We start from the raw sequence: 123,307 nt of genomic DNA, 5'->3' as shown, positions 1-123,307 counted from the left end.
ACTGTCACTGTGAATAGACAGGGGACAAGATGAGAGTTCTTTACTTGAACATACAGTAGCTTTAACTTTCATCACTGATCATAAAAAGGAAAAGCTCTTGAAAGTGGAGCTTTAAAATGTAACATGAGAAAATAATAAAACATCTAAAATGGGTGTATTATATTTTATGAAATGTTTTACAATACAAAACATACACATACAAAACGACAACATACAGACATACACAAACATTCACACCATCACCCCTGTCCAGACTCACCTGCTCTCACCCCTATCTCCAGCGCCCGCATCACTCTCCACCACATGGCCTCAAACTGCACCATTTTCTTTCTCTCCATCCCCCACGCACTTTCAACATTTAGATAACACAATGGAAAGGTCAAATGCTTTAACGATGGAGGATTGGTTGATTTACAGTTTTTACATGTACGGTTTTTCTAAATGATTGACGAGAAAAGTATCGTCCAACCCATCGGGTATACGTTTACATTCTAGTCATTTAGCAGACGCTCTTATCCAGAGTGTTTATCTTAAGATAGCTAGGTGGGACAGCAACACATCACAGGCATAATAAGTACACTTTTCCTCAAAGTAGCTATAATCAGAGTCAGAGCTAGAAGGGATGGGGGGTCAAGTGTTGGTTCAGGTTTTTTGTTGTTGAGGGGGTTTATTTAAAGATGCTATTTGGAGAGATAGGATTTCAAGTGCATTCGGAAGATGGGCTGGGACTCTGCTGTCCTAGCTTCAAGGGGAGCTGGTTCCACCATTGCGGTGCCAAGGTTGAAAACCAGGCTTGCTGTAGTGTTCTGGATAAGTTGCAAGGGTTTGATGGCACAAGCTGGGAGCCCAGCCAACAGCGAATTGTAGTCGTCCAGACAAGAGATGACAAGTGCCTGGATTAGGACCTGCGCCGCTTCCTGTGTGAGGTAGGTTTGTACTCTATGGATGTTGTAGAGCATAAACCTGCAGGAGCGAGTCACTGCTTTGATGTTTGCAGAGAATGACAGGGTGTAGTCCAGGGTCACACTAAGGTTCTTTACACTCTGGGAGGGTGACACTGTGGAGTTGTCAACTGTGATGGAGAGGTCTTTGAGTGGGCAGGCCTTTCCTGGGAGGATGAGCAGCTCTGTCTTGTCGAGGTTGAGCTTGAGGTGGTTGGCCGACATCCAAGCTGAGATATCTGCCAGGCACGCAGAGATGCGTGTCGCCACCTGGGTGTCAGAAGGGGGGAAGGAGAAATGTAGTTGTGTCATCCGCATAGCAATGATAGGAGAGACCATGTGAGGATATGATGGAGCCGAGTGGCTTGGTGTATAGAGAGAAGAGGGCCAAGAACCGAGCCCTAGGGGACACCAGTAGTGAGAGTACATGGTGCAAACACAGATCCTCTCCACGTCACCTGGTAGGAGCGACCTGCCAGGTAGGATGCAATCCAAGAGAATGCAAAGCCTGAGACACCCAGCCCTGAGAAGGTGGAGAGGAGGATCTGATAGTTTACGGTGTTGAAGGCAGTGGATAGATCTAGGACGATGAGAACAGAGGAGAGTGTCAGCTTTGTCAGTGTGGAGAGCCTCCGTGACACAAAGAAAAGCAGTCTCGGTCGAGTGACCAGTCTTGAAGCCTGACTGGTTAGAGTCAAGAAGATTGTTCTGAGAGAGATAACGAGAGAGTTGATCAGAGAAGGCACGCCCAAGTGTTTTGAAAATAAAAGCAAGAAGGGATACATGTCTATAGTTTTTGACGTAAGATGAGTCGAGTGTTGGTTTCTTGAGGAGGTGAGTGACTCGGCCATTTGGATTTTAGAGGGGACATAGCCAGTGGTCAGGGATGAGTTGATGAGGGAAGTGAGAAGGTCTCTAGAGTCTGGAGGAGGGGATGTGGTCAAGCGTGCAGGTTGTCAGGTGGCCAGACCTCACTAGTCGCAGTATTTCATCTGGAGAGAGAGGGGAGAAAGAGGTCAAGGCGTAGGGTAGTTCTGTGTGAGTGGGAACAGAGGACTCAATAGGCTGAGTCAATGAGGAGCGGATGTCATCAACCTTCTTTTCAAAGTGATTGACAAAGTCGTCTGCAGAAAGGGAGGGGGAGGGGGTGGAGGATTAAGGAGGGAGGAGAAGGTGGAAAAGATTTTCCTAGGGTTAGAGGCAGCATCTTGAAATTTAGAGTGATAGAAAGTGGCTTTAGCAGTGGATACAGAGGAAGAGAAGGTAGAGAAGAGGGAATGAAAGGATGATATGTCTTCTGGAAGTTTAGTTTTCCTCCATTTTCCCTCAGCTGCCCTGTTCTGTAAACTCGCAATGAGTCACTCAGTCACGGAGCAGGAGGGGAGGGCTGAGTGGGCTGGGAAGAAAGGAGACATTGCGAGTCATAGGATGCGGAAAGGGAGGGCAGTAGGGTCGAAGAGGAAGAATCAGGAGACAGAACAGAGAAGGATTTAGCAGAAGGGAGAGATGATAGGATAGAAGAGGAGAGAGTAGTGGGAGAGAGAGCGAAGATTGCGACGGCGCATGACCATCAGCGTAGGGGCTGGGTGGTTAGAGTTGGAGGAAAGGGAGACAGAAAAGGAAACAAAAGTGATCAGAGACCTGGAAGGGGGTTGCAGTGAGATTAGTAGGCGAGCAGCCTCTAGTACAGATGAGGTCAAGCGTACTGCCTGCCTTGTGAGTTGGAGGGGATCGGGGAAGGGTGAGGTCAAAAGAGGCAAGGAGGGGAAAGCGAGAGTTGTAAATAAATTAATCAAAGTTGGAAATAAATTACGAAGAGCGGTGAGCCATCGTCAGGAAATTAACTTATCAAGGTGTCAAGCTCATTGAGGAACTCTCCAAGGGCACCTGGTGGGCGATAGATGACAACAATGTTAAGCTTGAGTGGACTAGTGACAGTGACAGCATGGAATTCAAATGAGGAGATAGACAGGTGATAGAGGGAGAAAAGAGAAAATCTCCAGTTAGGAGAAATGAGTAGACCTGTGCCACCACCGTGACAATCAGAGAGAAAACATAGTCAGATGAAGAAAGAGCAGCTGGAGTAGCAGTGTTCTCTGGGGTGATCCATGTCTCCGTCAGGGCCAAAACATTAAGGGACTGAAGGGCAGCATATGTTGAGATGAACTCTGCGTTCTTCACTGCAGATCGGCAGTTCCAAACGTTGCCAGAGACCCATAATTCCACATGGGTTGTGCGTGCAGGGTACACTTAATTAAAAGGTTTGCAGCCAAGGGGTGGGGGGCGTCTGTAAAGCCTACAGGGAGAGGAGCTAACATGTATGGAAAACACACACAGAGATCATCAGAATATAACTAGGTATGATACTGAAGTGAGAGAGTGGTGTGGTCTTCCTCTCTTTCCTTCCTCGAACAACTCTGCAGAACAACTCGGCAGAACCGTCTCACTGCACCCCCATTTCCATATCTTGAAATATGCAGACAGACGGATTAAAAGTATATTTACATTGTAATACTTCTAACAGCCAACCTTCTGTGTCCATAATTTTTGGACTTCATAGCATTCCCAGAAGGCATGGATTATTGAGTCACTGTTAGTTTTACATTTCATTTGTGAATTTTGTCCCTTGTATAGAATTTATTACGCAAGTCTTGGTTCCAATCGTTGAAACATTTTTCTAAGAGAGTGTCAGTTGGATATGCTTTCTGCAAGGTTTTGAATATCTTACCAATCATATGATCATCCTTTTCTGACTCAAAATAGGATTCCCTCAAGATTGCTGTGAAATCCAAAAGATTTCAAATAGAAATTTCCTGATATTGAACTTAAGGTGCATGTATTTGAACATATTTACATTTGTCAGTCCAAAATTGCTTTTCAATTTTGTAATGAGAAATACTGTAAATGTATTTTCTGATTACGAATTCATTTACGCCTTTAGTTTTCCATGTGGATCAATTTAAAATCGGTAAATTCTGAAAATCTATCCAAGGATTGTTCTGCAGCGTTGTGTTTTTAGGGAGTGATGTTGGGTCTTGTAGAATACGTTTCATTTTCTTCATATTGTTATAATGTTCTTAGCTAGAAAGTTGTTCATGTTCTTAGCTTTATCCTTTGAAAATAGAGATGTAAAAATATTCTGGGGAGGAGCATGCGTATCTTCAATATGTACCCATTGTTCCTCTTTAGTGCATTTAATAATATTCATATTCAAATGACCATTGAACAGCACTAAATATGATCGATTGTGCATTGAAATCCACCACGGTTAACCCAGTGAAGAGGACCCCGAGTGAGCACATCAGCAACAGATTAGCCGAGCTAGAATTAACATTACAACCAGTGTTTAATTGAGTATTCAATAAGTATGTATTCTCACAAGGCAAATGTACAGCAAACAACTGCCGGCTGGCTAGCACCACAGGAGGTGAGCAGCAAGACCAGATACACACAGATCCAGACAGACTTACTGTCATGGCAATAACTTCTTGGGGCAGAAAAATAACATCAAATGATTAATCATAGAATAAAGTCCACTCTGCATTTGTAGACACTAATTCTGCAGACAGGCTTGAATTGAAGATGGCCTCTTAAACAACAACACTTAATAGAATGCATGAGCTCTAGAATGCATGGAGTCTTTAACGCATGGGCTCTAGAATGCATGGACTAGAATGCTCTAGAATAGAATACATTTTTCATCAATCACATAAAGGGTCTAGTATTAAAAAAACGAATCATAATGCATATAAAAAAAAGCAATAAACAATGTAATAATACCAACAACAACAAGAATAACAGTATTAAAGCTTTTCATGACCATATCAACATTCGGTGTATTGGAAAGAAATATACTCTTTGTATAAAACAAAAAAAAAGAAGTGATCAAGTGTCTGCATGGGACAAATAACAGTTCATGTTGTCAGAGGAGGGTTGGGTGTGCCATGTGTTTGATACCATTCACTCAGTTCCAGCCATTACTATGAGCCCGTCCTCCCCAATGAAGGTGCCATCTGTGATGGGGGGGGGGAGGAAGAGATCAGGTCAGGTGGGCGTGCTTCCACAGATTTGGGGCTCAGAGTGGGGGGCAAGTAGCTTGGTCCCAAATCTGTTTGTGCTGTATAGCCAAATAATATTGGTCTAACTGTAAGTCGCTCTGGATAACAGCGCCTGCTAAATGACTTATATGTCAATGTAATTCATCATTGTCATACCAAACATACCAATAATTCATTGTTTGGCATGCAATGACTATAGGAGTTGGCTATACAACACAACCAGATCTGGGGCCGGCTAGGGGGTGAGGGGTCGGTGTGATCCACAGATTTTGGGTGGTGGCGGTGGGTCTGGGAGGGGGACAGTGTAGATCCTTGCTGTCAGACTATGTGGCATATCTCTTGGTCCACTGTTTGGCTATCCTGTCGTGCTCTGGTCTGTTGGTTGTGTATTGGGTGGCGATGCTTCCTACCAGAGGGTCAGCTGTGAGGAGGGAGAACAACATGGATGACATTATTTTGACCACTATTAAATCACATCCCATCACATCCATTGGGTGTTTGTCTACAGTCAGAAACTATCACCCCAACTATTCAGATAAATGATTTGCTTCCATTAACTGTGATTTTTACAGACTACCTTGATACCTTTAACATCCTCAATGGAAAAACCCATGGATAATTTTCTATGTTGTGAAGCCCTGTTCATCTCAAGTAGGACACTCCATGATTATATGACATATAAAGTAGTAGACACTTTTACAGACATCATGTGAATCAAGTGTTCACAGCAGGCTTGACTAGTACTACAGGAAAGGAGGGTGAAGCAAAATGACAGAGACATATTCCCTTTACAGCACATCACAGTGACACACTCTGACCAGGGGTGTATTCAGGGATGTGCAACCATAGAAATAGAATGAATATAATGAGCGTGGAAGCTCTAACCCTGGCAATCTGACTGGTAAACTCACTGGTACACTCGCAAAGCCTGCCTGGTATTGTGATGCAATCATTTCCATGGTATTTTGAAATGTTCTATCAACTGATTCTAACTAATGTGGCTCATGCAATGGAATGTATTTTTTTGTAATGTCAGTTGAGTTGACTCAACAAATCACAGCACAGATTGAAGGGTACACTTCCTGCTTTTACTTCCTGGTATGGGTACACTTCGAATGGCTGCCAGTCCACCCATTATACCATCATTGACTTGAATGGAGATGCCCTTTCCATTCATTCTACTTCTATGGGTGCAAAATTCAAAATCATTCAAATGGCAGCCCCCCTGCCGAGCTCCAGGTGCTGGTTGGGTGAGCGGCAGTGGGGCCAGGGCCCCAACGCAGCTAGGCTGGGGTCGGGGGTGAATACACTAGAGCTACAGAGCACTGTACAGGGTCTCCTTGTGGTACCCCAACCCAGACAGACAGGAATTATACAATTACTGTGCCTGCATGGGTTCATTAACTGTCATTCTGCCCTCTCCTTCTTTAATTAGCTATATCCCATAATATTCCATTGATCCTCTAGACCCCTACTACTGCATGAATAAGGACACCTTCAGGGGAGAGAAGGGGAGGGGAAGTTGTGGGGGAATGGGTGGGAGGCTATTTAGACTTGGGGCCCACAGCGACAGCTCCAAACCCACTATGCAATGTCGGAAGGGGCCTGGGAGGGAGGGAGAGGGCCCCCCGAGGGGGGAGGAGGGGAAGTAATGACCAGACTGATTATGAGAACCCCCTGTATATAGCCTCGTTATTGTTATTTTATTGTGTTACTTTTTATTAGTCTCAATTTGGTGTTTTTCCCCCATTTTGTGAATTCTTGTTTGGTGAGCGGACCCCAGACCTCACAACCACAAAAGGGCAATGGGTTCTATAACTGATTTAAGTATTTTTTTTGCCAGATCCTAATTGGTATGTCAAAGTTTATGTTCCTTTCGATGGAATAGAAGGCGCTTCTTGCCTTGTCTCTCAGATTGTTCACAGCTTTATGGAAGTTACCTGTGGCGCTGATGTTTAGGCCAAGGTATGTATAGTTTTCTGTGTGTTCTAGGGTAACGTAACCTTTTTTGGAACACCATTATTTTTGTCTTACTGAGATTTACTGTCAGGGCCCAGGTTTGACAGTATCTGTGCAGAATATCTAGGTGCTGCTGTAGGCCCTGCTTGGTTGGAGACAGAAGCACCAGATCATCAGCAAACAGTAGACATTTGACTTCAGATTCTAGTAGGGTGAGGCCGGGTGCTGCAGACTGTTCTAGTACCCTCGCCAATTTGTTGATAAAAATGTTGAAGAGGGTGGGGCTTAAGCTGCATCCCTGTCTCACCCCACGGCCTTGTGGAAAGAAATGCGTTTGTTTTTTGGCCATTTTAACCGCACACTTGTTTGTGTACATGGATTTTATAATGTCGTATGTTTTTCCCCCAACATCTCTTTCCATCAATTTGTATAGCAGATCCTCAAGCCAAATTGAGTGAAACGCTTTTTTGAAGTCAATTCCCTTTGTTTTGGTTTGTTTGTCAATTAGGGTGTGCAGTGTGAATACTTGGTCTGTCGTACGGTAACTTGGTAAAAAGCCAATTTGACATTTGCTCTGTCGTGTCTTTGGGGGTACCATTAAACTGAAGATATGTTTATCAATTAGCTCCCTGTAATTATTATCACGCGATTAAACTGATTAATCGTATAATTGTAATTAACTAGGAGATCGGGGCACCAAGGAGAATATTCAGATTACAAAGCTATAATTTTCCTAATATAACTTTCCTATACTATAATATTATATTCTATTATAGTATAGGTCGATTATCTTCTAGTTCAAATGGTGTATTTACCTCTAGTCCAGTCTCATTCCAAAACGTCGTAAATTGTTGTATCTGCACGAACCCAGTCTTTACTAAATTCATCCATACATCAATTGTCTTAAAATCATTTATTTACTACCCTAAGTAATTAACAGAAAAACATACAAACAGTCATTATCGTCACAAAGGATTGGTATCGGAATGTGCCCTTGTGGGCTAAACAGGCTGGTCGGCCTGTTGAACAATGGGTCATAAATGGTCAGCTGAGAAGTTTACACAGAGTTCATTAACAATTGACAATTGAAGGCTCACTCATTCGGGAACAATTGCAATCAATATATATATTTACGCTCAGTGTGTCGTTCTGATTCTTGTTGGAGAGTAGTTCTGTTGGGGAGTTTTGTCCGCTTTTCTCTCTCTCTCTCTCTCGGTTAGAATGGATCTTTCAGAGCGACATTCATTAATGTCGTCATAGAATGGTGGTTTCGTTGGTCTTCGCGTTCGATGATATAATTTACTTAGCTGCAGACTAATAATTAATATCAAAGACTTGTTCTTATTCTGTCGGTATCAATAGTCTAAAAGTTAACCACGTGGTATGGTTCACTTTCAGTAGAGGAATTAGATGGTAGAACCTATGTGCCAACGGAGTGTAGGCCTGGTCTGGAGAAATGTAAATCAGGGAGTGTTTTATAGTGCCCATCGAACAGGCTGGTCAAATGACGCCTGGTCCTGTATGTGTCCCTGGGGCGTGCCTATGACTGAGTTAGATTTGGTTACAGAAATACAATTCTATCACATTACATCAGTACATAGCATCTCAATGTCTTACAAAAGCGTTATCCTTATTAATACATTCCATACACCCATATGAGGCAAGTCTTAAACTGAGTCTATTATATAAACAGTTTTATGGTAATATGGCTATATTGTCTCTTCTGAGTATCCCAAAATGGTGCCAAGCGGATCAGTTCGTAGCTGGATTCTTCACCAATCTTCCATACCTTCTCCAGAACACAAAATGTCGCTTGGCTCTCCAATTCTATGAGTTGGAAGAATTTCCTGTGTCTCTCGATGGGCCATGTGGCCAGAGACTCTCCTGGAATTTTAGAGTTTTTACGACCCTTTACACACAGGGTGGATTGTGTGCAAAAGGGAGGGGTCAACTGTCCTCCCTGTACCAAAAGAGGCCAACGTCATGACAGCTCAGTACATCGTTTTCACTGAGGAAATGTACAAGTCTGCTGTTAATGATAATGCAGATGTTTTCCCAAGGCTGCTGTTGATGCATTTCCCACAGTAGTTATTGGGGTCAAATTTGTCTCCACTTTTGTGGATTGGGGTTATCAGTCCTTGGTTCTAAATATTGGGGAAGATGCCAGAGCGGAGGATGATGTTAAAAGAGTTTAAGTATAGCCAATTGGAATTTGTTGTCTGTATATTTTATAATTTCATGTAGGATACCATCAACATCACATGCCTTTTTGGGTTGGAGGGTTTGTATTTTGTCCTGTAGTTCATTCAATGTAATTGTCACGACTTCCGCCGAAATCGGTCCCTCTCCTTGTTCGCGGGGCGTTTGGCGGTCGACGTCTCCAGGTTTTCTAGCCATCGCCGCTCCACCTTTCATTTTCCATTTGTTTTGTCTTGTTTTCCCGCACACCTGGTTCACATTCCCTCATCAGACAAAATTTATATTACCCTCTGTTTCCCCCATGTCTGTGTGTGGAATTGTTCTTTGTGTAGGGTGTTATGCTACAGGCTGGCTTGCGCAAGGTTTGTTTCATACCTAGGTTTGTTTGTTTTGTTTAATCCGCTTCATGTTACTGTGGTTGTGCTTTGTGCTGCCTCGCCTGTGCCTTTGGGCCAGGGTGTATATATATAAAGTTCTCCTGTTATCACCCATCTCTGCTCTCCTGCGCCTGACTTCCCGGCAACCAGTCACTCACCCCGTTACAGTAATTGGAGAATCCAGTGGGTTCTGGTAGTTTTTAATAGCTGATTCTAAGATTTCTAATTGATCATGTATATGGTTATGTTTGTTCTTTGTTATAGAGCCAAAAAGATTTGAGAAGTGGTTTATCCACACATCTCCGTTTTGGAAACTCTTTGTGTGGTTGGTTGTTTGTGTTCCAGAAGTGGTTAGATTATATGGATTCTTCAATTACATTGAGATGATTTCTGATGTGCTGTTCCTTCTTTTTCCGTAGTGTATTTCTGTATTGTTTTAGGCGTAGACTCGGGTTTTCTGGGTCTCTGTTTTTGGTTGGATAGGTTTCTCAATTTCTTTCTTAGGTTTTTGCATTCTTCATCAAACCATTTGTCATTGTTCTGCATTTTCTTAGGTTGTCTGCTTGGAATTGTTTTATTTGATAGGGAATCTGAAAAGATCTAGTATACTGTTTAGGATTTCTACTGCCAAGTTTACACCTTCACTATTACAGTGAAATGTTTTGTCGAGGAATTTGTCTAAAAGGGATTGAATTTGTTGTTGCCAAATTGTTTTTAGGTAGGTTTCCACACTACTTTCCTTCCATCTATAGCATTTCTTAATATTGTGCAGTTCCTTTGGCTTTGATGCCTCATGATTGAGTATTGGTCTGTTCAGGTAGACTTTGATTTTGCTGTGATCTGATAGGGGTGTCAGTGGGCTGACTGAACACTCTGAGAGACTCTGGGTTGAGGTCAGTGATAAAGTAGTCTACAGTTCTACAGCCAAGGGATGAGCTGTAGGTGTATCTACCATAGGAGTCCTCTTGAAGCCTACCATTGGCTATGTACAGACCCAGCGTGCGACAAAGCTGCAGGAGTCGTGGTTGTTTTGTCATCGTTGTGTCTAGGGGGGCATATTTGGGAGGGCATACTGTCACCTCCAGGTAGGTGTTTGTCCACCTGTGTGCTGAGAGTGTCCGGTTCTGGCATTTAGGTCACCACAGACTAGTACATGTCCCTGGGCCTGGAAATGGTTGATCTCCCCCTCTAGGATGGAGAAGCTGTCATAGTTAAGGTATGGAGATTCTATTGGGGGGATATAGGAAGCACACATGAAGAAATTTTTCTCTGATGAGATAATTTCTCGCCAGATATAAAATGTTCCTGTTTTGATTAATTTAATAGAGTGAGTTAGGTCTGCTCTATACCAAATTAGCATATCCACTGAGTCTCTTCCCTGTTTCACACCTGGTAGTTTGGTGGATGGGACTACCAGCTCTCTGTAACCTAGAGGGCAACCAGTGTCTGTATTTCCAATTTCTTTGAAGTCTTGGTTCCTGCTCTTTAAGTTAAAGGCAGATTACCTCAGACCTTCTATATTCCAGGATGAGATAGTACTTTCTCTCTTGTGTGTCTTCTCTCTCGTGTGTCGTCTCTCGCACGCACTCTCTCAATTTCAATTTAAGGGCTTTATTGGCATGGGAAACTTATGTTTACATTGCCAAAGCAAGTGAAATAGATAATAAACAAAAGTGAGACACACTTCTCTCACGTCTCTCGGTCTGATTGGAGTGTCACTCACCAGGGTTGCAGTCAGTAAGCAGGGAGCAGATGGACAGCAGCACCTTGGAGATGGTGAGGGCGGGGCTCCAGTTGTCCTTCAGGATGTCCAGACAGATCACACCCTGACTGTTGATGTTACAGTGGTAGATCCTGGTACGGAACGTCACCTAGAAAACAATAAAGTACATCTATATCAATACACTCTGGGGTTTATGTGCTCTTTCCAGTCCTTGGGGAGCTGAGCATCTCTTTGTGCCAGTAACACAGAAGAAGCAGAGCGAAAAATAACAGGAAGACAAGAGACCACACATCCTTAGGGAGCCACCTCCGACCTCTGGGGGGGATGGGATAAGAGCGGGATTGACATAGGAGATGCACCCTTTCACTCACTCCCTAGCGGACTCACTCACTCCCTAGCTGACTCACTCACTCCCTAGCTGACTCACTCACTCCCTAGCGGACTCACTCACTCCCTAGCGGACACACTCACTCCCTAGCGGACACACTCACTCCCTAGCGGACTCACTCACTCCCTAGCGGACTCACTCACTCCCTAGCGGACTCACTCACTCCCTAGCGGACTCACTCACTCCCTAGCTGACTCACTCACTCCCTAGCTGACTCACTCTCTCTCTCAATCACTTAATGAGTGTCTAACCATGCTGGCCTGCTTGTGGAAACTGTGCTCCAAAAAAGCGGCATAATCTCCCAGGCTATCCCAAAGTGTGGAGGGGATCTGCTAGTCTAGTCTGTGGTATTTGTTTACCCTGTTCTCAGATAGAAAGCAGCCATAAAAGTCTGTCTGTCTGTCTGTCTGTCTGTCTGTCTGTCTGTCTGTCTGTCTGTCTGTCTGTCTGTCTGTCTGTCTGTCTGTCTGTCTGTCTGTCTGTCTGTCTGTCTGTCTGTCTGTCTGTCTGTCTGTCTGTCTGTCTGTCTGTCTGTCTGTCTGTCTGTCTGTCTGCAGCCCTGTGCACAGCCAGGCAGTAAAAGCAACCCAGCGGGAGGCCTGTCTCTCAGATCAGCAGATATGTTTCCTTTAATCCTCAGTCAGCAGAGGGCAAAGAGAGAGAAGAAGAAAGGTTAGAGATGACAACAGACAGAGAGAAGCCCCACATCCTGAGGCAATCACTAAACTGTCTCAGGGCCGACCCCCAATCAACACACCTGCATAGAGTATTTTCTCAATAAACACTGAACAGAGCTCAGAGACGATATTCATCTGCAGAGTATTTTCTCAATAACACTGAACAGAGCTCAGAGACGATATTCATCTGCAGAGTATTTTCTCAATAACACTGAACAGAGCTCAGAGACGATATTCATCTGCACAGAGTATTTTCTCAATAACACTGAACAGAGCTCAGAGACGATATTCATCTGCACAGAGTATTTTCTCAATAACACTGAACAGAGCTCAGAGACGATATTCATCTGCACAGAGTATTTTCTCAATAACACTGAACAGAGCTCAGAGACGATATTCATCTGCACAGAGTATTTTCTCAATAACACTGAACAGAGTCACTGGCATAACGCAGTTTCTAAACCGAGTATTGTCAAACCAGACAGTCTTTCCTGAGACATTGTGCATTATACTGTATGTCCATTGTGCTGCACACAATTTAAACTTAATCTTGACTGATACATACCAAGATATACCAGAGAGAAGGGACTGTTGATATTGCAACTACACAACTCAAAAGCTGGTTCACCAGTGTGAAAGAAATCGCAAACAGCGTGTTTGCTAACAATGACAATTTGTTAGGATCTGCCAATTTATCATCTGTCCAGTATCCAGACGACCTGTCCCCAGAGTTCCTATACAGTTCATCTCTTTCCGTAACGTGTTGAGGTCAGCAATTAAGGAGAACGAGAGGCTCCATTAAAGTCGTTACAGAACTGCTGTATTTAAAGCGCAACTCCCTTCTGCCCAGTTTCCCTGATGTTGCTATGGCTGGTTTTACCATCCCTGTAACTGTCGTTTCTGTGGAGAGAGAATTTTCTCAACTAAAACTCAAAGAACTACCTAAGAAGCATTAGGCTCTCAGTCTGATATGTGCTTTTGAACACCTGAGGAAGCTCCACTCATTGCACTGGTGCCATCATAGCCTTGATCACGGCATTTGTTCACTGATATCCCCTCATGGGGCGGCAGGTAGCCTAGTGGTTAGAGCATTGGACTAGTAACCGAAAGGTTGCAAGATTGAATCCCAGAGCTGACAAGGTAAAAATCGGTTGTTCTGCCCCTGAACAAGGCAGTTAACCCACTGTTCCTAGGCCGTCATTAAAAATAAGAATTTGTTCTTAACTGACTTGCCTAGTTAAATAAAAGGTAAAATAGACTCTTTTTTTTATCAGTAAAAAATGAGTATTTTTCAGTCACATTCCGGAAGCACAAGAGTAGTACTTGTTTAAATAAAAAAAAATATGATAAATTACTTTTTGGAGGGTTACTCTCAAAATGATTTATTCCATTTAAAAAAAAGACATCGATGACAGGCGCATGGGACCCCAGAGCTCGTGGGCCACCCCACCTTGCTGGGGTGTCCGGTACGCCAGCCCAGAATGTTTATTCACCTTGCGGGGGTGTCCGGTACGCCAGCCCACTCATACGCCAGCCCAGAATGTTTATTCACCTTGCGGGGGTGTCCGTTACGCCAGCCCAGAATGTTTATTCACCTTGCGGGGGTGTCCCGTACGCCAGCCCAGAATGTTTATTCACCTTGAGGGGGTGTCCCGTACGCCAGCCCAGAATGTTTATTCACCTTGCGGAGGTGTCCGGTACGCCAGCCCAGAATGTTTATTCACCTTGCGGGGGTGTCCGTTACACCAGCCCAGAATGTTTATTCACCTTGCGGGGGTGTCCGTTACGCCAGCCCAGAATGTTTATTCACCTTGCGGGGGTGTCCGTTACGCCAGCCCAGAATGTTTATTCACCTTGCGGGGGTGTCCGTTACGCCAGCCCAGAATGTTTATTCACCAGCTTCTCTCTGTCGGTTGTTATTTTCTTCCATTCAAATTGTTGTTTTGTTGCTCAACATGCTCCTAGTCAAATCAAATCAAAGTTTTTGTCACGTGCGCTGAATACAACAGGTGTAGACCTTACAGTGAAATGCTTACTTACAGGCTCTAACCAATAGTGCAAAAAAGGTATTTGGTGAACAATAGGTAGGTAAAGAAATAAAACAAGTGTAAAAAGACAGGCTATATACAGTAGCAAGGCTATAAAAGTAGCGAGGCTACATACAGACACCGGTTAGTCAGGCTGATTGAGGTAGTATGTACAAGTAGATATGGTTAAAGTGACTATGCATAAATGATGAACAGAGAGTAGCAGTAGCGTAAAAGAGGGGTTGGCGGGTGGTGGGTGGCGAGACACAATGCAGATGGCCCGGTTAGCCACTGTGCAGAGCACTGGTTGGTCGGCCCAATTGAGGCAGTATGTACATGAATGTATAGTTAAAGTGACTATGCATATATGATAAACAGAGAGTAGCAGCAGCGTAAGAAGAGGGGTTGGGGGGGGGCACACAATGCAAATAGTCTGGGTAGCCATTTGATTACCTAGTCCAAAGTTATTTCAAAACCTTTAAGCTCTCAAAATATATTCTCCAAGGCAAGCCAGATATCTTTTCAGAATATCACTGTGTTAAAAAAATAAAACCGAACACATGGGATACATCCTTAAATATGCACTAAAAATAAAGATGTACAGTTGAAGTCGGAAGTTTACATACACTTAGGTTGGAGTCATTAAAACTCGTTTTTCAACCACTCCACAAATTTCTTGTTAACAAACTATAGTTTTGGCAAGTCGGTTAGGACATATACTTTGTGCATGACACAAGTCATTTTTCCAACAAATTGTTTACAGACAGATTATTTCACAATTCACTGTATCAAAATTCCAGTGGGTCAGAAGTTTACATACACTAACTTGACTGTGCCTTCCCTGTAGCTCAGTTGGTAGAGCATGGTGTTTGCAACGCCAGGGGTTGTGGGTTCGATTCCCACGGGGGGCCAGCACAGGAAAATAATTCTATGAAATGTATGCATTCACTACTGTAAGTCGCTCTGGATAAGAGCGTCTGCTAAAATGACTAAAATGTAAAAAAAAATGTAAACAGCTTGGAAAATTCCAGAAAATTATGTCATGGCTTTAGAAGCTTCTGATAGGCTAATTGACATCATTTGAGTCAACTGGAGGTGTACCCATGGATGTATTTCAAGGCCTACCTTCAAACTCAGTGCCTCTTTGCTTGACATCATGGGAAAATCAAAAGAAATCAGCCAAGAACTCAGGAAAAAAAAGTTCAGACCTCCACAAGTCTGGTTCATTCTTGGGGGCAATTTGCAAATGCCTGAAGGTACCACGTTCATCTGTACAAACAATAGTACGCAAGTATAAACACCATGGGACCACGCAGCCATCATACCGCTCAGGAAGGAGACGCGTTCTGTCACCTAGAGATTAACGTACTTTGGTGCGAAAAGTGCAAATCAATCCCAGAACAACAGCAAAAGGACCTTGTGAAGATGCTGGAGGAAACAGGTACAAAAGTATCTACAGTGAGGGGAAAAAAGTATTTGATCCCCTGCTGATTTTGTGTGTTTGCCCACTGACAAAGAAATGATCAGTCTATAATTTTAATGGTAGGTTTATTTGAACAGTGAGAGACAGAATAACAACAAAAAATCCTGAAAAACGCATGTCAAAAATTTTATAAATTGATTTGCAGTTTAATGAGGGAAATAAGTATTTAATCCTCTCTCAATTAGAAAGATTTCTGGCTCCCAGGTGTCTTTTATACAGGTAACGAGCTGAGATTAGGAGCACACTCTTAAAGGGAGTGCTCCTAAGCTCAGTTTGTTACCTGTATAAAAGACACCTGTCCACAGAAGCAATCAATCAATCAGATTCCAAACTCTCCACCATGGCCAAGACCAAAGAGCTCTCCAAGGATGTCAGGTACAAGATTGTAGACCTACACAAGGCTGGAATGGGCTACAAGACCATCGCCAAGCAGCTTGGTGAGAAGGTGACAACAGTTGGTGCGATTATTCGCAAATGGAAGAAACGCAAAAGAACTGTCAATCTCCCTCAGCCTGGGGCTCCATGCAAGATCTCACCTCGTGGAGTTGCAATGATCATGAGAACAGTGAGGAATCAGCCCAGAACTACACGGGAGGATCTTGTCAATGATCTCAAGGCAGCTGGGACCATAGTCACCAAGAAAACAATTGGTAACACACTACGCCGTGAAGGACTGAAATCCTGCAGTGCCTGCAAGGTCCCCCTGCTCAAGAAAGCACATATACATGCCCGTCTGAAGTTTGCCAATGACCATCTGAATGATTCAGAGGACAACTGGGTGAAAGCGTTGTGGTCAGATGAGACCAAAATGGAGCTCTTGGCATCAACTCAACTCGACGTGTTTGGAGGAGGAGGAATGCTGCCTATGACCCCAAGAACACCATCCCCACCGTCAAACATGGAGGTGGAAACATTATGCTTTGGGGGTGTTTTTCTGCTAAGGGGACAGGACAACTTCACCGCATCAAAGGCACGATGGACGGGGCCATGTACCGTCAAATCTTGGGTGAGAACCTCCTTCCCTCAGCCAGGGCATTGAAAATGGGTCGTGGATGGGTATTCCAGCATGACAATGACCCAAAACACACAGCCAAGGCAACAAAGGAGTGGCTCAAGAAGAAGCACATTAAGGTCCTGGAGTGGCCTAGCCAGTCTCCAGACCTTAATCCCATAGAAAATCTGTGGAGGGAGCTGAAGGTTCGAATTGCCAAACGTCAGCCTCGAAACCTTAATGACTTGGAGAAGATCTGCAAAGAGGAGTGGGACAAAATCCCTCCTGAGATGTGTGCTAACCTGGTAGCCAACTACAAGAAACGTCTGACCTCTGTGATTGCCAACAAGGGTTTTGCCACGAAGTACTAAGTCATGTTTTGCAGAGGGGTCAAATACTTATTTCCCTCATTAAAATGCAAATCAATTTATAACATTTATGACATGCGTTTTTCTGGATTTTTTTGTTGTTATTCTGTCTCTCACTGTTCAAATAAACCTACCATTAAACTTATAGACTGATCATTTCTTTGTCAGTGGGCAAATGTACAAAATCAGCAGGGGATCAAATACTTTTTTCCCTCACTGTATATCCACAGTAAAACAAGTCCTATAGCGACATAACCTGAAAGGCCACTCAGCAAGGAAGAAGCCACTGCTCCAAAACCGCCATAAAAAAGCCAGACTACGGTTTGCAACTGCACATGGGAACAAAGATCATACTTTTTGAAGAAATGTCCTCTGGTCTGATGAAACAAAAAATAGAACTGTTTGGCCATAATGACCATCGTTATGTTTGGAGGAAAAAGGCAGAGAAGCTTGCAAGCTGAAGAAGACCATCCCAACCATGATGCACGTGGGTGGCAGCATCATGTTGTGGGGGTGCTTTGCTGCAGGAGGGACTGTTGCACTTCACAAAATAGATGGCATCATGAGGGAGGAAAATTATGTGGATATATTGAAGCAACATCTCAAGACATCAGTCAGGAAGTTCAAGCTTGGTCGCAAATGCGTCTTCCAAATGGACAATGACCCCAAGCATACTTCCATAGTTGAGGAAAAATGGCTTAAGGACAACAAAGTCAAGGTATTGGAGTGGCCATCACAAAGCCCTGACCTCAATCCTATAGAAAATATGTAGGCAGAACTGAAAAAGCATGTGCGAGCAAAGAGGCCTACAAACCTGACTCAGTTACACCAGCACTGTCAGGAGGAATTCACCCAACTTATTGTGAGAAGCTTGTGGAAGGCTACCCAAAACGTTTGACCCAAGTTAAACAATTTAAAGGCAATGCTACCAAATACTAATTGAGTGTATGTAAACTTCCGACCCACTGGGAATGTGATGAAAGAAATAAAAGCTGAAATCTCTACTATTATACTGATATTTCACATTCTTAAAATAAATTGGTGATCCTAACTGACCTAAGACAGAATGTTTACTAATTAAATGCCAGGAATTGTGAATAACTGAGTTTAAATGTATTTGGCTAAGGTGTATGTAAACTTCCAACTTCAACTGTACTTGTCTATTTGTGTTTCAGTGGAACCATTGATGCACTGTTAATGTTTGTCTCTAAAGCAGCCAGTGTCGTGCAGATGTTTAGTATTTAACGCCCTCAAAGCCTAACCCAAAGCCCAAATCAAACATAAAACAGAATCAGTCAACATGGGCTCCTGAGCAAGCAGTAGTCTAGCATACATACCTGTGTTTGTATGTGTGTGTGTCTGAGCATGCATATGTGTTTACCTTGGGTGGTTTGAAGGGGTAGTCTGGTGTAAAGGCGATATCTAGGAAGAAGACCCCTCCCTCGTACACAGAGCCTGGTGGTCCCAGGATGGTGGATCTCCACTCATAGATGTTGTCTCCTTTCGGACCAGCACTGCAAGGGCACAGAAGAAAGAAATTCAATATACAGAACATATTTAGAAAGCAGGACATTACATTTTAATTCTGTAACTAAATTCCTGATTCAGCAGTGTGTGTTTAGTGTGTTGTGAAAGATAAAGAGAGAAGAAGCCTGAATGATCTCTCTCTTATTATCAACCATACTATTCTGTAGAACTCCTTATGACCAGATACATGCCCATGGCATCTCTATGCAGTTATCTATTCACACACACACACACACACACACACACACACACACACACACACACACACACACACACACACACACACACACACACACACACACACACACACACACACGGCAGATTGTCCCCCATGTAGTACATGAGAACTACCGTGTAGACTAGAGAGCAGCTGGCTGCTGCCGAGTCTCATTTTTACGTTGCCTCCTTCTACACATAGTGGAGAGGACAAATAATCAAATCCTATTTTAGAAAGGGAGCGATGGGAAGAGAGTGGGGCAAAGCAGTAGAAAGAGAGCGAGAGGGGAGGCATTAATGCAATGCGAGTGACTGTTTCACTAAAGCCATTCATTTGAAATTGTAGTCCGTAGTAAAGAGGTAGACCTCTGTATTTTCTGTCTTGCTCATTTTGGACACAGTGAGGAATTGTGGGAAACAAGCTGAAAGAGAGAAAGAGACGAATGAGCGGGATGGGGGGGGGGCTCCAGGAGACAGACAGCTTGGCAGTAGTAAATAGTTCTGGTCGTGGTCACGCTCTAGGCTGTTGTTGCACAACATGACTTAGTGGTTAGGAGAGATCTATGTTTGTGGGTCAAATCAACCCATTGCTATAGGTGGTTGAGACAGACGTTCCACATGGCACTCTCTCCTAGTCCTCTTATGGTTGGCTAAAATAGTGATTTTCTCCCCTCTCTTCCCACAGTAAGTCTCTAAGCTACAGACCACATCTGGATATGTTTAGAGCACCACCAGCGACATCCATGTATAACCCAGGCTTGTGGAACCACTGGTTCCCTATCCAGTAACAAAGAAGTACTGTGCTCTATCAATGTTTATGACCTGTCCTCACTCTAGCACCATAGTAGGAAGTAAAAGCATAACACACCATAAAAGTATAAATGGTGTAGAAACAGGCCTCACTGATATCAGAGACGGTTGATGATGTAATATTACTATCACAAAGACTGTCTTTTTTTCTGCCAGGGCTTCCTCATCCCTCAATCCTCCCTACCTCCTCCCCCTGTCCCTCTCTCCCCCATAACGTCACACAGCCCCTCTCTCCCCCATAACGTCACACAGCCCCTCTCTCTCCCCCATAACGTCACACAGCCCCTCTCTCCCCCATAACGTCACACAGCCCCTCTCTCCCCCATAATGTCACACAGCCCCCCTCTCCCCCATAACGTCACACAGCCTCTCTCTCTCACCCATAACGTCACACAGCCCCTCTCTCTCCCCCATAACGTCAAACAGCCCCTCTCTCCCCCATAACGTCAAACAGCCCCTCTCTCCCCATAACGTCACACAGCCCCTCTCTCCCCCATAACGTCACACAGCCCCTCTCTCTCCCCCATAACGTCAAACAGCCCCTCTCTCCCCCATAACGTCACACAGCCCCTCTCTCCCCCATAACGTCACACAGCCCCTCTCTCTCCCCCATAACGTCACACAGCCCCTCTCTCCCCCATAACGTCACACAGCCCCTCTCTCCCCCATAATGTCACACAGCCCCTCTCTCCCCCATAACGTCACACAGCCCCTCTCTCCCCCATAATGTCACACAGCCCCTCTCTCCCCCATAACGTCACACAGCCCCTCTCCCCATAACGTCACACAGCCCCTCTCTCCCCATAACGTCACACAGCCCCTCTCTCTCCCCCATAACGTCAAACAGCCCCTCTCTCCCCATAACGTCACACAGCCCCTCTCTCCCCCATAACGTCAAACAGCCCCTCTCTCTCCCCCATAACGTCACACAGCCCCTCTCTCCCCCATAACGTCACACAGCCCCTCTCTCCCCCATAACGTCACACAGCCCCTCTCTCTCCCCCATAATGTCACACAGCCCCTCTCTCCCCATAACGTCACACAGCCCCTCTCCCCCCATACGAAAAGAAAAAAAATGTATGAAGTCTATGTATTCACTACTGTAAGTCGCTCTGGATAAGAGCGTCTGCTAAATGACTAAAATGTAAATGTCTAAAATGATAACGTCACACAGCCCCTCTCTCCCCCATAATGTCACACAGCCCCTCTCTCCCCATAACGTCACACAGCCCCTCTCTCTCCCATAACGTCACACAGCCCCTCTCTCTCCCATAATGTCACACAGCCCCTCTCTCCCCATAATGTCACACAGCCCCTCTCTCTCCCATAACGTCACACAGCCCCTCTCCCCATAACGTCACACAGCCCCTCTCTCTCCCATAACGTCACACAGCCCCTCTCTCTCCCATAACGTCACACAGCCCCTCTCTCTCCCATAACGTCACACAGCCCCTCTCTCCCCCCATAACGTCACACAGCCCCTCTCTCCCCCATAACGTCACACAGCCCCTCTCCCCACCCACCCATCCTCCCTCATCTCCCACGGCAGTTCCTGAATTTGTTTTTACTCAGGCGGCAGCTGGGCATCACACACAAAAAAACAGGAACTATCACAGACGACAATCCCTGCTTCCTCACTACAGAGATGAGCTCAGAAATACGCTGGTAGCAGTATGGATAGATGAGATGTCCCAGACAGACGCTGGTAGCAATGTGGATAGACGAGATGTCCCAGACAGTCAGAGGGAAGTATTGTATGATAAGAGGAGATCCTTGACACCACTACCTCTCCTGTTACACACACACACACACACACACACACACACACACACACACACACAGAGAGAGAGAGAAAGCATAAGAGGGAGAGCGGGAGGGGAATGTAGAAAGAGAAGAGAGAGTGTGAGAGAATGTCAGAGAGCGAGAGAGTGAGTGTGAGGCAGAAGAAGGCATGGTGAGCTGTATGCCAGCTGTACTCCAGTTCTCACTAACCTAGCACTTAGAAGAGACGTGTGCTCATTGGATACATGCCCATATCTAAAAGTAGCTTCAGCTATATCTTACACTAGCACACTTCGTACTATCCAGAGAAGGCCTAAGGATTTATAAAAATGTATATACATTTCTATTTTAATTTCCATTTCATTTCAGCTTTACAATCATTTGACTGATCTTCTGATTTAACTCTTTAGTTTGTGTTAAAAAGAGAAGGGTTAATACTAAAGAGAAACAAATATCCAATCAGGATTTTATTTTGTGGTCTCTGGGTATAAAAATCTAGCTAGCTCAGCCAGCCATTGGATAGGACTTCAGAAGCTTCAGAAGCCTCAGCCATTCAACTGTATTCAAGCTGAATTTGAGTGACAGTAGAATGAACCAATTACATTTTGACTTGCAATGGGTGGGACTGTTTAAAAAAAAAAAGGAAGAGGTGTATTGTCCAGGCCTTCTCAATCACATGATCATCATCATCTGGTGAGTGACACTGTTGTTGTTGCAGCTCCCTTGCTGTTAGCTAGCTCTTTGAAAATAATGACTGAAACACTGTTGTTGTTTCAGCTGCCTTGCTGTTAGCTAGCTCTTTGAAAATAATGACTGAAACACTGTTGTTGTTTCAGCTCCCTTGCTGTTAGCTAGCTCTCTGAAAATAATGACTGAAACACTGTTGTTGTTGCAGCTCCCTTGCTGTTAGCTAGCTCTCTGAAAATAATGACTGAAACACTGTTGTTTCAGCTCCCTTGATGTTAGCTAGCTCTCTGAAAATAATGACTGAAACACTGTTGTTGCAGCTCCCTTGCTGTTAGCTAGCTCTCTGAAAATAATGACTGAAACACTGTTGTTGTTGCAGCTCCCTTGCTGTTAGCTAGCTCTCTGAAAATAATGACTGAAACACTGTTGTTGTTGCAGCTCCCTTGCTGTTAGCTAGCTCTCCGAAAATAATGACTGAAACACTGTTGTTGTTTCAGCTCCCTTGCTGTTAGCTAGCTCTCTGAAAATAATGACTGAAACACTGTTGTTTCAGCTCCCTTGATGTTAGCTAGCTCTCTGAAAATAATGACTGAAACACTGTTGTTGCAGCTCCCTTGCTGTTAGCTAGCTCTCTGAAAATAATGACTGAAACACTGTTGTTGTTGCAGCTCCCTTGCTGTTAGCTAGCTCTCTGAAAATAATGACTGAAACACTGTTGTTGTTGCAGCTCCCTTGCTGTTAGCTAGCTCTCTGAAAATAATGACTGAAACACTGTTGTTGTTTCAGCTCCCTTGCTGTTAGCTAGCTCTCTGAAAATAATGACTGAAACACTGTTGTTGCAGCTCCCTTGCTGTTAGCTAGCTCTCTGAAAATAATGACTGAAACACTGTTGTTGTTGCAGCTCCCTTGCTGTTAGCTAGCTCTCTGAAAATAATGACTGAAACACTGTTGTTGTTTCAGCTCCCTTGCTGTTAGCTAGCTCTCTGAAAATAATGACTGAAACACTGTTGTTTCAGCTCCCTTGATGTTAGCTAGCTCTCTGAAAATAATGACTGAAACACTGTTGTTGCAGCTCCCTTGCTGTTAGCTAGCTCTCTGAAAATAATGACTGAAACAGTGTTGTTGTTGCAGCTCCCTTGCTGTTAGCTAGCTCTCTGAAAATAATGACTGAAACACTGTTGTTGTTTCAGCTGCCTTGCTGTTAGCTAGCTCTCTGAAAATAATGACTGAAACACTGTTGTTTCAGCTCCCTTGCTGTTAGCTAGCTCTCTGAAAATAATGACTGAAACACTGTTGTTGTTGCAGCTCCCTTGCTGTTAGCTAGCTCTCTGAAAATAATGACTGAAACACTGTTGTTTCATCTCCCTTGCTGTTAGCTAGCTCTCTGAAAATAATGACTGAAACACTGTTGTTGCAGCTCCCTTGCTGTTAGCTAGCTCTCTGAAAATAATGACTGAAACACTGTTGTTGTTGCAGCTCCCTTGCTGTTAGCTAGCTCTCTGAAAATAATGACTGAAACACTGTTGTTGTTGCAGCTCCCTTGCTGTTAGCTAGCTCTCTGAAAATAATGACTGAAACACTGTTGTTGTTGCAGCTCCCTTGCTGTTAGCTAGCTCTCTGAAAATAATGACTGAAACACTGTTGTTTCAGCTCCCTTGATGTTAGCTAGCTCTCTGAAAATAATGACTGAAACACTGGTTGTTGCAGCTCCCTTGCTGTTAGCTAGCTCTCTGAAAATAATGACTGAAACACTGTTGTTGTTGCAGCTCCCTTGCTGTTAACTAGCTCTCAGAAACACTTACATTTGAAACTTTAGATCACCAGTTATTGGGATGAACGTGATAAAAATCAGCCGTGTCTATGTGTTTGAACAAGACTGTTTCTCCTTCAGCGCCAAGAAGTGCACAGGTGTTACGGTCACAGTCCTTTCAGCACCATGAGCCTGTCACCTTTGATGTGACACTGTTGTTGTCGCTATTGGTGACAGTGTGATAGTGGTGTTAGCCAATCTTGGTTTGTGTAAACCGTGTGTTTTGTTTAGCTGGTCGCATTATTTAATGCGATGTGTCCATGCTGGTTCTCTGTGTGTGTGTGTGTGTGTGTGTGTGTGTGTGTGTGTGTGTGGGGCAGCCCGAAGCACAGCCAGGCCTGTTTGAATCATTTATCATGTCATCGAAAAGCATTGCTCTTCCTTCACTAGAAATAGAATGGCTACAGAAGATGTGATGTCGGGCGCATTAAGTGATGCTACGTTTGTTATTTTCTTGATTCCTTCCTTTTTTCATCCCTCTGAAGGCCTAGGTCCTATATTCATGGAGTGACTTATTATATAAGTGAAGTGTTGTGTGTTTATAGGCTCAAGGGTACTGCATGGATGGCAACAAATCACTAAGGAGCATATCCTGAGTGCTTACCCTGCATAACTCCATGAGAGAGGATGACACACCAGCAGACAGACAGACAGACACACACAGACCGTGGGAGTACAGCAGTATTACTATGTACTTATACTCCATGGAAAGCTAATCCCTCCCATTCCAGATTATGGGCTAACTGGATTATACCTGCCTACGGATATATGATATTGTACCATCTAGCTACCTCAGCACAGACACATTGCAAACCCAATCCCTACACATGTCAGTTATCACTCTTCTCCCCACCCCTCCCTTGCTCTCACCTTGTTTCACTAACACATTGATTAACCTTAATATTAACCGTGACCTTACCAGTTGTGATCGTGGTTCAATCATCCCTGTGGTCGCTATGACCTTTGACCTGGTTTAAGCTATTAAAATGTCCATTCAGATTGGAATGCCATTACTCAGATTCTACATCGATCTCTGTGATGTCTATCATCATCAAAAGAGGGAACCAACAAGGTGGTTATTATTGACTGGTCAATGTGAATTGGTTACATCGTCTTTTATTGGTGTCATAAACGCCTAGATGATGCTGCAGTTAGAGTGGATCTAGCCTGAGGTCTAGCCATCAGCTTGAGGTCACTGTTAAAGGCTCAGAGGATAGAATACCCAAATCCCTCCGACAGAAAAGCTATTTTCAGTCTTTTGTTCCCTCCAGCTAAAAGGCCTGTGTCTGCTTGTTACTGGTCTCTATGTGTCCTCATTTGGCCAGCTAATTGCTCACAATGCACAGATCCTCAGGAGCAACATGCAGGCTGGGAAGAGGGAGAAGAAAGGGGATAGGAGTGGGGAGGAGAGAGAGAGAGAGAGAGAGAGAGAGAGAGAGAGAGAGAGAGTGAGCGAGACAAGGGAGAAAGAAAGAGATCTGATGCCTTCTGACCTTTCAATGAGCGGTAAACCAACTGTGTCCCCATTGTCTTGGGCCCCATTGCCTACCGACCCATCCCTGGAGAATGTGTGCATGCGTTCCGTGATTGGAATAAATACTGAATTGCTAACAGTCATGCATCAATGGTTTGTAATTTGGTTCATAACTTCCACTTGTATGACATCCATCAATTTAATTATTGTAAACAGATCATGTGGAAATCAAGTGACAACTTTATTAGTTACATATTGCTGACAGTATCAGCCAGACAGCATGAAATGCATTAGACCTACATGCCACCCACCCACGCTTACTCAACTTACCCACATATAAAGAGAGAATTATCAACTATCATCAGAAGGGGATAAAATCAACTATTTTGCTTTGTGAATTATTTGGTATGACAAGATCTAGACATTTAAAAAGGTAATTTCCCATTGAGCCGACATGGGCAGGGTTTACTGTGAATGTGTTCTTTGGAAACGTGATAACATTGCCTTTAAAACGTGCATAGCGGGGGAAAAAACGCAATCGGATTGAATCTGGCTCCCTTTTAGGTAACTCTCTTAGTGCAGTCACAAGCTTCATAACCATCAACCTTCTCTTATTCTCCTCCTGCTCCTCCAAGCTTCCCCAGTGATCACTTGAGTGATGATAACCTCTCATGCTGCCATTACTGCACAGAACGGGCAATTCGTTAACATTAACGTGTAGGTGTTAAAACACTAACAGTGAGCAATAAAACAGACTGCAGAGAGAGGAAGAGCGGGAGTCAGAGGAAGAGCAGGAGTCAGAGGAAGACAGAGGGGAAAGATTGGAGAACAGGAGATGTCAACACACACACACACACACACACACACACACACACACAAAGGAAGAGAGATCAACTGGAGCACAGCTGTCTGACCGCCTACTTAACCATAAAGCGTGAAGATGAGTTGGAGGCAGACCGTGTGGACCAGGGTCCCTAGGGTTTAGAGCTGAGCGGACGTGTGGAGACAGACACAGTGATCTGAGGAGGACATCAAATCAAACAGTTTGAATGTAGATTATTATACACTCTCTATTGGCTCCACAACTACCATTGTTCTGTAAGCAGACTCCATAGCAATCCCTATCCAGCAACACGCACACAAACGGTCTCCAAGCTCTCACACTCTTTCAAATCTCATACACACTTCAAAAACCATTGTAGCCATTGTAAAAGCTATATAGAAGTGCTCCTTCCTACGCAGCGCAACATCAGTGAGAGCAGAGCCATGATTCCTGCTATTTAATTTGGAATTTTAAAGCATTGTTTGATAAAATATTGAATTGGGCCTTTACTACTGTAGCCCATAGAAATACATTGAATAACACATTCTTAAATGGCAAAAGAGACATTCCTTCTGATTTATTTTTTGGTTTTGAAGTGTCTGTCCTATATCATACTTCCATAAAACAAAATGTAACCGGTATCGAGTTACCTTCAGATGAGTCCCGCGACACGTGTGGTTGTCATAGAGCAAAACGGACAACGCCATCATGTTCATGAGAGTCTCCCCTTTCCATAGTGGGATCATGTTAGTTTGTTTCCAAAATGGTTCGGACACTAGAGACGCCCGTTCGGACACTAGAGACGCCCGTTCGGACACTAGAGAGGCCCGTTCGGACACTACAAACATTTTTGATCGATTTTTCGGGTTGTCTCCTGGTCTGACAAACAGTGCTGTAGGCGGATGCGGTGGATTAAGCCGATACAAAAAAAACAGATCTCTGTCTTAAAATAGATATTGGTGGATTTTTGTATTATGTCAATCGACTCTAGGGGTTTTAACTGCAGCCCTCAAGTAACGATGCAGCCCTCAAGTAACGATGCAGCCCTCAAGTAACGATGCAGCCCTCAAGTAACGATGCAGCCCTCAAGTAACGATGCAGCCCTCAAGTAACGATGCAGCCAGGCAAGTCAAAAGAAATGAGTGCATGAAGCAAATGAATTATATACAAGAACTGGCCCCTCTGGTTGTTCACAGATCCCAAGGAGAAGGATGGGGAGAGAGGGTGGTGTTTCTCTCATCTCCACACTCTGGTTGTTCACAGATCCCAAGGAGAAGGATGGGGAGAGAGGGTGGTGTTTCTCTCATCTCCACACTCTGGTTGTTCACAGATACCAAGGAGAAGGATGGGGAGAGAGGGTGGTGTTTCTCTCATCTCCACACTCTGGTTGTTCACAGATACCAAGGAGAAGGATGGGGAGAGAGGGTGGTGTTTCTCTCATCTCCACACTCTGGTTGTTCACAGATACCAAGGAGAAGGATGGGGAGAGAGGGTGGTGTTTCTCTCATCTCCACACTCTGGTTGTTCACAGATACCAAGGAGAAGGATGGGGAGAGAGGGTGGTGTTTCTCTCATCTCCACACTCTGGTTGTTCACAGATCCCAAGGAGAAGGATGGGGAGAGAGGGTGGTGTTTCTCTCATCTCCACACTGTGCACACACAGCAATGTGTGTATGTGTGTGTATGTATGTGTGTTAGTCCGTGTGCTGTGTGTGGAAGGGGGAGAGCTGGCTGCACAAGACCAGGCAGCCAGACCTGCAGACTCAGCAGTTGTGAGAATGTCCAGAGGAGCTTGTTACCTCTCACTAATTAGTCTACAAGGACTTAGCTTCTGATTACCGGCCCTGTTAAATAAAAAATACAAATTCTAGCCAAATAAATAAACAAATACATAATAATATATGCCATTTAGCAGATGCTTTCATCCAATGCGACTTACAGTCATGAGTGCATACATTTTACATATGGATCATCCCGGGAATCGAACCCACTACCCTGGCGTTTTAAAGAGCCATGCTCTACCAACAAAGCTAATGCGAAATGGCTGCTGGTCTCTGAAGTGACAGGGTTGGAAGACCCTGATCACAGAGATTCTACACCTTTCCTCTGTTCTCCCTCTCAGTGTCAGCTGTGAAAGAGAAGGAGGAGAGGAGGACAGACACCTGAAATGAAATCAAAGCCCTAGCAGGAAGCTGATATCCTGTCTTTGTGAGGGGAGCAAGGCCACAGGCGTGTGTCTGCACTGACTCCGTGCCAGAATTGTAATGGAATCCTACCCTGGCCAGTGTTTGCATTGGAAGCTATTTGTCCGGGTGCCAACAGTTCACTGTTTACAGTTTACACACTCATGAGCACCAGAGCCAGTCTGAGACTCTGTGCCTGGAAGGCCTGGGCCACACACACACATTTGACGTACATGACTTCCACATGCTTATAATGCATAATGCTTCAAACGTAATTACACCTGTCAGCTTTAAGTATTACTACTTTTATTAACAATGCCTCAGAGAGGAGGAGATGAGACAGAGGAGGATAGGAGACAGAGAGGAGGAGGAGGAGAAGACAGAGAGGAGGAGGAGGAGGAGATGAGACAGAGAGGAGGAGGAGGAGGAGATGAGACAGAGGAGGATAAGAGGAGACAGAGAGGAGGATAGGAGACGGAGAAGAGGATAGGAGACAGAGAGGAGGAGGAGGAGGAGGAGGAGACAGAGAGGAGGAGGAGGAGACAGAGAGGAGGAGGAGGAGACAGAGAGGAGGAGGAGGAGACAGAGAGGAGGATAGGAGGAGGAGGAGGAGGAGACGGATACGAGGAGGATAGGAGGAGGAGGAGACAGAGAGGAGTAGGAGGAGGAGACAGAGAGGAGGATAGGAGGAGGAGACAGAGAGGAGGAGGAGGAGACAGAGAGGAGGATAGGAGGAGACAGAGAGGAGCATAGGAGGAGACAGAGAGGAGGATAGGAGGAGACAGAGAGGAGCATAGGAGGAGACAGAGAGGAGGATAGGAGGATAGGAGGAGACAGAGAGGAGGATAGGAGGAGACAGAGAGGAGGATAGGAGGAGGAGGAGACAGAGGAGGATAGGAGGAGCAGGATGATAGGAGGAGGAGGAGACAGAGAGGAGGATAGGAGGAGGAGACAGAGAGGAGGATAGGAGGAGGAGGAGACGGAGGAGACAGAGGAGGAGACAGAGGAGGATAGGAGGAAGAGGAGACACAGAGGAGGAGACAGAGGAGGAGACAGATGATAGGAGGAGGAGGAGGAGACAGAGAGGAGGAGGAGGAGGAGACAGAGAGGAGGAGGAGGAGGAGACAGAGAGGAGGAGGAGGAGACAGAGAGGAGGATAGGAGGAGGAGGAGGAGACGGATACGAGGAGACAGAGAGGAGTAGGAGGAGACAGAGAGGAGGATAGGAGGAGGAGACAGAGAGGAGGAGGAGGAGACAGAGAGGAGGATAGGAGGAGGAGACAGAGAGGAGGAGACAGAGAGGAGGATAGGAGGAGACAGAGAGGAGGATAGGAGGAGACAGAGAGGAGGATAGGAGGAGACAGAGAGGAGGATAGGAGGAGAGAGAGAGGAGCATAGGAGGAGACAGAGAGGAGGATAGGAGGAGGAGGAGACAGAGAGGAGGATAGGAGGAGGAGGAGACAGAGGAGGATAGGAGGAGCAGGATGATAGGAGGAGGAGGAGACAGAGAGGAGGATAGGAGGAGGAGACAGAGAGGAGGATAGGAAGAGGAGGAGACGGAGGAGACAGGAGGAGACAGAGGAGGAGGAGACAGAGGAGGATAGGAGGAAGAGGAGACAGAGAGGAGGAGACAGAGGAGGAGGAGGAGACAGAGGAGGATAGGAGGAGGAGACAGAGAGGAGGATAGGAGGAGGAGGAGACAGAGAGGAGGAGACAGAGAGGAGGATAGGAGGAGACAGAGAGGAGGATAGGAGGAGACAGAGAGGAGGATAGGAGGAGAGAGAGAGGAGCATAGGAGGAGACAGAGAGGAGGATAGGAGGAGACAGAGAGGAGGATAGGAGGAGACAGAGAGGAGGATAGGAGGAGACAGAGGAGGATAGGAGGAGCAGGATGATAGGAGGAGGAGGAGACAGAGAGGAGGATAGGAGGAGGAGACAGAGAGGAGGATAGGAGGAGGAGGAGACAGGAGGAGACAGAGGAGGAGGAGACAGAGGAGGATAGGAGGAAGAGGAGACAGAGAGGAGGAGACAGAGGAGGAGACAGATGATAGGAGGAAGAGGAGACAGAGAGGAGGAGACAGAGGAGGAGACAGATGATAGGAGGAGGAGGAGGAGACAGAGAGGAGGATAGGAGGAGGAGGAGACAGAGAGGAGGATAGGAGGAGGAGGAGACAGAGAGGAGGATAGGAGGAGGAGGAGGAGACAGAGGATAGGAGGAGACAGAGGAGGATAGGAGGAGGAGACAGAGAGGAGGAGGAGGAGACAGAGGATAGGAGGAGGAGACAGAGAGGAGGAGGAGGAGACAGGAGGATAGGAGGAGGAGGAGGAGGAGACAGAGAGGAGGATAGGAGGAGGAGGAGGAGACAGAGAGGAGGATAGGAGATGAGACAGAAAAGAGGATAGGAGATGAGAATAGGAGATGAGACAGGAGGATAGGAGATGAGACGGAGGAGACAAAGGAGGATAGGAGATGAGACGGATAGGAGGAGGAGACAGAGGAGGATAGGAGGAGACAGAGGAGGAGGAGACAGAGGAAGAGACAGAGGAGGAGGAGACAGGAGGAGGAGACAGAGAGGAGGATAGGAGGAGACAGAGGAGGAGGAGACAGAGAGGAGGATAGGAGGAGGAGACAGAGAGGAGACAGAGAGGAGGAGGAGGAGGAGACAGAGAGGAGGAGGAGGAGGAGACAGAGAGGAGGAGGAGGAGGAGACAGAGAGGAGGAGGAGGAGGAGGAGGAGACAGAGAGGAGGAGGAGGAGGAGGAGACAGGGGAGGAGGAGGAGGAGGAGACAGAGAGGAGGAGGAGGAGGAGGAGACAGAGAGGAGGAGGAGGAGGAGGAGGAGACAGAGAGGAGGAGGAGGAGGAGGAGACAGAGAGGAGGAGGAGGAGGAGGAGACAGAGAGGAGGAGGAGGAGGAGACAGAGAGGAGGAGGAGGAGGAGACAGAGAGGAGGAGGAGGAGGAGACAGAGGAGGAGGAGGAGACAGAGAGGAGGAGGAGGAGGAGACAGAGAGGAGGAGGAGGAGACAGAGAGGAGGAGGAGGAGGAGGAGACAGAGGAGGATAGGAGATGAGACAGAAAAGAGGATAGGAGATGAGAATAGGAGATGAGACGGAGGAGACAAAGGAGGATAGGAGGAGGAGACAGAGACAGAGGAGGATAGGAGGAGGAGGCAGAGACATAGGAGGAGGCGGAGGCAGAGACAGAGGAGGATAGGAGGCGGAGGAGACAGAGGAGGATAGGAGGCGGAGACAGAGGAGGATAGGAGGAGGCGGAGACAGAGGAGGATAGAAGGAGGCGGAGACAGAGGAGGATAGGAGGTGGGGATAGGAGGCGGAGACAGGAGGATAGGAGGCGGAGACAGGAGGATAGGAGGCAGAGACAGGAGGCGGAGACAGGAGGATAGGAGGCAGAGACCGGAGGCTAGAAGGAGGCTGAGACGAAGGAGGCGGCGACAGAGGAGGCTAGAAGGAGGCGGCGACAGAGGAGGCTAGAAGGAGGCGGCTACAGAGGAGGCTAGAAGGAGGCGGCTACAGAGGAGGCTAGAAGGAGGCGGCGACAGAGGAGGATAGAAGGAGGCGGCTACAGAGGAGGCTAGAAGGAGGCGGCGACAGAGGAGGCTAGAAGGAGGCGGCGACAGAGGAGGATAGAAGGAGGCGGCGACAGAGGAGGATAGAAGGAGGCGGCTACAGAGGAGGCTAGAAGGAGGCGGCGACAGAGGAGGATAGAAGGAGGCGGCGACAGAGGAGGATAGAAGGAGGCGGCTACAGAGGAGGCTAGAAGGAGGCGGCGACAGAGGAGGATAGAAGGAGGCGGCGACAGAGGAGGAGACAGGAGGAGGAGACAGAGAGGAGGTAAAGGAGAGGATGAGTGCTTTGAAGAGTAGCCCACCACTGATTTACACCCATCCATTAGCTGCTCTTAAAACAGCATCCTTCTGAAACGGCCCAGAGATAAAAGGAGAGATAGGCCCATTCAGGGTTACTAGGGTTTAAAGGGGAAGTGTAGCAGCATAAAGGGCACATTAAGAATTCAACAGCCCGGTTATTGAATCATTTAATCCTATCACAGCCACGTCAGCTGGAACGCTAAACCTAGGCAGGCATGGAGACAATGAATCAGCCATTTACATTGTGGAGGAGGACGGTCTCATGAGAATGAGCTATTGACCAGAGACTAGAGAGAATCCTGGCAGTTTCCACTGTGTGTGTCCTGGTAGGAATGTATCCTAAAGGGTCAATACAGCTGCAGCTGGTGGAAAAGTGACCTCTGCCCAGACACTCACCAAAACAAAACTACAGCACTTTGACAAACACGGGGCAGAACCTTGAAACATTGCTCCCCATTGATATGAGTGGTTTTATTCATGTTAGAAAGCAAAGCAGTGTAAGAGGATGGAGCTGCCAGTGGTATCTGGGAGGAAGAGATTGGATACTGTAGGTTGGAACACAGGCCCTGAACAATAAGAAGTACATCATCATTCCCAGTCGGCTGACTGGAGCACATTACAGGGTGATCTGGAGAACGCTGTGAAGTCTATTTCTACAGTACGACTGAGTAACGCTGTGAAGTCTATTTCCACAGTACGACTGAGTGACTCTGTGAGGTTTATCATTTCCACAGTACGACTGAGCAACGCTGTGAAGTCTATTTCTACAGTACGACTGAGTAACGCTGTGAAGTCTTTCTACAGTACGACTGAGCAACGCTGTGAAGTCTATTTCTACAGTACGACTGAGCAACGCAGTGAAGTCTTTCTACAGTACGACTGAGCAACGCTGTGAAGTCTATTTCTACAATACGACTGAGTAACGCTGTGAAGTCTATTTCTACAGTACGACTGAGTAACGCTGTGAAGTCTATTTCTACAGTACGACTGAGTAACGCTGTGAAGTCTTTCTACAGTACGACTGAGCAACGCTGTGAAGTCTATTTCTACAGTACGACTGAGCAACGCTGTGAAGTCTTTCTACAGTACGACTGAGCAACGCTGTGAAGTCTATTTCTACAGTACGACTGAGTAACGCTGTGAAGTCTATTTCTACAGTACGACTGAGTAACGCTGTGAAGTCTATTTCTACAGTACGACTGAGTAACGCTGTGAAGTCTATTTCTACAGTACGACTGAGTAACGCTGTGAAGTCTATTTCTACAGTACGACTGAGTAACGCTGTGAAGTCTATTTCTACAGTACGACTGAGTAACGCTGTGAAGTCTTTCTACAGTACGACTGAGTAACGCTGTGAAGTCTTTCTACAGTACGACTGAGCAACGCTGTGAGGTTTATCATTTCCACAGTACGACTGAGCAACGCTGTGAAGTCTATTTCTACAGTACGACTGAGTAACGCTGTGAAGTCTTTCTACAGTACGACTGAGCAACGCTGTGAAGTCTATTTCTACAGTACGACTGAGCAACGCTGTGAAGTCTTTCTACAGTACGACTGAGCAACGCTGTGAAGTCTATTTCTACAGTACGACTGAGTAACGCTGTGAAGTCTATTTCTACAGTACGACTGAGTAACGCTGTGAAGTCTATTTCTACAGTACGACTGAGCAACGCTGTGAAGTCTATTTCTACAGTACGACTGAGTAACGCTGTGAAGTCTATTTCTACAGTACGACTGAGTAACGCTGTGAAGTCTATTTCTACAGTACGACTGAGTAACGCTGTGAAGTCTTTCTACAGTACGACTGAGCAACGCTGTGAAGTCTATTTCTACAGTACGACTGAGCAACGCTGTGAAGTCTTTCTACAGTACGACTGAGCAACGCTGTGAAGTCTATTTCTACAGTACGACTGAGTAACGCTGTGAAGTCTATTTCTACAGTACGACTGAGTAACGCTGTGAAGTCTATTTCTACAGTACGACTGAGTAACGCTGTGAAGTCTATTTCTACAGTACGACTGAGTAACGCTGTGAAGTCTATTTCTACAGTACGACTGAGTAACGCTGTGAAGTCTATTTCTACAGTACGACTGAGTAACGCTGTGAGGTTTATCATTTCCACAGTACGACTGAGTAACGCTGTGAGGTTTATCATTTCCACAGTACGACTGAGCAACGCTGTGAGGTTTATCATTTCCACAGTACGACTGAGCAACGCTGTGAGGTTTATCATTTCCACAGTACGACTGAGTAACGCTGTGAGGTTTATCATTTCCACAGTACGACTGAGTAACGCTGTGAGGTTTATCATTTCCACAGTACGACTGAGTAACGCTGTGAGGTTTATCATTTCCACAGTACGACTGAGTAACGCTGTGAGGTTTATCATTTCTACAGAACGACTGAGTAACGCTGTGAGGTTTATCATTTCCACAGAACGACTGAGTAACGCTGTGAGGTTTATCATTTCCACAGTACGACTGAGTAACGCTGTGAGGTTTATCATTTCCACAGTACAAGTATGCTGGATGTATTCAGGCCCTCTGAGCACTATTGCTAAAACCACACATCAGTTTAAGAAGTCAGTTCACTAAGAAAACAGACCGGGTACTCCTCTGTATGTAGCTATGTTATTAAAAACACATTTGGGGTACTTTATACCCCCTTTTCCCTCCCTAATTTCATGATATCCAATTGGTAGTTAGTCTTGTCCGTACAGCAGTTGCAGCGATGGGACTCGGGAGAGGCGAAGGTCGAGAGCCATGTGTCATCTGAAACACGACCCTGCCAAGCCACACTGCTTCTTGACACAATGTTCACCTATTTATTTTTTATTTTACCGTTATTTTACCAGGTAAGTTGACTGAGAACACGTTCTCATTTACAGCAACGACCTGGGGAATAGTTACAGGGGAGAGGAGGGGGATGAATGAGCCAATTGTAAGCTGGGGATTATTAGGTGACCATGACGGTATGAGAGACAGATTGGGAATTTCGTGAGGACACCGGGGTTAACACTCCTACTCTTACGATAAGTGCCATGGGATCTTTAGTGACCACAGAGAATCAGGACACCCGTTTAACGTCCCATCCGGAAGACGGCACCCTACACAGGGCAATGTCCCCAATCACTGCCCTGGGGCATTAGACCAGAGGAAAGAGTGCCTCCTACTGGCCCTCCAACGCCACTTCCAGCAGCATCTGGTCTCCCACCCAGGACCAACCCTGTTTAACTTCAGAAGCAAGCCAGCAGTGGGATGCATCACAGTCACCTAATCATCCCCAGTTTACAATTGGCTCATTCACCTTCACCCCCCCCCCCCCCCCCCGTAACTATTCCCTAGGTTGTTGCTGTAAATGAGAATACATGTTCTCAGTCAATGTAACAGGTAAAATAAGGGTTAAATAAATACAAATCTGTCTGTACTGTGCATTCCCTCCAGCTTGCTCTCTGGCCCACGAGCCATATATTATGTCAATAACATTCTCAGGTATGTACACAGTACAGGGACGTTGCTGGCATTGCTCGGCCGGGAGGCAGCAAGCCTCTGTTCACCTCCCCTCAACTGGTTAGTTGAGTACAGCTGTAACAACAACAGGAGGCAGATATAGAGAGAGATGGCTAGCCAGGACAGCTTTAGTCATCTGGCTGTGTGTTTATCGCTCTGATGACAGAGGAGATATTGGCTGTTAAAGCCAGCGAAGAAGCCAAATAGTTGACACAACAAAAATGCCTCTATAATTTTAGACTACTATTATATGAAGTGTGCCATGTTAACTTTTCTCTACCTCTATCTGTTCTTGTTTCCTCAATACACTTATACAAGAAGACAGTATAAGCCAAACATGACTCTGTCGGTAATAAAATGATGATGTGTGTGTTCAAGGACTACCAAAGGATACTGCAGGCAGCCTGTTAATGAGGAGCTAATCACGCACCCAACACAGAGACATGAGCATCTCGCATAACAACACTGGTGACCTCAGTCACATAACTCCCCCTCATCAGAGCCAGGCTTAATCAGCTGCGTCTAATATCAGAAGAGACAAAGACAAAAAGGCAAGCAAGGAGATTGGTGAATTGGAAATGATAATGGTGAAATGAGACTCTGCAGTGTGTGAGTGTGGGGGAAGAGGCGCAGAGGGGAATGAAGAGCGCACGCGAGAGAGAAGATAAAGACATGTAGAGTGTCTGTGAAAAGAGAAGAGCAAAGAAGAGAAAGGCCCTCCACCCAGCTGAGGTTGTTGTGACTCTCAGTGTTGAGATTGAGGATAATTAGATCCACAGTGTGAGCTCAATCCTGGGCCTCTCAGCTTCTGTGGACCAGATGGGAGTGTAATTAATGAATTCATTAATCTCTCCCTCCCATTCAATGGGCTTTATTAGCATGGGAAACATATGTTTACATTGCCAAAGCAAGTGAAATAGATAAAATGTGAAATAAACTAAAACATTTTACAGTAAACATTACCCTCACAACAGTTCCAAAGGAATAGAGACATTTCAAATGTCATTATGGCTACATACAGTGTTGTAACAATGTGGAAAAGGGAAAATAAATAAACATACAGTGAAAGAGGGAAATGCAGCATAAATATATACAGTGCATTTGGAAAGTATTCAGACCCCTTACCTTTTTCCACATTTTGTTACGTTACAGCCTTATTCTAAGGCTTTGGCCTGAATGCCAAGTATCACGTCTGGAGGAAACCTGGCACCATCCCTACGGTGAAGCATGGTGGTGGCAGCATCATGCTGTGGGGATGTTTTTCAGCAGCAGGGCCTGGGAGACTAGTCAGGAACAAGGCAAAGATGAACGGAGCAAAGTACAGAGAGATCCTTGATGAAAACCTGCTCCAGAGTGCTCAGGACCTCAGACTGGGTCGTAGGTTCACATTCCAACAGGACAATGACCCTAAGCACACAGCCAAGACAATGCAGGAGTGGCTTCGGGACAAGTCTCTGAATGTCCTTGAGTGGCCCGGACTTGAACCCGATCGACCATCTCTGGGAAACCTGAAAACACCTGTGCAGCGACGCTCCCCATCCAATCTGACAGAGCTTGAGAGGATCTGCAGAAAAGAATGGGAGAAACTCCTCAAAAACAGGTGTGCCAAGCTTGTAGCGTCATACCCAAGAAGACTCGAGGCTGTAATCGCTGCCAAAGGAGCTTCAACAAAGTACTGTGGAAAGGGTCTGAATACTTAAGTAAATGTGATATTTCAAATAAACATTTTTAAGAAGTTAGCAAAAAAAGAAAAAAAGAACCTGTATACACTGTCATTATGGGGTATTGTGTTTAGATTGAAGAGGGGAAAAAATTATGTAATCTATTTTAGAATAAGGCTGTAACGTAACAAAAATGTGGAAAAAGTCAAGGGGTCTGAATACTTTCCGAATGCGCTGTATGGTGTCTCTAATATGGTCATTTGGCAGGGGGTTTAGGAAGTGTAGCTCAGTTTCCAACTCATTTTGCGGGCAGTGTGCACATAGCCGGTCTTCTCTTGAGAGCCAGGTCTGCCTACGGCAGCCTCTCTCAATAGCAAGGCTATGCTCACTGAGTGTGTACATAGTCAAAGGTTTCCTTAAATTTTGGGTCCGTCACAGTAGTCATGTTCTCTCTGTTCAGGGCCAAATAGCATAAATACACCTCTGCTGTTTTCAACCAGGATCTCAGCGATCACTGCCGTATCGACTGGGTCCGTGTTTGTTTAACCCATGTGTAACTCTGTTGTTTTTGTTGCACTGCTTTGCTTTATCTTGGCCAGGTCGCAGTTGTAAATGAGAACTTGTTCTCAACTGGCCTACCTGGTTAAATAACTGTGAAATAAAAATAAATGTTAAAAAATTCAGGTAACTTCCTCATGAAGCTGGTTCAGAGAATGCCAAGTGTGCAAAGCTGTCATCAAGGCAAAGGGTGGCTACTTTGAAGAATCTGAAATATATAACTTGATTTGTTTAACACTTTTTTGGTTACCACGTGATTCCATATATGTCATTTCATAGTTTAAGTCTTCACTATTATTCTATAATGTAGAATATGGTAAAAATAAAGAAAAACCCTGGAATGAGTAGGTGTGTCCAAACTTTTGACTAGTACTGTATAATGTTTTTGCTGTTTGTTCATGTTAGAGCCAAAAGGATTGGAGAAGTGGTTTATCCATACATCTCCTTTTTCCATAGCGTATTTCTGCATTGTTTTAGTGATTCACCATAGTGAAGGCTCAGGGTTTTCTGGGTCTCTATATTTTCGGTTGGATAGGTTTCTCAATTTCTTTAGGTTTTTGCGTTCTTTATCAAACCATTTGTCATTGTTGTTAAGTTTCTTAGGTTGTCTGCTTGGAATTTTTAGATTTGATAGGGAAGCTGAGAGGTCAAATATACTGTTTAGGTTTTCTACTACCAAGTTTACACCTTCACTATTACAGTGAAACGTTTTGTCCAGGAAGTTGTCTAAAGGGGATTGAATTTGTTGTTGCCCAATAGTTTTTTAGTAGGTTTCCACACTACTTTCCTTCCATTTATAGCATTTTTTAATATTACTCATGATGAGTATTGCTCTGTTCAGGTAGACTGTGCTTTTACGGTGATCTGATAGGGTGTCAGTGGGCTGACAGTGAACGCTCTGAGAGACTCTGGGTTGAGGTCAGTGATAAAGTACTACTGCCAAGAGTTTACATTTTGTATTTTCTATTTAACCTTTATATAAAAAGGCAAGTCACTTAAGAACAAATTCTTATTTACAATGACGGCCTACCCCGGCCAAATCTGGACGACGCTGGGGCAATTGTGTGCCGCCCTATTGGACTCCCAATCACAGCTGGATGTGATGCTGCCTGGATTTGAACCAGGTACTGAAGTGACACCTCTTGCACTGAGATGCAGTGTCTTAGACCACTTCGCCACTCGGGAGATGAGCTATAGGTGTACCTACCGTCGGAGTCCCTTCGGCACCTACCATTGACTATGTACATGCCCAGCATGCGACAGAGCTGTAGGAGTTGTGACCTGTTTTTGTTGGTTACGCTGTCGTAGTTCTGTCTAGTGGGCCATATGGGGGCTGGAATGGTATGCCGTCACCCCCCCAAAAGTAGAGGCTAGACGCAAAACATCCCCTTGAACTCTAGACATAAAGCACTGATGAGACTTTCCATGAAGAGTCATAAAAAACATTTTAAACATGTTGCTGATTTGGGGTGACATATTACTACCTCTTATGGAATTCTGTTACAATTCTCTAGCAATAACATCCTACCCTCCTGGCTGAGAGAGAGCATAATGATGTGGAACGTGGAATGCTCAGCATATCATAACAAAAGTAGTTGCACTCCAATACTTCCAAATTGACTGTTTAATTAATCTCCCTTTCTCTCTCCCTCTCTGGGTGGCTGATGGAGTCATTTTTACAATGACGTTCTTCTCTCGTTAAAAACGACTAAGTTCTTGAACTTTTAGTCTCCCAGTGGGCTCTGGGATTGCTTGTTTGGCTTGCTGCTGGTTTGTTGTTTTAGCCGTAACAACTCAATTAATATGAAAAAGCTGATCGTCAGCGGTCCTCAGTAGTCAATAACAGACTCCACTCATTCACTATCTGCAAAGTACACGCTCTTCACATTCAATTCTAATACTGACAGTTTTTAATAAAAGTCACTGTAAGCAGCAGACAATTGATCATGTTGATACAGTATGTGAGTGTGTTCTATTTATATGACTACGATAAAAAAAAAATTTCAAACAACTAATTGACCAACATTGGTTCAATTATTTGAATTACATTTCCTTCAGGTTTTTTTTTTCAGTGAGCTCAATGCGCTCATTTTGTAGTTTCTCTAGAGATAGATCAGATCAAGCCCAAACTGTGCGATGTTGTAGGGTGTGGTAGTTTCCAACAGGACAGAATTCTACATAGTTTAGTGCAGAAAACATGATAGTTAACTTCAATGACCATAATCCATTGCACGTCGGTGAATTTCTTTTACGCCTACTACGCTTGGTTAGTGTCGGGCAAACCCGGAGAGAACAGACAGAAGAATGCTCTATCTAGAGTGGGATAGAAAGAAGTTGCTTCGGGAGGTATCTGTACCTGAAAATACATTATCTAAGTGATTGATAGTTGGTATGCAGCAGTCATAAAAGTATGCCGTATTTCATTTGAAGAACTACTAAAATTGTGATTTATGTCAGACAGCACAGGCAGCAGCTCCATAGAGACGAGATGAAGACTTGGAATTAAATAATATAGTCATCAAATAAAACAATTATATACACAACAACTGAAATATTTTATTAAAGTAATGTGAATAAATTATGGTTAATACAGTTGAAGCCGGAAGTTTACATACACCTTAGCCAAATACATTTAAACTCATTTTCACAATTCCTGACATTTAATCCTAGTAAAAATTCCCTGTCTAAGGTCAGTTAGGATCACTACTTTATTTTAAGAATATGAAATGTCAGAATAATAGTAGAGAGATTTGTTTCCGCTGTTATTTCTTTCATCACATTCCCACTGGGTCAGAAGTTTACATACATTCAATTAATATTTGGTAGCATTGCCTATAAATCGTTTAACTTGGGTCAAACATTTTGGGTAGCCTTCCACAAGCTTCCCACAATAAGTTGGGTGAATTCCTCCTGACAGAGCTGGTGCATGCTCACACATGCTTTTTCAGTTCTGCCCACAAATGTTCTATAGGATTGAGGTCAGGGCTTTGTGATGGCCACTCCAATACCTTGACTTTGTTCTCCTTAAGCCATTTTTCCACAACTTTGGAAGTATGCTTGGGGTCATTGTCCATTTGGAAGACCCATTTGCGACCAAGCTTGAACTTCTTGACTGATATCTTGAGATGTTGCTTCAACATATCCACATTCCTCCCTCATAATGCCATCTATTTTGTGAAGTGCACCAGTCCCTCCTGCAGCACCTCCACAACATGATGCTGCCACCCCCATACTTCATGGTTGGGATGGTTTTCTTCGGCTTGCAAGCCTCCCCCTTTTTCTTCCAAACATAATGATGGTCATTATGGCCAAACAGTTCTAATTTTTGTTTCATCAGACCTGAGGACATTTCTCCAAGAAGTACGATCTTTGTCCACATGTGCAGTTGCAAACCGTAGTCTGGATTTTTTATGGTGGTTTTGGAGCAGTGGTTTCTTCCTTGCTGAGCGGCCTTTCAGGTTATGTCAATATAGGACTCGTTTTACTGTGGATATAGATACTTTTGTACCTGTTCCCTCCAGCATCTTCACAAGGTCCTTTGCTGTTGTTCTGGGATTGATTTTCCCTTTTCGCACCAAAGTACATTCATCTCTAGGAGACAGAACACGTCTCCTTCCTGAGCGGAATGACGGCTGCCTGGACCCATGGTGTTTATACTTGCTTACTATTGTTTGTACAGATGAACGTGGTACCTTCAGGCATTTGGAAATTGCTCCCATGGATGAACCAGACTTGTGGAGGTCTACAATTTTTTCCTGAGGTCTTGGCTGATTTATTTTGATTTCCCCATGATGTCAAGCAAAGAGGCACTGAGTTTGAAGGTAGGCCTTGAAATACATCCACAGGTACATCTCCAAATGACTCAAATAGCCTATCAGAAGCTTCTAAAGCCATGACATAATTTTCTGGAATTTTCCAAGCTGTTTAAAAGGCACAGTCAACTTAGAAAGTCTTCCAAGATGGCATAGCTGTCAGGTGTCTTTTGTCTTCATCTTGTCCCGTGTATATATTTTTTTCTAAGCATACATTTTTTAAAGTATTTTTCTTAACTCCAACTTCAACATACTCTCCTGCATCCTGCCTCACCCAATGTGGTATGGATCTGCTATTTTCTTTACTTTAGAACCGGAACCCCCAACAGAAGCTAGCCAGCTAACTCTCTACTAGCTAGTGGTTAGCTAGCTATTGCTAGTGGTCATCAGCTAACCTTTAGCCCGTACAACTCCTGCCAGTCTGCACAACGCGATTCAACCCTGAGCGTATCGGACTTCTTTTTCTCCATATCCCCGGATTCCTACCGCAAGCTCTGAACATCTTCACCTGGATCATTGCAGCTAGCTAGCTGCTATCTGATTGGCTTCTCCTGGCTAATATCTCTGTTCCGAAGCAAGCACCAATTAGCCTGGAGCTAGCCTATGCTAGGCCCATCTCCCAGCTATCTGAAGAGGTCCATCAGCCACTCCTTGGGCTACAATACCTATTTTGCCAATTGGCCTGGAACCCTTTTATTGCCGATACGGAACACTGCCGATCCATCACGACTGGACTGACAATCCGCCTGAGGGTTTTTTTCAACAGGCTCCTCCGTCGCGACGTCCCCTGAATGCCCGCCTGCTAGCCACAGCCCGCTAGCTGTCTAGAACATACCGGACAATTAGCTTAAGAGGTCCATCAGCCATTTTTTCTGGGGGGCTACTATACCCATTTTTCCCCGGTCCGATAGCTGTCTGAATCGCCATGTCTCCAGCCCGCCCAACTACTCACTGGACCCAATGATCACTCGGCTACGCATGCCTCTCCCTAATGCCAATATGCCTTGTCCATTTCTGTTTTGGTTAGTGATTATTGTCTTATTTCACTGTAGAGCCTCCAGCCCTGCTCAATATGCCTCAGATAACCCTCTTGTCCCACCTCCCACACATGCGGTGACCTCACCTGGTTTAATTGATGTCTCTAGAGACAATACCTCTCTCATCGTCACTCAATGCCTAGGTTTACCTCCACTGTACTCACATCCTACCATACCTTTGTCTGTACATTATGCATTGAATCTATTGTACTGCGCCTTTTACTCTCTGTTCCGAACGCACTAGACGACCAGTTCTTATAGCCTTTAGTCGTACCCTTAACCTACTCCTCCTCTGCTCCTCTGGTGATGTAGAAGTTAATCCAGGCCCTGCAGTGCCTAGCTCCACTCCCATTCCCCAGGTGGTCTCATTTGTTGACTTCTGTAACCGTAAAAGCCTTGGTTTCATGCATGTTAACATTAGAAGCCTCCTCCCTAAGTTTCTTTTATTCACTGCTTTTGCGCACTCTGCCAACCCAGATGTCCTAGTCATGTCTGAATCCTGGTTTAGGAAGGCCACCAAAACCCCTGAAATTTCCATCCCTAACTATAACATTTTACGTCAAGATAGAACTGCCAAAGGGGGCGGAGTTGCAATCTACTGCAGAGTTCTGTCTTACTATCCAGATCTGTGCCCAAACAATTTGAGCTTCTACTTTTGAAAATCCACATTTCCAGAAACAAGTTGCCGCTTGCTATAGACCACCTTCTGTGCCCTGGACACCATATGTGAATTGATTGCCCCCCATCTATCTTAAGAGCTCGTGCTGTTAGGTGACCTAAACTGGGACATGCTTAACACCTCGGCCATCCTACAATCTAAGCTTGATGCCGCACAAATTATCAATGAACCTACCAGGTACAACCCCAAATCCGTAAACTCAGGCACCCTCATAGATATCATCCTAACCAACCTGCCCTCCAAATAGACCTCTGCTGCCTTCAACCAGGATCTCAGCGATCACTGCCTCATTGTTTGCGTCCGTAATGGGTCTGTGGTCAAACAACCACCCCTCAATACTGTCAAACGCTCCCTAAAACACTTCAGCGAGCAGGCCTTTCTAATCGACCTGGCCGGGGTATCCTGGAATGATATTGACCTCATTCCGTCAGTAGAAAGATGCCTGGTTATTCTTTAAAAGTGCTTTCCTCACAACCTTAAATAAGCATGCCCCATTCAAAAAAATTTAGAACCAGGAACAGATATAGCCCGTGGTTCACTCCAGACCCGACTGCTCTTGACCAGCACAAAAACATCCTGTGGCGTACTGCATTAGAATCGAATAGCCCCCGCGATATGCAACTTTTCAGGGAAGTTAGGAACCAATAGACACTGGCATTTTGGAAAGCAAAGGCTAGCTTTTTCAAACAGAAATTTGCATCCTGCAGCACAAACTCAAAAAAGTTCAGGGACACTGTAAAGTCCATGGAGAATAAGAGCACCTCCTCCCAGCTGCCCACTGCACTGAGGCTAGGAAACACTGTCACCACTGATAAATCCACGATAATTGAGAATTTCAATAAACATTTTTCTACGGCTAGCCATGCTTTCTACCTGGCTACCCCTACCCCGGTCAACTGCCCGGCACCCCCCACAGCAACTCGCCCAAGCCTCCCCCATTTCTCCTTCACCCAAATCCTGATAGCTGATGTTCTGAAAGAGCTGCAAAATCTGGACCCCTACAAATCAGCAGGACTAGACAATCTGGACCCTCTCTTTCTAAAATTATCAGCCGAAATTGTTGCAACCCCTATTACTAGCCTGTTCAACCTCTTTCGTATCGTCTGAGATTCCCAAAGATTGGAAAGCTGCCGAGGTCATCCCCCTCTTCAAAGGGGGAGACATTCTAGACCCAAACTGCTACAGACCTATATCTATCCTACCCTGCCTTTCAAAAGCCAAGTTAACAAACAGATAACGACCATTTCGAAATCCCACCGTACCTTCCCCGCTACGCATTCTGGTTTCCGAGCTGGTCATGGGTGCACCTCAGCCACGCTCAAGGTCCTAAACGATATCATAACATCCATCGATAACAGACAATACTCTGCAGCTGTATTCATAGACCTGGCCAAGGCTTTCGACTCTGTCAATCACCACATTCTTATCGGCAGACTCAACAGCCTTGGTTTTGACTGCCTTTCCTGGTTCACCAACTACTTCTCTGATAGAGTTCAGTGTGTCAAATCGGAGGGCCTGTTGTCCGGACCTCTTACAGTCTCTATGGGTGTGCCACAGGGTTAAAATCTCGGGCCAACTCTTTTCTCTGTATACATCAATGATGTCGCTCATGCTGCTGGTGATTCTCTGATCCAGCTCTACCCAGACGATACCATTCTGTATACTTCTGGCCCTTCTTGGGACACTGTGTTAACTAACCTCCAGACGAGCTTCAATGCCATACAACTCTCATTCCATGACCTCCAACTGCTCTTAACTGCAAGTAAAACTAAATGCATGCTCTTCAAGCGATCGCTACCAGCACCTCTCCGCCCGTCCATCCAGCATCACTACTCTGGACGGTTCTGTCTTAGAATGTGTGGACAACTACAAATACCTAGGTGTCTGGTTAGACTGTAAACTCTCCTTCCAGACTCACATTAAGGATCTCCAATCCAAAATTAAATCTATATTTGGCTTCCTATTTCGCAACAAAGCATCCTTCACTCATGCTGCCAAACATACCCTCGTAAAACTGACTATCCTACCGATCCTTGACTTCGCTGATGTCATTTACAAAATAGCCCCCAACACTCTACTTAGCAAATTGAATGCAGTCTATCACAGTGCCATCCATTTTGTCACCAAAGCCCCATATATTACCCACCACTTCGACCTGTATGCTCTTGTTGGCTGGCCCTCGCTTCATATTCTTCGCCAAACCCACTGGCTCCAGGTCATCTACAAGTCTTTGCTAGGTAAAGGCCAGCCTTATCTCAGCTCACTGGTCACCATAGCAGCACCCACCCGTAGCACGCGCTCCTGCAGGTATATTTCACTGGTCACCCCCAATGCCAATTCCTCCTTTGGCCACCTTTCCTTCCAGTTCTCTGCTGCCAATGACTGGAACGAATTGCAAAATAAATTTTAAAAAATATATATAATTGTTAATTTTTTGTTACTTCGCCACTATGGCCTATTTATTGCCTTACATCCCTTACCTCATTTGCACACACATATATATATATATATAGACCTTTTTTTTCTATTGTGTTATTGACTGTATGTTTTGTTTATTCCATGTGTTGTTGTTTCTGTCGCACTGCTTTGCTTTATCTTGGCCAGGTCGCAGTTGTAAGTGAGAACTTGTTCTCAACTAGCCTACCTGGTTAAATAAAGGTGAAATAAAAAAACTTAGTGTAGGTAAACTTCTGACCCACTGGAATTGTGATACAGTGAATTATAAGTGAAATAATCTGTAAACAATTGTTGTAAAAATGACCGGTGTCATGCACAAAGTAGATGTCTTAACCGACTTGCCAAAACTATAGTTTGTTAACAAGAAATTTGTGGAGTGGTTGAAAAACGAGTTTTAATGACTCCAACCTAAGTGTATGTACATTTCTGACTTCAACTGTAAGTGATGAGCAGTAATGGGCAGTCACTACCATCATGGGACTTTTATTAATCGTTTTATTCTGTGTTGTTACAGCATTCAACCCACAATGCACAGCGCATTTCATGTTTATAAAAAAATTGACACTCAAATCGAAAACAGTGATTATATTTTCATAACCGAATACGAAAAGCACTAAGCACTTTAATCAAAACGCTGTCCTCTCCTCCTCTGTCCTCTCCTCCCTCTGTCCTCTCCTCCCTCTGTCCTCTCCTCCCTCTGTCCTCTCCTCCCTCTGTCCTCTCCTCCCTCTGTCCTCTCCTCCCTCTGTCCTCTCCTTAGTAGAAGCAGGGGAAGCCATGCATCAGCTCTATACAACACTAAAAGATCAGACAGCTCTCTACCCAGCCTAGACAAAGACTGGTTAACAACCTCTTACCAGAAAACCTCCACCTCACCTCACTCAGAAACAGGGGACCTCCACCTCACTCAGACCCAGAAACAGGTGACCTTCACCTCGCTCTTACGCCGAAACCAAGTGACCTCCACCTTGCTCTTACGCCAAAACCAAGTGACCTCCACCTCGCTCACTCAGGCTGAGAAACAGGGGACCTCCATCTCACCGCACTCAGAACCAGAAATGGGAGGGCTCCACAGCAGCCTCTATCCATGTTATGTATGAATCTGTGTGTCTCTGAAAAAGCACAGCAAAGGGTTAGAGACTCTGCACACTGATGTATGCTCCCTCCCTCCCTCCCTGTGCTTTAATGACTATGTTTCCACCCTTAGGTCTACGTCAGGTCTTTGCTTATCTCTGAAAAAGCAAACCCAGCCATTTCCAGCCTTCTGCATCACCGTCATCTACAAGATGTATTATTATCAACTTCTATCTACACTGAGTGTACAAAACATTAGGAACACCTGCTCTTTCCATGACAGACTGACCAGGTGAAAGCTATTTATTTTTTTCACCTTTATTTAACCAGGTAGGCTAGTTGAGAACAAGTTCTCATATACAACTGCGACCTGGCCAAGAATAAAGCAAAGCAGTTTGACACATACAACACAGAGTTACACATGGAATAAACAAACATACAGTCAATAATACAGTAGAAAAAAATCTATATACAGTGTGTGCAAATGAGGTAAGATAAGGGAGGAAAGGCAATAAATAGGCCATGGTGGCGAAGTAATTACAATATACCAATTAAACACTGGAGTGATTGATGTGCAGAAGATGAATATGCAAGAAGAGATACTGGGGTGCAAAGGAGCAAGATAAATAAATAAATAAATAAATAAATAAATACAGTATGGGGATGAGGTAGTTGAATAGGCTATATTACAGATGAGCTATGTACAGGTGCAGTGATCTGTGAGCTGCTCTGACAGCTGGTGCTTAAAGCTAGTGAGGGAGATATGAGTCTCCAGCTTCAGTGATTTTTGCAGTTCGTTCCAGTCATTGGCAGCAGAGAACTGGAAGGAAAGGCGGCCAAATGAGGAATTGGCTTTGGGGGTGACCAGTGAGATATACCTGCTGGAGCGCGTGCTACGGGTGGGTGCTGCTATGGTGACCAGTGAGCTGAGATAAGGCGGGCCGTTACCTAGCAGAGACTTGTAGATGACCTGGAGCCAGTGGGTTTGGCGACGAGTTTGAAGCGAGGGCCAGCCAACGAGAGCGTACAGGTTGCAATGGTGGGTAATATATGGGGCTTTGGTGACAAAACGGATGGCACTGTGATAGTCTGCATCTAATTTTTTGAGTAGAGTGTTGGAGGCTATTTTGTAAATGACATCGCCGAAGTTGAGGATCGGTAGGATGGTCAGTTTTACGAGGGTATGTTTGGCAGCATGAGTGAAGGATGCTTTGTTGCGAAATAGGAAGCCAAATATAGATTTAATTTTGGATTGGACATGTGAGTCTGGAAGGAGTATACAGTCTAACCAGACACCTAGGTATTTGTAGTTGTCCACACATTCTAAGACAGAACCGTCCAGAGTAGTGATGCTGGATGGGCGGGCAGGTGCGGGCAGCGATCGCTTGAAGAGCATGCATTTAGTTTTACTTGCATTTAAGAGCAGTTGGAGGCAACGGAAGGAGAGTTGTATGGCATTGAAGCTCGTCTGGAGGTTAGTTAACACAGTGTCCAAAGAAGGGCCAGAAGTATACAGAATGGTATCGTCTGCATAGAGGTGGATCCGAGAATCACCAGCAGCAAGAGCAACATCATTGTTGTATACAGAGAAAAGAGTCGGTCCGAGAATTGAACCCTGTGGCACCCCGATAGAGACTGCCAGAGGTCCAGACAACAGGCCCTCCGATTTGACACACTGAACTCTATCAGAGAAGTAGTTGGTGAACCAGGCGAGGCAGTCATTTGAGAAACCAAGGCTGTTGAGTCTGCCGATAAGAATGTGGTGATTGACAGAGTTGAAAGCCTTGGCCAGGTCGATGAATATGGCTGCAGAGTAATGTCTCTTATCGATGGCGGTTATGATATCGTTTAGGACCTTGAGCGTGGCTGAGGTGCACCCATGACCAGCTCGGAAACCAGATTGCATAGCGGAGAAAGTAAGGTGGGATTCGAAATGGTCGGTAATCTGTTTGTTAACTTGGCTTTTGAAGACCTTAAAGGCAGGGTAGGATAGATATAGGTCTGTAGCAGTTTGGGTCTACAGTGTCTCCCCCTTTGAAGAGGGGGATGACCTCGGCAGCTTTCAATCTTTGGGAATCTTAGACGATACGAAAGAGGTTCAACAGGCTAGTAATAGGGGTTGCAACAAATTTGCAGCTCTTTCAGAACATCAGCTACCTGGATTTGGGCGAAGGAGAAATGGGGGAGGCTTGTGCGAGTTGCTGTGGGAGGTGCCGGGCAGTTGACCGGGGTAGGGGTAGCCAGGTGGAAAGCATGGCTAGCCGTAGAAAAATGCTTATTGAAATTCTCAATTATAGTGGATTTATCAGTAGTGACAGTGTTTCCTAGCCTCAGTGCAGTGGGCAGCTGGGAGGAGTTGCTCTTATTCTCCATGGACTTTACAGTGTCCCAGAACTTTTTTGAGTTTGTGCTACAGGATGCAAATTTCTGTTTGAAAAAGCTAACCTTAGCTTTCCTAACTAACTTCCCTGAAAAGTTGCATATCACGGGGGCTATTCGATGCTAATGCAGTACACCACAGGATGTTTTTGTGCTGGTGAAGGGCAGTCAGGTCTGGAGTGAAATAAGGGCTATATCTGTTCCTGGTTCAAAAATTTTTGAACAGAGCATGCTTATTTAAGATGGTGAGGAAGGCCCTTTTAAAGAACAACCAGGCATCCTCTACTGACGGGATGAGGTCAATATCCTTCTAGGATACCCGGGCCAGGTCGATTTGAAAGGCCTGCTCGCTGAAGTGTTTTAGGGAGCGTTTGACAGTGATGAGGGGTGGTCGTTTGACCGCAGACCCATTACAGATGCAGGCAATGAGGCAGTGATCGCTGAGATCTTGGTTGAAAACAGCAGAGGTGTATTTGGAGGGCAGGTTGGTTAGGACGTTATCTATGAGGGTGCCTGTGTTTACAGATTTGGGGTTGTACCTGGTAGGTTCATTGTACCTGGTAGGTTCAGCTATGATCCCTTATTAATGTTAAATCCACTTCAATGAGTGTAAATGAAGGGGAGGAGAGGGGTTAAATAATGATTTTTTTAAGCCTTGTGACATGGGTTGTGCGTGTGCCATTCAGAGGGTGAATGGGCAAGACAAAAGATGTGCCTTTGAACGGGGTATGATAGTATGTGCCAGGCGCAACGGTTTGACTGTGTCAAGAACTGCAATGCTCCTGGGTTGTTCACGCTCAAGTTTCCCGTGTGTATCAAGAATGGTCCACCACCCAAAGGACATCCAGCCAACTTGACACAACTGTGGGAAGCAATGGAGTCAACATGGGCCAGCATCCCTATGGAATGCCTGGACAACTTAAGGCTGTTCAGAGGGCAAAAGGTGCCGGGCAGTTGACCGGCAGTTGACAACACAATATTAGGAAGGTGATCCTTCAGTGTATATTAACATCTACAAGATGATAACATTCCCTTCTGAATGCTCATATCTGATTATGTCTGAAACCGGGAGACTGCTGTAAGTCAATTACACTGCAAAGGAATTTGAGGCATGTATTAGTCAATCACACACTACCACCGCCCTGAAAATCAGTGTGGAATGAGATATTTTCTCCTTCTGTAGTTCTCGGTTATGGTATGCCTCAATACTTTCTATTCCACTTCATCACTTACCACTAGTGTTCGCTTAAAATGGATTACTCTGGAACAACACACAATGTTCCTGGGATTATGGCTGGAGGGAGAGGGAGAGAGAGGGCAATCCTCCAGGGGATCCACATTGTTTCCTTCTGCCAAAGGGGGATTTTTATCAAAACACTGCCAGGACCACCATGAAAGGAAATGGTAATTAACACACACACACACACACACACACACACACGGGGTATTTACATAGACTTGCAGAGCGCTTGTCACATTCAATTAATTACTCTCTGATCGGGTGACAAACTTGATTAAACAAGAGAAAATATCCCCATAACATCCCATTATATCATCCACGTCCTGCCTGCTTGGCTTGCTTCCTTTCAACATATCAAATCTCATTTTATTTGTCACATGCACCGAATACAACAGGTGTAGACCTTACAGTGAATTACAAGCCCTTAACCAACAATGCTTTAAGAAGTTAAGTAAAAAAATTGAAAATAAAAGTAACATAATTAACAGAAGCAGTAAAATAACAATAACGCGGCTATATACAGGGGGTACTAGTACAGAGTCAATGTGCGGGGGCACCGATTAGTTGAGGTATGAGGTCATATGTACATGTAGGTAGAGTTAAAAGTGACTATGCATAGATATTAAACAGAGAGTAGGAGCAGCGTAAAAGAGGGGTCTGGGTAGCCCTTTGATTAGTTGTTCAGGAGTCTTATGGCTTGGGGGTAGAAGCTGTTAAGAAGCATTTTGGACCTAGACTTGGCGCTCCGGTACCACTTGCCGTGCGGTAGCCAAGAGAACAGTCTATGACTAGGGTGGCTGGAGTCTTTGACAATTTTTAGGGCCTTCCTCTGACACCCCCTGGTATAGAGGTCCTGGATGGCAGGAAGCTTGGCCCCAGTGATGTACTGGGCCATACGCACTACCCTTTGTAGTGCCTTGCGGTCGGAGGCTGAGCAATTGCCATACCAGGCAGTGATGCAACCAGTCAGGATGCTCTTACATTTACATTTACATTTAAGTCATTTAGCAGACGCTCTTATCCAGAGCGACTTACAAATTGGTGCATTCACCTTATGATATCCAGTGGAACAACCACTTTACACTACTTTACTCTTGATGGTGCAGCTGTAGAACCTTTTTGAGGATGAGGACCCATGCCAAATCTTTTCAGTCTCCTGAGGGGGAATAGGTTTTGTCATGCCCCCCTCACGACTGTCTTAGTTTATTTGGGCTATGATAGTTTGTTGCTGATGTGGACACCAAGGAATTTGAAGCTCTCAACCTGCTCCTCTACAGCCACATCAATGAAAATGGGGGTGTGCTCGGTCCTCCTTTTCCTGTAGTCCACAATCATCCCCTTGGTCTTGATCACGTTGAGGGAGAGGTTGTTGTCCTGGCACCACATGGCCAGGTCTCCGACCTCCTCCCTATAGGCTGTCTCGTTGTTGTTGTTGATCAGGCCTACCACTGTTGTGTCATTGGCAAACTTAATGATGGTGTTGGAGTCGTACCTGGCCATTCAGTCATGAGTGAACGGAGTACAGGAGGGGACTGAGGACGCACCCCTGAGGGGCCCCCGTGTTAAATCAGCGTGGCAGACGTGTTGTTACCTACCCTTACCACCTGGGGGCGGCCCGTCAGGAAGTCCAGGATCCAGTTGCAGAGGGAGGTGTTTAGTCCCAGGGTCCTTAGCTTAGTGATGAGCTTTGAGGGCACTATGGTGTTGAATGCTGAGCTGTAGTCAATGAATAGCATTCTTACGTATGTGTTGCTTTTGTCCTGGTGGGGAAGGGCAGTTTGGAGTGCAATAGAGATTGCATCATCTGTAGATCTGTTGGGGCAGTATGCAAATTGGAGTGGGTCTAGGGTTTCTGGGATAATGGTGTTGATGTGAGCCATGACCAGCCTTTCAAAGCACTTCATGGCTACAGACATGAATGCTACAGGTCGGTAGTCATTTAGGAAGGTTTCCTTAGTGTTCTTGGGCACAGGGACTATGGTGGTCTGCTTGAAACATGTTGGTATTACAGACTCAGTCAGGGACAGGTTGAAAATGTCAGTGAAGACACTTGCCAGTTGGTCAGTGCATACTCGGAGTACACTTCCTGATAATCCGTCTGGCCCTGCAGCCTTGTGAATGTTGACCTGTTTAATAAGGTCTTACTCACATCGGCTACGGAGAGCATTATCACACAGTCATCCAGAACAGCTGATGCTCTCATGCATGCTTCACTGTTACTTGCCTTGAAGTGAGCATACAAGTAATTTAGCTTGTCTGGTAGGCTCATGTCACTGGGCAGCTCGCAGCTGTGCTTCCCTTTGTAGTCTAATAGTTTGCAAGCCCTGACACATCCGGCGAGCATCGGTGCCGGTGTAGTACGATCCAATCTTAGTCCTGTATTGGACAAGGCTAATTGCCAAATACGTTCTTTAAAATGAGACACGACTCGAAAGTTAGAATGTTTTATTTTCTCAAGGGGGAAGTATCACGACTCCCTCTCCTCTCTTTAAAATAGGGATGAAAAACAGACCGAGAGGGGGAGGAGGAGAAAGAGAGAGCGAGGAAGGGAGAGTGATAAAATAGTGTTTTATTGAAATGAGGAGGAACAGAAGTGGTTCGCTGCAGAAGGAGAAGAAAGAATGGAGAAAAAATAAAGAGATGCTAACGAGCATCAGTGTCCACTCCTCACATATGATGCCTCTCACCCTTCCTGTCCTCCTTTACAGTGAGTATTAATACTATTGTCATGTCAATTAGTAACGTAGGTGAGGACAGACAGAACACTCAGCCTTTGATAAACAGATGGTGGATGTTTCTACCAGTTGCACTATAAAAGGAACACAGTACAAACCAAGAGGGGAATTAGCCTCATATCTTTGAATCAGTGGCGGTTGGTGACATTTGGGATGAGGGAGGACAATATTAATTTTTTTAGGAGCATGGCCATATTTCTACTACACAATACTCTAATTTTCCATATACCCATCATGAGGTTGCTACAACCTAACCTATGAATGAAAGTTTACAATGTAACTAGGTGCGCAAGTCGAGAATTTTGAGTAGTCAAGGTGACAGTGACAAATTCAATACCGCCTTCCACACTCTTGCTTGAATCTAGCTGATCTACAATGCAATTATTAGTCCAGCAGTTGCAAACAAGAGGTTCTATTGGATGAATTCAGGTATGTTTATCCCCGTTTCGTTCCGTTTGCTTCCGTTTAGCAAATGTTTTTCAACAGAATCGGTGGAATGAATACACCCCTGATCACACGCAAACATAGTTCACTTGCATAGCAGCCACATACAACGAGCAAAATTATCATGCTGTTTGTATAATTCCCTTATCGAATCTATGCACTCTCCTCCTCTCACCTTTACACTTCGCTTGTCGACTTCAGTGCACAACACATCAGCTGTCTGTGACCAGACGAAAAAAACCTTTCCAAACCTTAATATCATAACTGCTAACAGCTATACACAGCCTACATCATTGTCACCATATTAGCTAATGTTATAGTCAACATAGCTACTAGAACTAACGCGTTTGTAAACCCGCTACAATCATGCAGTACAGTGTACAGTCAGCAAGCAGTTACAGCGCCGGGCCCCGGTGGCAATAAATTCATAAAAACCAAAAGCTTACCTTGACTTGGAAGAGTTCCAGTGTTGGATAGCCATAGCCAGCTAGCTAACATAGCATCCCTCTCTGTTTTAGCCCGGTGTTTGAATGGGCTTAAATAGCTAGATGTATTCACTAGCTAAGTGAAAGGGAATAAAATACAACAAAATATAGTCTCTCGCTTCCGCTTTTTAATAATTAAATTTGTTCAAAACTCTTCAACTATTGTCTTTCTCTCTCCTTGAGTCAACTACTCACCACATTTTATGCACTGCAGTGCTGGCTAGCTTTAGCTTATGCCTTCAGTACTATATTCATTCTCTGACCCTGATTGGGTGGACAACATGTCAGTTCATGCTGCAAGAGCTCTGATAACTTCCACAGGATGTCCTCCAACCTGTCATAATTACTGTGTAAGTCTATGGAAGAGGGTGAGAACAATGAGCCTCCAAGGTTTTGTATTGAAGTTAATGTACCCAGAGGAGGATGGCTAGCTGTCCTCCAGCTACACCATGGTGCTACCCTATAGAGTGCTGTTGAGGCTACTGTAGACCTTCATTGCAAAACAGTGTGTTTTAATTCATTATTTGGTGATGTGAATATATTTATAGTTTTATCTGAAAATAATAACTTCTTTAATGTTTCACCATTTCTATTTTTATGAAATTCACTTAGGGACCTTGTCCTCCTCTTCCGCCTCCGAGGAGCCTCCATTGCTTCTAATGTATTGTGTAGGCTACCATAAATTATCCTTATGGTGTATTGCATCCATACACTAAAAAGTATGTGGACATCCCTTAAAATGAGTGGATTCGGCCATTTCAGCCACACCAGTTGCTGACAAGTGTATAAAATCAAGCACACAGCTATGCAATCTCCATAGAAAAATAATGGCCCGTACTGAGGAGCTCAGTGACTTTCAACATGGCACCGTCATAGGATGCCACCTTTCCAACAAGTCAGTTGGTCAAATTTCTGTCCTGCTAGAGCTTCCCCGCTCAACTATAAGTACTGTTATAGTGAAGTGGAAATGTCTAAGAGCAACAACGGCACCGCCATGAACTGGTAAGCCACACAAGCTCACAGAACAGAGCCGCCGAGTGCTGAAGCGCGTAAAAATGATCCGTCCTCGGTTGCAACACTCACTACCGAGTTCCAAACTGCCTCTGGAAGCAACGTCAACACAATAACTGTTCGTCAGAAGCGTCACGAAATGGGTTTCCATGGCCGAGCAGCCGCACACAAGCCTAAGATCACCATGCGCAATGCCAAGCGTTGGCTGGAGTGGTGTAAAGTTCGCCGCCATTGGACTCTGGAGCAGTGGAAATGCGTTCTCTGGAGTGATGAATCATGCTTCACCATCTGGCAGTCCAATGGACGAATCTGGGTTTGGCAGATGCCAGGAGAACGCTAACTGCCCGAATGCATAGTGCCAACTGTAAAGTTTGATGGAGGAGGAATAATGGTCTGGGGCTGTTTTTCTTGGTTCAGGCTAGGCCCCTTAGTTCCAGTGAAGGTAAATCTTAATGCTACAGCATAGAATGACATCCTAGACAATTCTGTGCTTCCAACTTTGTGGCAACAGTTTGGGGAAGGCCTTTTCCTGTTTCAGCATGACAATGCTCCCGTGCACAATGCGAGGTCCATACAGAAATGGTTTGTCGAGATCAATGTGAAAGAACTTGACTGGGCCTGCACAGAGCCCTGACCTCAACCCCATCGAACACCTCTGGGATGAATTGGAACGCCGACTGTTCCCGACCTCACTAATGCTCTTGTGGCTGAAGCAAGTCCCCGCAGCAATGTTCCAGCATCTAGTGGAAAGCCTTCCCAGAAGAGTGGAGGCTGTTATAGCTGCAAAAGGGGGACCAACTCCTTATTAATCCCCATGATTTTGTAATGAGAAGTTCTACGAGCAGGTGTCCACATACACTACATGGCCAAAAAGTATGAAAAATATTAAATCACACATTGCTTTTATCTCATAAAATACATGTTGAAATGTTATATTGTTGTGTCGACTTTTACAAACCAAACACTAGAAAACCCCACATGGGTTTATAGAAGACTTGGAGGGGAGCTTGGGCCTGTTTCTGTAAGAATGAACAAAACACCCCAAAGGGATTCAATACAGAAATCTACAATTCAATTGTGTGAGAGCTCTTCCTCACATTGGACTGTACTGAAAGACACTCCAGCAGTCTGGCCAATTCTTCACTCATATCTCACACACACACACACACACACACACCTCTCTGAGGACGAAATTGCCGCTGCCTGATGCCGAAGTGAATCCATTCGTCATGAAACTGCTTTCAGAATGGACATCCTTCAAATAACCAATTTTCATACAAATGTAATTTTCAATACAAATGTCTCCACATGAAATCTATGTCCCCCTCTCCCTTTGTCAGTGAATATAATAGCATGCTTCATTGAGATTATCCATAGCTGAGGCTGAGGGCTACACCTCACGCTAAGAGAGGTATAACAAACACACTCTAACGAGGGGGAAATAGTTTTAAAACCGTGACGGGAGTGTTCTCAGTCATGAAGTTTATTTTATCTAAATCACCCATACCTTCACCTTTCTCAGCTCATACAAACACTTCTCTCTCTCTTATACACACACACACACACAAATACTTCCCCAAGGCATCAGTCTCTCCGACAACAAACGCTGACTCGCCAAAGACCCACACAATGAAAACACACAGAAACCCTTGATTGACAGGCGTGAGTTTTAGCATCGTGCCCCCCTACCACAGACTTAGTGTAAAATAAACTATAATTGTTTAGCCACTGTGTGTGTGTGTGTGTGCATTGAAAATGGTGAAAGAGTGCCTTCCCAGCCGCGGGAGTCGGAGCAAATACAGCAGCGAGCAAGCAACATTACTAGATTGATCCTAGTAGTGAACACACTGGCCAATCACTTCACTTTCTACTCTTGCTGTGACTCACAACTCAGACAGCTCTGATAGGTACACTATACACAGTACCAGTCAAAAGTTTGGACACACCTACTCATTCAAGGGTTTTTCTTTATTTTGACTTTTTCTACATTGTAGAATAATAGTGAAGACATCAAAACTATGAAATAACACATATGGTATCATGTAGTAACCAAAAAAAAGTGTTCAACAAAATCAAAATATAATTTTATATTTGAGATTCTTCAAAGTTACCACCCTTTGCCTTGACAGCTTTGCACACTCTTGGCATTCTCTCAACCAGCTTCATCAGGTAGTCACCTGGAATGCATTTCAATTAACAGGTGTGCCTTGTTAAAAGTTAAATAGTGGAATTTCTTTCCTTCTTAATGCGTTTGTGCCAATCAGTTGTGTTGTGACAAAGTATGGGTAGTATACAGAAGATAGCCCTATTTGGTAAAAGACCAAGTCCATATTATGGCAAGAACAGCTCAAATAAGCAAAGAAAAACAACAGTCTATCTATTTAAGACATTAAGGTCAATGCAGAAAATTAAAGTTTCTTCAAGTGCAGTTGCAAAAACCATCAAGCGCTATGATGAAACTGTCTCTCATGAGGACTGCCACAGGAAAGGAAGACCCAGAGTTACCTCTGCTGCAGAGGATAAGTTCATTAGAGTTACCAGCCTCAGAAATTGCAGCCCAAATAAATGCTTCACAGAGTTCAAGTAACAGAACATCTCAACATCAACTGTTCAGAGGAGACTGCGTGAATCAGGCCTTCATGATCAAATTGCTGCAAAGAAACCACTACTAAAGGACACCAATAAGAAGAAGAGACTTGCTTGGGCCAAGAAACACGAGCAATGGACATTAAACCGGTGGAAATCTGTCCTTTGGTCTGAGTCCAAATGTAAGATTTTTGGTTCCAACCGCTATGTCTTTGTGAGACGTGGTGTGGGTGAACGGATGATCTCAGCATGTGTGGTTCCCACTGTGAAGCATGGAGAAGAAGGTGTGATGGTGTGGGGGTGCTTTGCTGGTGTCTGTGATTTATTTAGAATTCATGGCACACTTAACCAGCATGGCTACCACAGCATTCTGCAGCAATACACCATCTCATCTAGTTTGGGCTTAGTGGGACTATCATTTGTTTTTCAACAGGACAATGACCCAACACACCTCCAGGCTGTGTAAGGGCTATTTAACCAAGAAGGAGAGTGATGGAGTGCTGCATCAGATGACCTGGCCTCCACAATCACCCGACCTCAACCCAACTGAGATGGTTTGGGATGAGTTGGACCGCAGATTGAAGGAAAAGCATTCTAACAGACAGAAAAACCACATTGTAAATGCAGGCAGCACTACAATAAGGTTTCTATCTGTATACCATTCATCTGAGTGACTCACCCTTCACAATCCCCTTTCCTTCTATGCCATGCACAGCACAGCCTGACAGAGTGCTTCAGGTGTCACAGACACATAAAACAGGCAGAACATGCTCACACACACACGCACAGACCGCCATAAAACAGGCGGAACAGGCTCACACACACGCACAGAGCATCATAAAACAGACAATCTACAAGCTCCTACCTGCAGTTAGGGGGCGGGTCCAAGGTTATCTCAGCAAGCTCCTTCTGAATCCTGGGGAAAGAGATGGAACATACATGTGGTGGAACACACACACGCACACAGATCATATACTGAGTGAAGAAAACATTAAGAACACCTGCTCTTTTCATGACAGACTGATCAGGTGAATCCAGGTGAAGCTATGATCCCATATTGATGTCACTTGTTAAATCCACTTCAAATCAGTGTAGATGAAGGGGAGGAGACAGGTTAAAGAAAGAGTTTTAAGCCTTGAGACAATAGAGACATGGATTGTGTATGTGTGCCATTCAGAGGGTGAATGGGAAAGACAAGAGATTTAAATGCCTTTTGAATGGGGTATGGTAGTAGGGTGCCGGTTTGTGGCAGTTCTTGACACAAACCGTAGGAAGCATTGGCGTCGACATGGGCCAGCATCCCTGTGGAATGCTTGTGACACCCTGTAGAGTCCATGCCCCGACGAATTGAGGCTGTGTAATGCTATACACACGCAGACACACACACAACAGACTAGCTAGTGTGTTATATAAATTCTGCCAGTAAAATCAATCTGTAAGTGTACACACTGATGTCCTAATGAGCTCCTAGAATTGTGATTGAATACAGGAATACGTCTCGTCAGGCTATATCAACATGGGGACGCACTGTTGAATTCCTCACCTAGTTTCATGGGCCTGTAGAAATTGACATTGAGGTCAGACAGGCCTTGCTGTGTAAAAGAGTCATATCTGCTTTCTGGACAAATACATGAGACAGATTGAGATAAGGATTTTAATGACTCAGGGTGAACTAAACATTTTGATTTAGTCTCTCCCTCCCTGTTGGAAGTATTTATGGAAGAATACATAAATAAATAGTGGTTTAGTTTAGTGAGTAGACGGGATCAGGGCAGGGGTCATGTTTCATTGCCGTACACAGCACTGCTCATTACATAACTATGCCAATGATTTGCTCTGAGGATCCCAACAGGCAGGTGCAGTTTTTTTTACAATCAGTTACTTCACCGTCCATTAAGGCTGCGATATTCCACTCCCACGGAGCCAATACTGACAACAAGCTACTCTCCAAGGGATTGGAACTGGTTCAGGGAACACAACCTAAAAACGAACAGAAAAAGAACTGGGAACGAAAGTGATCTAGACTGTTCCGAAACAGAACGGTTATTTTAAAGGCATGGGAAAAGGTTAATAATGTTATTTTATGTTCAAGGGTCTTATTTCCTGCCCCCAAAAAAACGCAACAAAGCATGTGTAGGTTACATGCCCCTCCCCCTCCAAAGCATAGGCTACTGTAGCTTACTGATGTAGAAATTCAATAATTAGGGAGAGATTTTTTCATTAGAGAAGAATGAATTAACTTGTTCAATGTTAGTTAAGGATACTATAGTTATAACGTTTCACATTGGATTTATTAACTATAAGAAGGTACGTTTTTATTTAATTTCTGGTAACGCTTCACACACACAAGCTTGTTAGATAGCTACGTTAAGCCACTTCTCTGAGGTTCAAAGACATTTCAAAGTTCCTCCAAGGTATAATTCTGTGGGCCTAATAAAGATAATGCATGTCATAACAAGATGCCCAGCGCTTCAAGCCTCCTCCTCCACTCTCTCTCACCACCCACAACATTTAAGTTGCATCTCGGGCCCTACACTTGTCTGTCCAATGCATGTAAACAACTAGTTCTAGCTTGCCCGCTCCATAGCAAGCTGCTCCATCCACACTGATTGGTGATGTTATTTAATGTTGAGCTGAATGTTAAAGAAAATAGATTTCAGAGGTTTAAAAAGGAACAGAAAGGAATGATATAAACCATTACTTTTTGGGGGTTTGAACTGGTTCAGAACTTAATTTTGCTGGTCAGAACAGTGGAACGGAACCAAATGGATAATCATAATCCTACAGATTGAGATATAATCCTGGTTCCGAATGTATTAAGTGTCTCAGAGTAGGAGTGCCGATCTAAATCCTAGTCTGAGACACTTCATACAGCCCCTGGCCCTAAATCATCTATTCACAATGTTCACAACTGATGACACCATCTGTTAGATGAGCAATACAAACAGTCAGCTGTAACCATGGTGGAGGACAACGACAAGCAGCCTTCCAACATCAGGAGACAGGGAAGTGTCACAACATCAGTAGAAATGGCACCACACCGCTCACCAGCACCACCGCTCAGAGCGGGAAAGAACCTCAGGTGGTCCTTTTGTTCATTTCACCTGTCATCCCTGTCGGCTCATTCCCTCGGTCCTCTCCAAATGCCACGCCACGGTGGAGTGCACACACACACAGAGGAGTGCTGACAGGAAGGCACCACACCTCAGGGAGAGAGCGAGGGAAGGAAGAGTAGAACAAACGACAGCAGATCCCTTCCTCTCCTCTGTGTGCGCTTGTATTGATTATAAACTCTCTGGTTCATGATGAGAGGAGACTGTGGGTAAATCATTGTGCCCTACTATTCCTTACAGGCAGTGGGGAAAAAACTTCTTTCTGCAAGGGGCTGTGTAACTGTAATACAATCACTGCGGTTATGGAGTAAGTCGTTCCCAGGCTTGAATGCACAAGACGCTCTGTAATTTTATCTACAGTATTTTCTCATGAGGTGGCACATTTTACGTGGTAAGGCGGCAGGCTGTTAAGAGCAGATGGAGTGAAGAATAAACGAGGGAATGAACGAGGGAATCCAGGGGGAAATGGACCAATTACAGAACATGCAGGCCTCCCTCTCTCACAGTCACGCATCCATGGGCTCTCTCTCTGACACAAACACTGTTTGTTTTTCTCTAATGTCCCTCAGACCATTGCATTTCATAACCCATTGATGGTTATAATAAACCCACTGCTTCAAGGTGCATCTGAGTCAATATCATCTCCGTATTAAACAGCGTGTGACATTCGTGGCTCGGAATAGAACACCTTCCTAGAGGCAGTTTTGCCCTCAGAACAGACTGAATTCTTCGGGGCATGGACTCTACAAGGTATTGAAAATATTCTACACGGATGCTGGCCCGTGTTGACTCAAATGCTTCCCACAGTTGTGTCAAGTCGGCTGGATGTCCTTTGGGTGGTGGACCATTCTTGATACACATGGTAAACTGTTGAGCGTAAAAAACCCAGCAGCGTTACAGTTCTTGACACAAACCGGTGCGCCTGGCACCTAATACTATACCCCATTCAAAAGGCACTTAAATCGTTTGTCTTGCCCATTCACCCTCTGAATGGCATACATACACAATCCATGTCTCAAATCCTTCTTTAACCTGTCTCCTCCCCTTCATATACACTGATAGGCGTGGATTTAACAAGTGACATCAGTAAGGGATCAGAGCTTTCACCTGGTCAGTCTGTCATGGAAAGAGCAGGTGTTCTTAATGTGTTGTACATTCAGTATATTGGATAGTCCATTGTTGAGCCTGAGCTGTATTCTAAAGAAATTCCACAAAAACCATAATGCACTACATGCATATTGTATATGAACAAGACCGTCAAGGACACTTCATTAAACAATCTACCTGAACAGAATAGAGATAATTGCAGATCTACCTCTTGGCGCTGGTGGAGAGCTTGGCAGCAGTCTTGCTGGATATCTTGGCCTCTTTCTTCTTGGGTGTTGTCTGATCCCTCTCCTGACCCTGCTCCTGACCCGGAGGGGCCACCTCTCTCTGCTCCACGTCCCAGCTGCCCCCACTGGTGTTGGGACTGTCGTCCGGCCTTGAGCTGGGCTGCACCTCACTGGACATCCTGGCTCTGGGACACACACACACACACACACACAGATGTCAAGGGCTTGGGCTTTTCCTACACACCTGCCTAAAGCTACAGCAGTCGAAGGTGAGAATACTATTGGTTCTGTGGTTGTCCTTCAGTCATTAGCTATTCTGATAGAAGTACGGTATTAAAAACCAAACCACCAGAGACAGCCAGCCAGCTACAGCCAACAGAATGAAATACTGTTCTCCTCCCAGCTCTCAGGTCTTTTAAAGGTCATTATAGTAAGGCAGGCTGGTTCCATGTCCTCACGGACCAGCTCACACTACAGCCTCTATAATCAAAGCTCCTTCTACAAGGTCGCATTGAGGAAATGTAATTTCCCAACGTACCATATGAGCCCTCAAGGTGAAGCTGTGTATTTTGAACATTCACAGAATGAGAAGTAGTTGTTTGGGTAAATGAGGGCTGTGTGTGTGTGGTGGTGGTGGTGGTGGGGGGGGGGGGCTACTGTAAAGGAGCAGATGGTTGCTGAAATGAGCATCACATTCCAGAAAGAGCATAATGACAGACAACAGATCTTCAAATCATTGCAAAGTGCAGTTTTACCACACACACTTTGGTCATGAACATTCAGGATCCATTGGGCAACATTCTGCACAGACAGTAATTGGATACATTTTTTTTTTTCTTCTCCTGATACAGAGATTGGTGATTTCTACTGAGGCAACTTAGGAGTGTTGTTAATAGGCTAAGCATACAAAGCATGATCTTCTAGTAAACATTGCTTCTATTCTATTTTATTGGTTCTAAGAGTCATATCTCTTTGACAAGTTAAAGACTCATGATCTATTGAAAATACTGTGAGATTTGGCTATCAAAGACATGGGCACACTTTGTAACAATAATTTAACATCAATGTAACACAACCAACGGAACACCCCACAACCCCCACAATGATGATATCGTTCTTCTCCCAGGCCATCGGCTCTTTAAACACTTTCAGTGTTCTCCTTTTATACCGAGCCGGTGATGATAAAATATGCTAAAAAAAAGTAACAAATCCCGTGTTGCATTGGTCTCACAGTCATTCATACACGAGCAAATACGGATGAGCACATTTCTTTTGTGTGTAAATAATCCCTGTTGTCACGTAGGGCTGTCAGAATAACTGATCCAGTAGGTCTACGGCTGGGGGAGCAGCCGTCATATCGCGTGCACTCCACATAATTGAGAAGGCCTACAAAAATAACACCCTAACGGTAATCGGAGAGCCCTCATGTGCCCTCATAGCCTCAAGATAAACACAACACAAAACGTTCGAAGCAGCTTGAGTGAAATATTAGCTGTGAAGCTTGCCCACATCAAGAAGAGCCGTCTCCGCACAAAAGACACCGAACACCCCACAACCTCCCCCTCCCTCCCTCCCTCCCCTCCCCTCCCCGTGAGGATGTCGTTCTTCTCCCGGGCCATCGACTCTTTAAATGTTACTTTCAATGTGCAGTTGTTACAATGTTTCAGAAAGAGATTACCTTCCAAATAGTTGACACACGGACGGTCGATGCAAACAATCTTCTATCAACCCCTGAAGTAGGCTATATCCCTTGTGTTGAAGTAGGCTATATCCCGTGTGTTGCTCGGCCGTTCTATTCGATCTGTTTCTCCGTTCGCTTTCGTTATCCGCTCAGACTGGCTGCGAGAGAATGAGACAACCGGACCGCCTCTGAGCGCGCGCTCTCTTTTTTACACAGTGAGTACACGAGTGCGCGCAACCAAGTGTGTGTGTGTGTGTGTGTGTATTGGGCTTTTCAAATCGGGTAACAAGCATTGGCAGTAGAGGGTTAACGGTTAACCAACCTAACAATATATAATGAATAGGCAAATGTCCTTTTGATATGTTAGGGTATTTTTCCTTTATTTGCAAAGTTCAAGAAAAGTTCGCAGAAAACTCTATCAGACGAGCTAGGGAAGATAGTGGATGTGGTTTCAATACAGAATAGTTTTTCTTTCAAATTAATTCATAGAAATATTGTCGATAGACCTAGAGTGCATTCGGAAAGTATTCAGACCAGTTCCCATTTTCCACATTTTGTTACGTTACAGCCTTATTCTAAAATTGATCAAATAAAACATTTTCCTCATCAATCTACATACAATAGCCCATAATGACAAAGCGAAAACATGTTTTTAGAAAATGTTGCAAATGTATAAACATTTGTACCTTATTTACATAAGTATTCAGACCCTTTGCTATGAGACTTGAAATTGACCTCAGGTGCATCCTGTTTCCATTGATCAGTTTCTACAACTTGATTGGAGTCCACCTGTGGTAAATTCATTATTTGGAAAGGCAACCCCCTATATTAGGTCCCACAGTTGACAATGCATATCAGAGCAAAAACCAAGCCATGAGGTTGAATGAATTGTTTGTAGAGCTCCGAGACAGGATTGTGTCGAGGCACAGATCTGGGGAAGGGTACCAAAACATTTCAGTAATATCGAAGGTCCCAAAGAACACAGTGACCTCCATCATTCTTAAATGGAAGAAGTTTGGAGCCACCAACACTCTTCCTAGAGCTGGGCCACCCAGCCAAACTGAGCAATTGGGGGAGAAGGGCCCTGGTCAGGGTGGTGACCAAGAACCCGATGGTCACTCTGACAGAGCTCCAGAGTTCCTCTGTGGAGATGGGAGAACCTTCCAGAAGGACAACCATCTCTGCAGCATTCCACAAAATCAGGCCTTCATGGTAGAGTGGCCAGACGGAAGACACTCCTCTGTAAAAGGCACATGACAGCCCACTTGGAGTTTGCCAAAAGGCACCTAAAGGACCCTCAGACCATGAGAAACAAGATTCTCTGGTCTGATGAAACCAAGATTGGCCTGAATGCCAAGCGTCACGTCTGGAGGAAACCTGGCACCATCCCTGCGGTGAATCATGGTGGTAGCAGCGTCATTCTGTGGAGACGATTTTCAGCGGCTGGGACTGGGAGACTAGTCCCTGGCTTCGGGAAAAGTCTTCGAATGTCCTTCAGTGGCCACGCCAGAGGCTGGATTTGAACCCGATCGAACATCTCTGGAGAGAAAACAGCTTTGCAGCGACGCTCCCCGTCCAACCTGATAGAGTTTGAGAGGATCTGCAGAGAAGAATGGGAGAAACTCCCCAAATATAGGTGTCTTGGTTTCACCTGACCAGAGAATCTTGTTCCTCATGCTCTGAGAGTTCTTTTGGAAAACTCTAAGTGGGTGCTTATGTGCCTTTTACTAAGGAGTGGCTTCAGTCTGGCCACTCAACCATAAAAGCCTGATTGGTGCAGTGCTGCAGAGATGGTTGTCCTCCTGGAAGGTTCTCCCATCTCTACAGAGGAACTCTGGAGCTCTGTCACCATCGGGTTCTTGGTCATCTCCCTGACCGAGGCCCTTCTCCCCCGATTGCTCAGTTTGGCCGGGCGGCCAGCTCAAGGAAGAGTCTTGGTGGTTTCAAACTTGGCTAGGTGACCAATGTATTCTAAACAAAAATATAAACGCAACATGTAAAGTGTTGGTCCCCTGTTTCAGAAATAAAAGATCCCAGAAATGTTTCATATGCACATAAAGCTTATTTCTCTCAATTTCTTTGCAAAAATATGTTTACATCCATGTTCGTGAGCATTTGTCCCTTGCCAAGATAATCCAGCCGCCTGACAGGTGTGGCAAATCAAGAAGCATTAAACAGTATGATCATTGCATCTTGTGCTGGGGACAATAAAAGGCCACTCTAAAATGTGCAGTTTTGTCATACAACACAATGCCACAGATGTCTCAAGTTTTGAGGGAGCGTGCAATTGGCATGCTGACTGCAGGAATGTCCACCAGAGCTGTTGCCAGAAAATTAATGTTCATTTCTCTACCATAAATCGCCTCCACATCCGGCTTCTTCACCTGTGGGATCATCTGAGGGGTTGGAGAAGGGTGTGCTGAGAAGTATTTATGTCTGTAATAAAGCCCTTTTGTGGGGAAAAACTAATTATGTTTGGCTGGGCCTGGCTCCCAGGTCCACCCATGGCTGCGCCCCTACCTAGTCATGTGAAATCCATAGATTATTTATTATATATATATATATATTTATTATATTTACTGATTTTCTTATATGAACTATAACTCAGTAAAATCTTTGAAATTGTTGCATGTTGTGTTTATATTTTTATTCAGTGTAGAATGATGATATCACTCAACAAAAAACTGGGGGAAAAATCGGATAATCTCTCGTTCACGCTCAAAAACTCACTGACGGTGGCGGAACCTAAATTATGGGAACGATGTCTCCTCACGCGGTGAATAAACTGTAGAACGGTGTTGCCATGTTCGCGGTTTTCCTGAATTTGGGCTACTTTGAAAACGATGTCGCGGGTGAAATGTATTGGTTGCGGATTTTTGGGCTAGTTCTAAGTTGCACCACGGCCGCCAATGCATTTCTCTTAAAAATATATATTTTACTGTGACCAGCTCCTCAGTAGTGGTAAGGGCCGGAGAGGAGGAGGAGGTGTGTGTGTGTGTGTGTGTGTGTGTGTGTGTGTGTGTGTGTGTGTATGTGTGTGTGTGTGTGTTGAGAGAGCAAAGCACAGCACTACAGTTATTGACTGAGTCAAGGGAGAGAGGAGAGAGAGCAGCACACACGCACATTGTGACAACTTTTTACCAGTTGTAGGTAGGCTATTTAGATTGTCATTATGGAGACACCTATTTCCTAATATTTTTCCATTAAACATGTTCATACGCTAGAAGTGATGTACATCAAGAAATAATAGAGACAAAGCACTGGAAAACGACTTTGGGCGCACCAGAGCGCATTACATAAATCCCTTGGAGATGGTTTAAACTGCATTCTAATGTTGACTGCTTAAAGAAAACTGTATCAAGCGAAGTGCTTTATGCATGCTCAGTCCTTGAGTCTCGGGGGCTGCCTGAGTGGACATTGGAAATGGAAGTTGTGGAACTCCCTCGCGTGGTTCTTTTTATGGGGAAAAGCCCTCAATGAAACTAACATTAGGCTAAAAGTGGATAATTATACGTTTGCCTCTGTTTGCCCTCAAGTAGCCTATTAATGTATATGCCATTGTAGGCTACCATTTGATACAATAAATATGTTGAAATGACGATATTACTGGAGTCATTGCAAGTCAATTTGTGTCACTTGTGTAGCCTACCTGGAGCTGGCAAACCAATTGAATAAATAGCCTATAACTTGTTGTAGCCTTGTGTTATTATGAACGCGTTAGATTGACGGTAACATTAGTCAGATTAGGCTACAGATAAAATGAATTCAAAAACATAAACACTGGCTGTTGTTGACAAGCATATTCAGTTAATATACATATTATTAATATTTAATTCATTGATTTAAATTATGACCCAATACTCAGTAGCCTATTCCAGTAAGCTATTGGGGAAACAAGCACTTCTTATTGCTAAATCGCCTCGCTTTTCATGTTGAATAAATGAGTCTGTTAATTTGAACCAAGCAAGCTGCTAAATCGTTCAGTTTACATATTGTCTAGGCTACTGTAGACTATCTGAAATTAGATGTAGGCCTATCAGGGGCTATAGTCTACCTGCCTTTATCTAAGCAAACTGGTAAAATGTTATTTGAATCATAAACCCAGATTTTAGTCTGTAGCCAATGTCTATTGAAATGACAAGTCAATCTCGCATATGGGCCATTTATAACAGGTTGTAGTCTTAACATCTGGCACATAATATCAACACAATTAAAATAGTGGTTTATGTTCATCCAAGTGTTTCTTGCTCAGATTTTTCAAAATCTACTGTCCAGCTTTCATCACTCAAACTCTCCTGTCTGATTTATCTATAGTTATGCGCATGCGCAAAGGGTTTATTTGTTTGTTCCAACATTATCCAAGCACACCAAGACAGTCGTGATGAGGGCACGACAAAACCTATTCCCCCGCAGGAGACTGAAAAGATTTGTCATGGGTCCTCAGATCCTCAAAGCATCCTTATGGGTTGCATCACTGCCTGGTATGGCAACTGCTTGGCCTCCGACCGCAAGGCACTACAGAGGGTAGTGCATACGGCCCAGTACATCCCCGGGGCCATGCTTCCTGCCATCCAGGACCTCTATACCAGGCGCTGTCAGAGGAAGTTCCTAAAAATTGTCCAAGACTCCAGCTACCCTAGTCATAGACTGTTCTCTCTGCTACCGCACGGCAAGTGGTACCGGAGCGCCAAGTCTTGGTCCAAGAGGCTTCTAAACAGCGTCTACCCCCAAGCCATAAGACTTCTGAACAGCTAATCAAATGGCTACCCAGACTATTTGCATTGCCCCCCCACCCCCCCATTCTACACTGCTGTTTATTATCTATGCATAGTCACTTTAATAACTCTACCAACATGTACATATTACCTCAATTACCTCGACAGCGGTGCCCCTGCACATTGACTCGGTACCGAGGTATTTTCTTAAATCTGCATTTTTGGTAAAGGACTTGTAAATAAGCATTTTACTGGAATGTCTACACCTATTGTATTCGGCGCACGTGATAAATAAAATTTGATTTGATATTTATAATTATAAACCTGGTTCGAGCCCTGAATGCTGATTTGCTGAAAGCCGTGGTATATCAGACCATATACGGCAAGTAGCCTAGTGGTTAGACCATTGGACTAGTAACCGAAAGGTTGCAAGATCAAATCCCCGAACTGACAAGGTAAAAATCTGTAGTTCTGCCCCTGAACAAGGCAGTTAAGTTAACCCACTGTTCCTAGGCCGTCATTGAAAATAAGAATTTGTTCTTTACTGACTTGCCTAGTTAAATAAAAATATACCACGTGTATGACAAAACATTACTTTTTACTGTAGTAATTACGTTGGTAACCAGTTTATAATAGCAATAAGGCACCCCGGGGGTTTATGGTAAATGGCCAATATACCACGGCCAACTGCTGTATTCAGGCACTCTGCGTTGCGTCTTACTTAAGAACAGCCCTTAGCCGTCGTATATTGGCCATATACCATACCTCCTTCTGCCTTTATTGTTTAATCATAGCAGTCAAGCGAGTTAAATCGACATCCATTGATGGAAAGTGATCTGGTGAGTTTAATAAGGGCAAATTATATTTTCTCTTGTCACATATTCAATTCCTTTATTACGTCATGTCATAGATTGCAATAATTATTTTGAGGAAACCCGATTTTTGCTTCTAACGTCATTACAAGTTTCTATGATATTCCTTCTTAATTGGTTCGATAACTTTATGGAAAAATACTTTATTCTATAGACATGGCAACTCCTCTCTTGCTGTGGCAGGTTTTGAGTGGTCATTGGGGTAGAAAGTGGAGGTTTTGTGCTGATTGTATGGAGATTGTGACAGCTGGTTAAATGGCGTCCCTTGAGAAGGCAAGAACAAGATTAGGCAAAGGTTGGCTACTTTGAAGAATCTGAAATATAAAATATATTTTGATTTGTTTAACACTTTTTTGGTTACTACATGATTCCATATGTGTTATTTCATAGTTTTGATGTCTTCACTATTATTCTACAATGTAGAAAATAGTCAAAATAAAGAAAAACCCTGGAATGAGTAGATGTGTCCCAACTTTTGACTGGTATTGTATGTTTCAGTAAAATTGGATTTTTAGCATTTATAGCAATGGTTATCAACTGTACTGCAGTTATAGAACATAAGTTGCCGAAAATTGAGGTTGTGGTGGCAGCTGCAGAGAGGTATTTGGTAGAGGTCGACCGATTATGATTTTTCAACGCAAATACCAATTATTGGAGGACCAAAAAAAGCCTATACCGATTAATCGGCCGATTTTTTTATATATATATATATATATATATATATATATATATATATATATATATATATATATATATATATATATTTGTAATATTGACAATTACAACAATACTGAATGAACAACAACACTTTTATTTTAACTTAATATAATACATCAATAAAATCAATTTAGTCTCAAATAAATAATGAAACATGTTCAATTTGGTTTAAATAATGCAAAAACAAAGTGTTGGAGAAGAAGGTAAAAGTGCAATATGTGCCATGTAAAAAAGCTAACGTTTAAGTTCCTTGCTCAGAACATGAGAACATATGAAAGCTGGTGGTTCCTTTTAACATGAGTCTTCAATATTCCCAGATAAGAAGTTTTAGGCTGTAGTTATTATAGGACTATTTCTCTGTACCATGTGTATTTCATATACCTTTGACTATTGGATGTTCTAATAGGTACTTTAGTATTGCCAGCCTAATCTCGGGAGTTGATAGGCTTGAAGTCATAAACAGCAATGCTTCAAGCATTGCGAAGAGCTGCTGGCAAACGCAGTAAAGTGCTGTTTGAATGAATTTTTACGAGCCTGCTGCTGCCTACCACCGCTCAGTCAGACTGCTCTATCAAATCATAGACTTAATTATAACATAATAACACACAGAAATACGAGCCTTAGGTCATTAATATGGTCAAATCCGGAAACTATCATTTCGAAAACAAAATGTTTATTCTTTCAGTGAAATACGGAACCGTTCTGTATTTTATCTAACGGGTGACATCCTCAATCCCTAAGTCTAAATATTGCTGTTACATTGCACAACCTTCAATGTTATGTCATAATTACGTAAAATTCTGGCAAATCGCAACGAGCCAGGCGGCCCAAACTGTTGCATATACCATGACTCTGCGTGCAATGAACGCAAGAGAAGTGACACAATTTCCCTAGTTAATATTGCCTGCTAACATGAATTTATTTTAACTAAATATGCAGGTTTAAAAAAATATACTTCTGTGTATTGATTTTAAGAAAGGCATTGATGTTTATGGTTAGGTACATTCGTGCAACGATTGTGCATTTTTTTCAATGCGCTTTTGTTAAATCATCCCCCGTTTGGCGAAGTCGGCTGTCTTTGTTAGGAAGAAATGGTCTTCACACAGTTCGCAACGAGCCAGGCGACCCAAACTGCTGCATGTACCCTGACTCTGTTGCACAGAACGCAAGAGAAGTGACACAATTTCCCTAGTTAAAAGAAATTCATGTTAGCAGGCAATATTAACTAAATATGCAGGTTTAAAATTATATAGTTGTGTATTGATTTTAAGAAAGGCGTTGATGTTTATGGTTAGGTACACATTAGTGCAACGACAGTGCTTTTTTTGCGAATGTGCTTGTTAAATCACCCGTTTGGCGAAGTAGGCTGTGATTCGATGATAAATTAACAGGCACCGCATCGATTATATGCAACGCAGGACAAGCTAGATAAACTAGTAATATCATCAACCATGTGTAGTTAACTAGTGATTATGTTAAGATTGATTGTTTTTTATAAGATACGTTTTATTGATAGCTAGCATTTTACCATGGCTCCTTGCTGCACACGCATAACAGTTAGTCAGCCTGCTACGCAGTCTCCTCGTGGAGTGCAATGTAATCGGCCATGATCGGTGTCCAAAAATGCAGATTACCGATTGTTATGAAAACTTGAAATCGGCCCTAATTAATCGGCCATTCCGATTAATCGGTCAACCTCTAGTATTTGGGTTTGAGACTTGATATCAGAAGAGTTACAGGGTGTGAAAGTGTTGGTGTCCCATCCTTTCAGGTTGTTGGCCTGAGGTAGGACTAAATAGATTTAAATAGTGGAGTAGGGGGATGTTATTTTTTTGTTAGTGTAGTGCTAGATGGTAGGGTATTTGTTTATTTATTTTGTTATTTATTCAAGCAAAGTATTATGGAGTTGTACTCCAGTCTAGTAGGTGGCGGTGATGCAACATTTATTGGATGCCAACCGCTGTTAAACCTCATCGAAGAACAATTGGGCTAGAAATTAAGGCTTGACCTGGCAACCCTGCTGTGGAACTACTTCCTCTCAGTCCCAACATGCGTCATTGAAAATAAACGTAGCCGAAGTTTAACGGCATTCATTGTTCAAGTCCTCTTATTTCTGTAATTTGTTGGCCAGAAAATAACAATGGAGACGATTTTAGAACAACAACGTCGCTACCACGAGGAGAAGGAAAGGTTGTTGGATGCCAAAACGAAGGAAATGATGCATAAGAAAACCACGGTATGCGTTGCATCAACGCTAATGCTATTTAACGTTAATGAAGACGTTCATTGATTAAAGCATTAAATAAATTCAGATAAGCTAACGTTATTTCAGGGAATAGTAGCTTAGGTGTTATGATTTTGTTTATTTGTTTCTAACTTACCAGCTACAATTTCTGACAGCTATTGTATTCCGTTAGCTGCATTAGATATAAGGCTAGTTTGTTAGCTAGCGTCAGCTAACTTGTAAATAAAACCCAATGGGATGGTTTTTGGTCCCGTTTCTGGCTTTGCCATCTAACGTTAGTTAATATTTATGTATTTTTCTTCTCAAACAGTTACGCGAACAAATAAACTCAGACCATCGAACAAGAGCAATGTTGGATGTGAGTATTCTATGTGATATTGAAACATCACAACACTAAATAACAATTTGGACCTGTATTTTCATATTCACTTGTTTTGTGGCTAATAGCCTACTTGTCAAGGACATGCATGATGTGACAGTATTTTTTGATAACAAGCTTTGCCATCCTTTCAGAGATACATGGACGTGAGCTCAACTGTCAGGGAAGCATATGAAGACAAAGATGGGTAAGTGTGTGTGTATGTAATGTGTTTGTGTTTCAGGCGCTCATGCATGATCAGCCTTGTTATGTGGAGTAAATCAGAGGTGTAATATTGTTGCTTTCTCTATCCACAGTATGAGGAAGGATGAACTGAACGCCATCTCAGGACCAAATGAGTTTGCGGAGTTCTACAACAGACTAAAACAGATCAAGGAGTTCCACAGGAAGCATCCTAATGAGGTCATCTTTTTTATCAGCTCCTTCCTGTCAGGCCTAGCTGTACACTGAATAAATCATCCCAGAAGTACACAGAGGGTACAAAACATTAAGAACACCGGCTCTTTCCATAACATACACATGCATTGATGTCACTTTTTAAATCCCCTTCAGTCTGTGTAGATGAAGGGGAGGAGACAGGTTAAAGAAGGATTTTTAAGCTTTGAGACATGGCTTGTGTATGTGTGCCACTCAGGGTGAATGGGTAAGACAAAACATTTAAGTGCCTTTGAACATGGTATGGTAGTAGGTGCACTGGTTTGTGTCAAAACTGCAACGCTGCTGGGTTTTTCATGCGTAACAGTTTTCTGTTTGTATCAAGAATGGTCCACCAGCCAACTTGACACAACTGTGGGAAGCATTGGCGTCAACATGCGCCAGCATCCCTGTGGAACGCTTTTGATACCTTGGGGCGGTTAATGTTTTGTACACTTTGTAGGGGTGTAGGTGTTTAAAAACGTATCTCTGTGTCTGGAACTACTTAGGGTTTTTGAGAAGTTATACACCGAGTGTACAAAGCATTAAAAACACCTACACCCCTACAAAGTGTACAAAACATTAAAAAGGGGCAATCTGAAGTTAAAACAATGACACTTGACCCTGCCACTGTTTTGGTAAAATGCCTAGGGATGGGACAGGAGAAATGTAACCACTCAAATTCATAGACAGAGCTAGGACTGACCATCCATGATATCAAAGTATAGTTTGAGACATATTTTGAGGCTATACACTAGTGTTTGTTTACAAATATGTTGTTTATAAAAAATAGAGTAAAACATACTTACAGTAGGGGGGGAAAGTATTTAGTCAGCCACCAATTGTGCAATTTCTCCCACTTAAAAAGATGAGAGGCCTGTAATTTTCATCATAGGTGCACGTCAACTATGACAGACAAAATTAGAAAAAAAATCCAGAAAATCACATTGTAGGATTTTTTATGATTTTATTTGCAAATTATGGTGGAAAATAAGTATTTGGTCACCTACAAACAAGCAAGATTTCTGGCTCTCACAGACCTGTAACATCTTCTTTAAGAGGCTCCTCTGTCCTCCACTCGTTACCTGTATTAATGGCACCTGTTTGAACTTGTTGTCAGTATAAAAGACACCTGTCCTCAACCTCAAACAGTCACACTCCAAACTCCACTATGGCTAAGACCAAAGAGCTGTCAAAGGAAATCAGAAACAAAATTGTAGACCTGCACCAGGCTGGGAAGACTGAATCTGCAATAGGTGAGCAGCTTGGTTTGAAGAAATCAACTGTGGGAGCAATTATTAGGAAATGGAAGACATACAAGACCACTGATAATCTCCCTCGATCTGGGGCTCCATGCAAGATCTCACCCCGTGGGGTCAAAATGATCACAAGAACGGTGTGCAAAAATCCCAGAAGCACACGGGGGGACCTAGTGAATGACCTACAGAGAGCTGGGACCAAAGTAACAAAGCCTACCATCAGTAACACACTACGCTGCCAGGGACTCAAATCCTGCAGTGCCAGACGTGTCCCCCTGCTTAAGGCAGTACATGTCCAGGCCCGTCTGAAGTTTGCTAGAGAGCATTTGGATGATCCAGAATAGGATTGGGAGAATGTCATATGGTCAGAAGAAACCAAAATATAACTTTTTGGTAAAAACTCAACTCGTCGTGTTTGGAGGACAAAGAATGCTGAGTTGCATCCAAAGAACACCATACATACTGTGAAGCATGGGGGTGGAAACATCATGCTTTGGGGCTGTTTTTCTGCAAAGGGACCAGGACGACTGATCCGTGTAAAGGAAAGAATGAATGGGGCCATGTATCGTGAGATTTTGAGTGAACCTCCTTCCATCAGCTAGGGCATTGAAGATGAAACGTGGCTGGGTCTTTCAGCATGACAATGATCCCAAACACACCGCCCGGGCAACGAAGGAGTGGCTTTGTAAGAAGCATTTCAAGGTCCTGGAGTGGCCTAGCCAGTCTCCAGATCTCAACCCCATAGAAAATCTTTGGAGGGAGTTGAAAGTCCGTGTTACCCAGCAACAGCCCCAAAACATCACTGCTCTAGAGGAGATCTGCATGGAGGAATGGGCCAAAATACCAGCAACAGTGTGTGAAAACCTTGTGAAGACTTACAGAAAACATTTGACCTGTGTCATTGCCAACGAAGGGTATATAACAAAGTATTGAGATAAACTTTTGTTATTGACCAAATACTTATTTTCCACCATCATTTGCAAATAAATTCATTAAAAATCCTACAATGTTATTTTCTGGATTTTTTTTCTTTTCATTTTGTCTGTCATAGTTGAAGTGTACCTATGATGAAAATTACAGCCCTCTCTCATCTTTTTAAGTGGGAGAACTTGCACAATTGGTGGCTGACTAAATACTTTTTTGCCCCACTGTATATATTTAGAATTCTGGTGGGGTATGACAGTTGAACTAAGCACATGTGGCATTTATAAGTTATTCTTCCAGAATCAATCAATGGGTTTATGTAATTCATTTGAAAGTCCACAAATAGATACACCAATTGCACATTGCCCCTTTAAATAACTATTATATAATTCAATATGTCTCGGGATTCTATATGTCATTCTACAGTCCAGGTGCACAAATGGGGGGGGGGAGTAATTTGTGTTATTGCATGTTCCACAATAAATGTCTGAAACCAAATCTTGAACCGAAGTTTAGGTCAACCAACCATCATCAGGGTTTAGCATGTCTGCTGCTGTGGCTAAATCTGTATGTTGCTGTTTCAGATCTGTGTGCCCATGTCTGTGGAGTTTGACGAGCTGGTCAAGGCTAGAGAGAACCCAACTGAAGAAACACAGAGTGAGCATTCTACAGTATGGTGGTGGAGTCATTGTCACACACTGTAGGTGTTAATGTAATGATTTATGTGGTCTTTCCCCAGACATGGTGGAGTTCAGTGATGAGGAGGCCTACGGACGCTACCTGGATCTTCATGACTGCTATCGGAAGTTCATCAACCTGAAAGGGGCAGAGGTAAGATGTCCACTCTCTGTACTCTAAATACTCTTCCTCCTAGTCTAATGTAAAACTATACTAAAGCCTAACCTTCTGCCCTCTTAGAAACTGGAGTACATCAGCTACCTTTCCTCATTCGACCAGCTGTTTGATGTCTCCAAGGACAGAAAGAATGCTGAATACAAAAAGTTAGCATATTTAACAATTTGCTTTATTGTACATACCTTTTCTTTGTGATTATACTGTAAATGCACTAAATGTATTCCTATAGAATTGTAGTACCTTATATTAATTTGTTTGTAGTTCTCCTCCGCATGTTTTTCCATCAGGTTGTTTCACACCTGTGTTCGATGTTATACAGGTACTTAGAGATGCTACTGGAGTACCTTCAGGACTACACAGAGAGAGTCAAACCTCTGTTGGACCAGAATGATCTCTACGGCAAGATCCTGGGAGAGTTTGAGAAGAAGTGGGAGATGGGGACCTTCCCTGGCTGGCCAGTGAGTGTCCAAGATGGGGAAGAGGACTACTATAGTGATGGTCTATATGGGAGTTTCACATTTTTATTCTCTTCCTCTGTTATAGAAAGAGACGAGCAGTGCTCTGACCCACGCCGGAGCTCATTTAGACCTTTCTGCTTTCTCTTCTTGGGAGGAGTTGGCTTCCCTGGGTCTGGACAGGTTGAAGTCTGCCCTTATGGCCCTGGGCCTGAAATGTGGAGGGTAAGCAATAATCATGCTCTTCTGTGGCTGGGAGGAGGTCTATGGACATACATTCAACTTGGAATACTGTAATAACAGTTGTAATTTAGAATATTATAACAGTAACTGGAATATTGTAATAACATAATTCCAGCCGTAGACTAGGAGTATAGATCGACGGTGTAATGATGACTAATATCAGACTGGGTGACTCTGATGTAAGGTTGCTAAATGGGTGTATATGGCTAATGTGTATGTGACCCCACAGAACCCTGGAAGAGAGAGCTCAGAGGCTGTTTAGCACCAAAGGAAAATCCCTGGAGTCTCTGGATCCCTCCTTGTTCGCCAAGAACCCTAAGTCCAAGGGACCCAAGAAGTATGTGATTGTCAGTTAAACATTTGCATGTTTTATGTTTTTCTGCACCTGATAGCATGTTCTAGCCGTGTTATTGACCATTGCAATCTCTCTGCAGAGACACAGAGCGTAACAAAGAAGTCGCCTTCCTGGAGTCTCAGGTTTATGAGTATGTGGAAATCCTGGGGGTAAGTAAAAGCTCCCAAGGATGACTCCTTTATAGAACAAGAAGGCCTGCACACTGTTAAAGCTCCCAATTCACCACTTTATTGACAACGTTTCCATCAGGTCACCTGAAGAAGATCCGTTTCGGATAGAAACGTTGTCAATAAAGCGGTGAATTGGGAGCTTTAACAGTGTGCAGGCCTGCTTGTTCTGTAGTAGTGTTCTTTATTAGCCCAGCATCTGTTTTTAGTCGTATTTAATTAATGTCTTTAGTTCTGAGGGCCTTTTATATAATGGTTAGTCCCGGTCATACAATAGGTGTGTGTTACTCACGACAACCACACAAACACCTGTTAACACTTCCATCTGATTGTCTATGGCCCTGTAGGAGCAGAGGCAGCTGACCCATGAAAATGTGCAGAGGAAGCAGGCCCGGACAGGAGAGGAGAGAGAGGAGGAAGAGGAGGAGCAGCTCAGTGAGAGTGAGAGTGAAGATGAGGACAACGAGATAATCTACAACCCCAAGAACCTGCCTCTCGGCTGGGATGGAAAGGTTTGGAGTCGGGCCCTGACATCAGACCTGTGTACTAGCTGTGTTAAAGCTCTGTAATACTAATGAAATACAAATGATTGTTTTATTAATAAGTGTTATTTATTCAGACTTCATTGTACAGCGGTTGCATGCCACCACGCTAACCTCATTTTTAATTGTTCTAGCCCATTCCATACTGGCTGTATAAACTCCATGGCCTGAACATCAACTATAACTGTGAGATCTGTGGAAACTACACGTACAGAGGACCCAAGGCCTTCCAGAGGCACTTTGCAGTACGTTCACGTTTCTGTTCAACATTATTCGTTCAATTATTATTTGCGTATTGTTATTACAATGTCATATTAGGTTATTACAGTGTTATATCAATGCCCTCCTTTCGTTTGTATATGTGCATAAGTGAAACTGCAGAGGATTTGATTTTAGAACTGGACTAATTCTGTTCTCAGCTGATAAGAGCATGTTGACCATGGTTAGTTAATATTACTGCTAGCTAATATGTCGTTGCCTGTTGTCTCCTCCCTTCAGGAGTGGCGTCACGCCCATGGCATGCGCTGCCTGGGAATCCCCAACACGGCTCACTTTGCCAACGTCACCCAGATCGAGGACGCTGTCTCTCGTAAGTAGTTCTGTTACAGCCCTGATAGAGGCTGAGGCAGATGACAAGTGAAAATAATGAGTATTGTTATTTGGGTTGAATAGAATAATCATGTTAGAGAAAAAAGTGTTACCAGACCAATAAATATTTTCCGGTGTAGTTGTACATCCAGATTGCCCTCGCAAAAAGGTTTCTGACCGCAAGGGTCTTTCCTGGTTAAATAAATTATGAAAAATGACTGGTCATTCAGTCCAAGTTCTGGATAATAATAGTGTATTTTTAACCCAGTATGGTCAAAGCTGAAGTCACAGAAGGCATCAGAGCGGTGGCAACCAGATACAGAGGAGGAGTACGAAGACTCCAGTGGAAATGTGGTCAACAAGAAGACCTACGAGGACCTGAAGAGACAGGGTCTGCTGTAGAGAGGAGACTGACAAAGAACTGGAAACCTTGAAGCGCAACGTGATGCCCAATTATTTTAATTTTGTTTGGCCATTGACCCTTGACCTTTTCATTTACAAGTTGTGATGTTGTTTTTATTAATTCCTTCCTTTGACAACCATTTTGAAATGAAACAGCCATTGATTATAATAAAAAATGAGTACTATTTGTCACCATTGTTGGTTCTGAATTGTTAGTTCTATTAGAAAGCAATTGTAATGTCTTAAGTTGTTTAAGGAGTCACGTGAACCACTGTCCATTCCCTTATGGGTGATTACACATTTTTGTATATCCAAGAACCCTCCCATTGTCAGGTGATGGACAGTCCCTTTAAAGGGAGTGTACTAGAGGAGTCTACAGGTATCTTCACACTTGCTCACCGATTCCTCTGTATGACTGGTAAGGAAAATTCACCTTTATTTATTAATTCATACATTTCTTAAAACGTTGAAGATGCTTTCTCAGCTCAGCAGTCTTTTTGGCATTAAACAAATAAGACTGCTGTATTTGAGTGAGCTGTTAATGATTTAAATATTGTTCTTTCATTTAGCATGACTTGCTTGCTGTGACATGCAAATTCACTTACAGTATCAGTTTGCCAATATGAATATAGTTGAGGGAAGAAATGTCTGAATATTGCTAAAATAATGTTGGATTTGGTCTGTTTATCCATAATATACACCATCCAACAGTCATCATAACTGGTCATATATAAACAGGGATATGGGTATGATAGCGTTTAATTGTTTACCACTAATTCCCATGACCACATTACCAGTCTCCAGGCTGCACCCATTAAAAGTAATTGGGAGAGGAGATACGCATTTCCTTAGGTGATGCGTTGAGATGGAAGTTCTGGGTCCTGGTCTTGGCTAAGTGTATCCTGAGGGGATCATAAAGCTACCACGGTGTGTTCTACGAGTACTCCTGGACCCCAGGGACAACACTAACAAGATGGATTTATAACGTGTTTATATTGGAGGAATATTCCTCTCATCAACATAACAATGCCCACGCCATCACATGACTCAGAATCTGAAACCTTCATTAATTAACACACCTGTTTGTACTGGGACTCAGGCTACACTTTTGCAGGTTAATTCTCCACACATCTGCTGCTGTGGGAAGTAAGCTAAGGATGTTTTTGAAACGGGACTGCAGAGGTATCCTCATCACCTTACCTAATCAATATCAGTAGTCCAGTAAATATCAGTTGGTTTTATACAAAAAATGACAGCTGACCTTGATTAGCATTTTTATTTGACCATTTCAATGCAGGAGTCCTTGGTCTTTCCGGTCCTCAAAGGAGATCTGTTGTATTTGTTCTTGGTAAGATTATGACATCTCTGATTTGTATTATCTGATTATCCCTGATTGTTTTAATAGCTGAGTGATTTAATAAGCTTTGATTATAACTCATTGATTATTAATTCATTATTTAGTGCTTTTGAATCTAACCATTAAGAAAACTGTGGGAGACCAACTCCCAACTTCCACACATGACCCCAAGATGACTGAAGCTCAAACCACCCAACCCACCACAACCATCAGCAAACTGTATCCTATATGCACAACCAGGTCAAAGACTGAAAACAGCCAAACCATTCACACCACCACTGTCCCTCCAGACCGCAACAAAGAAGTCTTACATCCTACATCCCAGACTAGGGGAGAATACACCAGAGCTCAAGATTACATCGCAAACATTTCCTCTACACTCAAGACTGAGAGAAACAACACGGAAGATATGAACGTCACCCCTTCTTTCAAGAATGAGATAGTGAACTATAGTGATGTCTTACCAACATCTCAGACCAATGGAAACCAAACTCAAGATGAGGGCAAGGACTTTGATGACCAAGGCTCCATTGCCTCCGTTATGACCCAAACTGAGAACTATAATATCACCACAGAGCATACCACTACAGCTACTGCAAGATCCACCATATCCACAATGGGAGGCATGACTGTAAATGCTGCTTTAACTGGGAAGAAGGTACTAGACATTTCTTGCAAATGAATGCAAAATGCTGGTAATTTTGGCAGAAATGTCAACTTTTCAACATACGTTATAAATTATAATTTGCTTTCCTTCACAGAAGAGGTCTTGTAAAATATTTAGCTGCATCGGCATAACATGCTACAAACATATGAAGGCCATGGAGGAGTTGTGTGAGGAGGGTATGGACTTCTGTGAGGTAAGAAGAGACCCATTCCTATTGTGGCTTTCTAACAAATGTCTTTACGATGCAATGTCAATTCAATGGGCTTGGTTATCAACATGTTAGTTCATCTGAATCTTAACTGTTCATGGATGAAGTGTTGTTTTTGTTAATGATGATGATTCTTCTACTCCTGATGGTGATGATCACAATGATGATAAATACAACGTATACACCATCCCACAGCTCAAGAAAACCTCAAGCCAGGTCACCTGGAATACATACGTGGCGGTGTGGAATGCAGGATGCGCCAGAGACTGCAGACAGAGTACTAAGTGTGGTCTCTTCAGCTTGTACCAATGCCACAATGAGTGTTGTGTGGCTGGGTCTGTCTCCTGTCTCAGACTGGATGGTTCTCTCAACATGCCTGTCAACTCTGCCTGCTGTGGCCTGGGGAGTCTCTCCCTCCTGGCTCTGAGTGTAACCTCTCTACTGGCCAGTCTACTCAACACTCGCTAATCTACTAAACTTCCTGTGACATTAGACTCACTTTAGAATACAGAGGGTTTAGTATGGATCGACTAAATGCATATTTCAGTTTTGTCATATCCACTGCTTGGGCGTCATTAGTTCTTTCATGTTTTCTTCGTCTGTGAATGCAAGCTCTCATGAAAATAAAACTGTTTTCCAGCTTTATGTTGTCCTTAAATAACACATCCCAACCTCTAGTGGATCCAGTCATGGGTTTGAGTGTGCTGTTCTTCTGTGGGCGTTACTGCCAGGGGATACATAGGCCTACAATGAACCCGCTATGGACCAATTACTGTTCACAATGATTTCAACTCAGACAATTAGACTCATACCTCAACTATGTTACGCTTCAACCATGTTGATCATTATATTTCTAGGAATTTCATCACTGTCAGGTTTACAAAAATAGGTATTTCAGATGGTGTGCAGTGTAGCTTTGACTAAACCCCTAAAAGCCAATTAGACTAGTGTTCAGCAATAATTCATCTTCACAAGATGGCGCTATAGCACAGTTATATCCAGGAGCTATAGCGTATACATTTATCTGCCAAAACAATAGAAACGGTTGAGTAAATAAGGAAAACAAAGTAGTTGAAAGCAGGTGCGATTCCTGAGTTAAATAATCAGTTAACAGCCCATCTTACTTTCCGTCATGTATAAATTACTTGGCAGGCCATTATTTTGGCTACAATGGCTATGCTACCGGCCATAGGATGACAATGCCCCCATCCACAGGGCACGAGTGGTCACTGAATGGTTGATGAGCATGAAAACGATGTAAACCATATGCCATGGCCGTCTCAGGCATCAGATCTCAACCTCATGCCACCGTGCATTGAAATTGCTCTGGCTCGTGGTGGCCCATGTCGGTGTTTCCTTTATTTTGGCAGTTACCGGTCGTTGACTTCACGGTTGACTGAGTTGATTCTGGGCGGAAAGAGGAAGCTGGATCAGTAGGCTGCTAGGGTGACTGCGATGTAGCAGCACTGTAACGGAGGAATCGGGATTGAAACAGAATAAACAAAGCGGAAGACATTTTCTAAAGGCACACGAATTTGTAGTTATTTTTGACTGCATTTACGTGGTTAACTTTCAAAACTGTGAGTAGCTAGGGATTGTTATTGAAACGTGGCAACATTTCTGTGCTGCGTCTGCTGAATGAGTGCTTCTTAGTAGCAACAAGTTAAATCGTTTGATGATAGCCTAAACTCGCTGAGGAATGCCGAGATTGTAGTTGACTTTGTATTGGGCTACTGTAGTTTCAAACCGTTTAACCAAATATCCGTTAATCTCATTAATCTCAACAAAATGAAATGCGTTTGTAGCTGCTGTCGTGATAGCCTACTGTTACTTGATACATTTTCTAACCCTCTACTTCTCCTTTCAATGGCAACCCAGTGAGTGTGACACCTTTGTTACCATGTATGAGGATGAATGAGACCATGCTCTTTGTGGAGGAAGAAGAGGTGGACAAGACAAATCAGCAGGTTGACGAGGACAATGTCTCCAGGAAGATGGTTACTGTCGACTGGGACCAATGGGACAAGCTACTGCTGCCCTCTACACTGGACTCTGGTGTGCACAGTCTGGACACAGTGTATGACAGAACCACTGTGATGATTGAACAAGACCCAGTGGGTTCTAGAACTGACAACAAAGAGGAAGAAGAGGACCTGATGATGTATCTAGATGAGGGATTTGAGACGGAGGACCGTGGAGGTCTGGAAGACCACTGGGAGGCCATGTCACAGGGGTACGTCCACCACACCATCTCCCAGGACCAGATCCAGTTCACCATCAACCCTGGTTCCACACCCATGCCCCGGCACATCCAGGGGGCCACCATCACACTGCACTCTGAGTGCCCAGATACCCACCACAGCGAGGTAAGCCTTGATATCCAAAGACCTGAATACTTGTGTTAGCTCCTTGAGTTTATTCCTGGGCTTTAGCCCAGTGGGCTAATCCCTGGTTCAACCCCGGTCGGTCACATAAGCCTGTTTTGATATCGGAGCATGTTCTGTATTTATTTGGATATGTTATCAGGAAAACTCACTCCTGGAATTCTGATTGTGAGGAGGAGAGGCATCATTGCTCATTCACGTACAGGGCATTTGCAAAGTATTCAGACCCTTTGACTTTTTCTGAATGTTGTTACGTTACAGCATTATTCTAAAATAGTATATATTTTTTTATCCACCCTCAATCTACACACAATACTCCACAATGACAAAGCAAATAGTTTTTTTTTTTTTTTTTCTTCATTTTTCAAATTTATAAAAAATAAATAACGGAAATGACATTTACAAAAGTATTCAGACCCTTTACTCAGTACTTTGTTGAAGCACCTTTGGCAGGGATTACAGTATTGAGCGTTCTTGCGTATGATGCTACAAGCTTGGCACACCTGTATTTGGGGAGTTTCTCCCATTCTTCTTTGCAGATCCTCTCCAGTTGTGTCAGGTTGGATGGGGAGCGTTGCTGCACAGCTATTTTCATGTTTCTCCAAAGATGTTCGATTGTGATCAATTCCGGGCTCTGGCATTCAGATTCTTGTCCAGAAGCCACTCCTGCGTTGTCTTGGCTGAGTGCTTAGGGTCGTTGTCCTGTTGGAAGGTGAACCTTCGCCCCAGTCTGAGGTCCTGAGCGCTCTAGAGCAGGTTTCCATCAATGATCTCACTGTACTTTGCTCCGTTATCTTTCCCTCCATCCTGACTAGTCTCCCAGTCCCTGCCGCTGAAAAACGTTCCTACAGTATGATGCTGCCACTACCATGGTTCACCGTAGGGATGGTGACAGGTTTCCTCCAGACATGATGCTTGGCATTCAGGCCAAAGAGTTCAATCTTGGTTTCATCAAACCAGAGAATCTTGTTTCTCATGGTCTGAGAGTCCTTTAGGTGCCTTTTGGCAAACTCCAAGTGGGCTGTCATGTGCCTTTTACTGAGGAGTGGCTTCCATCTGGCCACCACCAATCAGGCCTTTATGGTAGAGTGCTGCAGAGATGGTTGTCCTTCTGGAAGGTTCTCCCATCTCCACAGAGGAACACTGGAGCAATGTCAGAGTGACGTTCGGGTTCTTGATCAGCTCCCTGACCGAGGCCCTTCTACCCCGATTGCTCAGCTTAGCATGGCGGCCAGCTCTAGGAAATAACTTGGTGATTCCAAACTTCTTCTTTAAGAATGATGTAGGTCACCACACCATGTTCTTGGGGACCTTCAATGCTGCAGAAGTGTTTTGGTACCCTCCCCAGATCTGTGCCTCGACACAATCCTGCCTCGGAGCTCTACGGACAATTCTTTCGACCTCATGGCTTGGTTTTTGCTCTGACATGAACTGTCGACTGTGGGACCTTATAAATACAGGTGTGTGCCTTTCCAAATAATGTCCAATCAATAGAATTTACCACAGGTGAACTCCAATCAAGTTGTAGAAACATCTCAAGGAAGATCAATGGAAACAGGATGCACCTGAGCTCAATTTAGATTCTCATAGAAAAGGGTCTGAATACTTATGTAAATAAGGTATTTCTGTTTTAAATTAGAATAAATTAGCAACATTTTATAAAAAACTGTTTTTGCTTTGTCATTATGGGATATTTTGTGTAGCTTGATGACGATTTTTATTTATTTAATCAATTTTATAATAAGGCTGTAACGTAAAAAAAATGTGGAGAAAGGGAAGGGGTCTGAATACTTTCCGAATGTACTGTATATTTTCTACTGTCCCGGTCATGATGTCCTGAAGGATGTTACAAGGTTATAGATAGTCAGAGAGCCATTTTGTAGTCGAGAGTGCAGGCCTCAACCCTTAGGGCAAACATGACAGGCTTACATGTGATGATCATGTGATGTGTATTCTCTGAATAACTGAGACAGACCCTTTTCAGCATATCACATATACACTCTTAGAAAAGGGGTACCAAAAGGGTTTTTCGGCTGTCCCCATAGGATAATACTTTTTGGTTCCAGGTAGAACCCTTTTGTGGAAAGGGTCGTTCATGGATCCCAAAAGGGTTCTACCTGGAACCAAAAAGGGCTATTCAAAGGGTTCTCCTATGGGGACGGCCAAAGAACCATTTTACTTTCTATATAGCGCCGTTCTAAGAGTGTATAACATGTAGAAGGGAGTAAGAAGTCCCTGAGGTCATTCAGTCGCAGCATCACAGAGACGATAAACCGCTAGGTTAGCAGCAGCAGAACTGGATTGTGTGACGGCGACAAGCCAACTGTTATGATGAAGTCAGTGAGTGAGAGGAAGAGACAGGAGAGGAGATTGGTTTGGGGTGGGGAAATTGGGCCAGGGAGCTAGCTGTGATGCTTCTGTTTTCCTTCATCAGCCTCTCTCCCATCCAGAACCACAGAGTCATTATATTCAAGGTCTCTGCAGATGTCAAGATGAGATGATTTTCTCATGCTTTATAGCCTCTTGGTTCTCTTTCTGTGAAGTTAATTAGGTCTCCTTCATAAATGTGCACTTCAATCTTCTCATACAAACCAATACAGCTGATTCATTTCCAGACTTGATGTATAGTAATCTTTGTGAAGTGTTACATACCGGTACTAAAAACACTTCCTACATGTTAAACTTATGTTTATGCATATGGTGGTGTTCCATCTTGTTGACAGTTTATATAATGACCACAACTCTCTGCCCGTCTGTTCTGCAGGTAAAGCGTTACCAGTGTCTATACGAGGACTGTAGTCGTACCTACAGCACAGCAGGGAACCTGCGGACTCACCAGAAGAGACACAGAGGAGAACACACGTTTGTCTGCAACCAGTTGGGCTGTGACAAGGCCTTCCTCACCTCCTACAGTCTGAAGATCCACGTCCGCGTTCACACCAAGGAGAAACCCTTCGAGTGTGACCAACAGGGCTGTGAGAAGGCCTACAACACACTGTACAGGTAAGAGTTAGACCAGTGTTTTCCCTTCCATTGAATAGGTGGGGCAGATACCTGCTAGGTTGGGGTTTCTCCGCCACATCTATTTAGTTCATATATTATTTACAGGCCCACTGGCACCAAAATTGTCAACTGAAGGAATCGCAGCCAAGTTATTGTTGCGGGTAGACTTCCTGCCATGGGTCAAGACATGTGTCACGTGATGATGTTTCATCAGTCATAAGTTGGGCGCTCTCCTGACCCCCTGACCTCAAAGTTCATTTCCACAGCTTAGTGGCCTTTGGTATGCTGACCCCAAGTCAAGCCACAACTCACAGTGACTATGCTGGTGTGTTGATCTGCAAACATCAGCCGTGTTTGTTTCTCTCTGTTGTGTTTGTGTTGATGTGCAGGCTGAAAGCCCACCAGAGACTGCACACAGGGAACACGTTTAACTGCGAGTCGGACGGATGCACCAAGTACTTCACCACTCTGAGTGACCTGAGGAAACACATCCGGACACACTCCAAGGAGAGGCCCTTCAGGTGAGCTCACAATGAATGGCTGAAGTATGCAGTGGGTTGAAAGGACTAACTAATTCATGAACGAATGAATGAATAAATGAGCACGGTTACATGCACACAATGTGATTATTGGAGATAGTCAGGTTAATATAATAGTTTGATTCAATTTTTACATCCATTGCAAGAAAACCGATTTCCCTACATGGACACATCTGAAATTAGGTGACTGATGGGACTTTTGATAAATGCTGAAAATCGTCAATCAAAATAAACGTTCTACCACAGTGACCATGTTATTTCTGAGAAGACTATTAGATTCTGAGTTCGGACATATAAAGTTTATGTGAAAACTATTTATAAGACGCACACTTTCAGTTTTTCCGAACTCCCTTCACTCGCACAGATCACATAAACCACTGGAACGTCGATTAAGCTGTTTACATTCCTAATAATTCTAAAGATTGCTCAGAAAACCAGGTGTTGTAATCAGCGTATGCTTACTTTGATTATGACCGATTTAAGAAAAGCAGAGTAAGGTGTTTACATGACTGTCATACTCTCAGGTATGGAGGTAAGACCCAGATGCAGACCACGTAGAATAAACAATAGTTTAATATTCCAACAGGGGCAGGTAATAGACAGGTCAAGGCAGGCAGGGGTCAGTGAACCAGAGGTGGGGCAACGGTACCGCGTGGCAGGCAGGGTCAGGGTAAGGCAGTGTTCAGGCAAATCAAAATCAAATCAAATGTATTTATATAGCCCTTCGTACATCAGCTGATATCTCAAAGTGCTGTACAGAAACCCAGCCTAAAACCCCAAACAGCAAGCAATGCATGTGAAAGAAGCACGGTGGCTAGGAAAAACTCCCTAGGAAAAACTCCCTAGAAAGGCCAAAAACCTAGGAAGAAACCTAGAGAGGAACCAGGCTATGAGGGGTGGCCAGTCCTCTTCTGGCTGTGCCGGGTGGATATTATAACAGAACATGGTCAAGATGTTAAAATGTTCAAAAATGAACAGCATGGTCAAATAATAATAATCATAGTAGTTGTCGATGGTGCAACAAGCACGTCCGGTGAACAGGTCAGGTGGGCTTGGAGTCAGGACAGGCAAGGGGCGAGAAAAGAGAGACTGGAAAAAGCAGGAGCTGAGACACAAAACGCTGGTTGACTTGAACAAACAAGACGAACTGGCAACAGACAAACAGAGAACACAGGTATAAATACACGGGAAGATGGGCGACACCTGGAGGGGGCTGGAGACAATCATAAAGACAGGTGACACAGATCAGGGTGTGACAATACTCGGCCGTAATCGGTTTAATATTGCATTATTAGTGTGCATGTAAACGAACTGAATGAACGCACAAATAATTGAACATAACTGAACTTAGTGTTGTTTTCTTCCCAGGTGTGACCATCCTGGCTGTTACAAGGCGTTCACCTCTAGTGACCATCTCCAAACACACATCCTGGGACAAATGGGTGAAGGTGAGGTGGTGATACACAGCTAACTCCTTGAGCTCAAACCCTGTCTATTTTAAAATGAGACTAGGGGGAGTTGAAAACAATACATTCTAGCACGTCTTTCTTTCCTCCCCGCTACGTTTTATTGAGTGTTGTTAATGGGGTATGGCTTCCTCTGCTGAGTCAGATTCTCAGACAGGTGTGTGTTGAAAACATCCAAGTTTATTTCAGCCCAGTAGATGGGCCTCAGCACTGCTCAGCTCCCCAGCTTCTTATTGGCCCATTTATTCTCGCAACGCCCTGTCAGCGAATCCTGATGAGCCTATTTATCTGCATCCAACAGAGTGCTGAGATCACACACACACACACACACAAAACAGTCCCAAAGATCCAAACCCAGTCCATCTAGCACTCCAGACAGGCTCAAACAAACACTCATATATTTGTAGGATTTCAAAATACTTTTTGAACCCAGGTCTGATTGCTGTTGTTGTGGTGAAGCTATTAATGCTGCTGTTGTTGTGGTGAAGCTATTAATACTGCTGTTGTTGTGGTGGTGGAGCTATTAATACTGCTGTTGTTGTGGTGGTGGAGCTATTAATACTGCTGCTGTTGTGGTGGTGGAGCTATTAATACTGCTGTTGGTGTTGTGGTGGAGCTATTAATACTACTGTTGGTGTTGTGGTGGAGCTATTAATACTGCTGTTGTTGTGGTGGCGCTATTAATACTGCTGTTGTTGTTGTGGTGGCGCTATTAATACTGCTGTTGTTGTTGTGGTGGCGCTATTAATACTGCTGTTGTTGTTGTGGTGGCGCTATTAATACTGCTGTTGTTGTTGTGGTGGCGCTATTAATACTGCTGTTGTGGTGGTGGAGCTATTAATACTGCTGTTGTGGTGGTGGAGCTATTAATACTGCTGTTGTGGTGGTGGAGCTATTAATACTGCTGTTGTGGTGGTGGAGCTATTAATACTGCTGTTGTTGTGGTGGTGGAGCTATTAATACTGCTGTTGTTGTGGTGGTGGAGCTATTAATACTGCTGTTGTTGTGGTGGTGGAGCTATTAATACTGCTGTTGTTGTGGTGGTGGAGCTATTAATACTGCTGTTGTGGTGGTGGTGGAGCTATTAATACTGCTGCTGTTGTGGTGGTGGAGCTATTAATACTGCTGCTGTTGTGGTGGTGGAGCTATTAATACTACTGTTGTTGTTGTGGTGGAGCTATTAATACTACTGTTGTTGTTGTGGTGGTGGAGCTATTAATACTGCTGTTGTTGTTGTGGTGGCGCTATTAATACTGCTGTTGTTGTTGTGGTGGCGCTATTAATACTGCTGTTGTGGTGGAGCTATTAATACTGCTGTTGTGGTGGAGCTATTAATACTGTTGTTGTTGTGGTTTAGCCTCTAATACTGCTGCTGCAGGTTCCTCTGCGGCCCAGTTCTGCTCACTCACTTACACACACACTTCTCACACTCCATTCTAACTATAACACTGTAATTTGTCTTTCTAGCCTGTTCCTCTGATACCAGAGAACCAACAAACTTCCTCCCTCTGAGGAGCTATGAGTCTCAGATGGGGTTTAGATCCATTACATGTGATCTGTGAATGCAACTCACACTGTCAGAGGCTGAGGAAATCTATCTGCCTGCTTTTTGGGTTGGCTTCCCAGTGGGGGTTTCCATATGAATCCTGCAGAACTGCTTGTGTCTGTAGCCAGGACTTTTCTCAGTGTGTGTATGTGTGCCTGTTTGTCAAACAACGCTAGTGGCTTGAACCTCCTTGCCCCCCCCCCAAAAATATAAAACACAGGCCTCAAGGAACTACATCAGCATAAAGTCATGTTATTAATGATCATTGTCGTTATGCATGGACTTGGATATTGCTGAGCGTATTTCTATATCCTGCCCCTTCACCCATGAGGCTAAGAGTTGTGGACTCAAATGACCTTTCTCCAAGCCAGGACTATATCTCAAATTCTTATGGGTTGTAGCAATAGGGTTGGCTGCTGTATAAGAGAGACCTATAAAAGTAATATCTGTGTGTGTTTTCTGCTAGGCGAGCCACCCCTCCTTCAGGTGGACACAGACGGTGATAACTCCCTAAGCCCCTCCAACAGTCCGAGGGACAACATCAAAGGTCACGACCCTGGACCATCAGCTGACATAATTCACAGCCACTCCCACTCAGACGTGAGTCTGAGAAAAAACACACTTATTAATGATGTTTTGACAATGACATATTTCATCTGTTTCTGTCTCACACGGTATGTGTCTAGACTTACTGATCAAATATCCATGCAATCAATAGATTTTCTCTGTATTTTTCTGTCTTTTTAAATCTGTTCTCAATATGCGGCGCTCTCTAGTCATCTCTTATAATTAATCAATAATCATGTTTTGAAACACAGGATTTGAATCCTCGTTCCCCATGTCTCAGTGATATGAGCCTGATTTCCACTGATTCTCAGCTCCGAGAAAGTAATGTAAGTAAATTTAACTCTTTTTTTTTTTCCTTTTTTTCCCCCCACGTTTTCAATAGCACACACTGTCTGAATAAACATCCATGCAATATGGCTTAGAAGAAGACATACACTCACAGGCCAGTTTAATAGGTACACCACTCCGTTCACGAAAATGGATCTTTCCTACAGAAAATGAGTCACATGGCCGTGGCTTGCTATATAAAGCAGGCAGACAGGCATCGACGCATTCAGTTACTGTTTGATTGAACGTTAGAATGGGCAAAACAAGTGACCTAAGCGACTTTGATCGTCGGTGCCAGACTCGCCGGTTCCAGTATCTCAGAAATGACTGGCCTCCTGGGCTTTTCACGCACGACAGTGTCTAGGGTTTACCGAGAACGATGTGACAAACAAAAAACATCCAGTCAGTGGCAGTCCTGTGGTCGAAAACAGCTCGTTGATGAGAGCGATCGAGCGGAGAATGGCAAGAATGGTGCAAGCTAACAGGCGGGCCACAAACATGAAAATATCGGCGCAGAACGGCATCTCGGAACGCACAACTGGTTGATCCTTCTCCTATCAGCTAAAAACAGGAAGAAGCGGCTCCAGAGGGCATGCGATCACCAATACTGGACTATTGAGGAGTGGATAAACATTGTCTGGAACATGACAGTTTACTAGAGTGGCCTGTTCAGTCCCCACACCTCAACCCAAATAGAACATCTTTGGGATGTGAGAGAGAACAGGCTGTTGGCAGCATGAATGTACCACTGTCCAATCTGCAGCAACTGCGTAATGCCATTGTGTCAGCATGGACCAACATCCCTGTGTAATGTTTCTGACGCTTTGTAGAATGCCCCCCAAAATTCAGGCTGTTCTGGAGGAAAGGGGGGTCCGACCCGATACTAGATGGGTGTACCAGATAAACTGGCGTGTGTGTGTGTGTATACAGTTAGCCCTTTGCTATTGGCTATACAGACGCTATTAGAGACTACAGGCATGTCTCAGGGCTAATTGTATACATGTACAGTGAGGGGGGGGGTATTTGATCCCCTGCTGATTTTGTACGTTTGCCCACTGACAAAGAAATGATCCGTCTATAATTTTAATGGTAGGTTTATTTGAACAGTGAGAGACAGAATAACAACAAAAAATCCAGAAAAACGCATGTCAAAAATGTTATAAATTGATTTGCATTTTAATGAGGGAAATAAGTATTTGACCCCCTCTCAATCAGAAAGATGTATGGCTCCCAGGTGTGAGATTAGGAGCGCACTCTTAAAGGGAGTGCTCCTAATCTCAGTTTGTTACCTGTACAAAAGACACCTGTCCACAGAAGCCATCAATCATTCATATTCCAAACGCTCCACCATGGCCAAGACCGAAGAGCTCTCAAAGGATGTCAGGGAAAAGATTGTAGACCTACACATGGCTGGAATGGGCTACAAGACCATCGCCAAGCAGCTTGGTGAGAAGGTGACAACAGTTGGTGCGATCATTCGCAAATGGAAGAAACACAAAAGAACTGTCAATCTCCCTCGGCCTGGGATTCCATGCAAGATCTCACCTCGTGGAGTTGCAATGATCATGAGAACGGTGAGGAATCAGCCCAGAACTACACAGGAGGATCTTGTCAATGATCTCAAGGCAGCTGGAACCATAGTCACCAAGAAAACAATTAGTAACACATTACGCCGTGGGGGACTGAAATCCTGCAGCGCCCGCAAGGTCCCCCTGCTCAAGAAAGCACATATACATGCCTGTCTGAAGTTTGCCAATGAACATCTGAATGATTCAGAGGACAAATGGGTGAAAGCATTGTGGTCAGATGAGACCAAAATGGAGCTCTTGGCATCAACTCAACTCGACGTGTTTGAAGGAGGAGGAATGCTGCCTATGACCCCAAGAACACCATCCCCACCGTCAAACATGGAGGTGGAAACATTATGCTTTGGGGGTGTTTTTCTGCTAAGGGAACAGGACAACTTCACCGCATCAAAGGGACGATGGACGGGGCCATGTACCGTCAAATCTTGGGTGAGAACCTCCTTCCCTCAGCCAGGGCTTTGAAAATGGGTCGTGGATGGGTATTCCATCATGACAATGACCCAAAACACACGGCCAAGGCAACAAAGGAGTGGCTCAAGAAGAAGCACATTAAGGTCCTGGAGTGGCCTAGCCAGTCTCCAGTCCTTAATCCCATAGAAAATCTGTGGAGGGAGCTGAAGGTTCGAGTTGCCAAACGTCAGCCTCGAAACCTTAATGACTTGGAGAAGATCTGCAAAGAGGAATGGGACACAATTTATCCTGAGATGTGTGCTAACCTGGTGGCCAACTACAAGAAACGTCTGACCTCTGTGATTGCCAACAAGGGTTTTGCCACCAAGTACTAAGTCATGTTTTGCAGAGGGGTCAAATACTTTTTTCCCTCATTAAAATGCAAATCAATTCATAACATTTTTGACATGCATTTTTCTGGATTTTTTTGTTGTTATTCTGTCTCTCACTGTTCAAATAAACCTACCCTTAAAATTATAGACTTTGTCAGTGGGCAAACGTACAAAATCAGCAGGGGATCAAATACTTTTTTCCCTCACTGTATAAGTTGTGCATACTGTATGGTAAATGTAGCAATGGTAACTAAGACATGTGCTGTATATGTTTTGCCTGTTAGACTAACGTTACTCTGCTGTTGTCTTGTCCCTGTGGCAGTCTGATGCCCTGGACCTGGTGTTTGAGTTGCTGTTTCAAGACAAGCCACAGGGTGAGTACTGTGCTATGTTTTGGTGAACAAGTGCTTTGTGGTCTAAATGCCTTGTCTCCTGTTAAGCCCTTAAAAACCTTTTTTATCTGTCCCCATTTTATCCAGATGTGTCATCGGTGGCAGTGCCCTCGTGTAGTTTGGAGAACCCAACTCTAACCGTGGTGCTTCCAGAAGCATCTCCCTCTTTCATTTCTTCCTGTCCTGAACCCTCTGACTCTACCCCTAGTGAACCCTGTCCTGTACCCCTCACCCCTGGGTGTATCCCTAGTGAACCCCATCCTGTACCCCAGCCCACTGCTCTCCTCACCCCTGGTGAACCCTGTCCAGTTCCTGTCTCTCCATTGATCAGTGATACACCTAAACATGAGGTGAATCCACAACAGCCATCCAATCAGAGCCTACTACAACAGCCAGCCGCATCCCTCCATTCCCAACCAGGCTCCACCCAGAGCGTACTACTACAGCCAACCAGCACCCTCCATTCCCATCCAGGCTCCACCCAGAGCGTACTACTACAGCCAACCACCACCCTCCATTCCCATCCAGGCTCCACCCAGAGCGTACTACTACAGCCAACCACCACCCTCCATTCCCATCCAGGCTCCACCCAGAGCGTACTACTACAGCCAGCTGCCATGTCCTCCATCTATTCTCAACCAGGCCCATACCCTCCACCCCCCAGCTCCTCCCTCCAGGCCCCACTAACACCCCTCTCCCTGGGGTACTCTACACCTCCTACAGTCCCTGCCCACAGTACCATCCAGCCCATCACCTTGTCCACTCAGAACCTCCAGTGGCTGTTGAACAGTGTCAATGACCTGAGGCAGCAGGACATGCAGACACAGCTCTCCGTGAGTCATCATTAACAACTTACTAATAGATTATTATAATTAATACAAGTCAGGCCCATAAGTTAGAAGCAGATAATACGTTTTTCTATTAGATGTTGGTCTAATAATACAACATTCTTACATGTTTTTATCGGCCAGTTTTTTTATGAATTGATCATTTGTTGTCATAGGGTATTTGTGTCATTATTCTAGATGCTTTATTGAAACCTCCTAACCTGGAGGGTAGTAAAGCCAGCTAATTAGAATATGGAGATGGCCGCAGTCCAATCATTTGGTCTTTGAATTAAAATATGGAGAGGGTCGTCCAATCATTGTCCTTTTTATTAGGATGTGGAGAGGGACTGTCCAATCATTGGCCTGCTGGATCTCATCCAGTCCAACTGTTAATTGACCTTCAGTTGTTTTAATGAAACTTTTCCTCTGTTTCGCCACGAGGCATTGACATTCTGTTAATTATATGCTGAACATGCTCTCTTCTCTTGTTCTGTTGTATTTCAGCAACAACACAGTGGCTCGACACTAGAGAAGCTCTATTTCACCACAGCAATACCAATGGGAGGGAACACAGGTCATTTATTGAAATTCATCTTATGCTTCATTATATTTACCGACATATGTCACCTCTGAATTTAGGTGTGGTTTTTACACGTATTCTACATGTTGAGCATTTCAATGTATTTGGTCGCTAAACATTATCAGTTGCAGAGCTGTAGATATTGTAATGCTAGCAACAAGACCGTATCTGTGAGGTTGTTGTACTGTACAATTTGTATGGATATATTCACTTTTAAAAACATAATTTGACATCCCCTCTGTCTTGTCTGCTAGGGACAGCTCTGCAGCAGATAGGCCTGAGTCTGCCTGTCATCGTAATTAGACAGGGAGAGTCATGCCAGTGTCGGTGCCCCTGCAGAGACGGCAGCACAGCATCAGACACAGAGAAACAGACTGGTGCCCAGTTCTAGCAGCCCCAGGACCCATCAACCCAGGACCCGTCCCCTCAGCCCCAGGACCCGCCCCCTCAGCCCCAGGACCCGCCCCCTCAGCCCCAGGACCCGCCCCCTCAGCCCCAGGACCCAGCCCCCTCAGCCCCAGGACCCAGCCCCCTCAGCCCCAGGACCCAGCCCCCTCAGCCCCAGGACCCAGCCCCCTCAGCCCCAGGACCCAGCCCCTCAGCCCCAGGACCCAGCCCCTCAGCCCCAGGACCCAGCCCCCTCAGCCCCAGGACCCAGCCCCTCAGCCCCAGGACCCAGCCCCTCAGCCCCAGGACCCAGCCCCCTCAGCCCCAGGACCCAGCCCCTCAGCCCCAGGACCCAGCCCCTCAGCCCCAGGACCCAGCCCCTCAGCCCCAGGACCCAGCCCCCTCAGCCCCAGGACCCAGCCCCCTCAGCCCCCCCAGCCCCTCAGCCCCCAGCCCCCTCAGCCCCAGCCCCCCAGCCCCCTCAGCCCCAGCCCCCCAGCCCCAGCCCCTCAGCCCCAGCCCCCTCAGCCCCAGCCCCCTCAGCCCCAGCCCCCTCAGCCCCAGCCCCCTCAGCCCCAGGACTCTCAGCCCCAGCCCCCTCAGCCCCAGGACTCTCAGCCCCAGCCCCCTCAGCCCCAGGACTCTCAGCCCCAGGCCCCTCAGCCCCAGCCCCCTCAGCCCCAGGACTCTCAGCCCCAGCCCCTCAGCCCCAGGACTCTGCCCAGCCCCCTCAGCCCCAGGACTCTGAGCCCCCTCAGCCCCATCCCCCTCAGCCCCCTCAGCCCCAGGACTCTCAGCCCCAGCCCCAGGACCCACCGCCCCAGCACCCACCACCCCAGCCCCAGGACCCACCGCCCCAGCACCCACCACCCCAGCCCCAGGACCCACCGCCCCAGCCCCACGACTCAGCCCCAGCCCCTCAGCCCCAGGACCCACGACTCAGCCCCAGCCCCTCAGCCCCAGGACCCACGACTCAGCCCCAGCCCCCTCAGCCCCAGGACCCACCACCTCAGCCCCAGGACTCAGCCCCAGGACCCACCACCTCAGCCCCAGGACTCAGCCTCAGCCCCAGGACCCAGCCCCTCAGGACCCAGCCCCTCAGCCCCAGGACCCAGCCCCTCAGCCCCAGGACCCAGCCCCTCAGCCCCAGGACCCACCACCCCAGCCCCCTCAGGACCCACCACCCCAGCCCCCTCAGGACCAGCCCCCTCAGCCCCAGCCCCCTCAGCCCGGCCCACCGCCCCAGCCCCAGGACCCACCGCCCCAGCCCCAGGACCCACCGCCCCAGCCCCAGGACCCACCGCCCCAGCCCCAGGACCCACCGCCCCAGCCCCTCAGCCCCAGGACCCACCACCCCAGCCCCCTCAGCCCCAGGACCCACCACCCCAGCCCCAGGACCCACCACCCCAGCCCCACGACTCAGCCCCAGGACCCACCACCTCAGCCCCAGGACCCACCACCTCAGCCCCAGGACCCACCACCTCAGCCCCAGGACCCACCACCTCAGCCCCCTCAGCCCCAGGACCCACCACCTCAGCCCCAGGACCCACCACCCCAGCCCACTCACCATAGCAGCCTCAACCTCCACCTGTACATCCCCCATGAAAAGTCAATATTTGATTTACTGGATTAACTGTTCCTGTTCCTTATCCAACTGAAGTGTCTCTATGCACTGTACTGTGTACTTAACTCTTACTGTTGTTAATACCTAGTTCAGGATCAGGTCTCCATACCCTGTCCCCATAACCTCAATCAATAGTAACCCAACCAACCCCAGACTGGTTGCTGAGGGTAGAAAGCAATCATATGCTGCATTTCAGTTTGGATCGGGTTAATTCTGGTAGCGGAATAGCGGTCTATTATGAATTGGGCTGAACAGTGGCTGGCCGCTGAATGTAGTGTGGAAAACGGTTGACTTTGAGCACAAATCCTCTGTAGCAACATTCCTCTTTACATCCAGTCCCACTGGAAACATTAAAGGTGACATTTATTTTTGATGGCGCAGAAAGAAAAAGCACTGTTGTTAAAACAGACTATCATGCAGTACTTTCATTCTGAATCTGCAAATGATCTCTGTGTATTCAAGGATGTCGAATAATGGGAGATGTAAGTAGCAAATGCTGCTCTAACAATACAGTGCAGTACATTTAGACACTAGCAAACTAACAAAGAAAAAATATTTGATTTTTCTTCAATGTTCACAATATAACTGTTTTTAACATGTCATTTTTTGATATAATGTTATCTGTAAGTGTTTTACTTACTGACATTGTGACCAGATGGACAGGTTAGCTGAGGTGTCTGCATCAGGCTCCCCGTGGAGCTCTGAAGATGAACTGGTTTTAACATGTCATTTTTTGATATAATGTTATCTGTAAGTGTTTTACTTACTGACATTGTGACCAGATGGACAGGTTAGCTGAGGTGTCTGCATCAGGCTCCCCGTGGAGCTCTGAAGATGAACTGGTTTTTTAACGTACAAAAATCCACTTGATTGTGTCTCTTTGAATGTTCTGCATTATTGAACTAGCTTAATGGGCTTCCTGTTTTTAAGTGCTTTGGTTTGGAACTCTCTGAGTGGCAGAATTCCCTCGACGACACCCCCCCGGCCAACCCTGCTGCCGTTTAGATGCATTTCCTCTCTCTCTGTATCTCGTGCCTTTATTTTTTTCTAGCGTGACTTTCTGTCCCTGGACATTAGGTTGGACAATGTTTTCATATGACCTCAATATTCTAAAAGTGTTACTGAGTTAAAAGAAGGAAATACAATTTTTTGGGTTGGCGTTTTTTCTAGCTTGCTTCTACTTAGCTTCACTCTCTCTTTGATTCTCTGTCCCGTTCTCTTCTCTCTCGCTTTCTTCATCTCTCCCCTCTCAGTTCATTGCCCTTCTACGGTTGAAATTCTGAGGTACGAACCAGTACGAACCAGGAAGCTATAATGGTATGAACGCATCATCTGATCTGTCACCTGGTACTAGAAGGATCGGTGATGATGAGGAGTGTCGGGGCCGGCCGTCACACGGTGCTGTGAAGCCTGACATTTCTAACCGCACCGCCTGGTTGGTTAGTTGGTGTTAACGGCTAATGTGCTTGGGCAGTGTGTGTGTGTGGAGCAGGACAGAGACTCAGCACTGGCCCCATGGTTTCTATTTGTCCTGAGCTGAGTGGTAAAGTAGCTAGTGCAGTGTGTTGGGAAGGGACCAGGCAGCCTGCTACGGCTTGACAATGATAGAAGTGTGTTACAGGACAGGCTCCTTCCCAGATGGTGGTTCTGACCCGTGCTGATTCGGTTGAGTCGAAACCACCCTATTTCAAACACACCAAAGATTCCCACATAGTAACCAGACAATACGTTTATTTTTCACCATTTAAAAGTAATACAGGAAAGAATAAGTCCTCAATGTCAGAAAGTCTCAAAGCTCACCCACACTACACAAACCCCAGTTGCTATATTATTACTGTGGCGTTCATCACAACAGAACTCTTCTGAAAGGAATAGACTTAAGTCACTCAAAACAGGCTATTTCTTGGCACTAACATAGGTTGACGTAAACCAACCAATGAAACTTTGTACACAAGTATTTGTGTTGTGTTTTCAGATGTAAAAAAAATAATAATAACTGGTATCGGGATGAAATTCACATCACTGGAAAAGTTCATTTGAGAGAAGAACAGAAGAGTTGACGAAAACAGAGACCGGTTCAATCATGAGTGTGCCCCCTCCCCCTAGATGCTTTTGCAGATCTGAGAGGATTGGATAGGTGTAAGCAATATAGTGGAACCTTCATCTTGCCCTCTGATAGGCCAGGTGGAATTGTTGCTAAGTCAATGGTGTGAGCAGTCTCAGTCCCATTTGCTCCAGTAAAAAGCATACGCTACTTGTATTTATTTGGACAGTGAAGATAAAATGTGTACATTTTGGCTCTATACTCCAACATTTTGGAATTGAGATCAAATGTTTCATATGAGGCGACTACGGAATGTCACCTTTTTTTTGAGGGCATTTTCATACATATCTGTTTTACAGTTTAGAAATGAAAGCACTTTTGTGTATGTAGTCCCCCCATTTGAATACAAAAATAATTCTTATAAGTATTTGGACAAAAGTGTATACCCCCCCCCAAAAAAAATGATATGCTAAGCTCTGACCATTACCAATAACAGGGGAGGTTAGCATTTTTGGGGTGGGTATGATCTTTGGTCCTCTAACTTTCTCACTCATCATTATTCAGGATATATTCATTACTATCCATAATCGTGGCAGCATCCACATTAATGTAGAAGTGTTCAGAAACATCTTCTATTCTTATTTACAATAAAAGTGACTGCAGTACATTATTCACCATTGGGCAAAACAAATTGTAACACAACCAAAACAAACTGCAAATGCATCCAACAAGTTTAGTCACTAGCTTGACGTAGTCATTGCGTGCTATGAATATAGGACCAAATACTAAACTTTTGAATACTTTAATATGCTATAAGTGAATTTGTCCAAATACTTATGAGAAGAAAAAAATGTATTTGAATGGGGAGGGGACTCGATACATTCAGGTGTTTAATTTCTAAACGGTAAAACAGATATGTATGAAAATACCATCACATAAAAGGTGACATGCTGTACTGTCACCTCATATTAAAAACATTTGATCTCAAATCCAAAATGCTGGAGTATGGGGCCAAATTAACACATTTTTGCTTCACTGTCAAAATAAATATGGTTTATATTCACAAGGACCCAGAATACCCAGCAATGAGGCCACTCCTACCCTTTTCTCACTACCATGCTGAAACAAACTGTTTTGGCTGTGCTATTTTCTTTCCATTTTTTTTTCTTTTCAGCAGTTTCCAGCAACTGTGGTGGATAGTAACCACTAACCAGGACAGCTCAGTACAGCTTGGTTTGGCTCAGCTCAATAGTGTGAAAAGCTCCTCAGTTATACTTGCTCCAGTCACACCCAAAAGGTATTATTCCCATCAACCCAGTCCAGTCAGGACTCCTGTCCTCTACATGAGCCACTTGTCTTTCTCCTTGTTGAAGTGTTCGGCCCACTTCCTGGTGAGTTCCAGGTACAGATCTGACCGGTGGGGCTGGTAGTCCAGATACAGCCGGGTCACCGTCTTCCTGGGCACCGCCTTCTCAATCTGTGTCCCCTCATGCCACTCGTTGAAGGACGTGATGGTCACGATCTCCGGCCGCACCGACAGCGCAGCCTGTAGGCTGGTCTCGTAATAGCGACCGTTGACCCTGTTCCTCGTGTTGTGGTTGTTCCATGGCCTCACTGCGGTGTCGACGTATCCCGGCCCGGCGCTGGGCACGAACAGCAGGTTGTTACCGTCACAGAAGTCCTTGACCGCCTTCCAGTTCTGGTGAGAGGAGCCGAAGGAGAAGCCGTTGGAGGCGAAGTATGTATACATGCCGTCGAAGCCACCGGCCAGGATGTCGTGTTTGTGGCGTTCCTCTACGACCAGGGCGAGGAAGACGCCGTCGTAGGGCGTGCCGCGGAGGGTGTGGGTGCCGGCGGGGTGGAGCAGGTCGGCCCAGGCCTCCGGCGGGGTCAGGTAGGAGTCGTAGATGTAGAACAGAGGAAGGATCCGCCCTTTGGTTGACCTGAAGCGGTAGAAGGCACCATGGTTCCCATACCTATGAGGTAAAGATTTTTACTTTAGTTCATGTTTACTTATGCAGCTAGTAGCTGAATTGCAGTATACATACAAATCACACTTATTTTTATAGATAAGTGAACAAGCAAGATGAAAAACATCATGACTCCATAGGTAGCCAATCTTCCACTCCCAATGTGTATCACCCACATGGGTGATTCGATTTTACAGTCAGAGATTATTATATAAGTGTGTTGTTTTTTGTTTTTTTTTACACTTGTTACAAAGCAGAAGGTTCTGCCAACACAAGGGTTCTCAATTGAGTGAAGTGCCAGATGTCTACAGAAAATGCTATTATGTGACATGGTGCTATTATTTTCAAGAGCAAATTTGGAATGTGTGAACACTGTAGATGGAGAGATCAGCATTTATAACTGTACTCCCCCCTCTATCTCTCATTCTCTCTGTGGTTTATTTTCAGGCAGATGGCTAGCACAGTTGCTTTTGCAGAAGTTGGCCTCAGTCACGATCATCACTGTTCAGTTAGCTTGACTATGATACGCTAACCCTACCGCCCTACCACAGAGGGTGTCTAAAGTTTGCGACAATGTTAAGGTGGATCACTATCATGCCTCATTATATAAAACATCTCATATTCATATTTCTGTCCTCTACTGGTCTAGCCTGGTCTTGATCTGTTGGTGCACTGTAACCGGCTCCTACAAATGTAAGATCTTAATTTGATCACCCTGTAGCAGGAGAACTTTCTTGCAATGCAGGAAATGTTAAACGTGTAGTGTATTTGAGGGTTAAAAATGCTTCTAAAGTTTGTCATTTCCACTTTGAAATTTCAAACTTGATTTTCCCTTACGAAAAGTGTATCAACCCCTACAAAAATGTCCATGCATTTTTATCCACATAATAATTCACATACCTATTGCTGCAGGATTATTTTCCTGCTGTAGCAAACTGGCACAAATGAAGGTCCTACATGGGTATAGTCGTTGTTATAAATATGTTTGGCATGACAATGACCATAGGAGTTGACAAGACTGCACAAATAGATCTGGGACCTGCAGGCTACTACTTCTCTTCCAAAGCCAAACTATTTTCAGACATTTTCCCACAGGTACTAATCTTTTAGTGGCACTATCAATTGTCTCAAGCCCTCGGAGTAATACTCTAAAAATGAAAGTGAAATCAGGACAAAGGCCGCTTTCTCTCAACTCCTTTAGACCAGAAGAAGACTCCGATTTCTCCAGATCAAAGTCACTGGAAATTGACATGGAAAGCAGAGCTCTGACCTTTGGCTTAAAGTAAGTGATAAGAACATCTTAATCTGTTTGAGAGAGAGAGAAGGGGGGAGTGAGGATGGAGATAGGGTGGAGAAATGGAGTGGCTGGCTAGAGGAAGTGGATGTACAGAACAGTTGAAGTTCAACCTGCTTGTTAACGTGTAGCTCAGTTGGTAGAGCATGGCGCTTTCAATGCCAGGGTTGTGGGTTCGGTTCCCACGGGGGACCCGTATGAAAATGTATACACTCACTACTGTAAATCGCTCTGGATTCCAGTGTCTGCTAAATGACAAAACAATGTAAATGATCTAGAGAGAGCGAGCGAGAGAAGAGGAATGGAGAGAGATATGAATTGTTTAAGACTGACCTAATTGTGAATGATGTCGTGAGAGAGAGAAGAGGACATGTTGATGCACAGGACAGTGGAAGGTCAACCTACTTGTCAATGATGTATTTGATGTTCTCGTGCATGCTGAGGTCAGTCCGTCCCTTGTACGGCTGGATGTGGAACGCCACCTGTGTGAACAGAGCACAGATACTGATCATTATAAACTCTTAATAAAGAGGACAATACTGTCTGCAGTACGCATTGTCATAGTCTTTGAAACATTAGTATACCACTTGAATGTAAACACTGTCCTGTAAATGAAGACGATATGAAAAGCAATGTTCACATTCGTTAGTATATCAGCATGTTGCCATTTGATGTATTGAAATGCAGTAAGGCATTGACTGTTCAATGCACTGGCATAGAGAAAGAATATGTACTGTCGATACCTCGCTTTCCAACAAGGTCACTGTATTTTTACACTGTTAGAAAAAAGGGTTATTCAGCTGTTCCCGTAGGATAATTCTTTCTGGTTCCAGGTAGAGCCATTTTTGGTTTCATGTAGAACCCTCTGTGGAAAGGGTTCTACATGGAACCCAAAAGGGGTTTTCAAATGGTTCTCTTATGGGGACAGCCAAAGAACCCTTTTATGTTCTAGATAGCACCTTTTTTTAAAGATTGTATTATACAGTCTGTTCTGTATATTGACTTTGTACAAACAGAATACAGACACAAAGTCTTCATGGCAGCACCTTCTCACTAAGTTAAATTCTGGGTATGTGTAAATGTACTTTGCGAATAAAGTGATTCTGATTATTGTTCATAATGAATGCATTTCGCAATGTTGTCCTCCAACTGGCATATCCATCGGTAAATAGTACACTTTTAGGAAAAGTGTTATTTAGGACCTAAAAGGGTTCTTCGGCTGTCCCAATAGGAAAACCCTTTGAATAAACCTTTTTGGTTCCAGGTAGAACCCTTACGATGTCACGCTCTGACCTAGGAGAGCTGTGTTTTCTCCGTTTAGCTAGGCCAGGGTGTGATAGGTGGGTGGGCATTCTATGTTCGGTTTTCTATGTTTTGGCAGGGTATGGTTTCCAATCAGAGGCAGGTGTCTATCGTTGTCTCTGATTGGAAGCCATACTTAGGCAGCCTGTTTTTCCTTTGTGTTTTGTGGGTAGTTATTTTCCGTTTAGTTGTAAAGTACCCGACTGAACTGTCTGCTGTCATTTTTTGGTTTAATTTGTAAGTGTTCATTCTTCTTTCATTAAAACTACAAGATGAACGTATTCCATGCTGCACCTTGGTCTACTCATTCTGACGCCTGTGACATGAGTTCCATGTAGAACCCTTTCCAGAGAGGTTTCTACATGGATCACAAAAGAGTTCTACCTGGAACCAAAAAGGGTTCTCCTCTTTTCCAAAGAGTATAGAACCTGTTCCTCAGGAAATTCATGGGCAATATGTGTTTAATCAAATGTCATGGACTCCAGTGTCCTTCCAGAATAACAGATGAAATTGACCCTATCAGACTAAAATGTCAGAGGTCTCCGGGCTGGGATCAGCCAATCAGAGATTGCCTATAACTGGCAGATCATCTATAAATCCTTCTCTGACTCCAGGGAGTGTGTGTGTGTGTGTGTGTGCGTGCGTGCGTGCGTGCATGTGCCTGCCTGCCGATGTGAGAGCTTGTATCCCAAGTGTAAAGATATAAGGTGATAGAATGGCACAGGGCAGGAGCTAAGTTCTTAAAATGAATAAAAAGACTGGAGGGAGGAAGAGGAAGAGCGAACCACTGAAGCAGAGATCCTTAGCTCCCAGCGGTCATATCCAATATCCAAACTCAGGACCTCACCCTCTCTGTCATGTCTTAAGTGATCCTCCTTTAAGAAAAGAACAGTAATTTGGAGTGATATTCCTGCCAGTGGTACTGCAGTGAACTTTATCTTCTGGAGATAATAAGCACGATACTGCTCTCTACTTTAAGGCAATAATTCTCTCTACCTTAAAGTATTATCTAAGGCCGTTTTCTCTCTGTGCCTCTGTCTTTGCTGCAACTGAGAGACAATGCCTGCCAACCTTTCAATGAACCACACAAGGGCCTTACTTGGAGATACAGTAGATGGCATACATATAAGGTCTATACATCCAACCAGGATGAAATCCCTTGAGGTTTCAAAACAATCTTTCAAGGGAGACCTGGATCTGATCCACAGTCCACATACCACACCTTGAAGGATCAACAGGGAGTCTCTCAGCATTCAAATGACTGATTGCTGAGTGACACAGATTACTGTGAATGATCCAAATGACATGAATGGGACTGTGGCAGCAGGGCTGATATAATGCTGAGTGATGGCTGCCCTCTCTCACCCCAGGGTTAGACTAGCCTGATCCCATGTCTGTTTGGGCTGTATAGCCTACACCTACGGTCATTGTCGTGACAGCACAAACAGATTTGGAACCAGGGTTAAACTGCCTGAGGACTAGGAAGTTTACCTCAGCTGCTGTAATAGCAAAAGGTCTACTTCAGCTCACCGACAACCACTGATAGAACCGTGGAGCCATGAAGGAGCGTGGCGGGCTACATAGAAAGGAAAGAACACCCACTCCCTCTCTCTGGCTCTCTTTCATAAAGAGTTTCCATGGCAACACTGTGTTTGGCACGGCAGCGACCAGGCTCACTCGCTCGCCGAGCTGTCAGTTTGTGTCTTTGCTGGTTTTGAAGTCAGAAAGGCCGAGCGGCAAGGTGAGCTGATGTGCTGTTTAATCTGTCCCTTTCCTCAGCTGAATAAACTGTGTGTGTGTGTGTGTGTGTGTGTGTGTGTACAGGAGATGAGAAGCTGTTTTTCAGTTTGTTTGTTCACACGTTGTGCTGTGTAGTGGAAACAGATTATCCTATTAGCATTCTGCCCTTAGGTGTAGCTACGCTTACTGTAAACTTACTTACTGTAAACTTACTTACTGTAAACTGGGGACGTTGATCGTTATTGAAACATCTAAATATTTAACACAGATGTTTGTTTTGTCATAGGTTTCTTTTGTGAGAAGTAATAATAAACTAGGCCTGAGGCAGTATAATGTTTACACATTAGGCTCTGTATATTCTTATTCCTGATTTAAGGTAATGATCATGTAAACAAAGTGGGTGAATGGAACAGTGAGTGTGCATATTAAAGGCTATATGAGTAGAAAAGACACACGTCGGCACAGTTGCACTGAGGAAGTATGGAAGGAAAGAGATCTCTCAGTCCCTCTTCCTCAACCTATAATTCCTGTGTGGCAGTGATTCTACAACACTGGTTGGAACAGAACATTGCAGCGTTAGCCCTCAGGTTAGTCATACAGAGATACAAACCGTTACTGTTGTGTAAGTCCCACACAGACCTACAGTACTTCTCATTATTCATTCAATTCCACACTACACACACTGTTGGAAGTAAAGTCTGCACTGTCTTCTGCCAATGTAAGCCTGCCATATTCTACATATGAAAGCGGGTGGACAGAAGAACCTTGGGCTATATTTAACTAACTGCATGCACTGTACTGCATGCTATTGGTGTGTGTGTGTGTGTGTGTGTGTGTGTGTGTGTGTGTGTGTGTGTGTGTGTGTGTGTGTGTGTGTGTGTGTGTGTGAGAGAGAGACCATTTCATGCCATGCACACAGGCCTCAGGCTGCACGATCAGCCCCAGTTATGCCTTTGAGGCCAATGCTGTGTGTGTGTGTGCGTGCGTGTACAGAACATCTCTAATTGCTTCAATAGACTGAAAGTCAAACAGTACAACAGCGCCTTGAACGGTATCCCCTGTGTTACTCCTCCGTCAATTGGAAACGGTCTTTCTTCGTTTTTAAAATACTGAAGAAAAAAAAGTCTGCCTTCAGAGGACCTTGTGAAGCACCCAAAGACTTGGGAGGTTGTTGAAGAAATGTGTTTTCTCTGACTACATCAATAATATACAAGATGGAGGAAGAAAGTGGGCTAGAACAGATGGTTTTAGGCAAAGAAAATACATTCCAAAACCAACATCCTACACTTCACCCTAAAAAAGCAATGCATTGCGTTTGTCTTCGAGGGAACACAGTGAATTTATACATACACAGTGGCTGTTTTTGGAGTGTGAATATTTCAAAGTCTATGTATTTAGTTAGGTACAAAGGCCAGGACTGATACTCACTTAGACTACCACGACAAAGGTCTAAGTTAACGTAGTCTCTTGTGACAGACTGTTGCAGAAGAATGTAGGTCTATTTTCTGAATCTCAAGTTTAGGATCTGAGTGAACAACATAACCCTTAAGCACCTACCAACCAATCATCACTGCCAGACGGCCAGTCAGCCAGCCAGGGTTGAGGCCAATTCCTTTTGAATTCAGTCCATTCCAGAAGAAAACTGAAATTCCAATGAACTGAATTGGAATGGATTCGACCCCAACCCTGTAGCCAGACATTTATGTATTCAGTAAAGCACCAGAAAGTGTGAAAACATACCGGTTCTCTCACCAGTTACCTTGATGCTGTGTCTGTGGGCAGCGTCCATCACAGCAGGCACCAGGTCTTCACATGGCTCACCATGGTTGTCTGCAATGCCAGGCGGGTACCAAGACAGAACCAGTACCCCTGGGGCGAAACAGTTAGTGAGGACAGTCTCTGGTATGACTATTGACAGAAGGGTAAGTCTATAACACATCCCCTTTCATATGAAAGCTCAAACGCATTAGGCGCACAACATTGGTGCAGATTGAATGGGGGAGTTTAAGTGAAGCTACGTCAATATTTGAGAGCTACAGTTTCATGTCCAGGACACCGCTTGATAATGATATTTCAGTTTGGATGGGTTACTGGTGCCGAAATCCCTTACCTGCTGCAGCCGCTTCAATCTGCGACATGTGTGACTCCAGCACGGCGGGGTCTCTGGAACTGTATGGTCCTAGTTCCGGGTAGAAACTCGACGCTATGTCCTCTGGAGGAGTGTGTCTTCCTTTGGCGTGGCTGGCGGCGATCTTAGGGTCCCAGTGCGGTACTAGAACATGGTCCCAGTGAATATATTTACCGTCCATCTGTGGGTTGCCGTACCATAGGTAATAGAAGATTTGTACGTCGTAGAATATACTGTAGTCACGGTCGGATTTTGTGAAGACGACTTTGGTGTCGCTGGCTAGATGGGACTGACCAGGGGAAACTACCATGTCGTTTGAAACTGGCCGTCGCCGGTCGCCTCCTCTTTCCCCCACAAACTCTCCCATTCCCGGGGCCAGGTCTGAGAAGCCCTCGCTGGGTTTCAGTGTTCTGAGGCCCATCATGGTCCCGAAGATGAAGAGGGTGAATAAGAAAAGTGCAATGAAAGCTTTCTTGCGCAACCGTGTCATTTTGGTAGCTGTCCGTAGTGCTGAAGGGAGCCTGGTAGAACGCTCTGTGCTGAGGTGCTGAGGTGAATGGACAGCCAATCCGTCGAGTGCTTTCGTCGAAACTATAGCGTCGTTAGAGCTATGTCAGTCTCTTCCATCAACATGTGAAGTCTTCAAGTATACACACTTGGCATGAGAAAAATGTGGGAAAAGCCACGCAATCTCTACAGAGGTTTGTGCGTTTCGTCGTAGAGTTCAGTGCCAGCGTTCGTGGCTTGAGTTCGATGTCTGACTTGGAACGCAAAGAATCAAATGCATGTCCCTTCAAACATCTAAGATATAGCCTGTCAAAGCATCATCATTTCCTGGTAATGTGTTTTGAAACGAATCTCTTCTTTGTGTTTAGTTTTCTGCTTCTATCCACGAATAGCATATATGTCTCTAGCATTAAGGTTTAGCTTCACCTAACGACTGACTGTCATTACCATTTCAGGGCATCGTCATATTAGGGTTTTTATGCTTTCCGACCGCCGAGAGTTCATTTGTGGATTCCACTGAGAGAAACAGAGAAAGCATGTCGCTCTGTTCGCATTTCAAAAGCCAATCTCTCGAGTTTTTTTTTCAAACTGTGCCTCCACACTCCCAGCTGCTCTTCTAGACTGTTAATTCATCACAGAGTTCGCAGCACAGTTACCTTTGTCTTCTGCAATTGCTCTCCGCTCGCGTGCTACCCCTACCCCTTGTTTATCCGCGTCTCTTATCTACCTTGATTATGCATTTGAACCTGCTCTTCCGGGAGCAAACCGTTATAATCCATCACATTTTCAGAACGGTAGAATTGGTCGACATTTAATAGTCTGCGCTAGGTCGATTTGCGGTTTTAGGCAGACCGTTTTTCTATCTATCGTTTTCTCGCCACACACAGCAGGAGAAGGAGGAGGAGGCTGAGCACAGCGCTCGATGGTGCGATGCGGGGGCGAGCAGAGTGGGAGGGATTAACCCTGGTTTTAAAATCTATGGATTTACCCCGCGCACTGCCTTGAGAGGAAAACAGACCGCGCGTGGAACCAATGGGTAGCCTATATGGTTACTTTAACTCAGTATCTATGGATAGAAGTAGGCTACGTTGCATTCTCTTGCTGTCCTTCTATTTCAAAAGATCCTCCTATTTCAAAGCCTTTCTCTCACGGATCAGTTGCCTGTTCACACTATAGGCTATGTGGGCTATATGTTACAATATGGACACATTGACTTACATCTACTATTTATTGAACAAAAGAGATTCAACTTGTACGATTTTGTCTTTATGATACAGCCTATGGCGAGAGGCTATAGAACACACTTTGTCAGTATATGACAGTGGAGAGTGAAAGCGATGACATTTGAATAAAGATAAAATAACAGAGGGCTAAGGGCCCTTGTGTGGCCCCAGTTGAGCGCCTTTTCAGATGTATTTTGTTCCTTGCCAATAAAACAACAGCAAAAAAATCTGAATCATAAATCTTTGAAATAGCCTACTTCTGCTTGATCATTATTGCTTTTCACACAGGAGATTTCCAATTCCACGAAGCATCGGTGGGCTGAGTAGGCTTATGTCGAAAACATTACAACATTTAAATATGTAGAAGCTTTGAAGTGAACGGTTGAGATGAAAGATGATGCCACCCACTACATCCTTTTGGACGAGCTAGAAGCCCTGGCAAGATTAGCTCCTGGGAGGCAGATAAATACCCACTCACACGGTGGATTAGAGCCGCAGCACCGGCAGCTGGCACTGGGAACCGGAGTGGACACCCACGGCTAGGATCTTCTCCTCGAATCAAGCCCACTGGCACAGCTCGCTTCTCTCCATAATAATCAGTTAGGCTTTTCTATTATGAAGGCCCCCTGACTGTGCTTGTGTTGATTTTTTTTATAGCCTAAGGCTTCTTATTTATCATTGTTTTCTTCTTTTTTTAAGGCTCAAATATCATTAGCATATATAGTCAACAAAATGGTTTTTCATAATGTTACTCTATTGATGTTGTCTTCATTATGATTTGTATTTGAGTGTGTCTTTAGGTTTCATGCACAAAAACATATAAACTCTATGTATTTAATTCAAACAAGCCTCGATCCAGTTTAGGCCTCTGCAAATGTGTAATGGAACCAGAGTGACATCTAGTGGGATGAGAGATACATTGTTTTACAGTAATCTTGTTGATGTGAGAAATATGACTGGTGAGGATCCGAGCCACACAGTATTAATAAAAGTGACAGGTTCAGTTGCATTCAGTGATGATAGAGAGCGAGGACTGATTTAATGTAACCTCTCACTGTGTCCATGCATATACATTTGTCACCACCAGGTGGAGTCCATGTATCATTAAAACGAGTTTGAATTGTGAGACGAATTGAAAGGTAGACTATAGCACCATGCACAACAAGGGATGGGTTCACAAAATGTTTACATGGGCGCTTTTCGTTATCGAATAACGATATCGATCGACACATGATCAGTTAAAATGTAAATAGAGACACCTTGAAGTCAATCATCAACCCCGTGTTCTAGCTCTGCAATTGACTTGATTCTGCATAAAGTGATTTGAATGTTTGAAGCTTTATGAAAAAATTACACGTTGTGGCTTGATATAAGAACGCTTCTTCTGACTAGTAGTCTTCGTTGAGCGCCAAATCTAACTTTTAGAAATCATCAACAGTATGTTTTTAGAGCTTTCACTTTAGCGGTATGTGCTCTCCAAGGTGCTGAAATAGTCTAGTGGTTAGAGCGTTCATGACGGTAACCGAAATGTCGCTGGTTCGAATACCAGAGCCGACAAAGTGAAAAGTATTTCCATATGCCCTTGACCAAAGCACTTAACCCTAATTTGCTCCAGGGGCTCTGTACTGACCCTATAAAATAACACATTTCACTCCACCTATCCAGTGTGTATGATATACAGTGAGGGGAAAAAGTATTTGATCCCCTGCTGATTTTGTACGTTTGCCCACTGACAAAGAAATGATCAGTCTATAGTTTTAATGGTAGGTTTATTTGAACAGTGAGAGACAGAATAACAACAAAAAAATCCAGAAAAACGCATGTCAAATATGTTATAAAATGATTTGCATTTTAATGAGGGAAAAAAGTATTTGACCCCTCTGTAAAACATGACTTAGTACTTGGTGGCAAAACCCTTGTTGGCAATCACAGAGGTCAGACATTTCTTGTAGTTGGCCACCATGTTTGCACACATCTCAGAAGGGATTTTGTCCCACTCCTCTTTGCAGATCCTCTCCAAGTCATTAAGGTTTTGAGGCTGACATTTGGCAACTCAAACCTTCAGCTCCCTCCACAGATTTTCTATGGGATTAAGGTCTGGAGACTGGCTAGGCCACTCCAGGACCTAAATGTGCTTCTTCTTGAACCGTTCCTTTGTTGCCTTGGCCGTGTGTTTTGGGTCATTGTCATGCTGGAATACCCATCCACGACCCATTTTCAATGCCTTGGCTGAGGGAAGGAGGTTCTCACCCAAGATTTGATGGTACATGCGGTGAAGTTGTCCTGTCCCCTTAGCAGAAAAACACCCCCAAAGCATAATGTTTCCCCCTCCATGTTTGACGGTGGGGATGGTGTTCTTGGGGTCATAGGCAGCATTCCTCCTCCTCCAAACACGGCGAGTTGAGTTGATGCCAAAGAGCTCCATTTTGGTCTCATTTGACCACACCACTTTCACCCAGTTGTCCTCTGAATTATTCAGATGTTCATTGGCAAACTTCAGACGGGCATGTATATGTGCTTTCTTGAGCAGGGGGCCTTGCGGGCACTGCAGGATTTCAGTCCTTCACGGCGTAGTGTGTTACCAATTGTTTTCCTGGTGACTATGGTCCCAGCTGCCTTGAGATCATTGACAAGATCCTCCCGTGTAGTTCTGGGCTGATTCCTCACCGTTCTCATGATTATTGCAACTCCACGAGGTGAGATCTTGCATGGAGCCCCAGGCCGAGGGAGATTGACAGTTCTTTTGTGTTTCTTCTATTTGCGTAAATTGCACCAACTGTTGTCACCTTCTCATCAAGCTGCTTGGCGATGGTCTTGTAGCCCATTCCAGCCTTGTGTAGGTCTACAATCTTGTCCCTGACATCCTTGGAGAGCTCTTTGGTCTTGGCCATGGTGGAGAGTTTGGAATCTGATTGATTGATTGCTTCTGTGGACAGGTGCCTTTTATACAGGTAACAAACGGAGATTAGGAGCACTCCCTTTAAGAGTGTGCTCCTAATCTCAGCTCGTTACCTGTATAAAAGACACCTGGGAGCCAGAAATCTTTCTGATTGAGAGGGGGTCAAATACTTATTTCCCTCATTAAAATGCAAATCAATTTATAACATTTCTGACATGCGTTTTTCTGGATTTTTTTGTTGTTATTCTGTCTATCACTGTTCAAATAAACCTACCATTAAAATTATAGACTGATCATTTCTTTGTCAGTGGGCAAACGTACAAAATCAGCAGGGGATCAAATACTTTTTTCCCTCACTGTATACAGTACCAGTCAAAAGTTTGGACACACCTACTTATTCATTTTTTAAATATATTTTTTAAACTATTTTCTACATTGTAGAATAACCCCTCCAAACTGTGCAAAGCTGTCATCAAGGCAAAGGGTGGCTACCTTGAAGAATCTTAAATATAAAATATATTTTGTTTTGTTTAACACTTTCTTGGTTACTACATGATTCCATGTGTGCTATTTCATAGTTTTGATGTCTTGACTATTATTCTACAATGTAGAAAATATTAAAAATAAAGAAAAACCCTGGAATGAGTAGGTGTGTCCAAACTTTTGACTGGTACTCTATATAAATATAAATGCTATTTTAACATTTATTGTCAAATGCCAGCCAGAAATGTTCTCTGCTCTGACACACACACACACACACACACACACACACACACACACACACACACACACACACACACACACACACACACACACACACACACACACACACACACACACACACACACACACACACACACACACACACACACACACACACACACACAACTGTAGAATATCTAAATTCTTATGTGAAAATGAACTTGTTAGCACCTCTGTTGCTCAACCCCTATTGGCAGATAATCAGCAAAACCACCAGACAGCGTCACAGCAGTTTGATGTATTGGCTCTCTCAGCAGATGGCCTGGAGATGGACTGTCTTACCTGACTTCAACAAGTAACAACACATTAACCAATCAAACACTCTTAGCTACATGTTATTCCATGTTAAAAACGGTTAACCTGCAAACAGAATATTTGGACAAGAATGTATAGGATATGTAGCTTATTACAGTTTTTTTTTTCAATCACTTTGCTACAATTTTCACAAGTATGTGGTACATTTTCACAACTCTAAACTCAAAAACTGAATCAAATCATGAAATTGACTCGTTTCAAAACTCTAAGCACATTTTCAATTGACTGAGTACTGCAAAACAATTCAAAGTCTCTTGTTCACTGCACCAAATTGCTCTTTCAATTTACATACATATTCAAACTAAGTATTTGATTCTCACATTACTTTTGATAAGATTTTCTTGTAATTGGCTAACAATACATATGTTTAACTATCATTTAATCAAACAGTTCAGAACTGCTGAACACTGTAAAATGCTATATTTTCACATCATAAATGTATCAATTGACATCAATTTAGGTTGGAAGGTAAAACCAAATCCTATATGGATGTGGCTGTAAATACTACATCATTATCATCCTACATCAGCCAGTGTGCTTCAATACAGTAGGGCAAAGTGTAAAGAGTTACCATTTTAAATGATGGTGCAGCAGTTTACAATGCACTGCTGAAATACTTGGCTTGTAAATGACAGTATATTTCACTTATCTGACTTTCATTAATACGCTGTAAGCTGTTGATTTTGTCAAGCATAGCGAGAGAGGTATTACTGTAGCAGTTACAGTATCAATATTGTGCAATGTTGCATGGGGCAGAAATGGCATACATATACCAGGCTACACCAATACCTTTTTACTGTAGGCTTCCGCTTTACTGTACATGCCACAATACCCCTATATCTGATGATTTCTTCTACATATGTGCTGTTTACAGTAAGGATACTGAACCTGTAAATCTCATTTTTCTCAACATGCTTCAAACTTTACATTGGATGCAAACAAATGCTGAAAAAAAAAAATATTTGCCATAAACTTTAAAAAATGGTACATACTGGTACATAGCTAAATACTTAATGAAAAATTGTATTTACCTTATTTTATTCCTTCTATTCAGCACATCCAACAGATTTATTTAGAAAATTGTATCATGCATGTTTTGCTATTAGATTACATGCGCGTTAAAATGACTAAACGATGACTGTATTGGTGACGAAACAAAATATTTTCATGGTATTTGACCAAAAAAATTATATTGCATGAATAACTCAGGGGTGAAAGAAGTGTTTGACTCCAATGAATGCTCAATCAAAGGTTCTGAACATAAGACAAGTGTTATCAGTTATGAAAATATACCACTTGCATCTGAAAAATGAACCACAGTGATTGAAAAAAAAAACGTAGATATTAAAGCAACAGGCTTTTCTAACAAATGTTTTTTTTTGTGGGAGGAAGGGAGGAAGAGAGAAAAAGAGAGAGGGAGGGCTACCTGTCAGAACGTGACAGTATGATGTATGGATCAGGTATAGATGGATCAGGCTATTGATCAGTGCTGTGTCCCCTGGGGGAGGAAGGTGAGATGTGAGCTGACAGCTGAAACCATATGGAGCCATTGAGCTTTCTCCTTCAACCAACCACAAGGCCCTAACATGTTTCTCAGGTCAACTACTCCTCAAAGCAGTTCTTGATATGACGACATGGATCAGTACACCTCATGCTCCTCACCACACACACACACACACACACACACACACACACACACACACACACACACACACACACACACACACACACACACACACACACACACACACACACACACACACACACACACACACACACACACATTAAATTAATGAACCCAGGTCAAAAGAGAAACACTATACACTCTTGCAGCCTGGTTGTAGATAATCTTACAGATATCTTGCCTGCTGTTACAGGAATGATAGTCAACAACCATGAGAGGGGTAAGATAGATGGAACCCTCTGCCCTTTCAGTCACTATTACATTACATCTGGTAGTGTGGGTGTATGCATTTGTGTGTTTGCTAGCATGCGTGTGTGGAAGTTGGGTGGGGGTTGCAGTGTGTGTGACCAGTGAGCACATGTCGAGGCATTGTAATTACTAAGCCCCTGTGTGTGACAGGGGTCACCTTAAGGCCGGCCTTCTTTGTGCTCTGACCAACAGATCCAGGGCCCTTCGTCTCCATGGTGACCCAGAGAAGACTGCAGTGTAGCAGCAAGCCTGAGAGATTATTAGAGAAGAATTTGAATGAAACCAGTCATATAGTTTTAATTAGCTAACACCTCTCTCACCATCTCCTTCTCTCCTCTCTTTCTGTCCCCCCATTCCTCCATCTGCCCCTCTCCCTCTTTTTCTTTCTCCCTCTCACCTCTATATATGTCTCTATTTCTCTATCTACCATTCTCCCTCTCCTTGGCTCTCTCTCTCTTTCTCTCCAGTGGGTAATGCTCTAGGATGACTGATGGTTTTGTAAGATGGAGGATCCTATGTCCATCCCAAAAATGACTCCCTCCTCCACTTCCCGTTCATCCTGGGGACGCCTTATCGCACAGGTGTCGTTGGCCCACATGTAAAGAAGAAGGGTAAGACACGAGGGTGCAGGTGACAATGGTCCCATATGGCCCCGCGCACCAGCTGCCCAACGGACATGCACGACCTCAAAGTGTCCCGTTCACAGCGTGCGATTGGTTTCCGTTTCCTGTATCTGACAAGGTATCCACGTTTTACTATTGATGTGCGTGACTCAGTGTCTTTGTCAGGCGCTTTACGGCAACAGGTGGATGGGCTTTCCACTTATGATGCAGCTGATTCCCACAACCCAAGATATCTTAGTCATTTTAATTATCCGACATTGTAATTGACTTGTATCAAATTAAGTATTGTAGCCTATTGAGTTTATGCGGTGTACTCAGTGCTTAGAGAAAAGCCGGATGACACCTGCATTGTCAATGTCATGACAGCTGCCATTGAAAAGCGTTGATGGCTGAGTTAGAGCACAGATCCGGTAAAGGTGACTCATCGTCGCTAATTATTCAAACGCTTCAGCAGGGATCCTGAACCTTTGGGTTTCAGAGGCCATAAAAACCTGTGTCAAGTCGGTGAAGGGACTGACAGGTTTTACGTATATCCTTGCTTTTGAAGAGCTCACCAAGAATTACTTTCTAAAATGTGTCCAAAAGACCCCAATTGTGGTGAGTTGCCCATTTTATTCCTTTGTTAACCTGAAATATATGCCAAATATATGGCCACTATGAAGTAGGACTATTTTGTGTGTGTGTGTGTGTGTGTGTGTGTGTGTGTGTGTGTGTGTGTGTGTGTGTGTGTGTGTGTGTGTGTGTGTGTGTGTGTGACTTGGTGTGTTTTACACATGATTACTTGGTCTGTTACCCGGCCTTTTATCCTATTGCTACTTCACGTTTAGTCTGCAGTGTCTACCAGGGGGAATTGTCTCATTGATTGGGATTGCATTGGTAGCCTGTAAACGTCTTATTTTTCTAGATTGTCTTTTCATCCTCCCAATCGCAATTGAGATGGTGAGAAATAGTCAGATTTGTAGGAGTGACACTTCACTCAACTTTTTGGATTCCTTTCAAGGTTATTCTATCTGGTTTTATTTTCCATTTAAACTTATCAATATTGAGAGGGCACTACAAAGTTCTAACAACGCATCAGTAATAATGTGCCATAGCCTTGTAGCCTGTGAGGACAGGCCCTCCCCCTCTCACACAAGGCAACGCAACCCTTCTGTTTACGTTCACATTCATTATCTGTATCCGTCAGCGATTCTGAGGGAAACCAACCTATTACACCGCCGTTCACAGACCGTGCACCCCCAAGCTAGAACACAAATAACAAGCACGTTATGCTGAATTATAAGAGCGACATTCACTGGAGGGTTGTGTAGAACTAGTATCTCAAGAGATAGGTGTTTATTCATTTCCTTTGTTTACAGCGTGTAGTCGATAGTAATCCTAAACACGTATAACAATAGCAAAATATGTTAGCTGAAAATTGTTTCAAACGAAATGACAAAGCGGAATGCATGTAGCCTGACTATTCTGGACATTTCTACAAGATCAGCTACTTTAATAAGGTCTTCTATTTTTTTCCTGCTCACTGCTAAATGTATTTTCCTGATATTAACCTATTCTTTGGTTTATAGATGTATTTTAATGTGACTTTTTTAGTGTGTTCACGTGTGAATGCAACAAACAGAAACAGAACACAGCTATAGGTTGATTTATGCTGCTAGATTTAGATGTCCTTGGTTTTAACATCAAACGTGGTGTGGAATGTGGAAGGGCAAGGTTTAACTTCAATGGTTTCCATGAAACCATGCACCTGAGTGACTGACTATCCGCATATTCAAATGCTCCAGGCACTGTGGGGGTTGTGGCTCTCTCCTGTCCCGGAAGTGGAGGGGGTCGCACGGGGTGTGAGTCCCCCAAGGCCCCGCTGCTAACATCTAGGTGGTCCTCACCGCTGATTGGTCGCTCGGCGAATTTGGGCCCTATCACCGTGGAATGTCTAATTTATCAGCCAGAAGATTGCAATTGAGCATCACGTGGTGGACTGGATCGAAAAAGTGGGGGTTAATATTAGAGGTATAGGAGGGTCAGAGGGGGCTCCCTTCCATATTGTGCAAGAGAGCAGGAGAAGGAAAATACACTATTTTCCAAAGAGGGATTACCGAAAAACGTGCACGGATGTTGACGATACAACCAGAGTTTATTGCCTGATTCTTCTGGAGTTGTAGGAGGCCCAGGAACCCCCCAAACCATGGCAGAAGGTACAGGCAATGCTTCCACAGGTTCTTTGAAGATCTTTGGGGGGATTCGATGGAAAGATCTCTTTATGAGAAGAGACAAAAAGAGGGCGGGTTGGGTTTCCTTGTATTGTCTTTCAGATTTGGGGATTCTTTTGAGAAATGCTTCCCAGCAGTTCTACACCACTGGTTGTCAGGGCGAAAGTATCTCCAACCCTCTTTGTTTGTTTCCATTGCTGTTCTGTTCCTCTTCTGCGCCTTTGTTAAACTGTATTCGGGAAAGTGTTGTTGTGTAGAGTGGAGGAGGGTTGAAGGTGGACAGGGCAGGGCAGGGGGACTGGGGAGAGGAGGACACGGTAACCCTGGATTAAAATATACCCGGGAAAGGGATGGTCTCTTTTTCCGAACAGCAGTTTACAGGTAGATCGGTCATTAGTGTTTAGATTAGGAACATTCTCCGAAAGCAACAGCACACTTTTGCCTGAGAATGTTGTTGTAATGATTTTTTCTTCGATTTGGGACCTACAATCTCTTTTCATGGAAGAATGGTTTTCAGTGCTTGCGCTGACAATTTGGGATAAATTATGACTATAGGTGATGCATTTTGCTTTATACTTTTCATTGGTAACTGAATCTTCAAGTTTAATATTTTCTATATTTTTTTCTTCAAATATTCAAAGATATTGTGTTCTCGGTAATCGTTGCTCCTCATGGAAAGAAAATGCAAACTTTTATTAGGCTACATTATCAGAGTCAATCTCTTACGTGCTTAGGAATTATTTAGGCATGTATCGTGTAAAATCAACAAGTTAGAAGCTATACTATTATAATGATAGATACATTTAAAACGTGTATGTTTATTCAAATGATACATTTTGACGATATCATTTCGATTAGCTTATATTTATTACGCATATTATTATTTATAAGAATGCATCATTATTACCGTATTATTATGTATAATTAGGCTCGTATGATTAAACCTATTATTATTATCACCATTAGCGTATTGTTTCCATTTGAAAACAACTTGAAAAAGAGTCCGTCTAATATACTAGCTTTAAAAAAAAGTGTATTCCTATGGATAATATATCGACATTGTTTCGAATAGCATTGTTTACACCCATGTGTTCCTAGCTTGCTGCGCTGCTCTCGAGCTCTTTACCATTACGCAACCCATTAAATGCCTTCATGTCGAACCAAAGAACTGACGCTGAAAAACACCCGAGTAAGAGCCTCCGCAACTCGTTTTCCTGCCACAATTGTTGACAAGACAGGCCATATTTCAAACATCTATATTTTCTAAACTGACTGAGTGACATTATTTTATCTCGAAAGGGGGCTGTGCAAAGACCGGAGAGGAGGAAGCCACGGGCTCAGAGGAGGATCTGGGTTCGTCTCGTGGCAGCGGCGTGTGTAAATGGTTCAACGTCCGGATGGGTTTCGGGTTCCTGTCGATGACCAACCGAGATGGGACACCGCTCGAGGAGACTGTCGATGTATTCGTTCATCAGGTGAGGTCTGCTGTGGGACTAGGACTCGAAGAGTGTGGTGTGGATGTTCGTTAAGGCCTGTCTCGAGCTCCAAACAGGTCCGAATGGTTCTATTGGCGCGTTTTTGTGCGAGTGCATGTCTTATTTATCAACAATGGAAATATCCCACTTTTGTGATGTTTTCGTTAAGGTAGGACATTATTATTTATCTGCCTTGATCTTGCGTTTTTAGGCATTTGAATTTATCGATCATGCAATTATATAGGCCTATCAATCATTGTTTATAGTGCTTGAAAACCCCTTTGCTGTACTCATCCAAAACGAATTTATAGTTTGTATGTTTTCATAGCTTATATGTTGGGCAAGAGGCAACAGGAATTTTTATCTCTTTTAAACATTTGACAACATTGTCTTGAAATTGTCAGCTGATTCTCGTTTTAGAATTGACTAAAATAGGTAGGCCTATTTCTCAGCAGTGCATGTGGTTTATAATCTTATTCTTACAGGCTGAAAAACTCTTATTAGGCCTACATTTGTTTATTACTCAGTTAAAACTTATTATGTAGCTAATAGTACCAAATCGAAACAAGCATGATAAATAAAGTCAAGTAGCTTTAAAACTAAAAACAATATTTTATTTATCTTATGTTCAGATGATATGCCATCAATGCTAGAACTGGAATCAGAGGCCCATCATCTTTGTAGCTTGCATGAGAAAGTTAATGTTGTTGTCAAGAAGTGACATGTAAAATAACCTCTCTAAACTAAGATATAAGCCAGCCAAGAACAAAAGTGCTTGATTAATTGATCAGTTGTTACATCTGATTAGGCTTCAGATTAGGTGTTGCAAGCAGGGTAATGGTAGCCTTTAGGGAAATTGATTTTCATATTGCCCTAAAACTAGCTAATGAATGAAACATTTACAGACAAAAATAGAACATTTTCATAATAATAGATTGTTTGTATTTGGTGTTTTAATAAACCTACCAGAAAATATAATGAATTGAATGTGAATATTGGTTTTGAAATACAAAAGGATGGGTTCAATATTAAAAATATATTGGCACATTTTTACCTCACAATCTTTTAAAGTTTTACAAAGGCAGATAACGAATGACAGTAAATGTTGGGGAATAAGTGTTATGTAAAATGTCGGAATTAGGAGTCATGTAAAACCAAGTTAGTAAAATCGGAGGGGAAGTCTAGTTTTTTTCAAATGGAATGGAATGCTAAGCATCCTAAAAGACCACCTAATGACTCCAGCGTTGTTTTGTCAAATTAACCTGGAGATTATCAACATGCCTGAGAATCAATCAATTAATCAAATGTATTTATAAAGCCCTTTTTACATTAGCCGATGTCACAAAGTGCTATACAGAAACCCAGCCTAAAACCCCAAACAGCAAGCAATGCAGATGTAGAAGCACGGTGGCTAGGAAAAACTCCCTAGAAAGGTAGGAACCTAGGAAGAAACCTAGAGAGGAACCAGGCTCTGAGGGGTGGCCAGTCCTCTTCTGGCTGTGCCGGGTGGAGATTATAACAGTACAGGGCCAAGATGTTCAAACGTTCATAGATGACCAGCAGGGTCAAATAATGATAATCACAGTGGTTGTAGAGGGTGCAACAGGTCAGCACCTCAGGAGTAAATGTCAGTTGGCTTTTCACAGCCGAACATTCAGAGTTAGAGACAGCAAGTGCGGTAGAGAGAGAGAGTTATGAGTACCATAATGTCCGAGGCTGTCTTCTCCACCGTCCTTCCTGAGTTAAGGTAGAGGTCTGAGGGACTTCATAGTAAAGTTTGGGCATAACATTTAAAATATGCTAAACAGAGGAGATTGATTTACAATAGGGATTTGGTCCGAAAGTGGTAATATTAGCAATTGGACTTAAAAAAGAGTAGACAGAGAGACAGGGGTTAGTCTAAGCAGAGATAACAAGGCTCATTCCTCTCGGTCCCCATCGAACCCTGCTTCCTGTTATAAAGTCCTTCAAACATAAGGGGAGTTGGCATCTCATGTGGCAGCCCACCCACCCCAGACTAGACATACCCTGACTCCCTCCCAGCCCCTCTGCCCGTAGCCCCAACCCATCCACCCTCCCCAGCCATCCACCACCAGCCCTCCACCCTCTGTAAACCTAGGGGCTAAAGACCAAAGTCCTCTCCTCAAATTTCTCTGTTCCATGTTCCTGTAAACTGCTTAATCAAAGGAAGAAAAACGAGTGATTCACCCATAAAAAGGTTATCAAACACCCAAATTACCGGTCCCCTAATCCACCTCTGCCCTCATACAGGCCTGTAGGAGCTGCTGGACAATGGCTGCTATTGTCAACGTAACAGAGAGGAAGTCCTGCTGGCTGTGATCTTGTACTGTGAACTTGTACTATCTGTGAATGAAGAGTGGGTGGTGGGGAGGTTGTGTGTGTGTGTGTGTGTGTGTGTGTGTGTGTGTGTGTGTGTGTGTGTGTGTGTGTGTGTGTGTGTGTGTGTGTGTGTGTGTGTGTGTGTGTGTGTGTGTGTGTGTGTGTGTGTGTGTGTGTGTGCGTGTGTGTGTGTGTGTGGCGGGGGGGGTTATGAGTGTGTGTGTGTTGGGTTATTATGAGTGTGTGAGTGTGTGGATAATATTGTGTATTTGTGTGTGAGAGAGAATGAGATTGACAGAAACGGACAGAGAAAGAGAGAGCTTGAGAGCTGTATTCATTCACAAGAAAGCAGTCAAGGGAGGGAGAGTTGGGGTGGGGGTGATTGAAGGAGGAGAGGTCAGGGGGGTCAGGGGATAGTTCCGGCCCGTTCACCTCCTGACGGGGAAGGAATGCTAAAGGTTGTCAGGCCATCATGACCTGGATTCCTTTCCCACCATTATCACTTCAAACCCCCCAGAAGAGACCTCACAGTCTGGGTTAAGACTGATGGTATGCAAGGGCCATAAACTGACCCTCCACATCACAGTCCTCTCACCATCATCATAAAATTCTGCTCCACAACATTTTAAGATTGGCTTTAAAAAAAATTCTATGAGTATAGTATAGTCTGGGAAACCAGCCCAGTATCATAGAATAGACGTAACATAGTAAATGTAAATTCTGGACACTGAAATTAAGACAATATGTTACTTTTGGTATGGTTACAGAAGGCAGAAGGTTAATTAAGGCAAAAACAGAGCATTACGTATTATTCTTTATGTAAATCCGAGACACTCCATTTAGTATGATATGTATGGTATATATTATTTTGTGGATGTCCAGCATATGTTATGTTATGAATTTGCAAAACACACAATACCTTACGAATTTGCAAAACGTATGATACGTCATGAATTCCAATTTGTTGTGGCTAATGCTAACAT

General features: G+C 44.1%; 5 protein-coding genes across 9 annotated transcripts in view; 3 read left to right on the top strand and 2 right to left on the bottom strand.

Annotated features, from left to right (window-relative positions):
- Positions 1 to 4,286: 4,286 nt before the first annotated feature.
- ub2e2 (Ubiquitin-conjugating enzyme E2 E2) lies at positions 4,287 to 64,363 on the bottom strand. Its single transcript, NM_001141778.1, is given in 6 exon segments — positions 4,287 to 5,420; positions 11,258 to 11,405; positions 18,573 to 18,705; positions 58,923 to 58,973; positions 62,486 to 62,689; positions 64,183 to 64,363. Coding segments are annotated over 5 exon segments (627 nt in total). The 5' UTR covers positions 62,683 to 62,689; positions 64,183 to 64,363; the 3' UTR covers positions 4,287 to 5,322.
- An 8,078-nt stretch (positions 64,364 to 72,441) lies between these two features.
- LOC106588664 (splicing factor 3A subunit 3) lies at positions 72,442 to 79,509 on the top strand. The gene is made up of 15 exons (XM_014177869.2): positions 72,442 to 72,725; positions 73,045 to 73,092; positions 73,248 to 73,300; positions 73,410 to 73,515; positions 76,295 to 76,367; positions 76,450 to 76,541; positions 76,629 to 76,711; positions 76,885 to 77,023; positions 77,109 to 77,245; positions 77,493 to 77,600; positions 77,698 to 77,767; positions 78,133 to 78,297; positions 78,462 to 78,572; positions 78,826 to 78,916; positions 79,184 to 79,509. The coding sequence occupies exons 1-15, from the start codon at positions 72,630 to 72,632 to the stop codon at positions 79,315 to 79,317; spliced, it is 1,506 nt and encodes a 501-aa protein (XP_014033344.1). The 5' UTR covers positions 72,442 to 72,629; the 3' UTR covers positions 79,318 to 79,509.
- Positions 79,510 to 82,834: 3,325 nt separating this feature from the next.
- On the top strand, positions 82,835 to 96,028 carry LOC106588662 (metal regulatory transcription factor 1). Of its 2 annotated transcripts, none has more exons than XM_014177867.2 (11): positions 82,835 to 83,129; positions 83,428 to 83,915; positions 86,698 to 86,936; positions 87,326 to 87,457; positions 88,844 to 88,923; positions 90,954 to 91,087; positions 91,306 to 91,380; positions 94,072 to 94,123; positions 94,229 to 94,974; positions 95,473 to 95,542; positions 95,809 to 96,028. In XM_014177867.2, exons 2-11 carry the CDS (start codon positions 83,454 to 83,456, stop codon positions 95,937 to 95,939), a joined length of 2,121 nt encoding a protein of 706 aa, XP_014033342.2. In that variant the 5' UTR covers positions 82,835 to 83,129; positions 83,428 to 83,453; the 3' UTR covers positions 95,940 to 96,028. The 2 variants fall into 2 exon arrangements, with proteins under 2 accessions (XP_014033342.2, XP_014033341.2); XM_014177866.2 differs by having other exon boundaries at positions 82,836 to 83,129; positions 95,803 to 96,026.
- A 3,245-nt stretch (positions 96,029 to 99,273) lies between these two features.
- LOC106588663 (glycoprotein endo-alpha-1,2-mannosidase-like protein) lies at positions 99,274 to 109,441 on the bottom strand. The gene is made up of 4 exons (XM_014177868.2): positions 108,020 to 109,441; positions 107,669 to 107,778; positions 103,273 to 103,349; positions 99,274 to 101,579 (listed from the first exon to the last, which is right to left on the bottom strand). The coding sequence occupies exons 1-4, from the start codon at positions 108,525 to 108,527 to the stop codon at positions 100,943 to 100,945; spliced, it is 1,332 nt and encodes a 443-aa protein (XP_014033343.1). The 5' UTR covers positions 108,528 to 109,441; the 3' UTR covers positions 99,274 to 100,942.
- Positions 109,442 to 118,020: 8,579 nt separating this feature from the next.
- LOC106588661 (protein lin-28 homolog A) overlaps positions 118,021 to 123,307 on the top strand; it is a 13,953-nt gene continuing 8,666 nt past the window's right edge. Inside the window, exons 1-2 of one of the 4 annotated variants that reach the window (XM_014177860.2) lie at positions 118,021 to 118,494; positions 119,809 to 119,984. In XM_014177860.2, coding sequence (XP_014033335.1) covers positions 118,485 to 118,494; positions 119,809 to 119,984 — 186 coding nt within the window. In that variant the 5' untranslated portion in view covers positions 118,021 to 118,484. The other 3 variants (XM_014177859.2, XM_014177861.2, XM_014177862.2) reach the window with 3 other exon arrangements.

The sequence above is a fragment of the Salmo salar genome, chromosome ssa27 (genome assembly GCF_905237065.1).
Source record: "Salmo salar chromosome ssa27, Ssal_v3.1, whole genome shotgun sequence".
NCBI lineage: Eukaryota > Metazoa > Chordata > Actinopteri > Salmoniformes > Salmonidae > Salmo > Salmo salar.
The sequence above is the reverse complement of the archived record's forward strand: the minus strand, read 5'-3'. Positions and strand labels throughout refer to the sequence as shown.

Excerpts from the sequence above, each read along its gene's own strand:
- LOC106588664 (XM_014177869.2), top strand. The coding sequence starts at position 72,630 with ATGGAGACGATTTTAGAACAACAACGTCGCTACCACGAGGAGAAGGAA. Across the intron at positions 73,301-73,409 it reads GCATATGAAGACAAAGATGG|TATGAGGAAGGATGAACTGA; the intron begins GTAAGTGTGTGT and ends CTCTATCCACAG. Across the intron at positions 77,601-77,697 it reads AAGTCCAAGGGACCCAAGAA|AGACACAGAGCGTAACAAAG; the intron begins GTATGTGATTGT and ends ATCTCTCTGCAG.
- LOC106588662 (XM_014177866.2), top strand. The coding sequence starts at position 83,454 with ATGAGGATGAATGAGACCATGCTCTTTGTGGAGGAAGAAGAGGTGGAC. Across the intron at positions 88,924-90,953 it reads CCTGGGACAAATGGGTGAAG|GCGAGCCACCCCTCCTTCAG; the intron begins GTGAGGTGGTGA and ends GTTTTCTGCTAG. Across the intron at positions 91,088-91,305 it reads ACAGCCACTCCCACTCAGAC|GATTTGAATCCTCGTTCCCC; the intron begins GTGAGTCTGAGA and ends TTTGAAACACAG.
- LOC106588663 (XM_014177868.2), bottom strand. The coding sequence starts at position 108,527 with ATGACACGGTTGCGCAAGAAAGCTTTCATTGCACTTTTCTTATTCACC. Across the intron at positions 107,779-108,019 it reads GATTGAAGCGGCTGCAGCAG|GGGTACTGGTTCTGTCTTGG; the intron begins GTAAGGGATTTC and ends GTTTCGCCCCAG. Across the intron at positions 101,580-103,272 it reads ATCAAATACATCATTGACAA|GTATGGGAACCATGGTGCCT; the intron begins GTAGGTTGACCT and ends TTTACCTCATAG.